Genomic DNA, 113908 nt, shown 5'->3' with positions numbered 1-113908 from the left:
GAAAGAAGGAAGAAGGAAGGAAGGAAAGAAAGAAAAGAAAGAGAACAAAGTAGCAAAATGAGACCAAGAGGGCTGCCCAAACTCTCCACAAATCCCTAGTTCCCTTCCTGTGTATTTCTAAGGACTGAAGTTTTCTAATTTATATATAACCTCTTCCCTCAAGGACTTTTCATCAGATAAACTGAATTCTTCCACTCGGATCCTGTGAATTGAGCTGGTTAACCCGAAACCTCCAGCCCCACCCTAAAATCCTCTTCGTCTTCGCTGCTGCGCTTCGAGATGCTGCCGGCAGGTGGCGCCAGCCTGCCTGTTTTCTCTCGCTGCCCTTTTGGGCGAGGGAGGGGAGGGGAGGGGAGGGGAGGGGAGGGGAGGGGAGGGGAGGGGAGGGGAGGGGAGGGGTGGGGTGGGTGGCTGGCGGGCTGGCGGGTGGAGCAGAGGCCCAATGGCAGCACTGCCAAGCCCGGCCAAGATTGCTTCTGGCATCTGGAATGCATTAACAGCCCACAAATCTGCATCTCATCTCCTTGGAAGAGAATGAAGGAGAGAGAGAGAGAGAGAGAGAGAGAGAGAGAAGTGAGCCTGAAATACTAGGGAGGGGAAGAAGGCAGAAAGATGCCCCCCAGCCCAGGGGTTATTACTGGGAGGGGAGGCCCTCTGCCCCTCGCTCAGCCAGGGCAGCCCCAGCAGCCCCCAGCATGCCCACCCTGGGTGGACAGGCCCCCGGCCTGGAGGAAGGAAGTCGTGAGCCAGAGCTTGGCAAACAAAGGATGGCATGACAGGATCCCCAGAACTCTGCCTGCCAATCCTTCCTTTAACGGGATCCCTGTCCTTCCCAGGCGGGGACAAAGAGGGAAGGGGCGGAGGCCTGCCACCTTCCTCCTTTGCATGCTATTTTGTCATTTTACAGAATGACATATGCTTGCTTCTGCGGGTGATTCATGGGGAAGGCAACTGGGTCTAGTTCCAGAAAATATCTGTGTTTTATGATTACTCCCCTTGACTCCATCTTTTTTTTTTTCCTGGGCCTTCGTCATGATGACATGATGGATTTGACTACCTAGTGCCTAGCAGGCTGCGAGGGGCAGATGAGGTCTGAGGCCCCTCTGGGTGGGGAAGGAGGGAGGGGGGTGGCTGGGCCAGCCGCACACCCTCTCCAGGCCGTGCCTCAGTGGTGACAGGCTCCTGGGTTTGGTGCGTGAGGTCTGGTTCTCTGTCCTCCTGCAGCCGGAGATGCCTTCATGGCGAAGGCAGAGAGAACCAGGCCAGCACGAGGGTAGCTTGCCCAGCGAGGGGTTATACCTGTTCTCAGGTGGGTGGCAGCCCCTGAATCCCATCATTTTCTACCTCTGCACCCGAACCCCACTGTTTTCATCTCAAGCTTGCTACAACCACCGCCTTGCTGTGGCTGACTTCATCTTTCCTTCACTGCTCCTGGAGGCTGTGTTTGGTGGGATTGTGTGGGAAGAAAGGGTGTGGGGCCGAGAGGCCTAGCCACCAGGCCAGGCTAAGCTGACTTTTTGTAAGGCCCTCTCCTTGCCCTACCTTCCCCAGGGGACTGCCTGAGCAAGGGTTACATAGGGCAGGTCAGGAGGCTTCCAGTTGGAGGCATGCTACAGCCAGTCCCACACACACGATGTTCTCAAACTCTCTCCCCGGGGACGACGCATGGGATGAAATAGACACTATTGTCAATAGGTCACCAGGTCAGTTTGAGACTGGGGAGGTAGGCATTTTGGATGAGGGATTAAATAATCTCCAAGTGGTCAGAATGCTTTCCAAGAGGAACAGACAACAGAAGAAGAGGAGCTAGTGATCATAGTGAACCCCAAGTTCAAATGGGTCAACGGGGTGGAACAGTGGTGGATGAGTAGGGACAGACTCTGGGAAACTTCTGACGGGAATTCGTCCACTATATCCTGCACTTTCCCACTGTTCCAACCAGAGGAAGCAAGTCTTGGTCTAGGAAATTTAGAGGAACTGTTTTCTAAAGGCTAAACAGGTCAGAAACCCCAAAAGGGCACAAATGGCGTCTTCTATGTCTTTCCTGTCTCCCACGGGGCTTAACAATGAATAATTGCATGTGTCCTAGAGAGCTTAGATTTTTTTCAGACACAATAATTTTCAACAACTTATCATTGACACAAGCATGGATTGAATTATAGAATGAGAAACGATTTTGTAAGTTCAAAGAGGTCAAAGAATTAAGAGTCTCCTTTAATAGTTGTCATACATGATCGGCCTGGGACCGTCAGATCTTCCATGACCGTGTGCCCTTCACTACCCTTTTTCTTTTCTTTTCTTTTCTTTTCTTTTCTTTTCTTTTCTTTTCTTTTCTTTTCTTTTCTTTTCTTTTCTTTCTTTTCACTTAGCACACTTCCCTTTGGCTTATGTCTCTTTCTTTCTTATGGATGAGGACGAGTGAGGTGGAAAGAATTAAAGGCTGGAGTCAAGCGGTTGCAAGATTTGAACCCTGGCTCAGCCAGATGCTGCCTCTGTGATCTTGACCGCGTCATGTGTATTCTTTGTGCTGCAGTTTTGTGATCCATGCAGTGGGGAGGGGGACAGTCCCCTCCCTGGGACTGCTGGAGAGTTAAATGGGATTATGTGGGTGATGGAGTCTTTCGAAGTGTCCTAGGGTGGGCTGATGGTATGTCAATGCCTGTAGGACTTAACACCTTTTACCCACTTGGGTCGTATCCAGTACAGATTGGTTAAAACAAGTGGGTGGGTTGATACGTGGGGCAATTAAAATAAAAATCAAAGTAGATGCCAAAAAGGCACATTATCTCCTTCTTTCCTGAAGCTGGGGCCATAGTCTAGGTTGGATCCCTGAACACGATGGCAGCTCCAACCAGCACAGGTTTTCCTGAGGGGGAGAGTTAACAGGTGTCAGAGCAAGGAAGCTCTGTGGCATAATGTGGTGTGGCTTCTGCGATGTTCTCAGGCTCATTGCCATCGGCAGAGACGGACCTCTCTTCTGTGAAGGCAGACTCCGGGCATGTCTGCATCTCAGTGTAAACTACGACCCGACGTATCCTCAGAGGAAGACCCGTCCATCCCCCTTGAAAGGACTCACTGGTTTTGAGGTGGAGATGCACAGAGCTATTGAGGGATCTCCTTGGGGGTTTGAGTCATCACGTTTCTGAGCTCATTTTGCTGTAGGGAAACTGAGGCACGGAGCCTCGATTATGGCAGAAACAACACTCAATGCTCACTGCCTTGGAGTCCAAAGCAAGGACAGCGCCGTGACAGTGCCTGGAGCCACCAACCCAGGGCTTCTCTACCTGGGAGAAGCAGGTCCCTTCAAGGTGCAACCAGGGCAGAGTGGACTCCTCAGAAGGCAACGGAGGAGCCAGACCATTGGGAGAGCCAGAGGCCACTTCCTGATGGCTGAGTCTGAAGGACCCTGCCCACCTGCTCCGACCCGGGTGTCAAGGCAGAGGAAGGGCTGAGTTTGTCCTGGGGATGCAATGAGTGTAAACTCTGAAAGCAGCTGGGGTCTGGGCAGCCCGTGTCCATCCCTGTGGGGCCACTGTATTCCCAGTGGTTACCCCGAGCTTCATCAAGGGGAGGCCCCAGCATGAAAGGGGAATTACTTGGGTGCTGGACGTCCTCGACTTAGGGCTTGCTTCATCGGTGAGCTCCAACAGCCTAGCTTTGTGCATTCCCTATCCCCCCCACCCTCCCTCCCTGCCTCCGACCTTCCTGGCTGCCCCCCTCCCTGCACCGCCCCTTCGTGTCAGCCATGTCAGCTGCAGCCTGCTCCTCCCCTGCCCCCTTTCCACCTGCAGGGCTTGCAGAGAGCTGGGAGTGATGCCCCATTTCCCCTCCTGTTGACAGCACAGGCTCTGCAGCCTGTGTCTGAGTCCAGTCCCATCCCTGCCTCTGTGTGATTTTGGGGGGCAGGTCATTTAATCTCTCTGAGCTTTAGTTTTTATTCATAGGAAAAATGAAGATAATAGGAGCACCAACCTCCTCAGGTCATCTGCTGGATTAAATGCGTTAATACACATAAATTGCCCAGTGAGTGCTGGGCACAGGGTAGGTGCTTGGTGATATTAGCTCTTATTCATGTTTCCCTCTGTTCGCCTAATCTGGTTCTCCTCTGGGGGTCCTGGTCTAAGGGAGAGGAAGGGGGTTGACAGGGTTGGTCTTCATGTAGGCCTCCAGGCCAATGGTTTCCAAAGCAGGGGAACATGCACCCCTCAGGGTACCCAACCCTCTTTGGGGATAAGGACGGAGTGGGGAGATGTGGCACTTCTGTGTCAGAGTTTGCTCTATGTTTAGCAAACCCCATTACCTTTTCCTCCCAGGCACATGCTAGACTACATTTCCCAGCTTCCCTTGCAGTTTGCTGGGACCACGTGACTGTGTTTGGACCCCTGGAATCAGGGCAGCCTGCTCTGATGTTGTCCCTTCCTGCTCTGGTTCTCACCCCCAGCCTCCACCCCATGGTAGGTGCAATCTTCAAGGCTCCCTCTCTCTCCCCAGCTGCTGGTGGGATACAGAGGACCCCAAGGCCCCAGAGGAGAGGGTGTAGTTGCCCCCGTGCTGGTCTTAAGGGTTAACTTGCTTCAAGGTAACACACTCCTCGCTTGCTGACTCAAGGCCTTTGATTTGTAACAGAGCCAATTTGCTTTCCCTGAGGTTTGCAGACCACTGGCCTTGGGGAATAAAGGACCAGAACGTCCCCAGGCCACAGAGGCCAGCAAGTCCATTTGAAGCCCCCCCTTAGCTTTCTGATCAGCTCAGCGATCTTTTAGCAAAATGATTTTTTTTTTTTAAAGTCACACAAATGACTTTACTGACCTCCCTTGGCATACCTGGAGACCTTGCCCTACTTTGCAGAAAGAACTTTGCATAACTTTACACAACTCCTGGTTGCCAAGGAACCGGACCTTCTTGCACAACCTTGAGCACCAAGATAATTTTGTAGCTGGCATCATCGACTCTGCACCTGCTCAAGAAATGTCACCACTGCACTTCCTTAACTGATTAAGCCCCCTTAAAAATCTCTGGGCAGGGATCCCTGGGTGGCGCAGCGGTTTGGCGCCTGCCTTTGGCCCAGGGCGCGATCCTGGAGACCCGGGATCGAGTCCCACGTCGGGCTCCCGGTGCATGGGGCCTGCTTCTCCCTCGGCCTGTGTCTCTGCCTCTCTCTCTCTCTCTCTGTGACTATCATAAATAAATAAAAAAATTAAAAAAAAAATCTCTGGGCCGGGCAGAAGCCTTGGAGTGGGCCTTTGGACAAGAGTCGGCCTGCTTCCCAGGTGGCCGGCCTCCTGAATCAAGCTCACAGTTCCTTTCCAGTCAAAACTCCTCTCTGAGTATTGGCCTTTGGAGCCACAGACAGCTGAACTTGGCTCTCGGTGACAGGAAGAGCCACGAGGTAGAAGGACCCTGAATCCTCAGATGAACACAAGGACCGGAGCCCCCTTGACCACCCAATGCTGGGCTCTGACATGGGCGAGAAGCAGACTTCCTGTGCCAATCCAGTGAAGTTCTGGGGATATTTGTTATAATGTCAGACTATACTAAGTCAACTTCTACTCGAATTTATTGTTTCAAAATATCAACTTAAAAACATGTCTACTTTTTGCTGCATATGCTTCCATATATAAATATATTGTCCCTGTCTATAATCTAACACTCAAACTTTTTTAAAATATTTTTTTTTCTTTATTTATTTATGATAGTCACACACAGAGAGAGAGAGGCAGAGACACAGGCAGAGGGAGAAGCAGGCTCCATGCACCGGGAGCCCGACGTGGGTTTCGATCCCGGGTCTCCAGGATCGCGCCCTGGGCCAAAGGCAGGTGCCAAACCACTGCGCCACCCAAGGATCCCTAACACTCAAACTTTTTAATGATCACTAATCAAAGACATTTAGAAGCCAGTGCCCTGGGGCACCTGGGTGACTCAACGGTTGATCATTTGCTTTTGGTTCAGGTCGTGATCCTGGGGTCCGGGATTGAGTCCCACATCAGGCTCCTGGATGGAGCCTGCTTCTCCCTCTACCTATGTCTCTGCCTCTCTATGTGTCTCATGAATAAATAAATAAATAAAATCTTAAAAAAGAAAAGAAAATAAACCAATGCTCCAGGGGCCCCCCGGGTGGCTCAGTCGGTTAAGCGTCTGCCTTCAGCTCAGGTCATGATCCTGGGGTCCTGGGATCAAGCCCTATATTGGGCTCCCTGCTCAGCGGGGAGCCTACTTCTCCCTCTCCCCCAGCCCCTCCCTATCCACTTGTGCTCTGTCTCTTGCTTTCTCTCTCTCAAATAAATAAATAAAATCTTAAAAAAAAGAAAAGAAAGAAACCAGTGCTCCAGCCTGTCCGGACCAGCTCTCTTTCTCATTAGGGGCCAGTGCCCACCAACCTGACTGGATCCTCTCACCCCCTTCCCACCCTCTGGATCACACTGTTGGGTTTTCTTTCCTTGCTCTGTCCTGCTGTCTGTCATCCCGGAGGAGGACACTACTGGAAAAAACTCCAAAACCCCAAAACTCAAAAACCAAAACAACAAAAACCAAATTCGACATTTGCTTTGCAGAGACTATAAAGCAGTCTGCACTAGGAATTAGAGCAGCAGAGCCCCATTCCCCGTGTGAGTCCCCATACCTAACTTGGTCACAAAGATTAGGGCATGTCGTCTCTGAGTCTCTGAGCTCTTATTTGCAGAATGAGGTCGCCAGACTGGATAATTTTGGAAGCACTTCTCCGCTCACATGCAATGAGCATTGTAGTCTGTTGTTTTATGTGGGTGTGTGCTTGGTTTTGGAGTAAGCGTTAAAGGATGGCTTTGGAAACGTTATCACATACTCACGTCTGTCCCTTCCCGCTTGCCCAGAGAGAAGGAACTGTTTTTGGTGGTGGTTAGCTTGCTGCTTTCTGGGGGTTTAACGTGTGGATGGAAATTCTGCTTGCTGTTGTTGAGAGGAACCCACAGGCCCCTTGGAACAAGTCTTTTCCAGTTCCTGGTTTCTGTAAAGGAAGTACTAGCATTTCTGAAGACCCCAACGCCCAAATAATTGGTTCCAAGGAAATGTCCTAAGTTACAGATGTTTTCTCTCAGTGCTTTCCAGTTGTGTCTGGGGCCAGAGCACTCCTAGCGCAGGCGTGGAGCATGTGATCATGTGGTAGTTCAGAGGAGAGCCAAGGCAAGAGCAGCTGTCCCCAGGTTTAGATTTTTACTTTTTTTTCTTATTTCATTTTTAAAAAGATTTTATTTATTTATTCATGAGAGACACACAGAGAGAGGCAGAGACACAGGCAGAGGGAGAAGCAGGCTCCCTGCAGGGAGCCCAATGCGGGACTCGATCCCAGGACCCTGGGATCATGACCTGAGCCAAAGGCAGATGCTCAGTCACTGAGCCACCCAGGCGCCCCCTCTGCCATGGTTTGGATTTTAATTGTCTGACATCAGTGCCTCAAGGGCAAGTATTCCGTTTCTTGAAACTTCTTCTCCCCCACCTCTCCATAGGAAAGAAATCCATGCCTTCCTTTGAGCTTCTACATTTCCCCCAAGCTCGGGAGCTCAGGGGAACTCACATTTTCAGTGCTCGTACTTGGCTTTGCAAGAAAGAGAGCTCTCTTTATTATAATCTTTATATTAGTATTATCAGCATCATTAGATTCTGGAATCTGAGGTCAATTCCACCTGGATGTAGAAAACACAACCTTGCTGATTCAGAGTACACTTGGTCATGTCAGGAATTTTCTGGATTTTTTTTTTTTTTTCTTAAGTTCAAACCTTGGGTTCTCCTACCTCCTTCGTCTTTCCAGAAAGGTGTCTGAGTTCGGTCATCCACCATCTAACATGGGCAGGGGGGCGGTGGAGAGAGGCATCGGTCCCGGGGATGGTGCAATCTGCACCAGAACCACTGGTGGACTATCTTCATTCCTGTCCAGTTGCCAAGTCACGAGGTCCTTTGACTTGTGCTTTGGTGTCCTGGCCCTCGGACCTTGGGGTCTGCTGGTCCTCTGTCCCCTGCCTACTCCCCTGGAGGCATGTGGCTGCTCCCCTGACCCCGGGATGTGCAGGACTCTGTGGGGCATCCCATGCAGGGGTGACGACTCCACTCTCCTGGAGGCTACTTTCCTGCTGAGGAATGGAAATCGTCTCATGGAAGGGGAGGCTAGACCCTCTCTTTGGTATGGAGGGGAGAGAAGAGGGCCAAGGTGGCCCCCTCTCTTCCATGAGATTAACCCCATAGTGTGGGGTGGGGGGGTAAGAGAGCCCCCAGGTGGGTTAGGGCATCCAGCAGGAGGGACTTCTGGGTTCCCGGAAGGCAGCAGGCCCACTTTTGAACCACACCTGCTCCTTGCATGAGGATGAAGCTCTTGCCTTGAAAATCCACCCTCAACAAATCAGTGGGGTAGGGCACCCCTACAAGCTACCTGACGTCCCGAAACCGGCCTTTCTCGATGCAATCTTCATCAGGTTGTACCTTAAGCCCTCCTTTCAAAGCCTCCAGAAAGTACTTTCCCCACCCAGTGCCTGAGATTTGCAGGGTGGAAGGGGAGATGCTTCAGCGTGGCCTCCTCTCCTCGAGAGACAAGCTTGAAAGATGAACTTTCATGACCATAAGTTGACCATAGTCACAGAGTTTCATGATTTATCTCGACACTGAGTCACCATGGGAGGAGACCTGTTGGTCTAGGCTCTTCTATTCCATAAGATGGCTGCGCAGGCATCCGATTCTTCATCATATGGACGCTGAGATGCTTTGTGAACACCATGACTCAGAAGATAATTGTTAACCACATATCTCCTCCCAAAGCATGGATTTTCAAGAAAAGACAGAACAAAAAGTCTTTAAGCTCTTTATGTTTCTCTCACTAACCCCCTGCCCTATCCCATCCCATCCTCTGCGCTTCCCTTCCTTCCCTTCCCCTCCTCTCTCTCTTTCTACCCATACAGCTCATTCATATTCTGCACCTTAGCGATTTAGACCAGAGTGTCACAACTTTAGCCCTATTGACATTCTGGGCCAGATAATTCTTTGTCGTGGAGGACTCTGCTTTGTAAAGTCTCGGCAGCATTCCTGGCATCTACACACAGATGCCAGTAGCCCCCACCCCCCACTCCTCCTCCTCCCTTCCCAGCCATAACAACCAAAACTATTTGCAGGTATTTCCAAATGTCCCCTTGGGGTGTGTGTGTGTGTGTGTGTGTGTGTGTGTGTGTGTGTGTTGGGGGGAGGGGCAGAGCAAAACTGACCCTAGTTGAGAACCTCTGATTTAGACAAATTACAAGTGAAAATATCAATTGTTCCTATGCATTGCTATCATGATGCCCAACAGTATCATCTGATAAGGAATTTACTGACACATTAAAATTAAAGCATGCAATTTTATTCTAAGCCCAACATCTGTCTTGTCAAAGACTTGTCAATAAGTCTCCCCCCGCCCCCGCCCAGGACCATAGAAATAGTATGAACTGTTTTTTGCTGCTCAGGTATAATTTAGAATGATGTTTCTACATCTTGGTTTCTTCTTCACCATTAGTGACAAAATTATTTTTTTTTCTTGCAAACATGATTTTGCACTTGCTCTACAAAATTTGATTTATCTGTGAGTGATTTAATAGTTTCTTAACTGACAATCCAGTAGAGATTTGAGTGGATCGTTCACTGTTCCAGTGAAATTCAATTTGAAGACACAAATTGTCATAATTCCCGTTCATGGGTTTCTTTTTCTGGCAGTATGTAGGAGATGAGTGAATTTGCAGATTTCCTAGTACAGTCCTATAAAAAATGATAAATGATAAATGATAAATTCTCAGTCTATACTCCCATTGAGGCCATGCTTATAGTTAGTGATTATTACGTTATTCTATGATGCAGTGTGTGTTTCTATCATGTGAATGTACTCTATGCCACTGCTTCCACCACTAATTAATTCCACAGTGAATTGTTGGTGAACACTTGATGCATTTTGTGCCTTGGGGCTATGCTGTGAGCCGGTAGCAACAACAGCATCAAAGAAATTCTAAGGAATGACCTACAAATAATGAGAAAATGTTAGCTGAGCTAAACCACACCTTGTCAAATGAAAGTTAGCCAAGATGAATAACGCAGTCTACGTAACTTGTACCTGGACTTTGGGTTTGACCATTTCAGTTGTACCAACTACTAGGTACATACTCTTAATTTTACCTTTTAAATGTGTGAAAGGTAGTGAATGATAGATTTCACTGCATTTTCCCAAGCACCAGTAGCTTGACCATCTTCTGGTTCCTAGCCGCTGGCCTCCAGGATGATCTCTAGTTTTCAATGCCCATTTTAAGAAATGCTGAACTTGGGGCACCTGGGTGGCTCAGCAGTTGAGCGTCTGCCTTTGGCTCAGGGCATGATCCTGGGGTCCTGGGATCAAGTCCCACATCAAATTCTCCACAGAGAGCCTGCTTCTCCCTCTGCCTGTGTCTCTGCCTCTCTCTGTGTCTCTCATGAATAAAGAAATAAAATCTTAAAAAAAAAAAAAGACATGCTGAGCTAGAGTCTATACTGTTAACAGCTCTGAGAATGATAGAGCTCAGGAGAGACGGCACTTTATTCTTTGTTACCTTAGGTGCTATGGGTTCCTTCTCCGGGCTAGAGAGCAAGCTCTCTGCAGCCAGGGGCTGGTCTTCTGATTCCTCTGGATCTCTCTACTGCCCCCAGGACAGGGCTCTGGCCTGACCCACACAAAACTCTTGGCATAAAAGAGTGAGGTTGCGTATTGCTGCTGCTTCCGCTCTGGGTGCCTGTGTGTCCGGAGGATCACTTTCAGCAGAGGGTGAAGCCCAGAGTTGAAATGCAGACAGACAGATCCACAATGCCCAAGCTCTGTGGGGTCTGAGCTGCACAAATCCATTCTTTTGACAAAGACTAGTGCTCGCGGGCGCAGGACAGCTCAGCACTAGTCCAGTGGAAGCTGGCCCCCAGCATTGTCTGTGGCAGCCACCCAGGGGCAGGCTCTGGACATGTCCTGCTTTCTGGTGCCTGGGAGGGCACAGGCTATCCGCCCCAGTCAGCTGCTGTCCCTCTTGCGGCTCATTAGCTTCTAAGAGCAAGAACCAGGCTGTGAGGGTGGTCTGCTCCCTCTTGGAAAAGTCTTCAAGAATCTTCGTCTTCATCTCCCTCAGCCCCTTTACTATCTGATCACACTGCCGTGCCCAATTCTCCTTCAGAGTTTAAGGGTCTGTTTGTGGGGATTCCCAACATTGCCATTTCCTTGAATGACCCCCACCCACAGAGGGGGCAGGATCATGATGGATGGTTTTCCATCTTTACCCCAGGTGGGCCTGAAGAAACAGGCACGTGAAAAATTGAGGTTAGGTTCAGTTCAGAATGGGTTTGTAGTCCTCCAGTTTTGAAACCTCTTACAGAAGGGTATAGAGTGTTGGTTAGGAGGGTGATTCAGTTGTGGTTCTGGGAGATAGAGTCGTTGGGACATCCGGGGGGATTACTATTACTCTTATTATTATTATTATTTTAATGCTACCATTTATCATAGACTTACAATTGCCAAACATGGTGGCAGACTGAGCCTGGGTGGTTGGTTAAGCATCTGACTTGTGATTTCAGCTCAGGTCATGATGTCAGGGTTGTGAGATTGAGCCCCACTTCAGACTCCACACTCAGCGCAGATTCTGCTTGGGATTCTCTCTCTGCATCTGCCCCTTCCCCTGCTTATACAGTCTCTCTCTGTCTCTCTAAATTAAATAAATAAGTAAGATCTTTCAAAAACTCAACTAAACAATTGCCAGACGTGGCATATACAGGTTCCTTTATTCCTCGTCATCCTTCTGTCATCCCCATTTGATGGCTGAGGATACTGGGACTGATGGGTTGAATGTCTTGCCCAACACAATGAGCTGTTAAGTGGAGATACCAGACAGTGCTCCTGGCTTTGGAAACTTTGGTATGATTCTGAAGTCATGGTCTTGCAAGGCCAAGGGTGGAAAAATCAAAGGTGTATTAGTTGCCTTCCAATGACTGTTCTGCTCTAACACGTGTTTCTGTGTGACACAATCTCTGAAAGTCCCTATGGTGAGGCTGCATCCTAAAAAAATGTGTGAATGGATCTTCTCTCCATACTTCTTCCCTTCCCTGGTCTTCCCAGGCCTGCCTACATCCCCCAGAGAGATATGTACTTTATTGTTGAGTCTGCTTCCATCAGAAATCTGCTTGGATCTCCCTCACTTACACTAAGGAGTATGTGTATGATAACAGCTTAAACAATTTTTTTTCCATCTGATGATGGAGGGTGTCAGCCAGCAAATGCTTTGCAGGAAGCCTAAAGGTCCTAATGTCATCCCTGTTCTGAAAGTCTGTTTTTCCCAAATTGTTCCATCTTACTCCTCACCCCTAATTAGGTATAGGAGGAAGGGAAAGTTTAGAGAGTGGCCTTGACCACGACAGTCAGTAGTTTGTAGTCCTGGACCAGAACTCAGGACTCTGGATCCTTCATTGGGAAATCACATGGAGGAATGAGTAACTTGAAGCCTCTCCCACCCTGGAATGTTCAGATTCCTGGCACAGGGTGATACAAGGGGCTTGAACATTCCGGAGGAAACAAATGCAAGATGAGCAGAGACACAAAGACCTGTTAACACCATGCTTGCAGAGTGTAGGGGTGAGGATGGCCGGAAACTTCCCAGGGGTGGTGGCCGCCCAGGTCAAAGGACACCAGCAGGAAATGCTGACTCCCGGGGCCCCCAGGCTGGGAGGAAGCGCTGGGTTTGCCTCCAGGCTGCGCTGCTGTGAGGTCTTCATGCTTTGAGAGTCAGCCCAAGGTGACTCAGACTTCCTGAGAAGCCTCTTATCTCAGCCAGCACAGACATCTGTGCCTTCCCTTGCTGGAGATGTCACCCAGTCAGGGCCACTCCCTCCCCCAACCAGATCGATGACACTTTACCGCTCTATAGGGAGGGTCCCACGAATGGCCCTAAGACAAATGCTCAGTGATTGTCTCTCTAGGATTTCTGTTTATTGCCTGAGCAACATTCCCTGTCCTCCTCCCTCTGCTCAGAGGCTCTGTCAAAGTCCAGGAAGAATTGACTCATTCTCCTCACGAACTTCTTGCCTGCAAGAGAAACAGAGCCCTTATTCTAGCGACGATTTTTTCCAAACTAAATCGGGACAGGATGCCCGGATGGAGAGAGGGTCCTGGTGGGACATGAAGACCACGTGTTTTAAATTGGCCCTATGAATGGGTTCTCTGGGTAGGTTTTAAACACAGGAAGGCCATGCAGGGTGGGTATGAGTCACACTCAAGCTGTCTCTGACCTGATCACCCATGTTCTACCCAGCTGGAAGATTACAGCACATGCCCTCAAAGACCGTCTTGACGGGGCTAGCAAGGAGGATGACAATCTTGTCTGACTCTTCTTATTGATTGTGGTGGGGACCATGGAGCTTTACTACAGGAGACTCTACTATCTGGTTGTTAGATTGTGTTAAAATAGAGTTCTCAGCAAATACATACTCTGAAGGCTATTCCTTTTTAAGTTGATCTTTAGTCTTAGAGCTGTTGAGGATGCTACTCAGAGACCCTTTCATTTTGGAATTGAAGAAATAGAGTCTCAGAAGAGTTAAGTGATTGACACACACCCTTACACTATTAGAGATGTTTGGACACAAACAGAAGCTTCCTGATTCCCCAGTTCAGTACTTTTCCTAGCAGATCAAGCCTCCTCCCACAGATAGAGTAGGGAGTTTTTAATTTTCGAGACAGCTCCTTTGCTCACTCATACATTGGTAGAAGATGTCAGGCTCAATAAGACACGATCCGAGCCAGATTCTAATTCTAGAATCCAGATCCTCTGATTTAGAAGCAGCTCTTTCATATGAATGGATAATAGGTACAGGGCAAAGTACATCACTCATCATGAGGGAAATGCAAATCAAAACCACAATGAGAGATCACCTCACACATGTAAGGATGGCTGTTATAAAAAAAAACATGAGACAAGTGTTGGCCAGGATGTAGAGAAAAGGGATCCCTTGTGCACTGCAGGTGGGAATGTAAATTGGTTCACCTGCTATGAAAACCAGTGTGGAGGTTCCTCAAAAAGTTAAAAATGGAACTGCCATATGATCCAGCAATCCCACTTCTGGGTATATACCTGGAGGAAAGAAAAACACTAACTCAAAAGGAGACCTGTGTGCCCATGTTCAATGCAGCATTATTTACAACAACCAAGATACAGAAACACCCTAAGCGTCCATTAATGGATGAATGGATAAAGAAGTTGTGATCTATCTATCTATCTATCTATCTATCTATCTATCTATCTATCATCGGAATATTATTCAGCCAGGAAAAAGGAGGGAACCTTGCCATTTGTGACAGCATGAATGGACATTTACAGTATTACACTAAATGAAATAAGTCAGACAAGGAAGGATAAATACTATAGGATCTCATATGTGGAATCTGAAAAAAAAGAACTCATAAATACAGAGAACAGATTGGTAGTTGTCAGAGGTTGGGGTGGGGAGTGTGAGAAGTAGGAGAAGGGGGTCAAAGGTATAAAGTTTCAGTTATGATAATTAAGTCTTGGGGATGTCATGTACGGCATGGTGACTATAGTTCCTAATACTGTACCGTACATTTGAAAGTTGCTAAGAGAGTCTTAAAAGTTCTCATTTGTAACTATGTGAGGTGATGGGATATACCTAGGCATATCGTGATTATTCCACAACACGTACAAATATCAAATCGTTGTGTTGTATGCCTAAAACGAATACAGTGTTATACGTCAGTTATATCTCAATAAAATTGGGCCCACCCTCCAGCCTTTTTACAGAATGCCAAAGACAGGGAAAGAGAAAAGGTAAGAAAAAGATTTCTGGGACACTCACCCCTGAGGTGCCAGAGACCTTGAGAAGGGAGAGTTGAAAGGATGGACACGTGGTGTTCTTCTCCAGTCTGCTTCCTGCTGCTCTGCTCGCCCCACGGGAGGCCCACCTGCCTCCAGAGACTCAGTTCCAAGAGCACAGACACTCCTAGAGCCCAGTGTCATGCTGGGCCCTTGGGAATCCTGGGTGGGATTGGGGAGCACCACTGGTGCCCCCAGGAACTCATGGTCTGGTGTTGGAGTAACTTGAACAGTTGCTTAGACCTCAAGCAAGAACTGTGACATGAGCTTTCATCATATAAATAAAGTTCTGTAGAAACACATGGGAGTGAGACTTTAATTTAGAGCTGGGGATGGAGGAAGACTTCACAGGTAGTGCCACTGAGTTCCACTGAGTTCTGAAGCAACAATAGGGTCTCTGCAACCAGAGAAGGGTTGCACATTTGGGCAGCATCATCTGGAGAGAGCATGAGATGTTTCTGGATTGCCATGAGTCCTGTTTGACTAGGGCGGTGTTCCTCAGACTTGTTCCAGGGAACTCTAATCCTTAGAGACGAGCCACCAGAAAACAGCTCCTCGGTCATCTGTGTCAGGGAGTGTTGCTGGCTCCATGGTCTTGTTAGGGTTCTATTTTCTCCAGAAGGATATGGAAGGCCCATAGCAAAACAAACACAATAGAATGAAACAAGATACAACCTGTTTAACCATTTTTAAAAAGAGATTTTGTTTATTTATTTGACAGAGAGAGAGAGAGAGAGAGGAGAGAGAGAGAGAGAGAGAGAGAGAGTATGAGCGCATGAGCAGGGGGAGGGGGGAAGGGAAAAGCAGGCTCCCCACTGAGCAAGGAGCCCAGATGGCAGAGGACCCCAGGACCTTGGGATCATGACTTGGGCTGAAGGCAGTTGCTTAACTGACTGAGCCACCCAGGTGCCCCTAACAATTTTTAAGCAAAGGAAACCTCTTTTTTTTTTTTTTTTTTTCTGAAAACATTTACTTTCATTTTAGGGAACCAGAGCCACACAAGACTCATTCTGGTGTAGGGCAGAGAGGGAATCGGGACTTTGGCAGTTAGAAAAACCAGGATCTGCTAAGGACTTTAGGATTTCATCCCGTGTCAGCAGAGAGCAGTGGTAGGATTTTTTTTTTTTTCCTTTTTAACATTCTTCCCCCTCGACTGTAAGTAATGCAAATCCATTGTAGAAAGCTTGCTGGGGTGGGTGTGGGTGTGGGTGTGGGTGTGGATGTGGGTGTGGGGGGAACATCCCAGAAAAGCAATCTGAAGGAACACATAAAGCAGCCCACAGAAATAATAATTTCTTCACTGGAGATATATTTGTTTATTGACTGTCTTCTGGATGCCAAGCTCCATCCGAAGTCCTGTGCATTCAGCACTGAACAAAACCAACACTAAACCCCATCCTTGTGTGAGCTCACCTCCCATGTGGGACACGGGCAATAAAAAGATGGGTAAGGACGTAGGGAACTAGATGATGAGAAGGATAAAGAAGAAGAAGGAAACAAGACAATTGGTAAAGGGAGAGGAGTGCCCTGCCCCCATAGGCAGATGTGGGATGCCAAGGAAGGCCGCAATGGCAGGCTGAGAGGGTAATGTCTGGACAAGGACTTGAGTGGAGTGAGGGGTAAAATATGCAGATGATGGAGGATGAAGGAAAAGCAGGTACAAAGAATGGACGTGCGTGTATATGAGGGAAGGCTGGGGCAGGAGGGTCGAGAGCAGGGTGAGAGGTGTGGAGATCAAATAGTAGACCACGTGAGCTGGATCGGGGACCTTGAATGACTAGGCTTCTGTCTGCATGAGGGAAGGCAGCCACGGCAGGGTTTCTAAATGGCCACGTGAAGCTGTAATTTATGTACCACACAATTCAGCCATTTAAAATTTACCATTCAATGGTTTTTGGTGTATTCAGAGTTATGCCACCATCACCACTGTGTAATTTCTGAAACCCCTTCCCTGTTAGCAATCCCTGCCCACTCCTCCCTCCTTCCGACCCTTGGCAACCACCAGTCCATTTTCTGTCCCTGTAGATTTGTCGATTCTGGCCACAGTATACACAAGGAACATATAATATGATAACCTGAGATCTTTGATGATGGGCTTTCTTTCACTTAGTACCATGCTTTCAAGGTTCAACCATGTTATAGCACGAACCCACACTTTGGTCCTTTTTATTTCTGAAAAATATTCTGTTGTATGGATACGTTACTTTTTGTTTATCCATTCGTCCAATCGTGGTCATCTTTGTCATTCTTCACGGCAATGTGTTTGAGCAGAGAGCAAGAGGACCTGACTTTTACTGCGACCACCCTCACCACTGTGAGGAGAGCCACAAAAGGTGGGCAAGTGTGGGACCTGGGAAGCTGGTTGGGGGCTGTTGAAATGCAGGTGATGATGGGTTCTGGAGCAGGGTGTAGTAGTGGAGGTGGTAAAAGGTGACAGTTGGAGAATGCTAGGGCTACATCCAGGTTCTCTTTTCCATCTACACTCACTAGGTGATCTTGCTCAGCCTCATGGCTTTGGGTATCTTTTGTACTAAGACTCTCATCTATATCTCCAGCTCAGACTGCTCCAGCTGCCTACTTGACATCTCTATTCATTAGCTTTCTAGTAGGTATCTCCAGCTTGACACCCCCCACACTGAACTCTGGACTCGTTCAACCCCAGACCTCCTCTCTCACATCCTTCTATGCAACATGGGGCTTGAACTCAAGACTGTGATATCAAGACCTGAGCTGAGATCAAGAGTCGGATGCTCTACTGACTGAATCACTCAGGTACCTCACATTCTTCTATGTTTTAGTTGATTACAAGTCCTTCCTTCCAAGTGCTCAGATCAAAAACCTTGAAGTCATCTTTGATTATTCCTCTCGTTTGCTCACCATGGCCAGTCCTTCAACAGGAAAACCTGTTGATTCCATCTCCATCATGTATCTAGAATGACACCACCATCATGGCTTGCTTGACTCACTAGTCATTGGCTAACCTCTTTCCTTCCAGCCTTCTCAACAGACCGGAGGGATCCTTTCAAAATGCAAGGCGGATCATGTCACTCCGTCACTCAAAACCTGCAACAGTTCCATATCCCATTCAAGAAAAGTCCAAGTTCACACATTGGCCAACAGGACCTTACTTTACATTTTCTTTTCTCCCAGACCTTGACAATCCTTTTAGCATTCAATATAACTTACTTGTTTTGTTTGTATTTTATTCACTATTTCCTCCTTCCAGGATATAACATCTAGGGGCAGTAATCTTAGTCTGTTTTGCAACAATTACAGTTCCTGGTACATAATAGTCAATCGTGAAATATATTTTGAATCAAGCAACGAATTTATCATGTGGCTATTTATATAAATGCCACCACACAGTATGTTAGACATTTAGTTCCTTTATTCAACAAATATTGATTAAACACATATTTAACCTCAGGAACTGGATTAAACCCTGAGATGTGACTTGCTCCAGACAAAGGAATATTATTCAGTGATAAAAAGAAATGAGCTCTCAAGTCACAGAAAGACATGTAGGAAATTTACATGCACATTGCTAAGTGAAAGAAGCTAGTCTGAGAAGACTAGCTTGATTGGCATGATTCCAATTATATAATATTCTAGAAAAGGCAAAATCATGGAGACATTAAACAGATCAGGGGTTGGCAGGGGTTTGGAGCAAGAGAATGAGGATGAATTGTTGAAACACGGGGTACCTTTAGGGCAGTAGAACTATTCTGTATGGTACTGCAGTGGGGGATATGTGATGCTACACAGTTGTCAAAACTGGTAGAAATGTGCAAGTCAGCCCTAATGCAAACTATGGATCTCAGATAATAATAACGTTTCAGTATTGGTTCATTAATTGTGACAAATGTACCACACTAGTGCAAGCTGTTAGTAATGGGAAACTGTGGGAGAGGGAGTGTGTTGGAGCTTGTTGTACTTTCTTCTTGGCTTTTCTGTAAAAAACCTGCTAAAAAAAAAAAAGTCTATTAATTAAAACAACAGCACCAACACTCACCAGCTACTTGCTCCTTAAAACCTCCGTTTTTCCAGTGTGCCCTGTCTCAATTGGTTTCGTTGGGCATCCGGTTATGCCAGGGATCCGGGAGTTGACCTTGATATCTTCTCACACTCAATTCTGTGTGTCTTGAATCAGCAAGATGTGCTGCTTTGACCTTCTAAGCAGTTCTGAATTTATTGTCTTTATCTCCACCAGCATCCCAGGTTATCAGCCATCACATGAACTACTGTCACAGCCACCTCAATAGTCTACTTGCTTCCATCCTGACCCTCCCATCCTTTTTTACATTGTATCTACCATAACTTCAAAGCACAAATCTGAGGGTGTCAGCCACTGCTTAAAACTTAATACCTTCCTATTCCTTTTAGGATGAAGATTAAGCTTCTTTATGTGGCTTCTTTTCAATGTCTGTCCCTGGCAACTCTTCCAGGCTCATTTCCCACTGCACTCCCTTGTGTATTTCAGGCATGTGGAGGGTCACTCTTTTTCATGACTAACTGTTCTGTCCCTTCCCTTGGAATGACTCCTTTTTCTTTCTCTTCACTGGATGGCTTCTTCTCAATCCTCTCAATTTCAGTTAGATTATCACTTCTTCAGAGAAGTCTTCTCTAACCTTGAATTAACTCTCCACATTGATGCTCCAAGCAACGTAAGATTGTATGTTTATTTGCAGTTGATTGATGCCTGTAGGCTGTACAAACCATACCTACACTCCCTGAGAGTAGAACAGAGCCTGCTTTGCTGATCATTGCTTCTTATGCTTGACCACAGTGCTCAAATAATATTAGTTGATGAGCGAATAAATTAGCGAACAAAAAATCAAAACACCATTGATGATTTTGAAGATGGTGAATATCTACTCAAGCTTTAACCATTGGCCACTATCTTTGCCTTTGCTTTAAAGCAAACAAAGAGACTGCGTCCTTCTCTTGGGGAATGGGGACCTGTTTGGATGATTCAGAATTTCAGAGGGAGCTACATGTGTTGAATCTGTTTTTTTAGAATTCTGCTTTTTCGGAAAGCTCACCGACTCAGCTGCAAGTACTCACTCCATCCGTGATCTCATTCAGGGAGGGAGCATTTTGGATTTAAACACATTTGGCTTTTGAAGAAACCTGATTGCAAAATACAGTGACTTCATGCTCTTCATCCCCCCCCCCCCCCCCCACCACCTTAGAAGAAGCAGTTTTCTTTATACTGGGCCAGCCTGGTGAGAAGTTCCCTGATGGAACAGAAAAACAGCATTTAAGAGACATTCAGTTTTAGCTTCATAAAAGGACTGTTGTAATAGGGGTTTTACATGTCCATTTGTAATGAAATTTCCATGTGTCTGTTACAGAAAGTCACATCATTAGGCATTAGGTTTTCCAGTATGGATGAAGTTATTTATTGTCCCCTTCCTGGGGTTCAGAGATCCACCCACCTTTTTCTCTACCGAAGTCCTGTCCTGCATAGCATTTGGGAACCTCAAGATCCCCTTCATGCACTTTCAGAGGTAGCTGGAGCTCAGTTGGCAGATCCATTTTTTTTCTATTTCCATTCATTTACTCATTCAACAAACATTCAGTGCCTGCAAGATGGCATAGGCACTGCATTTGGCACAGTGATTTCTGTGGCTTTCAATGTTTTACCCTTCCTCTTACTAGAGTGTTAGCTCCAGGAAGGCAGGTATCTTTGTTTTGCTCACCTGTGTATCTCAAGTACCTCAAATAAGGCCTGGTGCAGTGAATACTTGTTGATTGAATGGAAGCATGACTCTTTTACGTCCAAATGTATTACAGATTCCTTCCTATATTTTGCCTGTCTAGCATTCAGCATCCATTTCTTTCTTTTTTAGGGGATTAGAACCCTGGTTTTACATGAGGAAGAGTCTTTAACTCACTCTCAGACCCTGGAGTGGAGGTCAAGGCCAACTTGATGCCCAAGATTCAAGTCACTGAGACTGGCTTCCAGGTCTTTTATTGGAAGTCCTGAGAAGAGAACTTCCCTCAGAGGACTTGAAACAGGAAAGTTGTATGTCTGTTGCATCTGAGGGCCACCATATAGTGATAGCTTGCCTGGGAGTGGAGCCCAGACCGAGGAAAGCAGAGCTTAGAGAAATCGAGAAAAAGTGAGTTCTGATGACATATTGCTTTTTCTGCTTCAGCTAGTGTCTATCTGTATTAGTTTCCTAGAGCTGTTGTACCACAAACTGAGTGGCTTAAAAATCCAGTCATTTTGGATTAGGGCCCACCCTAATGACCTAATTTTAACTTGATTATCTCTCTAAAGACTCTGCTTGCAAATAAGATTGCATACACAGGTACTGGGGGTTACGACTTCCCATGTTTCTTCTTTATTTGGAACACAGTTCAGCCCACACCACATCTCTTGCAGCTGAGGGATTTACATGTTTCAGTTCCAGAGAGCAGATCCTGTGTTTTGTGGGAAGCCATCCAAATAAAGAACAGAGATTTCCATTTCTTTTCATACAATTTTTCTATGCAATTGGGAGGAAGGAGGCTGGAAACAAAACAACAAAACAACAAACTGATCGGCGGGGGAATGGGGTGACTGGGTGATGGGCACTGAGGGGGGCACTTGACGGGATGAGCACTGGGTGTTATACTATATGTTGGCAAATTGAACTCCAATAAAAATATACAAAAAATAAAAAATAAAAAAATAAAGAAATAAAAATTCTATCTTAAAAAATTCTATCTTAACAAAACAACAAACTAGGTTTGAGAGAAAGAAGCCAGCATTGTATATTTCTTAATAAATATAAATAAATTTATACACACACATATAAGCATACACATATATGTATATTTATATGAATTCTATGTAATTCATTGTATCATCTATCTATCATCTATCTATCTATCTATCTATCTATCTATCTATCTATCTATCTATCATCATCATCATCAATCAATCATCTATCTATCATCCCCATGCTTATGGTACAGAATGTTTCACAATGCTTTCTTTCTTGTGTGTTAATCCCAGGATAAAAAACAACAACAAAATGACATCTAACCTGTCTAGTAGTGATCCTGCTAGGATTCTTCTTACTTGCTTGAGCACTGTTAGAACCTCCCCTTGAGACTGCTGATCACCTGGCCCAGCAGCTTTGAGATCTGGGAAGAGAGGGTCAGAAGCTGGAGTTGAGGGCTACCCTAGCATGGTGGAGTTCGTGTCACAGATCAGATCTCCTCTATGGCAGATCCACCAGGAGTTGAACTGATGCACATTTCTCCCTCAGGCTAGTTTCTTAAACAAGTCCCCAACAAAGTGGCGAGAATTTCTTTCATGTCAGGCACTGTTCTAGGTGCTGAGGATGCAAAAGTAAACAAGAGAAACAGACTTGGATGTTAAAGAGCTTACATTCTAGTAGGGTTAGTGGAGTCTCCATGTCATTCTGCGAAGCCAGCCCAATACCATAAGCCCTTGACCCATGTTTTAGTGAGAATGCAAGGTGTAGAATGGTCTTACTTTCATGTTACCCTTGTGGACCATGCCCATGTGCCTACCACCTCCTCTCAGAGTTCTTCAGGATTTTATGTCGTCTAGACCCTCTTCCAAAAAGACACAAAGTCCAGCAGCAAGTCTAATTTTTAGTTGCAATTTTTGGCTCCTGCTGTCCTTTTAATCTTAATATATCTGCAGTACTTTCTGTACCTTGAACCAACATATATCATAAAAGCCTTTATCCTTTTATGCTTAGCAGATTTTAGCTCCATCGTGAAGAAAAAATTTTTAATTGTTAAATGTACTACATCAAATGCATCAAACACAGGGTGTTTTGAATTTTTATTGGAAATGTCTTTCGAGCTTTCAGGCTAGCCTCTCAGGAAAATGGAAATGACCTCTACTCTGTCCCAGGAAATGAGAATTCAGAGTGTCTTCTCACAGGAGACTGAAAAGTATCTGGATGGCCCTGGGAAATCTAAAAGTGCTCTCTGGGATGTGGGTGAGGTAAGGCAAGAAAGACTGGACCCCAGAGGACCCCTAGATTTGGGTGTCAGTCTGGCTGTTTCATAGCTGCATTGTTTAGGGTAAGGCCCACTGGACTCAGTTTCCTTTTCTAAGAACATTAAAAAAAAAAAAAAAACAACTTCATGGGGTTGTTTAGAGATGACACAGGATGCCTCTATGGGGTTTGGAGTGGGTACCAGTAGGGGGCGTCTAAGAACCAATGCCCCCAGAGCAGCTATGCTATGACCAGGAGGGCTTCCTATTGCAGAACTTCAATCTACAGATAGTCCAAAAGGTTAATCCATTGTTGAATGAAAACCAAATTGAAATTAATTCAAATGATCAGTGCTATGTTAAGGAGTTGATTAAACCTATAGAATTTGGGGACTCAAAGTCTGGCTCTGCCACTCTCTAGTTGTGTCTGGAAGCAAATTACGTACACTTTCTGTGCCTCAGACTCTTCATCTGTAAAATGGAGCACATATCTTATGAAGTTGCTGTTAGTTACTAAATTAGCACTTATAAAATGTTTAGATCAGGCCTGGCACATTATAAATTTTCATTATATTTTAGCTATTATTATAAATTCCCCATTTGGGAAGAGCTAATAACCCCAAGAGCACCTTGCAGCCTGGGAGAGTGGGTAGAGGATCATATTGGAATCATGATATTTAATTTCTGATATTTATGTATTTGAAACTCCAAATAATATGAAAAATTTCTATTTTCATTTTTCAGAAGAAGCATTAGATTAAAAAAAGGTTGTCCTGCTACACAATAAGGTTAGGCTTGCCTTTTACTGTGTGCATTATTCCGCTCTTGCTCCATATGATGGTGAGTATACTCTATGTCAAATGTTTTCTGCTTGTAAATGGAACTATTCTCCATATCAAGCCTGGCTAATCCGCTTATAAAGAAGAAGCTGAGAGCAAAATTCTTACATTTGCATGGTCCTTGGACAGTTTAGGAACATTTCCAAATCCATTCTTTAATACTCAAAGCATCCTTGCAAAGTGAAGAGGGCAAGTGTTATTATGATCTTTCTTTTATAATGAAGAAATCGTGTGCTTTGAGAAGGAGAGGGAGTTTCCTAAGGCTCCTAGGTTAGTAGGAGGTGCCTGGAACAGGAATGCTTTGTGCCTGGGGCTTCTAGGTCATCAGTTGCTGGGGGAAAAATATGCCAGGGAGTAGACCACTGTTGTGCCAGGTCAGTAGGCAGAGACACGCCTTTTGGGATTATTATAGGCACACAGCATCCTATAATCTAGGGCTAGAAAGGAAATGGAAAGATATCCAGTTTGTCTCCTATAGAAAAGCCACCATCTCCTGGCACTGATCCATCTTAAAGGAATTTGGCAACGAAGTAGCAATTTATCAGCAGTCACTTCCCCTATACTTTCTGTGTAGGACTTTTGATGTATGCCCAGGGTCTGTTGGAGGTCAAGAGAGCCACAGGCCACTCCAGAGTTCCTAGAATTGTAAAATGCAGAAATGACAAGTTTCCAAACTCTCTGTGATATCTTTGATGCTCACATTGAAAGTGTAACGTTTTTATGCTCCACATTATGGGTCATGGGGGAATTGCAAATTTAAACAGTGGGATATCTGCCACTACATACCTATTAGAATGGCCAAAATCTGGAACACCAATGACACCACATGCTGGTGATGATGTAGAGCAACATTGACGGTGGGAGTGCAGCCACTTTGGAAGACAGTTGACGGTTTCTTACAAAATGGAACTCTTACTATATGATCCAGCGACTGTTTTCCTTGGTATTGATCCAGGCGAATGGAAACCCATGTCCACACAAAAAGCTGTACACAGATGCCTGTAGTCGCCTTATTTATAATTGCCAAACTTGGAAGCATGCAAGATGTGTTTCAGCAGATAAATAGATAAATAAACTGTGGTACATTCAGACAAGGGAATATTATTAGCGTTAAAAAAGGGCAGCCCAGGGCACCCAGCGGTTTAGCACCACCTTCAGCCCAGGGTGTAATTCTGGAGACCTGGGATAGAGTCCCACGTCGGGCTCCCTGAACGGAGCCTGCTTCTCCCTCTGCCTGTGTCTCTCTCTCTCTGTCATGAATAAATAAATAAAATCTTAAAAAAAATAAAAAGAAATGAGCTATCTGGCCATGAAAAGACATGGAAGGACCATAAATGCATTTTAATTATGAGTGAAAGAATCTGAAAAAGGTGCAGACTGTGTGATTCCAACTATATGATTTTCTGGGAAAAGCAAAACCATGGAGACAATAAAAAATCAATATTTGACAGGGGAGGGAGAAGGGAGACAAATATGTAGAGCACGGTGGATTTTTAAGGCTGGGAAATATTCTGTATAATATTATAATAATAGACGTATGTCAGACATTTGTCCAAACCCACAGAATATACGATACCAGGAGTGAACCCTACGAGAAACTATGGACTTTGGGTTATGATGATGTGTCAATATGGGTTCATCAATTGTAACATGTACCACTCTGGTGGGGGATATGATCATGGGGGAGATTATGCATGTGTGGGGGCAGGCGGTATATGGGAAATCTCTGTATCACCCTCTCAATCTTTATTTATTATTTTTTTATGTATTTTTCTAAATTTTTATTTATTATTTATGATAGTCACACAGAGAGAGAGAGAGAGAGGCAGAGACACAGGCAGAGGGAGAAGCAGGCTCCATGCACCGGGAGCCCGACGTGGGATTCGATCCCGGGTCTCCAGGATCGCGCCCTGGGCCAAAGGCAGGCGCCAAACCGCTGCGCCACCCAGGGATCCCTCAATCTTGTTTAAACTGAAAACCTCTAAAAAAAAGTTTTAATAAAAAGTAATGCTTTTCAATATGCTAAGAGTGTAGTGGAATATACTTGCACTATTTTAATTAACTATGGGACTTCTAAAAAAATAAATCATTCAATAATACACATGGGAGGTGGGGCAGGCACGTTGCCCGCCCTTCATGTCTTGGATACAGCAGTAACTAAAACACGGTTGCTACCCTCCTCAAGCCACTGACCCACTGGAGTAAACAGATGTGAAGAGCCAACAATCTTACAATGAGCTAAGTATGAACCGCATGTTAGGGAGGTCCAAAGGAGGAGTGGCAAGCTTTGCCTGAAAGGATCAGAGAAGGCCTCACAGAGGTCTTGAATGGTGGGTAGAACTTTGCAAGGTAGAGGAGGAGACAGCATTCCAGATGGAGGGAACAGCTTGCATATTCCTGATGTAGCTGCAAAAGGTGAGGATCGTGGAGCGTCACGCTGATACCACCTACTTGGCTTATAGGGAAAGCCTATGATATAAATCGGGTCGTAGTGGGCTTAGTCCCTTTGGAACAGGTAAGATTTTGCTTTCACTTTCATGCTTCCAACCCCTTATGAGGCACTTGAGTCCTTTCTCCTCCTGCTTGGTTCTGGGAGCTGATGAGTGACATGGTACATGTACCTCACTGATGGGTCAGGAAGGGCCCCCAGTGGAGGCCATTTTGATGCTGGGGCCCTACCTCTCAGTGCTCCAAGACTGTTGATTCAGAGAATTTGTTCTTTCTCCTGCCTCACCTCCCATTCCCTCTGCCAGCACCCTGGGTAGTTCCAGAGTTTCTTCTGGGAGCGAGAACTTAGATTCACAGTCGCTAATGAAAAATGAAATTAAGTATGCGGATCTCTTGCAAAATAAATTATGTAAAGCGTTCCACAGATAAAAGAAATTCCAAAGGGTTTGCCTGCTATTCTGGATAACTCTATTACAGCATTCTTTCTTGAATTGAAAGCTCAACTAGGTGAGAGGTGTCCTGTGTTCCAACTTGATAACATGATGCAAAGTTCTAGTTTTGGTGCACATCTAAAAGAAGCAACAGCAGTCCAAATGACTGGAGACACCAGAATTGGCAAGAAAGTGCCAGAGGAGCTGGAGGAGGAAGACTTATGTCTATACGGTTTGGCATTTACTACTGTCTTTGCTGTTTGGTATTTCCTTATTACCTAGCAACTGCCATGATTTGTGGATAGATCTACTACTCTTGAGTTGCTGGGCTCAGAAGGGAGAACAAGAAGGAAAGAATAAAGAGGAAGCATGTCTCAATCTGTGTATGTGTCTGTCCTCTATCTGGATATCTCTTTACTTGGCCAGTTGTCCAGGCTATCATTATCTGTTATTACGTGTATCTTTTACCTATTCTTCTTCTAGTCTAATCTTTGACATTTATTTGGAAAGATAATTCAGAAGATAGTTTCCTTTTATAAAAAAAAATAACAGCTTTTTGAGATATAACTCACATTTCAAACAATTCATCAGATTAAATTGTACAACTCAATGGTATTTTGTATGGTAGCAGGATTGCGAAACCATCCCCGCAGTCAACTTTTAGGGCATTGTCATCACCCCAACAAAGGACCCCATAGTCTTTAGCTGGGGAGGTGTCCTCGGTTGTTTCATCCCCCACCCCCTGGCCCCGTCATTGACAACTACTACTCTACTTTCTTTCTCTATGAATTTGCCTATTCTGGACATTTATATGAGTTGGTGTCTTTTGTGATAGGCTACTTTCACTTAGCCTAATATTTTGAGGTTGACCAATATAGTAGCTCTTATGAGTCATGTAAGATGTAATAAAATGTTCTCCCTGTCATTGCATTTATGGAAGTAGGGAAGCAAACTCTGCATGCTGTATTGCCCAATAAACTATTGTGGAATTCAATTTTGCTGTATTTAAACTAAAATGTTAACACTGAATCTCCCACTAGGATTGGAACACAAGTCCTGTCTTCCAAGGTTCTGGAGTCAAATTGCCTGGATTCAAATTCTAGCTCTGCCCACACACTTCATTGCTACTTGTGTGACCTTGAGCAAGTTATTCAACCTTTCTGAGACTCAGTTTACTCTTCTGAAAAACGGGTATTAAAAATTATACCCAATTTTCAGGGTGGCTATGAGGGCCAAGTGACGTAATAGACGTGAAGCTCTCGGCATATTGCCTGGCCCCTGATAAGCCCTGAATAAAGGCCAACAATCATTGTCATTAATCTTTCAAAGAGCAGCAGTCCATTAGGCACATGAGTGACTATACTACAGTACAAGTTCATCAAAAGACCTATGATCAAGGCCTGGGGCACAGTGAAGGGAGCAATCAATTTTGTGCAGAGTAAGGACCAGGGGAAAGGGAGCCTTCTTTTTTTTTTTTTTTTTCAGGATTGCAATATTGAGTCAACGTTCAGACCTACTGTTGTGTTTTAAAGATTTTCAAATTCAACACTTTTGAGCAGGCACTCATCCCTATAACTCCTTAATGAAGTAGGCTCATTTGTTGTGGACATTTTTGTTCCCAGTCTGATGGCCTTTGACCCATCTTTGGCCTGTGGTCGGCCTTTCCCTCCTTGGTTGCAGTTGGAATTTTGGAATTTTGCAGCACTCCAGAGGCCAATCACTCGTGCATATCTAAACATCTAAATATGCATTTATCCTCTTTCATCCTTTTGTTTTTTATTTTTCCCACAAGGGCAGCCCTTTGAAAATATTTTTAAAATAAAAAGTGAAAAAAACCCACAAAAAATGAAAACAGAGCCCAGAACCCTGTGGTTTTGTTTTTGTTTTCACTTTTATTACAGAATGGTCTCCAATACACACAAGAACAGAGACACAAGTACAATGAACCCTCACGTGCCCATTGACCACCTTCTACAGTTATCTACTTTTGCTCATCTATTTCATGTATAACCTGTTTTCTTTGATTTTGCTTGCTTTCCCTTGAGGTTATAGAATTTTAAGGCTTTGAATTTTTTTTAAGGCTTTGAATTTTTACTTAAATTTTATGATCATTGTGTATAATATTTGCCTCATGCACTAACAGAGACATAAAATTTCCATTACATAGATATTCCATATTTTAATTAGCACCCCTCTCCCTCTTTAAGCAGCAAGCATTGAGTTCATTTGCAGACTCTTGACATCATAAACAATGCACAAGATGCATTTAGTTTTAAGCCATTGTGTTATTACTCGACCTTACCCGTTTTCCTCTCTGGGAAGTAGAATTATAGTGTAGAATTAGTATTCCCCACCAAGAACTAGAAGTTCAGTACATAGCTCAGTGGAGAAGACATTGCACTGAATTTTGCCACCCTACTCCCTTGATATAAGTTTTATCAGCTAGGATTGGGTTCAAATGTGAGTGGCAGGAAATCCCAAACAGTGGCTTAGGCCAGATAGAAGTTCATTTTTCTTTCTTTCTTTCTTTCTTTCTTTCTTTCTTTCTTTCTTTCTTTCTTTCTTTCTTTTCTTTCTTTCTTTCAGATTTTATTTATTTATGAGAGACATAGAGAGAGAGAGAGGCAGAGACACAGGCAGAGGGAGGAGAAGCGGGCTCCATGCAGGGAGCCCGATGTGGGACTCCATCCTGGGACTCCAGGATCACACCCTGGGCCGAAGGCAGGTGCTAAACTGCTGAGCCATCCAGGGATCCCTAGAAGTTAATTTCTATCTCATGTGATAACCTAGATGTATTGGCTCCAGAGTGGGAGTGAGCCTTCACAGTGTCAAGAGCTTGAGCTCTTTAATTCGTTGTTCTGCTGCAAGTGGCTTTCATTCCAAGGTCATCACATGGTACAAAATGGCTGCTCTAGCTCCAGCTATCATGTCTATATTCTAGGCAGCAAGAAAGAGGAAAGGAAAAGACAAAGGTACACTCCTTCAGAGACTTTTCCTGAAAGTTGCACATACCACTTCTACCTACATTTCATAGGCAGAACTTAGTCTCATGGCTATCTAGTTGCAAGGGTGGTTGGGAGACAGTCATTATTTGGCATTAGATGTGAACTCGGCTACAAATCAGATATAAGCATTGTTCTGCTAGTGTGTGAACAAGGTGCTGTGGGAGCTACCAATATGTTGGAGGGGAGATCAGGAAAGACTTCCTAAAATGAGATTATACTGGAGCTTGCCTAAGACAGGCAAGGTTTGCTTTTTATGAGCTTAAGCACACATAAGCTGAGAATGGGAAATTCAACTTAAAAAATTGAAATATTAAAATAGTTTCTAAACCTTTCTCATTTTCCAGAAAATTTTGTATTCAGTCCTTAGCAAGAGTTATTAGCCCAACTCAGGAATTACTTGTTGAGTGGATGAATGAATGCATCTGGGGAAAGTACTTCCCCAGTTGGGAATGGACTTCCAGGGCTGAGACCATGCATAGCCACTGTGGCAGACTTTGTTTTCTGAAGATAGCCATGACAACGCCTTTCACCTCACATGCTCTTTTGCAATTTGTCCTTGTCATTGCTCCAGAAGGTGTGATCCGTTGCCCTACCCTTGTGAATCTGGGCAAATGCTGTGACTCCTCTGGCCAATAGACGAGGGTGGAAGTGAGGCTGTTCTAGTTCTAGGGGAAGTCCTTAACTGGCTCTTGGGACCACCCTGAGCTCTTGGGACCACCCTGCTGGTGAGGAGGCCACGCCACACAGATGGGTCTGGAGGAAGAGACCATGGGGAGAGAGAGAAAGGAAGGGAGAGACTAGGGAGCATCAAAATGCCAGACAAGTAATAAAGAAGTCATCTTATAAATGGACCCTCCCATCTCACTGCCCTGGCTGGTGCCCCATGGATTGGACAACTGTCTACCTGAGTCCTCCTTGAATTCTGGACCCACAAGTGTTCAGGTGAAATAAATGTGGTTTGTAGCACAGCCATGGATCTCTGGAAATCTACCTTGAGATGCTATGTTATGGGGCATGCTGGGCTGTCCCTCTGTCTCCAGAGGGAGAGGGATAGAATCAAGCAGACACTGTGCTGAGCATGGAGCCCAATATGGGGCTTGATCTCACAACTCTGAAATCATAACCTGAGCCAAAAACCAAGAGTTGGATGCCCAACTGACTGAACCACCAAGGTGTCCCCTGTTTTCTCCTTCTTAAAGGAGTATGTTCTGGAGCTGGTACATCTTGATTCTTCTTCTGAGGAGCTGTGTCCATGGGCCACTCACTTGACTTCTCTGGTCTCAGTTTCTCCATTTGTGAAATAAGGATTTAAATAGTAGAACATCCATTTAGGTCCATGTCACAGATTTTGAACATTGGATCAGTCAGTGTGTAGAAAGTTGAGAACAGTACCTGGCACAGGGTGCATGCACAGGTGACTGAAAGCCAACTCTTGAACCACCTGGGTGCTTTAACTCATTCTGCACTGAATGAAAGGAAGGAACCGTACTTAGCACCTGCCAGTTGGGAGGTGAAAAGGAGGGCCAGTGATCAGGCTGGCGAGGTACACTGAGGGACCTTGGAAGCCAATGGGTATCTCTGGGCTGGTGAGCACCAGGGTGACACAGCGGCTTGCACTGCACACTCACTTGGCTGGTCTCTCTCCCAGCCAATAGAAGCCGGTGGGTGAGCCCAGATGCACATCATGCTGACTCGTGGGGAATTTGCTGCCCACAGAGGAGGGAAAAATGCACCTCCCTAAAGCTAACAAAGGCCAGGCAAGCCCTGTGGGAGGAAAATAACTCGGGCTATAGATTTTCTTTTTGAGACTTGGAGTTTCGCCATGAACAACATAGACACAGATGTGATTAGCATCATGGCCTCCCGAAGCGCTGTCTGCATGCTGTCAAGTGGCAGGGTTGATGTCATGCCTCAATGTCACTCTGGTTCTTTAACTCATTGTTCCAGGGGTCTGGCTCCCAGCTGAGCTTCAGCCCTTATTACCTGCAGTGCTGGGCCTATAAGTAGCTCAAGCAATCCCTTCAAGCTGCCAAAGGTTTTAGAAGTTTCATCTTTGAAGTTTAGAAGTTTCATCACATGGTCTTGTGAAACCATGGCGTAGGTCACCTACCTGTCCCCCACACTCCAAACCTATCCCTGCCCCTGACCTTTGCATACAAAGATGTCCACAGTCTTCTCTAGACTTCTCAAGAGAAAGGATGGAACTTTCTCACACCTCGTTTCCTTTCTTGCTCATGCATGTCCTACAGCATATCCAAACAGCCAGGCCAGGGATGCTCCATCTTTGTTTAGAGTATCCTCCATGATGACTGAGGAGGCTGGACCCATGACCCCACTGGCATGGGAGTTATGGACTGGGAATGGATGCAAAGACCTGGTGTCTGGAGAGGATGGCGAGGACGAACAAGGTGACAAGGATCTGAGTGGCGCTCTGGCCTGTGGGCAGTCAGGAAAGGTGGGCTCATGTCATAGGCAGGGAGAAGACACATCAGAGCAATTACCAGTAGGGCCAGATGACTCTGTAACAGACAAATCCAGCCTGGCTTCAGGGTGCTGTCCCAAGTTGACACCTGCACTGACACCATCATGTTTCCCAGCTGGCTCTGTGCCTGTCCTCCTTGAATCTTGGAGGATCTTTCTGAGTTGGGGATCACAGGTGAGGTTAGAAGCTGCACACATGCCCCACTGCAAACGTGGACAGGTCACTGGAGTGGAGGGGGAAGCAGCTGATTCCAAACAGCTTCTAGGTGATAGCAATTCTCTCTCCTGTTCATCCAAAGAGCATTTTGTTTCAGAAGAATGCTGTAAGGAGCTTGCCAGAAAGGTGAATTCTTGGGCTCCACCCTTCAGGTACTGAATCAGAAACTCCAGCCTGGGACCAATAAACTGTGCCTTAATAAGCTCTCTAGGTGATCCTGGCACTAAGGAAGTTGACCACTGGTCTCATCCATCTCTGTACCTGGCCAGGTGTAGTACAGAACAAGTGTGTGTTAACATGAATAAAATCAACATCTTGTTTGCTCCTCTGCCATCAGAGATCCCAGATTGAAGGCCCAGCACATAGTAGGTATTCACTAAAGGGGCAGGAAGTGTTATTCCAGCACCAGGGTTTGAGGCCTACCTGGCTCCCCAAGGAGGAAGGGAACATGGACAGAAGATTCATGGGTGGTGGGCATGGTGACTGCTGATGTCACAATGCCCCCATTTACCCTGCGTCAGGCTCCTGGACCGCCAGAAGGGGGCCAAGATAGAGGATGGCCGGCAGCAGTGAGAAGACCAACCGGGAGGTGGGATCGAGGACTAGGGGGACATTTGCCAACAAAATATAAGCACCGGTCAGGAGAACCACCAAGATACCGGAGGAAGCATGAGGAATCATGGAGACCTCTCAGGTAAGAGTCTGGGTGGAACAGTAGGTGCCCCCGATGGGGAGAGTCCAGGGTGGAAGTGAAAACACACACACACACACACACACACACGCACACACATGCACGCACGCACACACACACACACACACACACACACACACAGGTACCAGCTGAGCACGTCCTTCACGGGAGACTTCTGTTGGTTTGAGGAATCCCAGGGTGTCAGGCCATCTTTTCCTCGAGTGGCTCCCAATTCTGGTCTCACGCCTCCTGAGGACATCCAAGCCCCACCACCCAGATTCTGATTAACTTTGTTTGCAGAGGGCTCGAGTGTGAGTACATTAAAAAAACAAAAACAGAAACAAACCAGTCCGGTGATTCTGCTTTGCTGTCAGGGTGACAATTTTATTTAAATAGGTAAACAAAATAGACTCACACAATATAATCATGTTTTCTGGGAGGCGGGGGCAGGGGATCATGTGTCATGTCTCCCCAGAGACACACGGCTTCTGGGCAGAGCTCAGCGTCAAGAGAATATTGAGCTAGGATTGGTAAATGCCTTCACTATTAAGAACCTATAGGTAAAAAGATCAACAGCCATGTGAATTATGGATTAAAAACTGAATATTCAAGTTGCTTATTTAAAAATAAGAAGAAAACATAAAAATAAGAGAGTATAAAAGAAGACATTAAATAAAATAACACTCAGTGGGTGCCTGGGTGGCTCAGTTGGTCAAGCCCCTGCCTTCAGCCCAGGTCATGATCTCAGAGTCCTGGGATCAAGTCCTGTGTCTGGCTCCCTGCTCAGTGGGGGACTCTGCTTCTCCCTCTCCCTCTGCCCCTGCTCAATGTGCTCTCTCTCTCTCTCACTCTCTCAAATAAATAAGTAAACTCTTAAAAAAAAAAAACAAAAACACCACTCAGTAAACTGTATGAGCATCTAATGCAGGTACTGTGGTGTAGATGGGGTAGTGAGTAAAAGAGGGGCCTCTGGTGGCGCCAGCCTCATGGTGGTGTTTGTGGTGGTCACAGCCCCAGAAGCCACTCTGGTTTTGCACCTGCTTGAGCTACATTGAGTCAATCAGAGATGCAAGTACAAGGGAAGCCAGAGTTCTTGGGTTGAGATTCAGACTTCGGAGCACTTCCCTCCCTCTGTTTTAGCAGATGTTATCTGGGATGTCTTCCAAGGGCTGGCGGCTGGGACTTGTGCAAGGCATGCTGGTGGCTTCCTCTCTAGATCCCACAAAGTCTGCTGGGGTGTAGCAATTCCAGCAGCCTTGCTTTGCCCTAATGCTGCCACCGCCATGAGGAGCCTGGACTCACCAGGCTGAGCAATGGATGGCCCCAGGCTTCCCTCCTCATTCCCTCTAGTCAAAGTAAGAGCCCCTTGGAGGCCATATTGGAATCAGTTGTCAATGTGTGTTATGTGTCTCTGTGTGCCTGTGAGTATGACTGTATGTTGGCTTATGTGTGTATATGCCTGTGTGTATATATGTGTTTGTGTATTTTTGTATATGTACCTATGTGTGTGTATGTTTGTGTGCCTGTGTGTGTATATGTGCATGTATGTGTTTGTAATGTTTCTGTGTGTACTTGTGAGTTCTGCGTGTTTTTATGTTGGCGTAGGTATTTTTCTGTGTCCCTGTGTATATGTATTTGTTTGAGCATCTGAGTATATGCATGTTTATGTGTGTGCATGCCCCTGTGTGTATGTATATGTGTTTGTGTCTGTGTCTGTGTGTGGGTCTGTGTGCATCTGTGTGTCTTTGCAAATGTCTCTGTGTGTGTCTTTCTATATGTGTGTATGCATGCGTTGTGTATTGGTGTCCTTGTGAGGATCTCTATATATGTGTGTGCATATGTGTGCATATGCGTATGTATGCGTGTGTCTGTGTGCATGTGTGTGTGCATGTGTGTGCCTGCCTGTGTGCCTGTGTGCCTGTGTGCCTCTGTGTGTAGATGCCTGCCCGCCCCAACATTCTGAAGGCCCCCATCGCTGTGCCTTCTGCTTATTTGTCACCCCATGGGTTCCTTCTTGCCCAGTGGCTGTTGTGGAGCTGTGAGGATGGACGTCAGGCTGCAGGGCTGCGGGGAGTGAGGAAAAGAGTAGCAGCTGGTACAGGCCACTCCCTGGGGAATTTTGGCTGAGAAAAGGAGAAAAATAAAAGTCAGGGAAGCTTGGGGTCAAGGGAAGAATTTTTCAGAGGCGGGGAGACATGGGGATGTTTGAACGCAGAAGAGGAGGGGCAGGGAACAGGGACACTTGGAAAATGCTGGGGGGAGGCAGAGAGTGAGGCTGGATGGGAGAGGCTGAGGAGGATGAAACCAAAGGTGGGAGGGAAGCGGATGTCTGCACCAACTTCTCTCCTCCCAGAACTTTTTATCAAGCTTTGAGATGGAAAATGCCCCCAGCATCTACCCACCTGCAAAGGAGGGACAGAAGCAAGTTTTGGAAAGGCTCAAACACTCAGTGAGCTTGATGTTATTGCTCATGTACATGTCCAAGTTCATTTCCTTGTTTCACTGCTGGCAGGACCAAGCCTAGGCTAGCTGGTCTCAGCCTTTGACAGGCTCAAGATCTTTGAGAACATAGATGTATTAGTTTCTCACACTTGAAGGCTTGCCTGACTCACGGGTCTTAGCCCCTTCCTAGGCTCATTTTCATCTCTGTCTCCATGTCATCTCCAACTCTGTACCCATCTCTATCCCTTCACTCTCCCCATGTCTATCCCCATGCTCATTCCCATGCTCATCTCCATGCTCATACCCATCTCCATCGCCAGCTCTGTATCCATCTCTATCCCTTCACTCTTTCCATACTTATCCTCATGCTCATCCCCATGCTCATCTCCATGCTGATCTCCATCTCCAACTCTGTGCCTATCCTTATCCCTAACCCCAGCCCCATGCTCATCTCCATCCTTATGTCTCTCCAGTACCCACTTTCCCAGAGAAATATGAGGACAAAAGAGGTCAGTAAGCAGTCCAAAGTTATACTGCTGGTTAGCCATGTCCATGACTTGAACCTAACACCATCTGACACCAGTGATCAAGCTCTGAACTCCCATGTCGTACTACATGGCATTGGGTCCCTGGTGCCTGACCCCTGTATGACCTCTGATCCTCTTAATGTCACTTACTGGCTCCTGAATTGGTCCTTTATTATTCAAACTTCAGCCCGCCTGTGCATCTCAGCTCAGACTTCTCTCCCAGCTACTGGCCCCTAGCTGGCCCAGAGCTCTGGTTCTTCTCCAGGATCTCATGGGACTTCCCCAGTCTTAATTTCCCCCAGGTCACCATATATCTAAAGACAGGACACACAGGCAGGTAGAAGGACAGGCTCCGAGGAAGGTGTCTAGGAGGAGGTATTTTAAGTTGAATGGACCAACATCATGTTCATGGCCTGTAATAAATGGCACGATGGGGACCCCACTACAGAGAGAGAAGGTGGGCAGTAGAACCCACGGCTGCACAGACGTTGGGGCTTGTGGAATGTGCCAGGAAATCAGCGAGATAGAAAAGTTTTGCCAAGTGGCATTGAGTGCCTGGTTGCAGCCAGATGACAGGAATGTGCAGCAGGTCAGGACTGCAGTCTGAGAAATTCTTGGCCTACTTTCATTTTCAATTTTCATTGTTTATCTCCAAAATAAATGTTTATTTTACCTTTATAATTTTTAAAAAATGTTTTATTTATTTATTTGTGACAGAGAGCTAGAGGGAGAGGGAGCACAAGCAAGAGGGTCAGAGGGAGAAGCAGACTCTCCACCAAACAGGGAGCCCAATGTAGGGCTTGATCCCAGGATGACCTGAGCTGAAGGCAGATGCTTAACGGACTGAGCCACCCAGGTGCCCCTTACCTTTATAATTTTTAAGGTTTTTAGAAACATGGGAAAGAATGATTTTGTTCTAGTTTTAGATGTCTTCTTTTGGCCTTAGGGAGACAAGGGGCAATTTGTTAATTCTAGTCTAAAAGTCACTGGCTGATGGCTAGGACTTCTTTGATTGGTGCAGGCCACCTGCGCTCCTTTTCCAGACCCCATGTTCTTTTGCTAATGTGTTCTCTGGCCTCATGATCCATTATTTTACTCACAGTCACGAAGAATCACCCCATGGCCCCTTGTTTACCCACTACATCCGATCTTCTGTATCCTCTGGTGCCCCCATCCTCTGTATGAGTCTCTTCACTGATGCTAAAGTGAATCTCACAAGTGCACACACACAGCCCCCTACACTCACCCCCATCCCACCCCTTTTTTGAACAACTACTGTTCCATTTCTGCCCACCCCTCCCCTATCATCCTTGTATCTTAAATATTTAAAAAAGTTTGAAATATATGTCAAGTGCACAAAGCCATACAGCTTATATCTCTGTGACTTATTACAAGTGGACACCTGGTAACAGCCATCCTTGTTAAGAGGTGGGACACTGCCACCCCAGGACCCCTGATCGCCTCTCCCAACCCATCCTCTCCCATTATTTACCTCTTCTTTAATCCTCAGAAGTAACTATTATCCTGATTTTGAAGTCATTATGCCCGTCGTTTTCACAGAGTAAGTGTATTCCTAAACACTGTATTTTGCCGGACTTCTTTCATTCACTATTATGCTTGTAAGATTCATTCATATGGTTGCACCCAGGTATCCCTTCTTTCTGTTGCTGCATAACGTTCCGTTCGATGGATGCACCATTGTGTATTTATCCGTTTTACTCTAGGTGGGTTTTTGGGTTATTTTCAATTTTTGGCCATCATAAGTATCACAATTGGAAACTCTTGACTATACATTTGCATGCTACACGTTTCTGGACCTGGGTGTGCAATTGCTAAGTTGAAGAGTGGCCGTATGTCTGCTTTAGTAGATGACGTCAAATTGTGTTCAGTTTACATTCCCACTGGTGGTGTTGCAAGCTCTACATCTTTCCTCCACTTGGTATTGTCAGTTTAAAAAATTGTAGCCATTCTCAGAGAGGTATAGTGGTATCTCATTGTGGTATTAATGCACATTTCCTGTGGGTTGAGTACCTTCTCATTTGTTTATTGTGCCATTTGGATACTGTCTTTTGTAATGAGACTATTCAAGTTTCTCAATTAACTTTCTGTTGTTTCTATCTTTTTCTTATTGACTATTTTAAATTTTAATTCTTTTTAAAAAATTTGTTTTAGGATTTTATTTTTAAGTATTCTCTGTACCCAAGGTGGGGCTTGAACTCACAACCCCGAGACCAAGAGTCACATGTTCTACCAACTGAGCCGGCCAGGTGCCTCTAAAAATTTTTAAAAATATAATCTATATACAAGCCCTTTTTGGTTATATGGAGAACCACAAGCTTCTTAGAGGCTTGTTTTTCATTCTCTTAATGGTGTCTTCCAGTGAACAGAAATTCTTAACTTCAAGAAATCTTTTTCTACCTTGATGGGATAAGATATTTTCTCCTATTATCTTCTAGAAGCTTTATTGTCTTCTAATAGTTAGAGGTATGACCCACCGGGACTTGTGTTTTGGGTATTATGAGAAGGCAATTATTTTTCCAGATGGATATCAAGTGATCTAGCGCCATTTAATGAAGATACCATCCTTCACAAACTGCTCTGCAGAGCCATTAGGTGGGTCTTTTCTGAGCTTTCTATTCTATACGATTGTCTATTTATACATTTTTGCACCAGTTCTACATTGTCTTAATTATTCTGGCTTTATCAGTTTTGAAATTCAGTGTAACACATTCCTCAAGTTTGTTTATCTTTGAGATTACCTTCTCTATCCTTCGCTCATTCTGTATGGAAATAAACTTTAAAATCAGCCTGTTTCTACAAACAATCCTGTTGATATTCTGTTTGAGATTATATTAAACCTATGGCCCATTTTAGGAGAATTGACATTCTTTACAATGAACATAGTACCTCCTTTCATTTATATAGATGTTTGAACATGTTTTTTCAATAAGGTATAATTTTTCATAGAGGACTTATGCATCTTTTGTTAGATTTATTCCTAACTTCGATATCTTTGAAACATGGTATCTTCTTAGACATTTTATAGCATGTTTGTGGCTGATGTTTAGAAATGCAAATGATTTGGTATGCTGTCTTTGTATCCAATAGCCTTGTTAAACTCACTAATGCTGATAGTTTATTTGTAGCTTAGTTTGGTTTTCTACATATGTAATCATGGCATATTAGTTAAGAACACTAGTTTTAGGAATCCGATTGACTTGGTTTGGAATTTTTTTCTTAAAAATATGAATTACTTTACTTAAAGGAGGCTCTATGCCCAATGTGGGGCTTGAACTCATGACCCTGAGTTCAAGAGTCCCATGCTTTACTGACTAAGCCAACCAGGCACTCCCTTGGTTTTGATTTCTAACTTCATCATTTATTCAATGTAGGACTTTGAGAAAATCGCCTGATTTTTTTGAGGCTGTTTCTCTCTTTCCAGAGTGGTGATTTACTCTCATAGGTTTATGGTAGGGAATAAATGAGATGAAGCATGAATGAAGCATGTGTCATCCTGAGGCAGTGCTGCCACACACGGGCCTCCATTTGTGATTTGTCATTACATTCCTTATCCTGAATTTCCTCTTTCCCATTTAACTCCATAGCTCTCCAAATTCTGGCTTTTACCCTGTCATTTTATAGAATCGTTCGCATAGGTGTGTTCCTAACATCAACTTTAATGGACTGCCCGAGTTTAGATGCCAGTTTTAAGTCCCAGGGACCAACTGTTCATCAGGCTAACTGGCTATAAATGTGAGATTTCCCACAACTCCTTCATCTGGTTGGATAATTTGCAAGGATGACTTATATAACTCAAGAAAATGCTTTATTTATGTTTCCCAGTTTATATAGGATACAGTCAGGAACAGCCACATGGAAGGGAGGAGGGTGGCACAGAGCTTCCATGTCTCTTCCAGGCATATCACCTTTCCAGCACGTTGATGCATTAACAAACATAGAAGTTCCCTGAACCCCATCACTTGGGGATTTTCATAGAGATTTCATTTTGTAGCCATGATTGATTAGATCAATGACCATCTAATGATTGAACTCAACGGCCAGCCCTTCTCCCTTTCATGGAGTTTGGGATGGGGCTGAGTGTGTCAACCTTCTAATTACTTAGTTAGTCTTTCTGCCCACCAGCTGCCATCCTAAAGCTATCTAGAGGGCAGCCCTGGTGGCACAGCAGTTTAGTGCTGCCTGCAGGCCGGGGTGTGATCCTGGAGTCCCGGGATCGAGTCCCATGTCGGGCTCCCTTCATGGAGCCTGCTTCTCCCTCTGACTGTGTCTCTGCCTCTTCTCTCTCTCTCTCTGTGTCTCTATGAATAAATAAATAAATAAATAAATAAATAAATAAATAAATAATCTTTAAAAAAAGCTATCTAGAGCTTCTCTATGAGCCATCTCATGAGCATACAAGAGACAGTGAATTCCAAATGTTTCAGGAGCTTTGTGCCAGGAATAGGTGACAAGACCTATTTAAAAAAATATATATTTATATACCACAGTCTTCTTTGCCTCCATTCCTTATATGTTGATTTTTTCCCCATGGTTCAGTTCTCATCCATGTTCTCAATTTAATCTTTGGCCTCATCTTTTGCCAAATCTGTATAACCATGAACATCTTGGATACCAGGTTCATATGGACAGTTGCTCACTGGACTTGACTACCTGGCTTTTCTATAATACTCTGAATGAAACAAAGCAGACTCTACCCAAGCCTTCTCTCTCTCTCTCTCTCTGTTGCTAATGTCTACCCCCTACTCAGAGAGCTGAGCACCATTCTAGACCCTTCTTACTCCTTCAACCCTATACTTAAATGTGGCCATGTTCTGTTCCCAATGTTCATTAATTTGGCTCAGTGTCTCATAATTTTCCCCCCAGTTGGCAACACCAGCTTCATCTGGAAACTTGTTAGACTTGAGAATTCTGGCACCAGCCCAGATCTATTGAACCAGAAACTCTGGGGCTGGCACCTGACAATCTGGATTTTACCAGGCTCTCTAGGTGATTCTGGCACTAGGGAAGTAGATCACTCATCTATCTCTATAATGGGCAAGTCTGGCCCCCAGAATAACTGTTTGTTGAAATGAAATGAAGTTGGATCTTCCCCCAGATGTCATCCTGACCTTCGTAGGCTGGGTGAATCACCTCTGATGTTTTCATGATACCTTGTGTTTCCCTTTGTCATAAACCCCCTTGTACTATAGTGGGACTGCCAATGGTAACACCCAGAAAGTAGAGATCTGCTATATTAACCTTTTTCAGTGAGTGTTTATACAGTTTCAGGTCCTGGGATATATGTGGGAAGAGACAGACAAGCTCCTTTGTCCCACGGAACTGAAATTCTCAGAAGGCAGGCAGAAAATAAATTGTAAACAAACAAATTTAAGATAATTTCAAATGGTGATAAATGCTTTAATGGAAATAAGGTAATAGGATGGAGTTGGATTGAAGGGCTAATTCAGATTGAAAGCTAGGGAAAGCCTTTCTGGCAAGGTGTCACTGAGCTAAGGTCTAAATGATCAGAAGTCAGCTATGGGAGAATGTGCAGGGAAGACCATTGCAAGTAGACGGAGTAGCTGGAATTTGATGAGTTTGAGGACAGGGAGAAGGGCAATGTGATTGAAGCAGGAAGGGAGAAAGAGAGGGAAACTTCATAGGAGTTTGGATTTCATCCCAAGGGCTATGTGGAAACGGTCTAGGAGGGATGTGAATACTGGTACATATTTTAGAAAGACTGCTCTGACTGCTGTGTGTATAAAATAAATTGTATGGAGACAGGAATAGAAGCAGGGAGCCAGTTTGGAGGCTGTGTGAGTATCCTGGTGGGTGTGGAGGTAGCACTGCAAATATTTAATCACATGGATCCTGGTGCCCACGTTGAAATCCTGGGTCCGCCACATGAGGTATGGCTTTAAGCAAGTCACTGAACCTCTCTGGGCCTTCATTTTACCCTCTGTAAGAGGGCATAATAGTAGCACTTAACTCATAGATTTGTTGGGACTGCTTAATGAGTTAATACATGTAAAACATGGGCACAACTCTATGAATTATTATTATTATTAGTAGTAATAGCAGTTGTCATCATGATAGCATGGGGACAAAACAATGGATTCCGGATATTTCTACAAGCTGAGTTGACTTGACTTGATGATACATGGAATCTTAAGGATGCAGGGGAGGAGAAGAAAGACTCCCTAGTTTTTTTGGCAAAAGGTCTGTTTGTGGTGGTGTTTAATGAAATGGGGAAGATCAGTGGAGGAGCAGGTCCTGGTGTGTGTGTGTGTGTGTGTGTAACCTTAGTGTAGTTCTGAGACACCCATTAAACATCTGAGAATTGATGTCTGGCAGGGGGTCCCATATATGAGCCTATAGTTGAGGGAAGGGGGCCTGGAGACACACATGAGGGAATCGTGGCACAATGATGGTGTTAGATCGGGAGGGTGTGCAGATGAGGAGGAGAAGGGCACCCAGGATAGAGCACTGGGCTTTCTCACATTAAAAGTAAAGTAGAGGAGCAGGATCTGGCAAGGAGCCCGAAACTGCGGGCAGTGAGGGGGTGAAACCAGGAGAGAGAAGAGGAAGTTTTGAGAGTGGCCAGCGGGATCCATTGCTGCCAGTAGGTCAGACAAGCTTGATACTAATACAAAGTAGATAATTGACTTTGGCAACTTGGAAGAAATTTGTTGAACAGATGAACAAAATTTAACTTCATCAGTTGGTCAGTTTATTTAAAAAATCAACTCAATTGGAAAGTCTGGTTGTATCCTCTCCTTGATGGGCAATGAGGATTAGCTGGTGAGGGGGAGCCCCAAAGACATCAGAGCAAACAGCCTCTCCAGAGCCGGGGTGGTTGCTGTCATGTAATAGATCCCACCAGCTTCATCGCTTACGACTGGAGAAATGGCTGTCTCCTTCAAAATTAAGTTTTGGGACCCACCAGTGACCAAACTGATGTGGAATCAGTGTTTCTGAAACTGGAATAAAAAATTTCCAGTGACACCACTTGTTTGGCATGGGTGTTTTGAATCTAGGAGCATGCTAACACACCATTTCTTTTTCTTTCTTTTCTCTTTTTATTTTTATTTTTATTTATTTATTTATTTATTTACTTATGATAGTCACACAGAGAGAGAGAGGCAGAGACACAGGCAGAGGGAGAAGCAGGCTCCATGCACTGGGAGCCTGATATGGGATTCGATCCCGGGTCTCCAGGATCGCGCCCTGGGCCAAAGGCAGGCGCCAAACGGCTGCGCCACCCAGGGATCCCCTCTTTTCTCTTTTTAAAGATTTTATTTATTTATTCATGGAAGACACACACACACACACACACACACACACACACACACAGAGATTGAGAGAGAGGCAGAGAGAGAAGGCAGAGGGAGAAGCAGGCTCCATGCAGGGAGCCCAACGTGGGACTTGATCCCGGGTCTCCAGGATCACTCCCTGGGCTGAAGGCGGTGCTAACCGCTGAGCCACCCAGGCTGCCCTAACACACCATTTCTAAGACTTTCGCTGAAGCAGACCATTAACCTTTTATTTTTTATTTTTATTTATTTTTTAAAGGCTTTCTTTATTTTTGAGAGACACACAGAGAGAGGCAGAGACACAGGCAGAGGGAGAAGCAGGCTCCCTTTGGGGGGCCCCTTGTGGAACTCGATCCTGGGACCCTGGGATCATGACCTGCCGAAGGCAGATGCTCAACCACCGAGCCACCCAGGAGTCCTGACCATTAACCTTTTAAATTGATCTTTTCCCTGTTATCCAGTAAGGTGACGACAGATCACATCGGGGATTCTCACACTTCCTTGCACTTCAGCTTTGGCTGAGGGCTCATTAGGGTACAAGTGGCTGGGTGCCACCCCACAGTTTTTGATGCAGTTGACCAGGGTAGGACTGGAGAAATCACATTGCTGACAAGCTCCTAGGTGATGCCACAACCCCTGGCAGTGCTGTGGTCCCAGGACCACCCTTCACAACCTCTGGTCTGGATTATATGCATCCCTGAAAGCAGGGGTGGTGTTCACCTGGCTCAGTAGGAGGGACTCAATCAGTATTAAGTGGGGGGATTAAAAATCCCTTCTGTGGGTCCCTCGGAGCTGAGGAGTGGGTCAAGGACAGACAAGCTGTCACGTGATCTGCTGTGACCCCTAAACTCTTCGCGAGCCGTCGGTAGCAAAGTCGCCATCTAGAACTCTCTGTGTTGCTCTCCTAGCACTGTCCCTAACTTGCAGGTTTCATCCTACACATCGGCAGAACATTTTAAACAACTTGGTTCAAGCCTGCGTCTCCATGGGTGGAGTGGAGACAGAGTTTGAGAGAGAGGGACACAGTGACACAAGTGATTTCATGTGTAACCTCGTTCTTGGATCTATTATGCAGCCCCTGGCTGAAGCCAGTCCTTCCTGGGGGTTCTCCAGGGCCAGAGGGGATGGGGTGGGGACCTGGCACAGGGCTTTGGGGAGATGGAATTGGTTAAGCCTCAGCCCAAGCGGGGTGCAGGCTGGTGGCCCCAGCCCACAGAGCGCACACGTCTTCTGGTTAGAGACGCTGCACCCTCGCCGGGCGCACAGAGCCTCCTTTCTTCCTCCAGGAAAAGTGCCCCTTTCACAGCGCGCCACGGGCAGAGGAAATGGAAAATCCCGGAGCATCCCGAGCCCCTCTCAGTTTCCAAGGGCACTTGCCACCCGAGCCTCTCCCAAGTTCAGGGACAGGACAGGGCCGTCGTTGCCGGCTGGGTCGGGCCGGAAGCGGCGAGGTCTGTATCGAGGCTGCGGCCCGCGCTGCCGCCTTCGCCCAGGAGGGGAGAGGCCCGAGGCCCGCGCTGGCCGCCCAGCCCTGCCCCTGGCGGCAAAGGGTCGGCAAAGGGCCCCGAGCTCGGGCCGCAGCCCCAAGCAGGGCAGCGAGAGCCACGGCTTTTCTGAGAAGCCGTTGATCTCAACCCTGCTGGCTCTACATTCCTGGATGATGAGGGAGGGATTCCAGTGTTTACTTTGAACAATGTTTTCCTGTCTGAACCGACTGGGTGTTAAATTCTTCCAGATTTCTGGCTCCGTGGTGCAACTCCAACGGGACAGAAACAGGTTTACGGCAGTTGGCAGGGGGAGCAGAAGCACAGTCCGTCTGGGCACCTTCTGCTTCTCGAATTTCCACGCGGTGGATGGAAAGAGGGTCAGAGCCAGCATCCTGGGCTCCGTGCCTGGAGGGGTTTGCTGTGGTCCCAACTGCGGAGCTCTGTGCTTGCGCCTTTCGCATTTCCCACCCTAGAGGGCAAAAGTTAGCTTTGCTTTTTTTTCCGATGCACAGCAGGGAGCGAGAAAGAACAAGCCAAGTTTTGAAGGTCAGGCCTTGCAGTGTTTTCTCGGTTAGTACAAACACAGAAGTTGTGCTCAGAGGGAATTCATTTGGTGGGCTTTTGGGAGACCGGAGTGCATTCTGGTTCCTAGGGCATGGGGTATCAGGCGGTTCCAGAGATATACAAGGGGACAGAGCTGGATGGGAGAGACTGGAGACCCAAATCCTTAATTTTACGTGGAGGGGAAACTGAGGCTTGGAGAGGCCTAGAGCCACGAGGGCTAGAATGTTGGACTGGTGGGAACTGTCCCCAACAGAGCTGAATGGATCGCTCAGAACTGCAGGGGTTGGGAATCCTGGCAACTTGTAACCAGCCACTTGTTGCTGGGGAGGATGACCACACAACCGTATGGGGCCATGGGAGATGGTCCTCATTCGGTTTTGATGCATCAGTGGTTGTAGAGACAGAAAACGTCGGTAAACCAATGGGATCCATTCAAAGACAAAGTTGCTCTGCATTTCCAGCAGGAACAATAAATCGTGTTTTCATCTTGTGTTCTGAGCTGATGGGCCACAGGGGAGCTCTCGTGGGACCCCCGCTAGGACACGCTCTCTGTAGAGTTCTGGACAAATGCCAGCCTCTGGGCAGGTGCCTTTCCGCCTGTGGAATTGGAACAGCCTAAATCCAAGCAGGACACGAGGCAGCCGGTGGCCTTGAAACTCACATCATTTCAGACCCTGTGCTTTTGGCCTCAGGAAACCTTCTCCTGGATCCCTTTTATATGTGTGTGCATGTGCGTGCGTGCGTGCAGGCTTGTGCATGCATAGGCAGGTAAGAAAGGTTGGTGGCAATCCTCCTGTCTTCAGGACTGAGGTGAAGCCCAGAGAGTATTTATATAGTGGGGTTGGATAAAATTGTTCCCTGATAGAACCTCACATTTCGATCAGGCTGCTTTCACAAAGCCATTCTGATGCCAAGGACATTTTTACCTGGTCTTAAAAAGAAATCTCTATAATTTCAGCTTCCTAAAGCTCTCAAGTACTGTGTAAGGCAAGTGCCCTAGCACCATCTTCACACCTTGCTCCATCCCTCACTCTATTCCTGACCCTCTGGCCACATTGTTACCTCTGCTGTGTCAAAATGGCCTCATCAAAACTGGCTTTTGCAGGATGCCTTTATTTCTATGGCATCTTATAGCCATAAATTCTTTGCTTAGATATATTCCCTTCTTCCAGTAGAAATTGCACGGTCCCCTAGGGATGGGAGTGGGATGATGCAGTGAAATCACTCCTGCTGCTGGCAGGGTAGGAAGCTCTATTCCATCTTGGTCTCAGTGATTTCCCTGGAGTGTCTGGGAAGGGCCTTGTATCAGTTACCTCTTGCTGTGTAACAAATTACCTCGATTCAGTTGCTTAAAACAAACCTCTGTTATCTTGCAGTTTCAGTCCATCAAGATGGACTGGTGTGATGTAATTTTGTGCCTCTGTGTCAAGGTCTCTCCACGAGGGTGCAGTCATGGCTGTGGCTGGGGCTGTGGTCCCATCTGAAGGCTTAACTAGGGAGGATCTGCTTCCAATCTCACTCACACAGTTATTGGCCAGATTAAGTTTCTCACAGGCTGTTGAACTAAAGGTCTCTCTTCCTTGTTGGCTGTTGGCCACCAGGCTTCTCCATAATATGGCAGCAGGCTTCCCTCAGAATGAACAGGAGTGGCTCAGCAGTTGAGCGCCTGCCTTTGGCCCAGGACATGATCCCAGAGTTCTGGGATCGAGTCCCACATTGGGCTCCCTACATGGAGCTTGCCTCCCTCTGCCTATGTCTCTGCCTCTATCTCTCTGTGTTTCTCATGAATAAATAAGTAAAATCTTTTTTTAAAAAAAGAATGAACAGGAGAGAGAAAGAGAGCACACTCAAGATGGAAACCAGTTTTTGTAAACCAATCTCCGAGGTGACATTCCACCATTTTACCATATTCTGTTTGTTGGAAGTGAGTCACTAGATGCAGCTCATACTCAAGGGGAGGGTTTTTCATGAGGATGTGAATACCAGGAGGGAATCTTTGGGGGCCATCTTGGAGGCTGCCTACCATAGGCCTTTGGGCCGAGTTACTGTTGAGTGTTTGGCCTATGAGATCTGCCACTTTAGCCTTTCTGATGAGTGAGTGGCTGTGAGAGGCAGAGGAGAAGCAGCTCTGTGTTCACTCTTAGCCTTCCTGGAAGGTGGATACCTTCATAGGCATGGCCTTTTGAGGACTCCTCAGGTGCAAATGATTCTAAACTTCTAAACTAGGTACACTTGGGATGCCTGGGTGGCTCAGTGGTTGAACAGAGCCTTTGGCTTAGGTGGTGATCCCAAGGTCTTGGGATGGAGTCCTGCATCGGGCTCCCTGCAGGGACCCTGCTTCTCCCTCTGCCTGTGTCTCTGCCTCTCTCTCTGTCTCTCATCAATCAATCAATCAATCAATCAATCAATCAAATAAGCTAGGTAACTTAAACTCCAGTCTCCCATCCCATCCCCCCTTCGCCCCAAGGAAAGCAGACAAGCCCAAGACAGGTCTCTCACTGTGGTCTTTGTCACTTCTGAATAAAGCTCTAGGACACAGTTGCTTTCTCTAGAGTTCATCTAATGATCAATTTGGGTGCCAATGTTACTTGGTATTCTTGTTCCCAAAATGAGCACTGGTCATAAACCAGAGAAAGGAATTTACACTATTAGTTCAGGGTTCATTGTCTTCAAAACAAAAGCAGATTGTTAGAAAGATCTTTTTGGATCATGAAATACTTTTGCCTGAATTAATTGGATCTTCCTAACCTCCATGAGGCAGGATGTTTCTTATACAGGATGCGAGAAAATGGAGGTTCAGAGAGATTAAATAAATTGCTCAAGATTGGACATAAAGAAATGAAGCTGGATTTTAAAATCAGTTCTCCTGACTCCAATTCTGTGCTCCACCCTGAGTCCCTTTTAAAGTTTTTTGCCGGGATCCCTGGGTGGCTCAGCGGTTTGGCACCTGCCTTTGGCCCGGGGCGTGATCCTGGAGTCCCGGGATCGAGTACCACTTTGGGCTCCCGGCATGGAGCCTGCTCCATGCTCCTCTCCCTCTTCCTGTGTCTCTGCCTCTCTCTCTATGTCTATCATAAATAAATAAGTAAATCTTTAAAAAATAAATAAAGTTGTTTGCATACCCTGAGTCTCCAGATTATTTCTACTGGGAATCTGGCAAGACTTCTTGGCCAAGTTTGCTCATTAAGTCATTCTAGACCAGGACTACAGTGACCTGAGAAGAGAAGTAGAACCCAGCGGGGACAGGGCATATCATAGCAGAAATTTTCAGGGTAGACATGGCTGGTGACTTTAGAGTTATATGGTATTTGTGTATGCATGTGTGTACATGTGCGTGTGTGCATGCACATGTTTGTGCATGCATGTGTGTAGTTCATAGACTTTCTCATCCCAAGGACTATACCAGTGTTCTACTCAGGGTTGTGTGTGTATATGTGCATTTGAACACACGCATGTCTGCAGGTGGAGACAGATGTCTCAGACCTACCTGGGCTCAGGGATGATCCCCAGAGGGTGTCATTTTGGTGAGCAGGTGGTATAAGCAGGGCTGTTGGGACCTGAGAAGTGGGGTGGGATGGGTGAGATGTGGAGACAACAGTATGGCAGCATTTGTGTTAGAAGACTCCCTGAGCCCATCATCTGACTTCTCACTGCTCCAATCTCTTCCCTGATCTTCAACTCAATGTCCATTTTTGATAACACATTTGGTTAATTTCCCCAGCCTGACAACTAGACCACATAATGTTGTTTTGGCATTTTGGAAGATATCAAGTTCTGCATTCATGATGATGACCACAATCCAACCAGTGGGCTCTTCCCATGTGCTGAGGCCCTGTGCCCAATGCCTTATATGAATTATCTCATGACAAAAATCCTCATGGCCATCCAAGGATAGTTCCTGTTATTGCCCCTATTTTATAGATGAGAACACAGAGATTAGGAAGATGAAGTATCTTATTTCTGGTCACATAGCTAAGAAGTAACTAACTGGACTGTCCTGAGCTCATGCTCTTTGTACTATGCCGTACTTTGCTGCAAACAATTGTTTAGCAATGCAGCTTTGCCTTTTTAAGAACTTCGGCTAATTCCCTTATCAGTTGCCCTCTTGAAATGTTGAAATACACAACGATATCACAGAAACACAACAAGAACAGCAAGGGGAGAACTGTTATTCCTGTGGTGCTGCATGAAGGTGGACCTCAAAGGCCAGACCTTCGCTGGGCAGAGGATGTCCACACAACACACTCATAAGGGGCCTGTTCCCCAGATCTTAAAAGCATTTGATGCATTCCCCCACCATGCCAAGGAGACACGTTACAGCCCTCGTTTTTTAATTGGGTTTCTGACTCAACAAAAACTCCTTTTGTCAGAACCTCAACATTTCCTGGCATGTTACCCACACATATTTTCAATGTGGATAGCAGTGATGTTTCATTGTATAGTATTTGTGTATATTTGTGCCTAGAAAGATTCATTTGAAATTAGTAAATAAATATTTCTCCCCAATTTCAAGAGACCCACCCCACCTTGACCTCTGGGGGATTACTGGCAATTACTACCTTCTCTTTTAACTGTAGGTAACAGTTTTCTATGTATTCAACTGTCCACTTCCCCCAAAACTAATGATATCAGTTACAATATATTATGTTTTACAAGTTTACCTTTCTCGTTCTATTTTCCCCAGAAACCTAGTTAAATGAACTGCACCAGAGACTTGCAAGAGCTTCCAGATGGGAGAAGGGGGGGCAGGAAGAGATCAGAACAAGGTAAGCAAGTCTGGCCTTAGGTCTTGATGGTATTCAGTCTTCAAAGTAGGCAACATGTGGGCCGGGAGTTGACTGGAAATTAAAGATCTTACTTCTGACCTTTAAGAAACACAATGCAGGAAGGGAGACAGAGGTATACCGGATAAGTAACATGTAGTGGGATAAATGGCCCTGATCCTTGAGGTACAAGGGGGTGCACATGTGAGCCCACCTGCAGGGTCTGGCCTGCCTCCCGAGGGAAATATCATTGGAATGGCCCTGGTAAGAGAGATAAAGGGACCAGTGAGATGGGGGGTTGGAGATGTGGGGAGCATGGATCTAATTTATAATCATTCTGAGGGAAGAGAATATATCTGTTAAAGGGCAATTTCATCCAGCATCTACAGATGGAAGATACCCCAGGTGTGGCATCCTGTGCTGATGAGACCTGGCCATGTCTGGTGGGAGTGGAGGGGACAGGCACATGCTGGACCAGATTGGGATGCACAGGCAGGTTAGGAGGGAAAGCAGAGTAGGGCTTGAGTTGGAATTTGGTATGTTTAGACCCCGTGGACTTTCCCTATTAGATAAGGTTTCACCTTAGCTGCTTCATAAAGCCTGTATCCTGGATGGTCATGGCTCCATGTGCTTGCATCCTACAAGGGAGGTGTATCATTCCCACATTATAGATGGGGAAAACTTAAGTCAGAGAGAGAGAGAGACAGGGGAGAAGTGATTGCCCCCCTGGATAGGCATTTAGAATTCCCCAAGAATTCTTAGAAATTCCAGGGGAAATTGCTGTGGCAATTGCAGGAGCATTCATTTATCTAATGATTTTGATCCCAGTGCCTGGGGACAGAGAATGTGATGAATGAGATCCCTGCTTTTATGGAACCTACCTTCTCATTGGTTAGGAGAAAATAAACAGATGAATAAATCATGGGATATATCAGTCAGGGATGGTGCCATGCATAGAATTGAAATGGGAGATGTGGTAGTGATTGGAGGCTACTCTAGGTTGTCATAGAAGGTCTCCTTGAAGAATTCATATTTAGGATGGATCCTGATTCATAGGAAGGAACAGCTCAAGTGGAAATCAGGGAAAAGTGCATCCCAGGCAGAGGGAGAGGCTGTAGAACACTAACATGGGAACAACTTGTTGGGCTTGAGAAGATGAGGAAGACCAGAGAGGCTCTGCAGTGAGTGGTGGGAGGGTGACACTGGCTGAGACCAAAAGGGTAGGCAGGGGCTAGATCAAGGAGAGCTTTGTAGGCCAAGGTAAGGAATTTGCATTGTATCCCAAATAGAACACAGAGCATGGGGGTACTGGAAGTGGAATGATTTAATTTTAGTTATATTTAAAAATGACCACTCTGGGTCTTTTGTGGAGAAGGAATAGTAAGGATGTGAGTGAAGACAGGGAGACCAGTGAGCAGGTATCCAGGGGTCCAGTGAATCGATGTTGATGTCTTGGACTAGGGTGGAGATGAAGAGAAGTTATATAATAGCAGTGTGGCGGGTGGGGAGAAGATAATGAACTGGATGTATTAAGTAAAGAAGCAGGAGGAATCGAAGATAGTCTTGAGATTTTAAAATTGGGTGATTTGGTGAACAATGGTGCCTCTGAGATGGAAAAGACAGGAGAGGAGCATTTTAGGGAGTAAAGTGGAGAGTTCTGTTTGAGCCATGAAAAATTTGATGTAGACATACAAATGATGCAGAGATGACAGTTGGATAATATGCATTTGGTCTTTGGGGAAGGAGTCAGGTTAGTGTTAAAATTTGGCAAACAGATGAGCTTCGAGGCCAAAGAACTCATTGATGTCATCCTGGGGACATATGGAGAAAGGAGCCCAGAAACCATCAGTGGAATCTGAAAAGGAGGTTGACAAGTGACATGGGAGGAAAACGGGTCCATGTAGCATCGTGGAAACCAAGTAGGAAGATGATTCAAGAACATGATGGTGGTCAACTGGTCAACTATTACTCATGACCACTGCATTTTGGAAGATAAGAGGGGGAGAAGCCTGGTGTGCAGAGGAAGGGCGTTTTTTGACAAGAATATGGGCCCTTTATCCATCATATTGGGAGGGAAGGCAGCATACATGCATCATTCGTGAGATGATGAGGAAACCAAATATTGATGATGGGGTTATGATGGTACAACAGAAGCCGGTGTGCCAGAAACTGAGGTTGTCAGTGGCTGAGAAGAGAGGCTGGCAACAACCAGGTGGGAAGTGGTGGTAGAGTCTGATAACATGAGCTTCAAAGGAGAAGGGAAGAAACTGGCTTGAGAATGGCAGTGGGGAGTAAGGAGGATGAATTCCCACCTCTAGGTCCAGAAACTTCTGGATTTCTGGGTCATGAGAGGAAAAACAGCCCTCCCTCGAGAGGAGAGAGGGTACATCCTTTGGTGATGATCTGACAAAGCATTCTTGGCACAAAGTCCCAGGGCAGGGGTGTCTCCAAATTTCAGTTTCTTATCCTCAGCTTTTCAGATTTTTTTAAAAAAAGGATGCTATTTATTTATTTGATAGAGAGAGCTCGCACAAGCAAAGGGAGTAGCAGGGAGAGGGAGATGGAGAAGCAGGCACCCTGCTGAGCAGGGAGCCCGAGGCGGGGCTCAATCCCAGGACCCTGGGATCATGACCCGAGCCAAAGGCAGTCACCTAACTGACTGAGCCAGCTTTTCAGATTTTGAACACAATTTTATCAGTTTACTCAAGGCTCTGAATAAACCCCACACCTTTTGATCCCTAACAATTTTCTCCACATATTGTTGTAAATGCTATTTATAATAGGGTTATGTTTGCCTTCCTCTAAGAGCACAGGGGAAGGACAGATTCTCACCCTGGGAGGGTTGGGAAAACTTTTTCTCAATGGTTAAGTTATGTTCTGGGTTTTGGGGGACATGCAGCCCCTTAGAAGTGGGAAGTGAGAAGAAGACTCAGGACAAAGGCATGTGGTACATGCCCAGGGCTTGGCCAGTGTGGGGAACAGAAGGGCATCGAGTGTACGTGTGTGTGTGTGTGTGTGTGTGTGTGTGTGTGTGTCAGGGGTTGGGAGGTGATATTGGTAGGAGCCCAGATCGGGAGGCTTTTCTGGGACTAGATTTTAAGGAAGGTTCATTTTTGGAAATTGGTAACAAATAATTTTTGAGCAGGGGTATGACATGATCAGAACCTTCTCAGTTGTTTTTCTCTGGTGAGAATGTCAGGCTTGGCGTGGTGCTTGAAGGAGCATTCCGTAAATATTTGTTGAATGGATGTTCAATTTACTAACATACAGAATAACCCCCAGTGCCCGTCACCCATTCACTCCCACCCCCCGCCCTCCTCCCCTTCCACCACCCCTAGTTCGTTTCCCAGAGTTAGCAGTCTTTACGTTCTGTCTCCCTTTCTGATATTTCCCACACATTTCTTCTCCCTTCCCTTCTATTCCCTTTCACTATTATTTATATTCCCCAAATGAATGAGAACATATAATGTTTGTCCTTCTCCGACTGACTTACTTCACTCAGCATAATAAAAAATTAAAAAAAAATTTGTTGAATGGATGAGTAAATATATTTATAAATGATAATTCTTGTGGCCGCCGTATGGAGGATGAGCTAGAGGGAAAAAGAATAGAGGTGGGAAGACATATTTGAGGAACAGAGCCTGAATTTGGGGCGTGAGAGGGAAGGAGGAGTTGAGTTTCTACTTTGAGTGTCAGGAAGGATGGTGATGTGATTGACAGAAGCAGGGCATGGAGCTGGAGGAGATGTTTGTGGAAGTATGGGTCAGGAAAAGACTTGGGTTTCAAATAGATTTAAATTTGATAAAAAGTCAAAACACTTAGAGAAATTTGTTTAATATGCTGCTGGAAATGAGAACCTATTCTCAGAAGACAGGTAGGTCCCAGGAACATGTTTAGGTTAACTATCAAGGTCCTAGTGATACCGAAGACGTAGAGTGATATGGTTTTGGGGAAGTGATTTTGACCACATTCAGTGGAAAATGATTAATAATTCAGGATGACAATATAATAACTTATAATGGGACATATACCTGAGTAATTTGATATGTCAATTTTCAGAAGATTGCTGAGTAAACAAGAGCAAAAGGGACCACTTTTGTCAACCTCCAAAACCAGTGAGGCCCCCCTCTTCTATTCAGTCACTTCTCAGAGAACAAATATGGGCCTTCCCAGGTCCACAGCACCCTCCTTTGGTGCACTGCTGGAGGAAACTTGTAAACTTTGGAAAGATCTTTTTCATACTTCCTTGCTTTCTCACTAGAAAGGATGATGCACAATTTTGACAATTTCTTGATGACTCAGGTACCTTATCAAGAGCATATATGATTTCATTTGGGAGCAATAATGCTCGAGTGGTCTCACTACAGCAGGCGGGTGGAGTGGGGAATTGGAATTGATGGCTCCTTCACTAAATGGCTCATGCTCATTGCATTTTTGTGGGGAATTGGTTTGCTTTTTGAGGTTTTTTGGTTCCCTCAGCAGTCACTCAGTGCTTTGACAATTGGCTGGAATGCTTTTTACCTCCTTGTTTGGAGATAGTTGTTGAGTGGCTTTCACATGGCTCCCATGTCTTGAGCTCAAGGCACCATATCTTGAAAATTTAGAGTATCTTTCATCGATCTCATTGCTGCCTCCTCACTAACACACACTTAAAGCATTGCAGCAAGCAGACTGTTTTTGGGGGGCAATATCCCTGTGCATAGCTGGTCTTGTCCTCAGAGAGCTGATACTTTTAAAACTTCTCTCATGACCCTTCAGACTGGGGTGGCAGTGGGAGAGGTTTTAGCTACAGTTCTCCTGCCTGCAGTTTGCCTCATGTTGGCACTGGGAGCCATCGCTCACAGATTTTGTATTAGTTTCCAACCTTATCACTATGGGTTTTGCTCCAATGAATGATAGACCTTGGTAGGACCCCTTGAGACCATGGCCACAAATATCCTAGTTGCACTTTGTCCATGAAGACAGGGGAGCAGGGAGGAGACTAATACCTCTCCGGGTTGAGAGGGGAGTGGCTTTGGCAGTACTGAGATCTTTGGGAGACTAAACACCAGCAGCCGACATTTCCTGAGCACCTTGCTATATTCAGGTTTATAAACAACAGAAGGGCACCAATGAATTCTCCATTTTAAAAGACACTGCCATCACTTACAGTGGCTAAAATTGGAACACTTTAAAATTCCCCAATGCAGGCATGATTCATAATAGTTCATTCACTTGATAGATTACTAAGCAGCCTCTAAAATAACCATCAGGAATCTCTAAGAACACGAGAAAATACAATCTAATGTCAGGGCAAAAATGATGGATTCAGAAGGATGTGTACAGTTTTTGGCCATAACCATGTAAACAAAGAACAAGAGCACACAAATAAATGTTGTTTGATGGTTATGGGATTTTAAGATTAAAAAACAATGTTTTCCAAGCTTTCTATAATGCTGATGTAGAATTTCTATTATGAGGCTACATGCAAATGAATACAGCAAAATGCAACTGGCCATTATTGACATGATACATGCCTTGAATTGCTTTTCTAGGAAAGGTGATGATTTGTTTTGATTCCTCCCTGTATGCTAGTGCACGAGGGGACTGGCCACATGCAGGAAGGAGTATGGGACTATGCTAATGACATAGGGCTGTCTTGGCACAGCATTGAAATTAGCCTCCTTCACCTCACCTTCCATTTGTAATAGTGCTGAGTATCCATCTTCAAAGCTTTCCTTCCTCTCCTCTTTCCTAGATGTCACTTCTTCTATTTTGTTCATTTCCATTTCATAAGTTGTCTTAGGTAGGACTAAAGTTGTTGCTGAGTATGAACGAGGAGATCCAGGACAAAGTATTGTCAAACTCTTAGTTTTCAGGAGGATGATTTGTTTGGATTGCGGTTCAGGTGGGGACAAACTCATCCCAGACATTTGAGAATTGTGATTTAATCATAATTGGGAGTTTTCTGGGTCCCGAGAGTTGGATGCACCATGCGATGTGTGAATTTTCTCACATTCTGGCATAGGCTGGGGTAACTGTGTGATACTGAGGACTTGCTGTCAATGGGACTGATGGAATAATTGAATCCTATAGATTTGCTTTGGTGCTTTGCTTTTAGGCCAAGTTGCAAATGCAAATCCCCTTCTTCCAAACAAACACTTGCCTGGATTCGTAGTGCTCTGAACATTTCAAAAGGGGGTGGTCTGGCCCATTGATTGAGGCCAGTCCTGGGAAATGCCGGCCTGTTTCCCCCATGTGTTCTCTAGGTTTACAATGTCTCATTGTTCCAGTGAAGCAGGACTTCCTTTTTCTGATTGATTAAACACTGTGGGGCCACACATTTTCATAGTCCCATTGCTCATGAGCCAGCTGTCAGGCAGAGAGGGTCTCGGAGCAACAAATTCCTGAAAGCCTTTCAGTTTTGATTTCCTGAATCTGAAATTATAACACTATTTCTTGCTGCTTGTTTTTTCCACATATTTCCAACCTGTCTAGCCTATCCATGTACAAGTGTCCCCAAAATGTCCATTGAAAGGAAAAGGTTGAAAAGCTCTCCTCTTGATTATGACTGTTTGGCTTGTTCCAGAAATTTGATGTTAAAATTTGGAACTTGATCTAAAGATAATATGACTGTATGAGCTTTGTGTCTAATGGGTCTGCATATTACATCTTAAAAATGGAAATTTTAATATTTATGACTGAATAGACCTTGGGTAAATATAAGATTCAGATCTGTAGCTCTAGCTGATTGGTATACAAAGCCCAATGCTGCTTCCCATAGCGGATTTGTAAAGTGCTCATTTAGCAGACTCAATGCTATAGTTCAGATGCAGAAAGGATCCCATTTGGAAACAGCCTCTATGATCTGCATACTGGAAGAAGAATGTGGGCCTTGAGCATGTCACTCCCATTAGCCCTGCAACACTGAGGCTAGCATTGAAACCATGCTTGTCCATCATTTCCCTTGTCTTTCAAGACTCAGCACAAATTCTTCTTGAATCTGTTTCTTGACATCCCTTGCCACCCAGGCTGAGCTAGGAATCTTGTGGTCTGTCTTCTTCAAGGTGCTGTGAGTTCCTTGAACCAAGGCTGTGCCTCATTCTGCTTTGTGTCTTTCATACCCACTGCAATACCTGGTACGTGAAGATGCTCAGTAACCATCTGCAGCATGGCTGCTGGGACTTGCTCTGGCCTATGCACAGGGACTTCTCTGCTTTTTTTCTCTTGACAATGAAGATAACATGGATTATTCTTTTTGATTGGTTATTGGCACAGAAAACAAATCTACCCTGTGAGCCTTTGACATTGAGGAGGATAGAGACTCCAAAGCAAGAGGTGAATGTGGAGCATTCACAAGGTGAATGTATGTAGAGTATAGAAATGTTTACAAGAAGCAATGTATGCCCTTCCCACCACCAAAAATGCTGAATCAGTAATGCCAGGTCTGTGTTAGAAGATGGGTAATTCTTTTCTTTTTTTCTTAAGATTTTATTTATTTATTTGATAGAAAGACAGAGATGGCAACAGAGAGCATGAATGAGGAGGAGAGGGAGAAGCAGGCTCCCACTGAGTAGGGAGGATCCCAGGACCCTGAGATTGTGACCTGAGCTGACGGCAACCACTTAACTGACTGAGCCACCCGGGTGCCCCAAAGATGGGCAATTCTGATTAGACTCCCACCTACCCACCCCAGATGAAGTTAGAGATAGTTGCTTCCCTTAGAGAGAGGGATTGTCTGTGTTAGAACATGCTGACAATGACCAACTATGCTGCCCATCGTGTGCATCTTAACAGAGAGCAATAATGGGCTTGTTTCTCCTCTCCTTGGAGTAGAGTGTATGTGTTTGGGGAGATGAGATTGGGAAGGTGGCCAGCACATTGTTGCATAAGGAGAGAGGAAGATCACTTGCTCCTCCCCACTCACTCTCCTCTGTCTTAACAGTTCTAGGATTCCCCACATTCCCCAGGATCAGTGTCTCTAAAGACACATCAAACAATTATCTTGTGTGTATCCCCCTAGAGCCCAACAAGTAGAGATGAGGCTATGATAAGAGTTTCCATAGGTTCCCAGGATGGGCAAGGTAAAGAGGTGGAAAGAGTCATGAAGAGAGAGGGCTAATGGGAAGCCTGTTGGATGTGCGCTGTATTTCCCTAGAATGCTGGGGGTCAGAGCATGCATTTGGCCTGTAAGGGAGGAGGCTCTATGTGTCTCCCAGGCAGGGCACTTGGGATGGACGTCAGCACATCAACCACACACTGCACCAAGTTGATTTATGCCCAGGAACATTTCTGCTGATTTTAGAGATAAACCTTCCAAGATGCTAATAGCCTAAGTAGCAGCTTCCTCTCCAGCCAAAATAAATGAAGAGTAGCCAGAGGGCAGAAAAGGAAACAGAGGGCAGGGGAGGATATGCGAGGCTGTGGGGAGGAGGGGGATAACAGGCAGAGGGTGAAACAAAACTCAGCATCAGTTTCCTGTTTGAGAAATTGTTCTCCTTCTGGGGCCAGCCAATACTCCTAGGTATGGCTCAAGGAGAAGAGTGGGAGATGAGATGCAAGCAAGACAAGATGCCTGCAGATTGGAGCAGGGGAGAGACGAAAGAGGCTGAAGAGAGGAAAATGGGTCTAGTTTCCAAGTGGAGCACAAGGCCCTTATGTTGGTTTATTCTTTTTGGTATGGGCACTTTCTTGGGACCAAGCCTCTGACGCTGATTTCAGAGGAAGTGAGTCATCGAAGATCCGGCTATACCTTGAGCAAGTTCATCCTTCCATCGTCTTATGTCATCACTGTCTCTGCTGCTCAGAGTTCCAAAACAAGGCTGCAGAAGGACATTGCTTTAGAATCCACACAAATGTTTTCCTGGTTACTGGGTCCATGACTTGCTCTACCCAATGAATGAGTGGATGGACATAGGGATGATGCCCTGGTCAAGTGAGATGAGGGGATACTGAATAGCAATCTCCCTTTGGAGGGTTACAGAGCAAGGTAACATATTAGAGTCTCTGAGAAGTGCTGCACTAAAGGAATTTGTTTAACAGACTATTTCTCAAACTTCCCTGACTAAGGGCAGGCCTGCTGTATTTATATTGCTCAACAACATGGATTATGTGAATGGTGCCCCCCTGGATTTAACAATCTATGTGGCCTTATAGGGTGTAAGGGTGACTCTTACACCTTACAGGGTGACCCTCGACATGGACAATCCCCTCCTCCCTTTAAGTAATACCAATTAACATCTTGAGAGGTTCTTGTATTCTCTGGGACACGGTTTAGGAAACACTGGATTAAGATAATGTTTTGCCCATCATGAGTGTGCAAATGACATTACTTCCACAGCGTTAGTGGGCTAAAAAGTCTGAGTGGGGTTGACTTGTGTCAATGCACTCATCCATCAGTTTTGCCTGGAATCCACAAAATCCCTTTGCAAGATGGTTTCCTGAGATAAGGATGCAGCTTGTGGCTACAGAGGGTGAGATTAGCTTTGCATGAGAACACCATCCAGAGCCAGTTTTCTTAGCTCAGTGTTTAAAGGCTCTGGCTGTCCTTTGATCTAAGTAAATTCTGATTTTGGCAGGTGGTAGTGGAAATGTACTATAGTCCTTTTAAATGTTTAAAGGCCACTGGCATTCAGTACTATGAATATATTTATACATATCTATTCAAGAATCCTTCAATGAAAGTACGTCTTGAAACTGCAGAAGGCCTGAATGATCCCCCGAACCTATTTCTTATTTCTAAGTAGTGAACACTCTGTAAATCTTCCGTGATTTTTGATTGGGTTCCTAGAACAGTGGTTCCCAAAACTTGCTGCACATTAGAACCAAGCTTTTTGATTCTGATGGCTGTATTCCATCCCATTCCAAGTAAATCACAGTGCTGCAGGTGGAGCCAGCATATGAATTTTTAAAAGATCCCTGGTAATTCCAATGTGCAGCAAAGTTGGAGGACTGCCAGTTTAGAAGCACTTTCATTTCTGGACAGTTTATTCTAACGGCCATACCTCTGTGAGAGAAACAGGGCAAAGATTCATCTTCATCTCCCAAGTGAGATAATGGAGGTCCTAAGAGGTTAGGGAACATGATCAACGTCACAAATTTGTGTCAGATTCCAGGTACGTGTCATTCCTTTGATTTTATTTAGGCCAAGGCCAGCATATCAGATGAGATTCTGGAAATGGTGGGACAAGAGATTGGTGGGAGGAGCTGGGCTTGAAAATCCAGTGTATTGAACATAGGCCTTTGTGCCTGTAGGAGAAACAAGAAACCCACTTCAATCTTATGCCTCCAGCCCCTCCCATCAATGCTGTTTCTGTCTGTAGACTGCTGCTCTGCATTTCATTTATAGGGAGACAAAATGGAACCTTTGTGCCAGAGTTGAAGGAAATTATAAAAGCCCACAGCTTGTCTTCAGACTTAATGTCAACTATTTGTCTCCTTTATTTTCAAACAAACAAGTCCTCCCCATGAGTTCTGAGGCGGTCTCAAACATTCCCTGCCTTGGGTTTGTAGTTCCCTGGTTCCTGCATCAGCAGGTATGGCAAAAACTTGCCATTCCATAGAATTGTTGATCATCCATAGAAGGCTGTGGGGTCCAGTGAGATATGGTGAGATATGGAAATGTTGGGCTACACAAATGCACGCTGGCACTGAAACAAATAATTTGCTAAGACCTGAGCCTCTTTGAGGCTTCAAGCTTTATTAACTAGAAACTTAGAAGCAAGAATGAATGGCATTATCCAAAATTACCCAAATATCATGAATTCAAAACATTATCCCATCATCCAGCATGAATGGATTAATCCTATTGTACATATGGAGAGAGGTACAAACACATTTTTAACAGTTCTACAGATATGGGGGATAAGCCAAGAATCTCTTCCATTGGAGGTGAACCGGCATGGGATGACATCCTCTACATTACTGGAGACTTGGGATGGGTGGCTTGTAATTCTGAGATCTATGGTGGGTCTCAGAAGGAGAAAAGGAACTTTCTTTTTTTGTTGTTTATTATTACCTGAAGCTATAGGTTAGAGGTCTATGTGAACATCATTTCTTCTCTAACTTCAGAAAAATGATACTGTGAATTCTCCTAAAAATGTGTTGTGAAAGCTTACCTCTCAGATGGAACAGTAGGGACTCCATAAGGCCCGGATCTAAATAGGCTTGACAAAAAGTAGAATTTTTTTTTTAAAGAGTATGAATAAATGTCTAGGGTGCTATCCTTTGTTAGGTGTGTTATAATAAAATGCTGACACTGGTGATAACTTAATTTAGAAACATAGTAGGATTTAAGGTTGACCTTGTCAGTAACATATTTGCATACCACAATGGTTCCTGGGTTAGGAGGTAAAAAAGGAGATGGAAAACCTGGGAATTTGCTTATCTCAGGGGAGTGTTTCACATCTGAACAAGTCAACCCTTGCAGATGTTGCAGCAGAAAGAAACATGTAGAGTCATTATTCAGTCTAAACCAGCACTACTCAGTGTGTGGTCCCCAGACCAGCAGCCTCTCCTGGGAGCTTCCTGAAAGTGCAAATTCTTTGGTCCCCAAAGCAGATCTACTGAATCAGAATCGCAGGAGGGTGGGTCACCGAGTGTCTGTGCTTTTACAAGCTCCCCAGGCAATGGTAGTGTTCACTCAAGTTTGAGAAGCCCTGCTTGCGACTGGTGGTTCTCATGGTGTGGTCTCCTGACTCAGCCCCAGCATCACCTGGGAACTTGTTAAAAACCATCTGAGACTTTTTTCACTGGACATTGGCAGGGGGTGGTAGAAATGCTCCATGACATTTCAAATGTTCCAGGGCCACAGAAATAGCCCGTTCCGAACACACAAAATGATGAGTTCTTGGCTAAAAACTCTCAGATGCGCATTTTCCAGTCTTAGAACTGGAAAGGAATTACAGAGGTCTCTAGGACCTGTTTCTTGTCAGTAGGAGTTAATTATAAAAACTTACACATTGTCAGCATTTCCCTCCCCACCTCTGATTGAACATGGATTGTTGAATCAGGAACTCTAGAGGCAGGGCTCAGCACTCTGTGTTTTAACAAGTCCTCTGGGCTGATGCACCTGCCAGTCTCAGAACCATTGGAACACAGTTCCCATTAAACTGTCTACACACATGGCCATGTAAAGCACTGAGAGTTTTCTATTTTATCCTGTTCTTGGGGCCTGTGCATTGACTCTTGACAGCTGCCCATTGCTGCCACTCCTCCTCTCCCCAGTGGCAGTGGAGAAGTGTAGCCAGGATATAGAAACTTGGCCCAGTCCATGACCATGGTTGGACCCTGGCAGAGTAGATGACATTTACTGTGACCTCTTGTGCTGAGCCCACCTTGCATCTCCCCAGTTCCATGGATGGTGCATCCTCTTCTCTCAGGTCACTCTGTGGTAGCCCTGGCTAACAAGTGTATTTTCCCCAAGGTATTTGGACCTTCGGTATGAAGAACTCTTTAGTGATGGAGGTGATTGATGCAAGAAAGATGAAGACAGAGGAAGGTAGGGATTGGGGCCTTAGCAGTGGGAGCTCCTGCTGCTAGCTGAGAGCTAAAGCTAAAGATCTGGGGTGGGAAGACATAGAGGTAGGGCTTGAGGTGGCCACTCTTGTTACACAGGTAGAGTATGTAGCATGCCCTGGAGAGGAAGGAGGGCTGCTCCCCTATTTTGCTCCAGTTGAGTATAGTTTCGCCCTATACAAGCAAATGCCTTAACCTGCAAGATCTTTGCATTTTTTTAAAAAAGACTTTAAGTAATCTCTATACCGAACGTGGGGTTCGAACTCACAACCCTGAGACCAGTAGTTGTGTGCTCTACTGACCAAGCCAGCCCAGTGCCCCCAGATCTTTGCATTTTGCATTTACTTTGAGGAGACAAAAATGAACCATTGGGTCTGCACTTGGAAGCTTTAATGCATTTTTTTTAGGGAGAGGTGATGTCACACATCTTGCCTTCCTCAGGCAGAACGATACACAACTCTTGCAGGGAGATGAAGCCCTTCACAACACGTTCTCTACTGACAGATCTGTCCCTAGATGAGTTTCAGCTCCTGAATGTCAATGAGGCAGCCTGGGAATAACTATATGATCTGCATTTTCTCTGATTATCCCAAGTGATGGTGTTTTTCACTGAATTTAGGTTGGAGATGGCAAGAGCAACCTTTTAACTTTCTTGTCTCTCAACCCCCTATTAAAATGATCAAAGTATGCACCATTTGAGAAAACAGGGAATGTAGCACCAGTGGGAGAGACATCATGAGGCATTTCTGCTTGATGGAGTGAAGTTGCAAAAGGAAGAGGGAGGGACTGACCTGCCCATGATTTGGTATCTATAAAGGAACAGGCTGCTTGGCAAACTCATGAATAGAATTTTCTAGTAAAGCCTCCTTAACCCAAATACCCAAAAACTTCTGGCCAGCACTATAGTGAAAAGCTAAGGATTTCTGAGCCTGTTAGATTTGAGTTCAAATCCACTGTTTGCTAGTTATGCAAGCTAGTCAGCCTTGGTCTCATCCTCGGCTAACTGGAGGATAACACCCATTGAAAGGTATAACAGGGATTAAATGAAACAATCCAGGCAAGGAGACATGGCCAAAATGTTCATAGTTACCATTTACTGACTATTACATGCCAGGTACTGTGCTAACAGCTTCACATAACTTATTTCCTTTACCCCACAAAGGCTCTATGAAGTTGATCTTATTCTCACCATGATTTTACACACAAGGCGACTAAGGTTTAGAAAGGCTAAGGGGCTTCTCCAGATTCACAGTGATTATGCAAATATAGAAAGAATTTGGACTCAACCAGTCTAATTGCAAAGCCCAAGCTTTCAGGCCCTAAGCTGAACTGCTCCAAGCTTTATTTAATCCTTACCATTGCCTCATGGTAACCATTTTGTTGCTGAAAAAAAAAAAGAAGTTCAGAATCTAAATAATTTGATGTTATACAAAGATCTGAAGCCAAGCCTGCTGGACTCCCAAGTTCCCCACCCTTTACTGCCATGCTGTTCTTTAATTGATGCATACCATGAAATGTCATTCTGTCTTCCATCTTTTTTTTTTTTTTAAGATTTTACTTATTTATTCATGAGAAACACACAGTTTCAGAGGCAGAGAAACAGGCAGAGGGAGTCCGATGTGGGATTCGATCCTGGGACTCCAGGATCATGTCCTGAGCCAAAGGCAGATGCTCAACCACTGAGTCACCCAGGTGTCCCTGTCTCCCGTCTTTGGATTCAATTTTTCCCCCACTGAAAACACGGGGTATAAGGCCAATTATGCGAGAGGGGGAAAATTCAAAATGTGGTTCTTTGAAGAACTGAATGATTGTATGCAAGTGCCTCTAAATCATGTATATTTCTATTTTCTGGTAGAACTCACAGAAAACATTGGGCTTCCCCTGAATATGCTTGAAAAACACAGCCCTTGGCCAGCCTATGTCACATATATGTCTCCAATGGTGAAAAGACTCATTGAGAAAAGCAAAGCTAGAGACCTGGAATGCAAGCAAGCACTTGAGGAAAGCCAACGGACATCCCGGCAGAGCAAGCCTTCCAGCATCACACACCTGAAAAGGAGAAAGTCATCTAAGTCCTCTGGAAATATGGTGTTGAAGGACACGAGGTCAGAGGCCATGTTATCGATGTGGAGCTCGTACTCTGTACCGACTGTGGGTCCTACTGTTATCCCGGAGCCAGTGTGCCTTCATACGGATTCCAGAGAAAATCCCACTGCAAACTATAACAAGATCATCTTCCCTCGAAAACCTATGATGAGGATGCTTCCGTACAGCTCCCTTCTAGCCAGCAAGGAAAAACATTCAAATATTTAGCAGGGAGTCCCTGCTGTCATCCCCCCAAGATTGTACAGCAATTAAGCTCCATTTGCCACAAATTTCACTATGTCCTTTAAATGTGAACTTATCTCTGCTTGTGCACAAGTTGGCTGAGATAAACCAGATCTGAATGTGGGTCGTGGGTGGGTGGGCGGGCACGTGCCCTCGAGCATCACAGTCAGATGGGGCTGGGAAGCCCCACGCTCTACTTCCTGCCATAGATGCCTGGAACCTGAAGGTGAATTAGTCCCAGTCCAGGCAGGGCACAGAAATCACACCAGTTATAATGCCAGAGATAATCTGATGTAAAGAATTACTAACCAGGTAACGGAAAAGGCGGGAAGAGAACACAAGGGTATTTGTGGAAGTAGCCACCTGCAGGAGGCAGGTTTCCTGAGGCTGGGGGAACAAAGGGAACATATTGAACTCATGAAAAGTTAGGCATTTGGAGAAGGGGCATGTGGGCTGAATCTCAGATTTCTGAAGCGGAGGAGACAGGGATGCTTCTCAACTGGTACTGGTGTCGCTGAGCTTGGAAGAAAGTTCCAGAGGGGTTGGTACCTTAGTCTCTGAGGAGGGGAAGCTGTTTGGCTTAGGTTGGTTCTGTGATTGTTAAGAAAACCAAAAAGTGGACTCCAATGCTTCTGGAAGAAACTGACACTGCCCAAGTGAACAAGAAGCGTTGCCAGTGGAGACAGACAGGGACAGGAAGCCCACAGAGGTAAACAGGAAGCAAACTAGGAGAGAATTCCTTCTTCCTCTTCCAGTCTCACAGGTTCCCCCACCCTGGACCCACGACGGGCAGAGCCTATCAGAGACGAAAGCAGGAATGTGGTTTGGGGAATCCCAAATCCCAGCATCTCAGCATAGGATAAAAGGATACACTTGAAGCCAAGAGAGCATCAGCTTCAGAACTCTAGCATGGTGGTGTGCTGGGTGATTCCACCTTGCTCCACCTGGCACCTGAGCTTGGTATTGAGATGTTTTTTTCCTTGGTAGGTTTACAAAGTAGCAGTGAGGGTGTGAGTGTCCCCTGGCTGAGAAGTAGAGGATTTTCTCCCCTGTACTAGTTAAAGACTTGCCTTGTGGAGTAGAGTTGGCAGGGGAGAAGTTGCTGGCTAGACCCCAGCTGTTATTTGTCAGACCACACTTAGCATTGGTCGTGCTCTGGGCAGTTCCCAATTGGCCCCAAAGCAAGCGATGTTAAACTTAGTCTCAGGGCGGACAGACTTTGTCTTTAGAGGCAAAGGGATTCTGGTTATGATAGGGAGACCTAGCTGATCTCACAATTGGGGTTTATCTAGAGAGCAATGCAAGGCTTCGTTGGCAGCTTTTCTTTTCTTTGACCTCACCTGAATTTCTGTGTTTCCATTCATGAAGCGGTTAAGAGCCATTGTGCTTCCCCTCATGGAGGTGTAGAGGATGTGGTGGGCAAGTTGATATAGATGCCATTGGAAGAAGTCAGATCTGCCCTCCACGTGTATTGTCACCATATGGGAGTCTTGCAGAAACTTTTGGTGCTGTGAGTAGTGTTGGGCCAGCCACATAAATTAGGAGCTCCGGACCTATTCCTGGATTGTCAGCTTTTGGCCAGAATGAATTCTTGCAAAAATATAGGTGGCCTCCAGTGAATCTGAGTGACTGCATTTTGCATCCGTGGATCATTTATAGACACAGAGGCAGGTGAGAAATTCCTCCAACAAGAATTTTTATCTCTTCTAGCCTTTTATGGAAGTTTATAGCCATGGAGTAGATTTGGGAATGGATTTGTCTATTCTGGGAGCACCAGCGATGTCTCTGAGGTTCTCATGAACAAAGCTAGTCCCACCAAATGTCTAACATTGCGTGTTAGAATTTATAGAGATTTGGGATTATTTCTTCCAACCCTTCTGAGGGTGGAGTAGTTCTGGTCGGGTTTTTTTTTTTTTTTTTTTTTTGAGTTTTCTAGGTGTTTAATAGTTTTTACAAAAGAATCTGTATACTCTCTAAAGTGATTGCTTTATAGGTAACATTGTTTAGATTAAGTTAATTCTCAGCCTATTATAACAACACGAGCATGAGTGGAAGGACGTTATTAACACCTTATGTTGTGATGAAGGTTGCTTGTATCTGGGACTATAGTCCAGACATGCTGCCTCCTAAGATAGTTTTAAGAAAGAAAAAGTTTAACTCTTTTTTGAATTAGGGGGCACTGCTTGAGCCCAAGCTGGGGTTCACAGCCCAGCCACTATGGGGATCTGGCCAGCCATGACTAACCTTTGCATGAGCACCGAGGGGGCTGCAGGGAAAAAGCAGTTGAACAAGACCAGCTGGACCCAGTATTGAAGCCTCAGTCATTGGGGGAGGGAGGATGATCCTCAGTAATCCATGGTGCTTACATTTATCTTCTGCTCCAGACCTCCCTGAGCGCGATGGAGGTGGGGACCAGTGAGTCAAACTCCTAAAAGGCTCTTTTCCTAAAACCCTAGAAAGCCCTGGAGTATGTACAGAAAGGGGGAGGAGAGCTTCTAGATTTCACAACACAGCAGCATGCAGGGTCCCACTCACTGTCCTGGGTCTGGCAGAGGCCAGTGGAGGCTTGGTGGCACCAGCTTTGTTCATAAGAACCTGAGAGAGATCCCCGAGGCTCCCAGAACAGGCACATAGCCCTTCTGGGGGCTGAACTCTGACCCAAGCAGGTAGGGGCATGGAATGGAATAGGGATTCTTCCTAATGTAACCTCATCCTTGGCCAGTCCCAGCTGGAGCGGTCTGGGCTATCCCCTGGTCCTCTGAACATGTTGAACTTCCATCTCTAAGAGGGGACTAGTTTTCTCTGATGTTCCACAGCCTCTTCTAATTTCTCTCCTTGGCATCTGGAATTTTCTGTTTGGCAGGAGAGTTGCTTCACTTAGTCTGTCTGCTGTAGTAGGTTTATGAAACACCAGAATCTGTATTTTGCTGGCCCTTCTGCGTTGCTCTGTAACCAAGGCCTCATTCCGACACATACCGAGTAGCTGTTTTTGAACAAATTCTTTGGCTCCTGCGCACAATATGGTATTTACCCATTTGCAAATTCCACCGTTTGACCTCGACCGCTTGACCTCGACCGCTTGACCTCGACCGCTGGTCATTTTCACTCTGGTGGGTCTGTAAAGACATCAGATAGTCCCGCATTCTGCGATGTCTCAGCCGTGGCCCAGGACCACGTCTTGAAGATTAAGCTGCTAAACCAGTAAGATGCTGCCAGAAAGCCCTCCAGCAGGTAACTGTGCAAACCTGAGGTGTGTGCAAGCCAGATAGTTGGGGGTGGCCTGGGAGTTCTCTGACTGGCATGGGAGGCCTCGTGGGACCAAGACAGAGGGGCCTTCAAGAGTGGTGGACTTTAATAAACATCATGTGTGACCAGCACAGCATGAGCAGCTAATCTTCTTCCTTTTCTTGACCCAAGGTCTTCATGTAGGAGGCATGAAGGCGTCGCTGTGGTCCCCTTAGTCATTTTTGTTAGGACAGGGAGAACAAAATACAGGTCCCCGAAGGTAGGGATTTTGACCCTCGGGCTTTGATAAGGGTCCTCGGAGGAGGCTGAGAAGTTCCAAAGAACAAGGGATACAGCTCAGGAATCCCAACCATGTGTGTGTGGAGACAGAAAACCAGAAGCAGCAGGAATCCCAGGCCCGCAGCCTCGCTCCATGGGTCAACAGAGGTGGTAAAAAGATCATAAAAGTGCTTTCTTTGTGAGATGTGTGCGAGCAAATGGACACATCTAGACAATGTGGCTCTTTTCAGCCTGGGCTGAGTCATTCATTCCTAGAAGCTTTTTGGTATCCCCACCCTTCTCGAGTGACCGTACATTTTCAGAGCCCGCACTTTATCAGTGCCAGATAAGAGAGGACAGAATGAGAGAGTAGTGAGGGTGGAGAGGGTTGAGGGGAGGGAGTAAACAGGGACCTGAGATGGTGATCCCCTGTCGTCAGAGCCTGGACTGAAGCTCAGGCCTGGGTTTATGTTTGTCAAGTAATCAGGAAATACTTCCTCTTCCTCCCTCTTCCTCACCACCCCCTCCTCCATCCCAAGCTCTTACCCGGGCGGGACCCAGAGCTACAGCCAGCTACTGAGGTTACACTACAGCATGAGAGATTTCTCTGGGGCTTTGGGGGTGGGGTGCAGTCAGGGCCAGTAGAGTACAGAAACACCTCAATTTTAGGTGGAACCTGCTGCCCACCCCCATATTCTGTGCTTTGATCCCAACCACGACCTGGTTTCTATACGGTACAGGGAAGAATAAACAGTGTCATGAAAAAGATATTGGACCTGGTGTCGAGAGCCCCATCTCTTCTCTCACGCTTTATATTCCAGGGCAAATGAAAATCCCCAGCCCACCCAATGCCCTTCTAGAAAGCACATCTTGCTGGGGGCCTTGCAAGTCTCATGGAATCAACTCATTTCCTGTCTAGACTCAGTTGCTCAGCCCCCAAAACATTGCATTATTTGGGGTCCACAAATAATGTGCAAGACAAAGATGTGCAAAGACACCACATTTCAGGCAAACCGCCGCGTTACAATCATTTCTGTGTGCCTGCCAGTCGGGAAGACTCCTGTGGAGAGTGAAATTAGTACCAGAGAAAGAGATAGCTGGAAAGAAGCTCACCTGAGTGTGCCAGGCCCTCTGCACACACTTTTGTGTGTTATAGATTGTCCTTGTGCATTTTACTGTCCTTAGGATTGTATCCTTGCTGGCCTAGCTGGCTAGCTAACACTGGGGTCTGTGAACTCCTTTGGGATGGGAACCTGGGCTCTCATTCCCAAGCTAGGCTGCTCCCCTGTTCCCACATCGTTTCCTCTACCCGAGTTTCACCAAGGCAGGCAGTCCTGATGGTGTACCCTCAAGCAGGGCAGGTGTATTCAGTTGGTGGCCCTGACCGGCAGGTTCAGCTATGACACCCTCTTCTGTGAAGCAGCTTTATTGGAGCCCCCTCCTTACCAGGCATGCATACTCCGAGCCCATCCTCTGTGTGCCGCTGGACCAGCAGAGCTTGGGTGGAGAGGCTGAGTGCCATGGGATCTGGGTAAGGTCAGTCCCACTGCCACGCTGCCAGAGCCTGGCACATAGGTGCTCAACTACTTCTTGAGCAGAAGTAGTTTTACAACGGCAAGTCCTAACACCCCAAACAAAATGCCCTGGGGAGAGATGGTTTCTTTCCTAATGTCCAGAAGCTGGAAAAACCACTTGACCAGAAAAGTTTGCATTGAGTTGGCAGCTTTGCTATAAAGTTCCTTTTAGACCTGATACAACGATTCAGGTAAAAAAATATAGCATGTACCCCTGACATGTCCTTCCTTGTAGGATCTCGGGGGCCCAAGAAGCAGGCTCTGAAAACTGAACATCTGGTTCCTCTGTTTAACGACCAACCCATGTGTCTATGATGGTTCTAAATTGACATTATTTTCTCTCTCACCTTTGTCAGAAGGGATGCAATTTCCCAGACCTGATTCCTCCTCCCCCTTCCCACATTTGCAGCCATGATGCCGATGGGAACGGAGTGCTCGCTTGTGCTGGGGGCCCCAGCCGTGAAGGTGGCATGCTCAGGCTTACCTCTGGGAGTGGAGACGGCGGACAATCACAATCCTGGTGCACGTTACACAGAAGCCCCGGGGTTCTGTGACAGCATATTTGCTTTAGGCTCCTGATCTATTCCCTCCAATCTCATGAAAAAGGGATTACGGAAAGAGGCAAGATTAGTATCAGGACAGCTGCTCATAAAAAAAAAAAAGTGAGGTCATGGCAAATTTTTTGGCCACGTTGAATTTTTTTAGTGGCCTGGTGAGTTTCTCAAACTGCAAAGCTGCCTCCAGTTTACGCTTGGCCCCAATTCTCATGTTTGTTTCTGTTGCACCATGGAGTCATCATCCAGCTCGGGCATGCTTTGGGGTTGGGGCTCTCCCTCTCAACCCCTCGCAGCAACACAGAGACAGTGCTCACATTTGCACACTGCTTGTTCCAGGACACTCACTCCTTGCTTGCCTTTCTGTCCTGGAAGACTGGCCTAGGCAGGTTCAAAGGAGACCTCAGGGCTCCTTACTGTCCCTACTGGACCCTGGGCAAGGAGCCAGGCCCAGGCATCCAGCACTGGCCCCTGGCCCTTTGGACCTGAATGGGACTTCCCCGAGTCTCCAGAGCAAAAGGATCATCAGCTCTACCTTTCCACTTCTCTACGACAGACAACCCTGCTTCCTACCACCTTTTCCAGGTTTCTGTAGGCCCCTCTGTGGACTTGGGGCAAGGGGTGCATTTCCACCCAGGGAGAAAGCAGTGCGCTGTTTCATGGCTCCCCCTTCTTGACATTGCCCTTGCACCATCTGCTTCCTCCCTCCACTCTCTTCCCTTCCATTCGATCTTAATTAATTAATTAATTAATTATTGTCATTTCAAAGTTAAATGATGTTGGTTTTAAGTGACTCGGCCTCCCTGAAATATAAGTGATCAAGGTGACTTTGAACTCACAAACTTTAGGAGATGCATGTCCCCTTAATGTTCAGATACCAAGAGTCTGAGCCTCCAACCCAAAGACAACAGGAAGTCCCCAGGTACCTTGTGGGGGTAGCTCTGAGGAATGCTTGTATATTCCAGAAAACCTTCGTTGTGGCCACTGGTCAGTCTGTACCTATAATCACCCTGGTGATTATATCTAATGATACTGTATTACATACTGCATTGCCTCTAGGTCCTAGGTCAGTGCTGTCTGGCTTCTTCCCAACCTAGCCTTTGGGTGTCCACGAAGCCTCCTGAAGCACAGCTCTGTCCAGATGGTAACAGTCAATGAGTCTACTCTGAAGACTCGGAATCACAGAAGCACAGTAATTGATACCAGAAGCATCTACTCTGGGAGGCCTACAAATCTTAATCTGATTTCTGTTACCTAGTGAGGAAGAGCTCGACTTCCAACACAGATCTCAGTGCATCTTCATTAACTCACAATCCAGGCCTAATTGCACCTTACTCCTGGAGATCCAAAAGCCACTTCCGTCCTCCTTGTCAATAGCCCTGTCAATAGCCCTGTCAAATAGCCTCCCTCTGTTCTTTATTGCAAATAAAATTGCCACCAGGAATGCCAACTGCCCCTTATTCATAAGATATGGTTTAGTTTCCCTGGCCTGGAAAAGACAATCACAATATAGTGCATTTGGGGCTTCAGAACACTTCAGCAGAACAGAGGGCTTTTGTTTCACCCTCTTTATGGTCCTGTTTCCAGAGTGTGAGGAAGTTATACCTTCTGATGACCAAAAGTGAGTAGCTCTTGGACACACACACAATAGCAGCAACTCCACTCCCATGGCCATCACCTTCACCACCACCACTAATGCCACCACCATGACCATCAGCTTCACCACCATCACCACCACCACCATCTTCATCTGTAGCCCTATCTTTGCCACCATCACCACCAAATCACCACTGAACACATTTGTGGAAGTGCAGCCCTTATTTACTTATTCAGAAGTTCTTATCTAAACCAAGGAAGGCACAGCCTCAATAAAAGATCTATTTTATAAATCCGACAGAGAAAGACAAATAGGGCAGGATATCACTTATACATGGAATCTAAAAAAGCTGAACTCAGAGAAACAGATGTAGAGTGGTTTCCAGGGGCCTGGGAGTGGGAAGTGGGGAGATATTGGTCAAAGGATACAAATTTCCAGTTACAAGGTTAACAAGTTCTAGGGATCAATGTATAACCTGGTGATTATAACTAATGATACTGTATTATATACTTGAAAGTTATTAAGAAGATTTAAAATTTTCTTGCTAAAATAATAAGTAATTAGGTGACAGAATGGAGGTGTTAACTAATGCTATGGTAGTAATCATTTTGCAATACATAAATGTATCAAATCAACACATTATATACCTTAAACAATGTTATATATCAATTATATCTCAAGAAAGCTGGGAAAAAAGGCCATGAGAGACATCTGAATTTCACTGACGCTGGACACCCTACATCAATATCCCCTACATCTACAGAATCAACAAATTCTCCAAAGTGATCTCTCACAGAAGTAAAGGAGGAATTGACCCCCAGACAAGGGCTGAACTTCTAGATGGCAGAAACAATCACAGTTCTTCATTTGAGTCCCACGAATAGAATTCAGGAGTTCATGAACTTGGATGACAAAAAAAATTACATCTTTATTTCCACCGACCTCTCAGTGAGTTTTAGCACTTGGGTGAAGTGTTCACAGTACCTACAACTTTGTCACTGGTAGGAGTTACAGACATTTTCACACCGCATGATGGTTGTGGACATCTTGAAGTATTGTGCATGCTTATTGCTCATTACTTTTTTGAAGTGATGGTAGGCATTAGGCTTGCTGCTACATCTTGTTACGTAATGCATGAATAAAACCCATAGGACAAAAACATCTGTTTTAAACAATATTTTGATTATTTCATTTTAAAATAATTAGTTTCCTTTTTTGGTCCTATGTATCTTATATAAAAGATGTTAAGAACCCCTGACGTAGATTCAGCTTTTGTGACTTCAATACATTTTTGATCTTCTTTTATTGAGCATCTAGAGTAAATAGTGGAAGTCTCTCCCTCTTGATGTCTACTCAGCACGTAATCATTGTTTACAGTTGGCATATAACCTTGTAGACTCTTTTTCAAAGCAGATACAGATATATTTAGTATATGTATATACATAATATACACGTATCATAATACATATGGCCTTTTTTAATGGAATCACTCACTATCCATATTCTGCAGCTTGCTTTTTCGTTTGACAGCTCTTCCCATTGAGGTACAAAATTGCCTCCATCCTTTTGGATCGCTTTGAGGTGCCAGAGTTCCTTTACCCATTCCTGATGGATGTGCAGGTTGATTCCAATTTCCCTCCTATTCTGATTATTGCTGCAGTGAACCTGGATGCTTTCCCTGAGGGGTCCTCTCTCCTCACCTTCTCATGCCCATGTCCTTGAGTGTCTCAGCCACTTTTGAGGATCTGTTCCTGAGGAAATTGAGGTGAGTGGGCTATCATGTAGGGGAGCCCCATATTTGAGCTTCTTTTGCCATAAGCTCTTGAGACACCCATGTGCCTGTCATTGGGAGAGTTCTGGCCTCTAAAATGCTCAAGCAGGATGATCAGAGATCCTGATACTCAGGTGATCTCACAACAGGATAACTGTGAAGCAAAACAGGGGTAGTAACTACTTCACTCTTCTTTTTATGGCCTCTAGGCCCTGCACAGCATCTTATTCAGGGGTCCTTGTACAGTTGCACAGGCTGAGTACTACACCACTTCACAATGATGGGGGGAGGGACACAGTTTCACATAGACTCTAATGTGAATGAAACTCCTTGAGTAGCATAACATGACAATCCTGGCCTGTTAGGTAGAAATGGCTATATTAATGTATTTATTTATTTATTTATTTATTTATTTATTTATTTATTTATTATTTAACATTTTTATTTAAATTCAATTAATTAACATATAAAGTATTATTGGTTTTAGACGTAGAGGTCACTGATTCATCAGACTTATTTAATTCTCAGTGCTCATTACATCACATGACTTCCTTAATGTCCATCACTCAGTTACCCCATCGCCTCACATTCCTCACCTCTAGTGACCCTCAGTTTGTTTCCTATGATTAAGATGATTGTTTTTACAAAGACAGGACCTTATAAAATACATTTTCTTTTAAGATTTTAAGTAATCTGTACACCCAATGTGGGACTTGAACCTATAACCCTGAGATCAAGAGTCACACACTCTACCAACTGTGCCAGCCATGTAGCACATTTCCTTGGTTTTTGTCACTTAACAATACATCATAATGGATGTGCTTAAAGTCAACAGGTAGAGATCTAAATCACTCTTCTCAATAGCTGGGTGACACTCCATGGTAATCAGTGCTTCCTGATTCGATTTGGTTGTTTGATTTCCACAAAATATTGGAGCTCTAGACTTCCTTTCTTCCCTACCTGCCCTCAGATTTGGCTCGGTGTAACAATGACTTATGTTTGTATGAAGCATCTAAATTTTCAGTGTGATCACGCACTTTACTTAATGCTTCAATTACCCTGAGATGGGGAAGATCCAGGTTAAGAGATGTCGTGGCGTCACACAAGCAGAAAAATTGCATCTGACTCCCAGACCTCAGTTTTCCTCACCAGACAGCATGGCCTCTCCACACAGGCATCTATCAGCCCAGCCTGATTCACAGTTCCTGCCCTAGATCATCTGTGGGCTGGCAGTTCACAGCTCTTCCAGTGAGTGCATGGGGCAGCCACCCACCTGAGGATGCATGTGCCCAGAAAATAACCATGGAACTCTGCCCTGTAGAACCAGAGCTCACGCTCATCAGTGCTGCCAACTTCCTGAAAGACACTACACAGCCTGGAGTTCAGTCAGCAAGTGGAGTTTGGGCTGTAGTCCCCCAAAGGGCATGCATGTGATAGGAGCCCTCCTGTAAGTCTGGGACCTTACAGTGTGCCATGCAAGATGGGGTTGTGGGATTCCTGAGATGGCTCTTCATTGGCCTACAGCCAGACAAAGACTCCCCTGAAAATTGTGACAGATATCCAAGAATGTAGGCCTCTTATATTTTCAGGAATCTGCTGAAAAATTGTTTTAATAAACACAAGGCTACAATGACTACCGGGTGAATGGTGCCACCTGGAGCTGTGCGATTGTACCACCCCTCTGTGACCATATAGGGTAGCTCCTAAAGGAAGTGATCTTGACTCGACCTTTGAGGGCAAGTAGGATTTAGTCTGGCAAGTGTGCATGTGTGGTGTGTGTGTGTGTGTATGTGTGTGTGTGTGTGTAGGGGATGGGGAGGCATTTCACTTACCAAAAACTGCATTGGCTAAGATGTGGAAATAGAGCAGTATTTTAAAAAATATGCCCACAAGGGCACCTGGGTGGTTCAGTCAGTTAAGTGTCTGCTTTCGGCTCAGGTCATGATCCTGGGACCTGGGGAGTCTGCTTCTCCCTTTGTTCCTCACCTTGCTCTCTCTCTCTTGCTCTCTCACTCTCTCTCAAATAAATAGATCAAATCTTAAAAAAATATATATGTCCACAAATCCTTTGATACTCCCTCCTTCAAGACACAGAGCTTGCTTTCTTCCTTTTGAGTGTGAGGCTGGACTTAGTGACCCCCTTCTAATGAGTGGCATCACAGCAGAAGTGGTGGTGTGTCCCCTGTAAGGTTAGGTTATAAAAAGACTGTGACTTTAGTCTTGGGTGCCCACTCTCTGCCTCGGATCACTTGCTGTGTGAGCCACACATCATGTGAACAGCCCTATGGAGAAGTCCATGAAGCCTTCTGCCAACAGCCATGGAGAGAGCTCGAAAGCAGATCCTCCAACCCCCTCAAGGGATTGTGGCCCTGGCCAACACCTCTGAGATCTCATGAGGGACCTTAAGCCAGAAGTGTCTGGCTTCCTAAATTCTTCACCACAAAAACAGTGATGTAATAAGCATTGATTGCTTCAAGCTGTTAAATTTTGGAGTAATTTTTTACAGACCACTAGATAATTCAGTGGGAAGAAGTTTAGTTCACTTGAGACATTAAAAGAAGGTCGAAGTGGCTGAGCAGAAGCAGTGGTTTTCACACCTCAGAGTTCTTGCAAATTGCCTTATGCATGTGCTAAAATGCAGATTCCTGGGGCCCACACTGAGAGAACATGATTTAGTAGGTCTGATGGGGGCCCAGAGATCTGCACTTTAAACAAGAATTTTAGATAATTCCAATGCAGGTGGTCTGAAAAGCACTTTGAGATGCTCACTTTGGGAAGGTTGATGGGCTGAATGATCCAAGTTGAAGCTAGGGGGTGGATAGGTAGAGGGTAAAGGTGGGTCACCTCGAAAAACCAAAACCAAAACCAAACCTCTCTCCTAAGAACAACGGACAGCCATGGCAGGGCTTGAGGCAGAGCAACAGCTGAATCTAAAAGCAGAGGCAAAAACTGGTTTGGGTTTCCTTTCTCACTGACTTGGCTTATCAATAACTCAATGCTCAGTCTTAAAAGATGGAGCAGATGAGGGAAAGTAGGATGAAAGGCTTGTCTTTGAGGACCTCACAAACAATTTTTTAAAGTGTTTGTAGGAAGTTTCATACAAGGGAGAGCTGTTCCCTTCAAAGTCATCAATGTGAAAGGTTGTGTTCTTATTACAACAAAGTTGGGCCTGCTCAGAGCTTCTGGGCTCCATTTGCAGTAACTCATTTTCTGGGTTGGGTCATGGGCTATCCCCACAACCAGTTGCTTTAGAACTACAGAGTGATTGAGTGAGTAGATTTGTTCGAGATCATTTTATGAAGATCCTTTAATCTCATGCAATCATTTTGAAGATGAGGAGACAGAAGGTCAGAGAGGCCCAGTGATGTGGTCGAGTATTTGATTTCAATACACCCAAGGCTTGCAGGTCCACTGCTGACATCTGCCATAGACCAGGGAAGTGGGCCTGGTGGCCTGAGTGCTGAGCATCTCCTGGTAGACGGATGAAGGTAGGTGGAATTCCCTGGAGAGAATTTTCTGAAAGAGGTGAGGGTTTCAGAACCAGGCTTGAAGAGACAGAGTGATATGAATGGGTGTGGAGGACAGGGTAGGGCATCCTGGGTATATTCAAAAGTGGACTGCTATCTACAATTCTTTTATTTTTTTTAAGATTTATTTACTTATTTTTAGAGAGAGAGAATGTGCAAGTGGAGGGAGGGGCAGAGGGAGATGGAGAGAGAGAATCTCAAAGAGACTCCCTGCTGACATGGGGCTCCACCTCAGAACCCTGTGACCATGACCTGAGCCGAAATCAAGAGTCAGATGCTTAACCAACAGATCCACCCAGGCGCCCCTCTATAAATCTTTTCCTTAAAAATATTCATGAACCATAGGTTTTCCTAAAAATTTTTTCAAAACGCATCCCCCCACACCCTGCTGCCCAGCACACATTACGCAGATGATGTTTGCATCTATGTCCTCCTTCCAGGGCGTTCTTGGCTTTGTGTGGGTTCTAGGAGAGGCAGGACTTGGGTTTTGTGCAACTTCCTGAACTCATCTCTTAGCATCACTCTGTTCCCTTCTACTTATACCATCTTTGTGTGCAGTGCATTGAAGGACAGCTCACATCCCCTCTAATTCCTGTACATGCCAATGGCGTCCCACCCCAGACACCTGCACCTCTCTACCTGGGACCTTACTCCCAATGCCCTGGAGGGGAACCTAATCTGACATGTCACCCAGGCAACCTGGAGATTATTGAGCCATCCAGGAATGGGGGGGGGGTCCCTTTTTGGGGGATGGTCTTTCATTTTGTGTTCTACACAAGGCAAAAGGGCTCTTAATGGAAAAAAACATTTTCCACAGGAAAACGAAGAAAACAGGCCACAGAATATGATGTAAAGTAATTCTCTCCCACACCTCCCTGCCGGCCTCCCACTCTTTCCCTCCCTGGAAGTGACCACCATTAGGTTTGGTGTGCATCTGTTTGGAAATTTTCTATTTTCTTAAAACTTGGGGTCAGATCATGTCATATCTCTGGGTGTTAAGCCAGAGTCCCTCAAACAGCCGATGCTCATCGATGCCCTCTCTCCTCTGGACCACCTCTCCCCTGCTCTCCTTGGCACCCACTGCTTCAGCCTTTCTGGCCCTGGGCTCTTCCTCTATCCTGCCACTGGGGCCTTTGCCCTTGCTGCTCCTCCTGGCAGGCCTGCTCTTCCCTATCCAGGTGTGAAGCCCCTCTCCCTCATCTTCCTCAAGCCTTGGCTTTTCTCAGAGACCTTGACTGACAGGGGCACCCCTCCCTGTACCCCTCATCTTTTCATTGTTGTCCACATGTGACTTATGGCCAATGACCTATTCCAATTACTCTTCTCCCCATTGATATAAGAAACTAAAATCGAATATAATAAGGATGTGAGCTCCATAAAGGCTGATATGAGAAAATTTCGTCTATTTTGTTCACTGCTTAGAAAAGCTGCTCACGGGGATCCCTGGGTGGCGCAGCGGTTTGGCGCCTGCCTTTGGCCCAGGGCGGATCCTGGAGACCCGGGATCGAGTCCCACGTCGGGCTCCCGGTGCATGGAGCCTGCTTCTCCCTCTGCCTGTGTCTCTGCCCCTCTCTCTCTCTCTCTCTCTCTCTGTGACTATCATAAAAAAAAAAAAAAAAAAAAAAAAAATTAAAAAAAAAAAAAAAGAAAAGCTGCTCACATGTGGCAGCTGCTCAGTAAAGCTTTGTTGAACAAACAAACAAGTGTGTACCCAAATGCACACGTGGACACGTCATACAGCATACGTGTTGTTCCGCTCCTTGTTTTTTCCAGTTAGCGACCTTGGAGGTTATTTCTCTTAGAACACATAACCACTGCATCTGTTTACCCAGCTGCTGAGTATACTTTTGTGTGAATGCTCACAATGCATGTAAGCAGCATTTAACCAATTTAACCTCTCGGTGAGTGTGTAGGGGGGCTCCAGGTTCTAGCTAGGGCCGACAAAGCTGTAGATGCCCTGTCTCTGCTCACATGCGTGAGGACATCTGCACGATGAGTTCCTGGAAGTGCAGCTGCCGTGTCTGTGCATTCTTACTTGGACAGATATTTGGAAAAGGTCACACCTGTCTACACTTCTTTCCATAGCCGAGGCCAATGTTGGCTTCTGCACATCTTCTGCAACACTGCATATTATCAAAGTTTTGATCTTTGTCAACCTAATTGGTAACAACACAAATTTTTTAAACAAATTTTATAGATCTGAATTTGCTTTTTTTGTTTTCTTTGCATTTGTTTATTCGCCATTTAGCTTCCCTTTCGTGTGTGTCAACTTCTTGTTTATATGTTTTGCTCATTAAAAAACTTGAGTTGTTGGCCTTTGGCTTGTGGTTCCTGAGTCCTGTTTTCATGGTAAGCCCTTTATATATTTGTCCTTTATCCATAACTTGTATTCCAAATATTTTCCCCATCTTTTCATTTGTATTCTGACATCATTTTTGGTATGGACGAAACGTTAAATATTTATATAGTCAACCTCATCAGTATTTTTATTTGTGGCTTCTTAGTTTTGTCTTAATTAGGAAGACTTTCTCCTCTTCCAAGATTTCATTAAAAATGATCTCATGTTCTTTTCTGGTACTTTCATGACTTTTCTCTTTTTTAAACACGAAATATGAGGGCATTTAGTATAAGGACATAAAGAAGATTCAGTTTAATTCTTCCCTTAATGGTTGGCTGGCTTTTCCAATAATATTTGTAGAATAATCCATTATCCCTTAATGATTGCCCTTTTTTACACATTAAATTATTCTGTTTTCCAGTATCTTTTGGGACTCTTCATTTTGGCTCATTGATCTGTCTGCTTGTTTATGTGCCAGAATCAAATTGTTTTCATTAATGCAGCTTTGAAATCTCTCTTACCTTCTGATAAGACTAAGCACAGAGGGTTTTTCTGTATTTTTTTTTTTTTCTTCTGATTGTCACTGAGACTTTGGCAAGTGATTTTTAGGTAGTAAAATTGCCCTCTTTTCTCTTAGGTGATCAGAATGGTGCATGGAATGTAAGCTCCTTGTTAGCTGACAAGATTTTTTTTTTTTTTTAGGATTTTTTATTCATTTACTCATGAGAGACACAGAGAGAGGCAGAGACACAGGCAGAGGGAGAAGCAGGCTCCCTACAGGGAGCCCAATGCAGGACTTGATCCCAGGACCCTAGGATCACGACCTGAGCCAAAGGCAGATGCTTAACCTCTGAGCCACTCAGGTGCCCCACCCACCTTCCTTCTTAAAGGTTCTATTTCATAACAAGGTGATCATACAATAAAAGCTGCATTCCTTCACCACCCTGAAGGTCATAACCCTGCCTGCAGCCAAACCGGTAGGAGCTGTGCTGTGGCTTAGGTTATCTCTAGCAGGTGTGATAAGGAGGGTCAAAACATGAATTTACCAATTCATGTAGCCAGTTAAGGTAATGGCTTTTGCACTTAAAAAATACATAATACCAAAAATAGGAGAAGAATGCAAATCAGAAAAAAAAAATCCCGTTCTTGGCACCTTTGGAATACAACTGTGGCAAATAATTCTATCAAAAACTAAAAAAACTCAAAAACTAACCAACCAAAAAACCCAAAAAAACAACAAAAACCAAAACACCAGCCCACAAAAAACCCTGAAAGCATGAAGCATGGGGCTAAGGCTAGAGGGCTGACATGCAGCCAGAGCTAGTGTAGAAATGGCTAGCTTTCCTTGGTTCCTTCCTGACCTGCTGTAGGGCTGCCTGAAGTCCCTGGACACCGATCCAGTGGGAGCTTGGTATGAAGTTAATGTTTTGTGTGGGTGAGATGTAGGAAGCAAAAACAGATATTTAGACATTTTTTTCCTCTTGCTTTTTTCTCATAGAATATTCCTGGCTTCCACGGGAACAGGCCTCCATTGTGCGCCACTGCCCTGGGCTGCTTGGCAAGGGTGCTGTCTGCAGCCTCATGAGAGACCCTCTTGGAGAGTGTGTGAGGACCCTGGGGAACAGAACTCAGCTCCTCCAAGAAGCAGCCACAAGACATACCCAGACTCACCCCTACCCAGCCTGACTCTGACCTGGGCCGAGCATGCACGAGTCATGGGCCAGCTGCCTTCTGCTCCCCTCTTCTAAGCATCTAGTGCCACAGAACCATCCAAGCCTCATGAGCAGGAAATAAAGGTGCCTAGAGCTTGGCACTTGTAAGCCAAGATGAGCCCACCTCATTTACATGCACAGTGAACACCATTCAGTGCCAGGCACGCTTTTCCCCTTTTCTCAAAGACCACGCTGAGATGTGTGTGAAATGGACAAAGGCAGGTGAGGAGGAACTGGGCTGTGAATACTGCTCAGGTGATAAGGAAGTTACCTGCCCTCGGCCCAGCGAAACCTCAGAGCCCTCCCCGGCAGCTCAGTGTCAAGCTCAACTGACAAGTGTTTTGCTGGATGTGTCTCAGGGGTAGGGCAAGAGGGGCCAATGCACCTGTACATGAGCAGGCCTGTGGGACATCCTGCTGGGTGCTGGTGCTGATGTGCCCTGGGGCTCCAGTTGACCATCTGGTTGGCTCTAGTGGGTCTCTGCATTCTCGAGCCTTCGGACTCAGGCTGAACTATACTTAATTTTTCAGTTTACAGAGGGTAGACGATAGGATCTCACAGCCTCCATAAGCACATGAGCCAATTCCTATAATAAATGTCCTCTTCAACATCTCTCTATATGTCCTACTGGTTCTGCTTCTGTAGAGAACACTGATTATTTCTCCTGGGGAGATCGATGGTGTAAGTCCTGGTCTGAGTTTGAAAGTCAGAGAACCAAGGGCACCAATGGGTTCCAGCTCAAGCAGAGGGAGACAATTCACCCTTCCTTCACTGTTTTGTTCTCTTCATTCAGGCTCTCAGTGCCTTGGATGAGGTCCACCTGCATTCACTCGGTCTACATATTCAAATGGTAATCTCTTCTGGAGTCACGCTCAGAAATTACACTTTACTAGCTCTCCGGGCATCCTTTAGCTTAGTCAAAAAAATTTTTTTTAAATAGATTTAATTTCTTTATTCATGAGAGACACACAGAGAGAGGCAGAGACACAGAGAGAGGGAGAAGCAGGTTCCTCACAGGGAGCCTGATCCCAGGACCCTGAGATCATGCCCTGAGCCAAAGGCAGATGCTCAACCACTGAGCCACCCAGGTGCCCCAGCTTAGTCAAAGTGACTCCAAAAATGAACCATCACAGCCATCCATGGGGTCTGGTAAACTGAGGTGTTGGTGTCAAGAGATGAATGTGTGGCAATGACTTCCCCAGTAGAGAAGTCAGTACCCAATATTCTTAGCTCTACCTACACATGTGCTCACCAAGTAGGGGCCTCTGTCAGCTGTCCAATGGACATCTGCTTCCTGTGGCTGTTGAAAAGATTAAATGAGATCATGTGTGTAGTAATGATGGTAATTATGGTTGTGTTTATGTATCGAGTGCTTACTACGTGCAGGGACTGCTCTAAGTCAAGTTTGTGTGTATTACTTCATTCACTCTTCACAAAACCTATCAGGAAGGTATTTTTATTGCTCCAATTTCTATTGATAAATCACAGTGAGGGACTAAGATTCAGTGAGCTTGCAAAGGCCCTAGCCCATAGAAAAAAATCTCAGGAAATGTGGTGGCTGGAGCAGCCACTTGCACTGGCTGATAAGAGCCAACTGCATCCGTCTCTTTGCAGGTCCATGTAGATGACATGTTAGCAGCTTGCGATTGACCACAGGGGGAGTATACACACCAGAGGAATAAGCAAACACTATAAATCAGGGCTTCCCCCCCCTTTTTTTTTCATTAAAAAACCCACTTCACCTCCATGACCACTAATATTACATGTCTCTGGGCCTAGAAATAATCTTAGCATCAGTTCCTACTAAAATCAATACACTACAAAGAAGGTGCCCTCCCTAATTTCTTAAATGGAGGATGTATTTTCAATAGACAATCCAAGAAGGGAAGAGTTCCACTTCTGTGGGCTTTCACTGTGGGAGTGGGAGAAAGCCTTACAGGGGGTCTATAATGAGGAGCAAATGGTTTGCAGGAACCTCCAGGTACAGGTTGGAAAGTCACAGATGATTTGTCATCACCAGGTAGGTTGAGTCTCACAGCATTTTTCTGAATAAGTCCCAGAAAGCAAAGATATTGTCCAGTGGTAGATCATTTGAGAGGAGCTGTGAAAAGAGGGGGTCTTTCCTGAAGAGGCTGGAGAAGGAGAGGCAGTTGGGCAGAGCCAGTTTAGGGCAGGGTCATGGGGTAACCTGTAGCTCCAGCCCCCACATGCACCTCCCTGCAGGAACTCAGGACAGTCACTTGGAATCTCTGTTCTTTTCCATAAAACAAGGGGATGTGATCTAGAAAAGGCTCTAGCAGCCATCTGGCCCACCACTGGCACACACAAATGCTTTGCTTAGAATACTCTGAAGATTATACATCACCGCACAAATGCAATTGCCACAATTTTCAGGATAACATTTCCTTTACTGAAGCCTAAAACCAAGATGTGTGTTAGAAAGCAGGCAGCCAACTCCGTGTTTGGATGTCTTGGCTAACGAGAAGAGAAAGAAGAAACGGATTGGGTGCACATCTTGTTTATCAAGCAATCCAGTGTTTACAAAGGACTCATAGGCATGGACTCTGTGTTGCCTCCACTCCTTACAAATACTCCTCTTGCTTGAGTGCAATGATTTGTTGTCATTTCCCTGTCCCTGGGGTAATTGGGAGTTTTGGGGGTGGGTGGGCAGGGTTCAAATTGCACTCATTTCTTCATTTAGCAAACACATGTGGAAACCTACTATGTGCTTCAAAGGCTATCAGAGATGGATGGAACAAAATTCTCCACTGGTGGGGGCTTGGTGGGAGACAGGATGGCAGAGAGGGAACCCCGCAGGAAATGGCTAGTGGGATATGATGGTGATGTTCGCCAGGGCCATAGATGTCAAGAAAGGAAGGGGTCAGGAGAGAGAGCAGGGCACTGAAAAATGCAGAGAGGCTGACTCAAGGTGCTGGTGATGTGGATAATTCGAGTTTACCAGGAGAAGCTCAGTAGAGACCCAGCCCCTCTGCTCGCATGAACTAGAACCTTTAATGTCCTTCGAAGAGTGACCGGGGACCCCTGGGCCACGGCAGAAATAAAATGATGTGAGATTGGAACTCTTCAAAGCAAGGTGAACAGCATGTCTGCATATAGCACCATGCACCTGCAGGCTGAGTGGAGCCACCAGGCATGGCCCTGTCACAGCTCTGGTCACCAAGACCCCACAGCAGAGGAGGGGGGCAGATGGTGGAGGGCACCACGTGCAGGGCTGTGCTGGTTGCCCTGCATGGCACATGCCATGCCCTGAGTCACTGTGGGTGTTCAGAGTGACTACTGGCAGCTGGCCGCTCCATTTCAACACCCGAGATGCAACCCGAGAGCCTGGAATCCCAGTGCTTGGGGCCGTGGGCATGCTGAACCATCCAGACACACAAGGAGCACCATTCCTCAGCCTTCACACTCCCTGAACCTGGAAGCAGGCTCTGCAAACTGGATCCTCTGCATGGGTGCCCAAGAGGTCCATACCCCTTCCCAAAGGGTAGTGAGCACCCCATCTTGAGAGTAACCAAAAAACACGATTCCCTGCATGTATCCTAGAAGGATTTCTATCATTAGACTAGTGCTGGGGTTAATGCACATGAAGGTTGCTTCTAATGCTGAAATTCTATCCTTTGGTGGAAGTGCGTTTGTGTTGGCCAGAGGTATTTATAGACGAAGACTCCATAAAGCAAGTCCCGGAGTGGAATGCACGCAAACTTGCTCCAGAAAGCCTCCCGGGGCTTCCAGACTTGGCCCTGCCTCACCTTGGTGCTCCTTGGGCTAGAGTAGTGCCCCTCGGTGGAAGGCTAACACTTTCCACTGGACATTTGATCGTCTGTGCATAAAACTCCCTCCCTCCAACTACACTGGAAGTCCCCTAAGAGCAAGGATTGTTCCTATCTCTCCTGTGACCCCCCAGCACTTAGCGCAGTGCTCCCCATACAGAAGGCTCCTTACACTAGAGGTTGGGAAGCAGAATTAAAGTAGGGCCCTAGCGCAGGTGAGGACCTGATAACTCTCCTTCCAGCCACTCTGCTCACAGGACCCTGTCCCCAGATGTTAAGAACCTTGGGGCCCAGGACAGATGGGGGTCAGAAAAATGGCCCCTACAACTTGGCATGCTTCCTTGGGAAGCAGAGCCTTTGAAACAGGACCTTGCAGCTTCCCAGAACATGAGCAGCCCTGCCAGCTTGGATCTTCTTTTCCCTCTTTTCCCAGAAGGTGATATCAGTCCCACAGAGACAGCCAGATTCCTGGCCTTGATTTTGAAATGCTGATTTGGTGCACACAGGACCCACCAGGAACATCCAAGGCAAAGGCTGGTCTGCCTCTGAATATTTCTTGTTTTTTGACTGTTGGGGCATCTTCCCTGGAGACAGTGCTCCTCTCAGGTGAGTTTGCTCCCTATTGCTTTGAAGACGATCTAGCTCATTAGGAATGAATGAATGAATTACAGGCATCCATGCAGACTTCACGAAGCAGATACGATCCTGAGATGAAATCACAGCTAAGCTGAATATTTATGTATTGAACGATTTTATATGCACAGAGAACTCATTAACTAATTGACTGGTGCATATATATATATGTATTTTTTACATAAATGTAATATAATATATAATTATAGATAAAATAACATTAAATGATTAATAGATATGTCTTTATTATATATAAAATATAATATATATTTTTATTGCACATAATACATATTTATTTACTTTTTGGAAATCATGGAGGCCTTTCTCCATATGAAATCCTATGGGGGTGCCGGGTGTGTCAGGCTGGGGAAGGTGAGGAATCTGCTGGGAGCTAGGGAGGAGGCTGGGGCCCAGTGAGCGAGGGGCTCTGAAGTCCAGGCTCTCTCTCTCCTGTTTGCCTGGAGAAGGCCACAGAAGCCTGTACCTGAAGCCTTAGCACCCCTGGGAGCTCCATAGGAAGACCCCTTGTTTTAAGAAGCCCTATGATTATGAATCCTCGAAGACACGACTTATTTAAGACATTTTCAGATGTAATTTCTTATTCTTGTGAGCTGTGCTCTCCCTGGGATTCCATGCCAGAAAGTTGGGTTTTAATGCAAACCTTTTGCTATACTGGGTGACCAGCAAGCCCTTCCTTGTGTTGTCCTATTGTCCATCCCTACTCCTGCCTTTACCCAAGGGTCTCTGCCTGGCCTGAATGTGCCCTCTGCTCACCAGTCTCTCCTCTTGCAGCCCCTTCCTGGCATTTCAGATGGAGATGCCAGGCTGTGAGGAGCAGACCCATCCCCACAAGGGCCCAAGGAGCCCCCTGAGGAATGAGGCCAAGGCCAGAGTCTGTCCCAGGACAACAGACAGGGCAGGAGCAGGGAGCCGTCTGTCCATCCAAACAGAGAATGGGGACAAAGCTGGAATCCACGGGCACCAAAAAACAGAGAAGCTTCAACTCAACGGCTCTGAGTCCACCTGCGAGATCCTCCTCTCTTCTCAATCCCCACAGAATTTCCTGAGAAACGGAAGCATCTGACAAAACTCTGTGTCCTGCCTGCAAATGAGGAAGGGTGAGGTCGGAGTTTGGAGGAATTTGTACAAGACACTGAGGACAAGGAGGCCTGGACTTGGGGGTGAGCACGTGAGAAGGAAAAGCGGAGGGCCCCCTACGTGTGATCTCTGAAGTGGAGACTGCTGGGAAGGGTTGAGGGTTTGTCAAGGGGTGTTACAGGTTGAACTGTGTCTCCAGCATCCCCAAGTGTATGTGTTCAAGTCCTAAGCCCTGGGACCTCCAAATGCGACCCTATTTGGAAATAGGGTCACTAAAGGAGTAATCAAGTTAAAGTCAGGTCACTACAGTGTGACTGGTGCCCTTATAAAAAGGAGGAAATTTGGACCCAGAGACACCCACTGAGGAAGAATGCCATGAGAAGGCGATCAGGGCCATCTCTGGGCCAAGGAGAGGGCCCTGGGAGCAGATCTAGGCCCCTGGCCCTCAGCAGGAACCAACCCTCATGACACCTTGATCCTGGACCTCCAGCCTCTTAAACAGTGAGGCAGAAAAACTGCTGCTGGAGCCCTTCAGGCTGTGGTACTTGGTTCCAGTCGCCCTCCACGCGCCACGCGGAAATGTTGATGGCATGGCTCATGCCGGGGCTGGTGGCACCATGGTGGCTTGGCCCCTGGGGCTGCCCCACGCCACTTAGCAAAGGCAGAGTTTGACTGCTCCCCTTCCTTCCCAGGGGCCTCCCACTACCTCCCCAGCTGCCTGCCTTCCTGGTCCAGCAAAAGAGAATGATTCCTGTTCTGAAACTAATACACCCCAAAGAGACAAAAACTTTGAAGAGTAGTGCAACTCTTTGTGGAAGGTTTTCTTGGGGGTGGGGTAGGGTGGAAGCGACATGTGTGTCACATTGCACGGGGTTCTTATAATGCATGCTGTCTACACTTGTCTTCTCCTTTCTCTCCTCCCACTCGGAGTCCCCACCAAGGCTGCAGCAGCTACTTGAGCCCCTTTACTCTCCTCCCACTTTTTTTTCTAGAAGATTCCCAGCTGCTCTGGATCTTCTCTGCTTCCCCTTCCCTGTCCTCTTCCAGCTCTTTCAACTTCCTTCCTCATCCTGTGCCTTTCCTCCCTATTGGTCTCCTTGTGCTCTTTCTTATGTAGATCAATTCAACTTCCTGTAGCTTAGTACTGGTCTCTTCTGGGCTTCAACCCAAACAGAACAACAAGGGCAGGGCCTGAAAGATTCCTTCCTCACTTTCCAGGGAGGTTGCAAAGATACCATTTAATTGCAAGGATATCATTTACTATGTGTTATTATTATAAGTATTGATGATAGATCGCTGAAGTGACTTCATAAGAAATTGCTTGTTCTACTGTTTGGAGCACATCAAATTAGGACCAGTCTTGAATCTGAGGCTCATCCTATTCTGATCAGGGAACAGAAGAAATAATGAAGCTTGATGTGGTAAATATAAATATCACACCTAAATTGATGTTAATTAGTGGGTCTGGTGTCAGTAATAGAGTTCATATTGTCTAGGCCAGTCAGTGTCTGGGATAAGATTGGTGCAGTAGGGGCACCTGGATGGCTCAGTGGTTGAGCATCTGCCTTTGGCTCAGGTTGTGATCCTGGGGTCCCGGGATCGAGTCCTGAATCGGGTTCCCCGCATGAAGCCAACTAATCCCTCTGCCTATGTCTCTGTGTCTCTCTGTGTCTCTCATGAATAAATAAATAAAATCTTAAAAAAAAATTGGTGCAGTAATAGGTAGAGATGGACAATGTTAATGGCTGTCAAGGCACCTTGATAACTAAATATAATGATATAATGTATAGATATACATACATAATTTTAATTCCCACCACATAGAAAAAATACAACACTTATCTTTCTCTTTATCTAAGCCTAAAATATTTGTGCAGAGATGCCCACCATCTCAGCCAGAACTTGAAACTCCCCCGAACTACACACACACACACCCCAACCTCTTTAAATGGCTATCACATCCACTTACCATCTCCTTTCAAGCTAGTGTTTCCTTTAAAACCCACTTGAATCTTTTTATTTCACATGCAATGCATGTTCACTGTAGAAAAACCATGAAAGGAAGCTGGGAGAAAAGAAAGTTAATGCTGTCAGGTATTGCAGTGACCAATTTCATATATATGCTTTCAGATTTGTGGTATTAAAATATACACATGAATATCTTTTTTTAAATAATAAATTTATTTTTTATTGGTGTTCAATTTGCCAACATACAGAATAATACCCAGTGCTCATCCCGTCAAGTGTCCCCCTCAGTGCCCGCCACCCAGTCACCCCCACCCCCTGCCCTCTCCCCTTCTACCACCCTAGTTCGTTTCCCAGAGTTAGGAGTCTTCCATGTCTGTCTCCCTTTCTGCTATTTCCTACCCATTTCTTCTCCCTTCCCCTCTATTCCCCCTCACTATTATTTATATTCCCCAAATGAATGAGACCATATAATGTTTGTCCTTCTCCGATTGACTTATTTCACTCAGCATAATACCCTCCAGTTCCATCCACGTCGAAGCAAATGGCGGGTATTTGTCATTTTTGATGGCTGAGTAATATTCCATTGTATACATAGACCACATCTTTATCCATTCATCTTTCGATGGACACCGAGGCTCCTTCCACAGTTTGGCTATTGTGGACATTGCTGCTAGAAACATCGGGGTGCAGGTGTCCTGGCATTTCATTGCATCTGTATCTTTGAGGTAAATCTATACATGAATATCTATCATCTATCTATCTATCTATCTATCTATCTATCTATCTATCATCTATCTACCTATTTATCCATCTCTAAATATTTATTTACAAAAGTGAGGCTAAACACATACTGTTTGTATATTTATAAAAATGCCATTGATGCATACCATTTTGAGACCTCTTCCATCTTTCTCTCTCAATACTTGTTTGCACTTATTCACATGCTCTTCAGTGGCTGCTTGGTCATGGTGGGAGGGTCATGGGACAATCTTCTGGATGATGAGGAGAGGATGGTTGGGAGAAGGATCTAGAGTCGGGGGCTTTGTCATGCTCTGACACACAGGCACCCGTGAAATAATTGTTGATGGACTGAGTAAAACCTCAAAGACAGATTGATCAAAGGGAAGAGTTAACTTATTTTGGGACTTATTACAATGACTTTATTAGAGGGACTTTGTTTGGATCATGGGAGGGTCATCCCTAACTGAGTCAAAACAAAATACTCTCCAGCAACTCTGCTGACACGGGCTTGTAGGCTCCCTTTGACTGTGAGTTTGAAAGTGCTCCATGCAACAGTCAGCTGCCCAAACTCACTAATGAGGGCACCCATGTATCCACAGGGCCTCTTGGGGGATGTTCGGGTGAAGCCTTCAGGCCTGTTTCATGGATGCGGGATATTCAGTAAATCAGGACAAACTTGAGGAACCACCCACACTTTAGAGAACTTTTTAAACCAAACTTTCTGGGATTTATGCATCACCACACAAAAATTTCCCATGACTTAGATGACCAAGAGGGAATACAATACTGTTTTTCATAAACAGTTGGGATCTCTTGGCTCAGGGAGCAGTGGCCAAGGAGACATCATAAATGGAGCAAAATCTTGTAGATGTCCATGTGTTTTTCTTTCTCCAGGTCAGATGCAGAACCACTGAGGCTGCTGACTAGTGCAGGTTCTGGGTGATGGCCATGCTGGCGATCAAGAGCAGAGGGGACGTGGTACTATACAGGTCTAAATACATGCCTTGGTGGCTGAAACTGATGGCCTAAATGTCTGGCATTCTTAATACACATTCCGGGCAGTTTAGGGACTCCTGGCCAGCTAATGTGAATTTAAGGGGAAAGAAAGAATTATTTTTTTGGAATGATCCCATTACCCAAATTGGACTCTTGTTATCTTGTGCTCTCTGGTGATGGGATAAGAGAGACACTCCCAGCCTGGCAGCTCCCTCCTCCCCTGCTGACTGGTGTCTTGGGGTGACTCAGCTGAGGTATACTGGGGTCATCTCTTCTGGGTGGCCTATTTCTATTTCAGGTAGGGATAGACCCCCTGCCCTGCTCTGCCCTACCAGTAGGCTCCTTCTTCTTCTTCTTTTTTTTTTTTTTAAAGATTTTATTTATTTATTTATTTATTTATTTGAGAAAAGGAGAGAGAGAGAGAGAGGGAGAGAGAGAGGGAGAGAGCATGAGCAGAGAGAGAAGGAGAAGCAGACTCCCCACTGAGCAGGGACCCTGATGTGGGGCTCCATTCCAGGACCCTGGGATCATGACCTGAGCGGAAGGCAGAGTCTTAACTGACCCAGCCACCCAGGTGCCCCTCTTTGGGCTCTTTTACACCTTTCCTGTGAATGAGGAATTTCAACTATACTTTTGGGGTGGCGTGTGAAATCAAGTGCCCTTAGTTTATACAAACAAAAACAGAAACGAAACCCTTGCAACTTGAGTGATATAATATTGAGAAGTACTTCCCCAAATGCTGATCCCACTTCACATGTTAAAGTAGATTCCATTTGCTCTAAAGAAATAGTCCTTGACTTCCCAGCCCCGTGGAGCTCTAGGTGTTGATACTTCCACCAAGAGTTTTGGCTCTCTGACATCCACACTGATGAACCTTTTTGATCAAGGCTACCTCTGTAGTAATAGGTCGAGGTCCACCTGTGGGTGGCATAAGAGACCCATCTGGGGATGGGACATGTTTGAGGAGAGGCCTGGGCACCAGGCCGGCCCATGCCTTCCCCAACAGGTTTGCCAGGACATGCCCTTCTTCTGCTTCTCTTACAGATCAATCACCCAGAAGCTGGGACTCCAGGTCCTACTAAAAGGCTCCTTGGCCTTGGTTCTTGAACAGGGTAAATTGGGAAAGAAAATCCTTGCTTTTTAGGTCAAAGTCCCGGATTTAAAAAAAAAAAATTATGGTATAATACACATAACTGAATTTACCGTCTTCTCCATTTTGAAGTGTACAATTCAGTGGCAAGAAGCACATTCACACGGTCGTACCACCCTCACCACCACTCACCCACAGAACCCTTTCCATCCTCACATAGGTTTGTCCACCCTCCACCAAAATCAAGATAGGATTAGTTCCATCATTACAAGGATGGCTTGCGTAGACAAAGTCTCGGTGTTCGGCGCTAGATTTCATGTTCCATTTCCAAAGGGTGGGAAGCAATGACGTAACTCGGCTTTCATCAGGAGATGTCCTACTGTGGGTTTCCAACACAGACACCTGAGTCCAGGTGATGATTCATCACCTGAAGCCTCAGCCATGCCCTCCAGGGTAATGAATGGAGGGCGGGATGCGGGCGGAGGCCCGGGCTGTTCTAGTACTTTCAGCCAGCGCTGCCATCACACATCTCGTGTCCTGGTCATCAGCCACCAGGGTTATGCCATCAATCCCCACACCGCTAGTCAAATCCCATCCAGTGTCACTGGAATTAAATCCCAAAGAAGTGGCCTTTTAGATAAAATACCTCCACTGGAACATTGCTGTCCAATAAGAATACAATGAGAGCCACACATGTAATTTTAAATAAAAAAAAAAAACACATGGAATTAATTTTAATAACACACATCGAATCCAATATATGCAAAACATAATAATTTCAACATGAAATCAATACAAACATTTAAAAAAAAGATTTTATTTATTTATTCATGAGAGACCCAGAGAGAGAGAGGCAGAGACACAGGCAGAGGGAGAAGCAGGCTCCATGCAGGTAGCCCGATGTGGGACTTGATCCCAGGATCCTGAGATCACACCCTGAGCTGAAGGCAGAAGATGCTTAACCACTGAGCCACCTGGTTGTCCCAATAGAACCTTTTTGATGAGGTATTTTGCATCCTTTATTCTTCATATGAAGTCTTGGATATTTGGTATGTATTTTGCACTTAGAGGGCATCCCAATTTGGACCAGATACCTTTCAAGGGCTCGGTACCCATGAATGTGTATTGGGCAATGCAACTCTAGAAGCAAACTCTCCAACAGGACCACCTGTTGTCCGAGGAGCTTGTGGATTCCACTGATCTAAGCATTTGCCTTGACGGCGTTCACATAAGCCATGCATGGGGCCAGCTGGAGGTGGAGAGTATACCAGCCTTGCTCTTAGGGTTTTGCTCCCTTGGGAATCTGTTATTTATTGGGGGCCTTGGCTGGTCCACCTGTTTAGTGGCCTCAACCTCAGACCTCGTCTAGAGGGGCAGAGAAGCACTTGGCCCCGAGATGCACATTGACGCCTTTAGACAAAGTACAGGCAAAGCCAGTTGGCAGCAGCTTTTTAAAGGACTTGAGATGGAATTCCAGACTTTTGTTAGCGAGTGGAACTCTGACATTTGCTACAGATCCAGATAGGACTCTGGAACGTCTGGAAGTTGGTAGAGTTCCCTGTGCCCGAGGGGCTAGAGAATTAGCCACATTAGTCATTTGGGCTGACCTGATATGGGCTCCAGTGTGTGGGGCAGTCCCTCTCTTTCTCCAGGCACTTCTGTTCCAGCATTCTTCCCAGGAGTTGGCACTGCCACCCACTTGCAGCCACCTCAGGAGATAGCTGGGATGCCAGCACCCCACAGGAGTCCTTTGTCAGCTGAAAGCACCCCGGCAATGGAGGGCTGGATAAAAAGTCCTCTGTTGTGTTGTAGGCTGGGGCAATGTCTACCTCGGCCTACACTTTCATTATGGGGATGTTTCTCTATATGCTTAATGCTCCCGAGAGAAGTGCAGACTTTCTGCAAAATGTATGGCTTAGTGGGCTTGCACATTGATTGCTTTTCTTGGAAAGGCTGCTATTCAGAGTCTGACCCCCACTCCCTGCCCTCATCCCTGCCAAATGCAAGCAGACGCGTGCAGCGTGCTTCGAGATCGCGGGCCGAGAGGTGTGTATAGAGGGAGTCTGTGCATTTTGCGCACACTGGATAAAATATTATGAGGCTTAATTCCACCTGTGTGCACAGCTCTTTACTTTTTAAATGTGAAAAGGCTGAAACCGCATCCGTGGCTTGTGTTATATTTCTGTTGGGGCAGCACGTCTCTGGTGGGTGCTGGACAAGGGGCCGTGGTGTCTGAGTTCCAGTGTCGCCTTCCAGCACCGATGGGCTGGGCGACGGAGCACATCCCTTCTCTGGGTCTCAGTTGCTTCATCTGCAAAATGGGAGCATTGAACTAAATAATATTCAAGCCACCTACAGCTTTCTGCCTTCTCTGCTACCCAACTCACAGATGTGATGGTCAGCACAGCCGGCCTCCATTCGTGCAAAGACAGGGCTCATGCTCCCATCGTTTTGATAAACGGTTAAACAGCAGAGTATTGGTGACCCTGGGGTGTCCTGGGAGCACCTGTTTATTTATTCATCAGGCACCCCCCCCAACCTCTGACCAGGCTAAATTCTCTAGAGACCTATTCTCTCTCTCTCTCTCTGTCTGGAAACCTAAGCTCCCTGAGTTTCATCACATCCCCACCCAGGAGGTGAGAGGGGCCTAAGAAACACCACTTGCAGCCAGCTCCAGGGTGCAGGGCCCCGCTTCTCAGAAATCAATTTCAGGGCAAAGGAGCAAAGGCATTAACTGTCTCTTCCAGGAACACTTCTGCAGAAATCTTTTAAAAGCTGGAGGGAGTGACTGCCTCCGGGCTCTTTGCATTGTTTATGCATGCAAACATTGAAATAAATATTTAAGGCAAAGGAGTAGAAGAGCCGCGGGTACTCACTGGGCTCTCCTTTGCGACAGAGAAGCCCACTTGGGTTTTTGTCTTTCTCTCCTTAGATTTCTTTTCCACCAGCCGGTCAGCATTTCCTTCTCTGCTTGAGACTTGCCTTTGGAAGCTTGAATAGTTTTTTTTCCCCTCTCACAGGGAGCAAAGTCCAGGGGTGAGTTCCAGCATTCTCTTGCTCTCACCTGCGCTCCCCTGCTGTCCCTGGCTCTCCCAGGTGACACCTGTCCCTGGCCCGCGCTACCTTTGTGTTCTCCACTTACATGCCGAGGGACTCCTCCACAATAATTAATGCAGCAATAGCTACCCTCTCCTCCGGGCTTACTCTACAGACCTGCTCTATCTTAGTTCATCCTCTCCGTGACCATACCTGGTGGGGACTGTCTCCGAGAGCCTGGCCCATCAGGGGTGCCTGAACCCAGCCAGTTCCGTCCTGGGACCCACACTAATGACCCTCTGCTGACTTCTTTCCTTGTCAGCATCGATTTCTCTCTCTCCCTTACAATCTGGTAGCACCTTTGCTTCTCTCTACGATAGCACTTCTGGGGGTTTGCTCAGAAGTACCAAGTACCCCAGAGTCGGGGGCTTGGAGATCAGAAATTTATTGTCTCTCAGTTCTGGAGGCTGGATGTCCCAGTAAGGGTTGGTTTCTCCTGAGGCCTCTCTCCTTGGCTTGTAGATGACTGTCTTCCTCCGTGTCCTCCTGGCGTCTTCCTTCTGTGTGTGTGTGTGTCTTAATCTCCTCTTCTTATAAGGATGCCAGCCATCCTTGAGGTCTGCCCTAGGGATCTCATTTAACTTAATTACCTTTTACAGCCTTCTCTCGAAATATAATCACATTCTTAGGTGCTGGGGATTAGGACTTCTTCTTCTTCTTGTTCTTTTTAAGATTTTATTTATTTATTCATGAGAGATACAAGAAAAGAAACAGAGACACAGGCAGAGGGAGAAGCACAGTCTCCCTGCAGGGAGCCCGATGCAGGATTTGATCCCAGGACCCTGGGATCATGCCCCGAGCAGAAGGCAGATGCTCAACCACTGAGCCACCCAGGTGCCCCAAGTTGGGGGGCATTGAGTGAGGTCTGTGGGGCCTGAGAGTGACAGCTGAGGTCACCATGTCTAGCTGGGGCTGGCTTTGGGATGCCATGGACATTGGCCTGAGGAGCTGGGGTTTCTTAGTTCCTTGTTGCCCATGAAGTCCAATTACAGGGTTAAGGTGAGGCGCTGGGCAGCCAATTGGCTATGCCTGGCCCCTTCCTCAAGTTCATGGCATGGAATTTCCAGGAAGGGGCATCTTCTGCTCTTACTGTTGCTTTTTTAAGTAAGAAAGGTACAGCCAATCCTGCTGAGTTGCTCCCAGGTTTCCCCGTCTTGGTAAATGTCAGTACAAAGATGCTCAAAGCAGAAACATGACCACCACTCAGACGCCTCCAACAACGTCACCCCCTGAGTGAATCCATCTCCAAATTCCAGTGATTCCATCTCCTGAGGACCTCAGGAGTCCCGCTCCTCTGTACTACCACGCACAAGCCACCACCCTGTTGCCAAGACCCTGCTGGGCTCTGGGCTTCTTGCCATAGTGTAGACCCTGACTCCCCACCCCACACTCCAGTTTGTTTTGCCCTCAGCCATCAGAGACATCAAAATGTGACTCACTCCCCTGCTTGGAACTTTTTGGTGACTCTTGGTTATGCTTTGGGTTAAGTCCCAGGCCCCTCTGACCTCTACCCAAATCCTCTAGCTGTCAGCCACATGGAACGTAGTGAGAGCTCCATGCCCAGCTCGACCCCTTTCTGCTTTCTTGCCTCCCTGAACCTAACTCGTCACTCACCTCAGATGCCATCTTTCTTGGAAACGATCCTCGATCCCCAGTCTGGGATCCCATGTGGCTCTCTACTACCCCTGGTGTAACACTCACCACAAGGAAGTTGGGCACCCACATGCCTACTGCCTCTTCTCTGGTTCTAGGTTCCCTCAGGACAGTACTTGTTGTCCTTGTACTTCCAGGGCCTAACACAGGGTTTGCACAGAGAAGGGACTCAATACATAACTTATTAACTGGGCAAACAGGTCGTGCATTCCTACGTGAGACCACAGTCAACCTCTTCCTGCTTAAATAGGTCCAAACTTCGAGGACCTTATGAAAGTTAGAATGTTCAGTTCTGGTTATTTTGAATTAAGGCCCGAATTCTCCACCCACATAAGTAACTCCAACAACATAGGTAGAAAGGAAGAAATAACCTGCCAACCTGGTTTGGCTCTTCCTTGTCTTTCTCTGGGGGCCCTGGTTGGTTAGAACACTGTTGCATAGGATGTGAGCGTGTGGGATGGAGGGAGCCCAGAACAGAGGTGGAGCTTGGTAGCTCCTCTGTTGATCAGAAATAGCTTCCATACTGGGGTATTATCAGTCTAGGTACGCTCAGGGGCATGGGGTTCTTTTTTGTGTGTCTGCTGTAAACCTGGGACATTCTGTTTTCCCTCTGGGCAGTGAGAACAGGCAGACTGAGGCCTACATTTGCTTCATTACCTTCCTGTGTGTCTCTGAGCAGGGGCTTTCAGGCCCCTTGGGATACCCATAACCTGACAGAGGATGTAGATCAATCGACCCCATAGTTTGCCCACTGGCAAATGATGAAGGAGCTCTGTGTCCTCCCCAGGGCTTCAGCTGGTGTGACCACCCAGAATAAGATGTTAGAGGAAGCTCAGTGATTCACAGGGCACAGGGACAGCTCACACATAACCAGTTCCACCCTCTGAAGTCAACAAAGGCTACTCAGGTCATCAGTTAAAAACCATTTCTGTGTCTGCCTAGAGAAGCACATTCCACAGTGGCAACTACAGTGATCAGAGGTCTGTAATGTAGCTGGGGAGACGTTCAGTCAGAAAGAACTTAGCACCAGAAGGTAAATAAATATTCGGGACTTCCGGTTGCAGAAGGCAGTTTGCATCCATGCTCATGAAGCTCCATCCGCATTATGGGAGAGGGTGTGGGAAAGAAAAGCAGAAGACCATCAGGGTAGAGAAATTGAGGAAGGAGTCAGCTGCAGCCACATGCTGGAAGATAACACATGGGCAAATAGGAGCTGACTTAGCAGTATGGGAAGCTCATTGCTAACTCTGAGCCAGGAAAGATGAACAAAGCAGCCCAACTTATGCCCTAGAACCCTCCAAAGGCTCACAAATGGCAGTTCCCTGTTCCTCCAAAAGTGGAAGTCAGAGAGAGTATCCTTCAAAAAGCTGTCAAAGAAGAAGTTAGGTTCACCCTATTGGCTCCTTCTTACCCCCATAACTTCCTGCCTTCGCTTTGCATAGTCAGATAATGACCTGACCCATATACTGATAAAACATCAGATTTTTTTTTTCTCTGCAGATGGTTAGTTGGAAGGTCTCTAGATGGGGGGACGCCAGGCACAGTGAACCAATACTCAAATGGCTGTTTTGGATCGCTTCCTAAAGAGCTGGGTGCTGCGGGAGGTGGTGGCCCTGAATTGATGAGGAGGGAGGCAGTTTTATGATGGGAGGGATGACTCATGACAAAGCACAGAGGCCAGAAAGCACCGGTTGTTAGGGAGATGGGCTTGGCCGGAGCCAACAGGGACTGGTACTGGGTGGACAGGACTGAGAAAGGAGGTGCAGCAAGCTCTGAGGCACATGATGATGCCAAACTGGGGGCTCCTATCCAGGAAGAAAGAGTCGTGAACTAGAACATGAAATGATGGTAAAGGGAGTCCCGGCAAAAAACCTTTGGTGATAATCAAGGGGTAAGAAGGGGTGTGGCTAGGATGGGGCTGCGGATCGAGATGGGAAACAAAGCACAAACTCTTCCTCTGGCCAAGGCAGATGCTATCTGTTCCTGCAATTGCTCCTTTGGCTCTCTAGGTCACTGCCATTCCTCATAAATGCAAACAATTTTGGCAGGTAAGAACACTAGGTTTAGGAGAACAAAGTCCCAGTTCTGTGATGCATTTGAAGGAATCCAACCCAGAAAAATGAACTTGACTTTATACAGAGAAAATATATTCTCTTAAGAGAGGTCTTGAGCTATTATCAATCTTTGGCCTCCCACAGGGCACTGAATGTGTTCACATATAGACACCGAAGGCAGTGAAATCATGCCCACTCATCATCACTCCTGAAGCCTCCTGGCCAGGGTTTCTCCACTTTCCTTTTCCCACCCTTCTTGCAGGGCCCAAATCACTCTGAGCACCACAGCCCATGTAAGGTAAGCATGAGCACCTCACAGATAGGAATCAGTTGATCTTATTTTAAAATTTTTTAAAATTTTTAATTTTTTAAAAGATTTTATTTATTTATAAGAGAGAGAGAATGAGAGAGAGAGAGAGAGAGAGAGAGAGAGAGACAGGCAGAGGGAGAAACAGGCTCCCTGCAAGAAGCGCAATGTAAGACTTGATCCCAGGACCCTAGGATCACGACCTGAGCCAAAGGCAGATGCTCAACCACTGAGCCACCCAGGCGCCCTGGTTATCATTTTTGTTTAAAGACAGAAAAGACCTCTCTGACTGCACATCACTGGCACCCCTCACTTTACTTCATGTGACAAGATTCCTATTTATCTATAATTGATCCCCTTCATGGTCATCAGACATACATTTAATTGAGAATCTATGATATCTGTTCACATTTCAAAAACATTTGCATTTGAGCCTGATGAAAATGATCCAGAGAGTTGGCAAATTGGAGGCAAAAATCATCCACTCATCCAATGTTTATAATACTATGCATTTGCACAGAAAGGCTAGAGGCTTTGGGCATTGTTTATGTAACAGTCTGTGATTATTTATGTAACAGCTTATGATTATGTAATAGCTTATGAGCCTGAGATGGAATCCAGATGATGTGTCCATGAAAGAGGGATGGGCTGGACTCTGGTGAGTGTAGTTTCACAAGAGGCTGAGGGTATCGTGGGAGGGTGCCCATCCTAAGGCATGAGGAGCCAGGTATGATAAAACTCTAATCGTTGCAACAATCATTGCAAGGAAAGGGTGATTCTGTGTGGGTGTCACTCAAATCCATCCCAAGTACAACATGTGGACATATATCTCGGTGCAAGAGAAGAGAAGGGAGGATCTGAAAGTAAAAATGGAACTATGTACTAAGAATGCTCATAGGCAGTGGGTCAGAATGAGGAGGTTGGCCAAGAGCCAGGGAACTGTGGATTATTGTGGTAAATGTTGCTCCATCTGTGCCCATTGGTAGTGAGGACAGGAGAAATTCAAATGATTTCCACACAGAATACTGCTTAATGAGTGACCAAAGTTCAAGCAGGGGATTAAAACAAAACAAAACAAAACAAACAAACGTAAATGGCCATAAGAGGGTAGGAAGTGCCATGTGCTAGGAGGGAGGATCAGATAAACTACTCTAGCCATTCAGGAAATGGAAAGAAGGCTTGCAGAGAAGGTGTGGGCAGGAGCAAAGGTTGGGTAGCACACAGGTAGCCCTGAACAATGGGATAACTAACATTGATCTCTGTCCTCCAAGTTCTCCTTACCTTCCGCAATAACACAGCTCCCAAGTTTTAATTGGGAATTTGGTCACTTACAAAAAAAAAAGGCATTTCCCAAATGCCCCTGCAGCTAGATGTGACCTTGTGACTGAGTTCAAGAAATGTTAGTGAACTGTTGTTATATGGCAGTTTCCAGGAATGATCCCTAAAAGACAGGTGCTGTGCATCCTTTGCCCTCTTTTTCTTTGCCCCTTCTGCGCCCTGATTCATGCAATGTGGATATGATGAAGGAACTCTAGGTTCTACCTCAGACCATTTGGATGATGGAGCAATGAACAGGAAAGAGCCTGGGTCTTTAAACTTCCAAAGGAAGAGAAATAAAATCTGATTTTGTTTAAACCTGTTATTTTTGGTCTCTGTTTTTCCTAACAACAATCCTGACTATACAGATGGATGAGATTTAGATAAATGGAGGTGGGGTTCAGGGAAAGAAGATTCCAGGCAGAGTGATGGCAAGAAGACAGTATGAAGGACATGTGAGGAAGAAGGGGAAGAACCATGAGGGTCTGCTGAGAAGTTAAGGCCAGTGAAGGGGAGAAGGAAGAGGTATGATTAGAAAAAGAAAATCACTGGATCTAGGTAATGCAAGGCTCCAAACAATGATTAAGGAGTCTGGACTTTATTCTGTGTGCAGTGGGGAGCCACTGAATACTTTTGGGTGTGGAAGTGTCCTGATAGGACCAGAGCCTTGTGGAAATGAATCAGAGAGCAGCGAAGGCAGTGACACCCACTGTAGGGCTATTGTACTATCTGGGCAGGAGAAAGAGTGTGTCTCAATAATGACAGGGACAGAGAGAATGGAGAGAAGAGGTAAGATCCTCAGATATTGCCCCCCTAACCAAGTGTACTCCAGGAGATTCTTTCTGAGAGGAATTTTATTTGGGAAGGGAGACTAAGAAAAGTTATGGAAACTTGAGCACAGAAAGAAGAGGTGAAGGGAATGTCACTTGGGGGAAGATAGGGCACAGAATGGGGCATTGGGGGGCACCTGAAGATGAATCACCTACTGTATAAACAATAGGGTGCCTTGTGTATGATCAGCCTTTGTATTTGGGGTCCGTGAGGGATAAATACCTACTCACTACTTCAGAAAACTTGAGACAGCACTAACCATAATCACATAAACTTCACTAGGAGAAGGAAGGTCCCTGCTGCTAATTGTCAAGAAGTAGCAGAGTGAGAAGATATGGTTGGTCCTCCAGGCAGAGCCTACGGGGTCACCCTTGCAGAAGGATGAAAACAGGGGTCATCTCACCCTGGGGAAAGTGATGTTTACCCAACTGACAAGTGTCTGATGTGCCAGCAAATACGAGGTTATAATGGAAGACCTACCTCTGGGTATATGTATTTTCTTCCAAGGAATTTCTGTTCTGATCTCAAGGTAGCTTGGGATCTATTGGAAAAGAGTGTTTTGTGAACATGAACTCAGAGCACTGAGAATTAGTTTTAGAGAGTGCCTGGCAAAGGCTTCAGGGTATATTATTCCATAGACTACACTGGTATAGGGCTTAGGGCACTTACATTTATCAGGTGCATCCCCTCCCTGTCTCTTGCCACAACACAGAGATAGAGAATCACTTTCTTTTCTTCTTCTTCTTTATTTATTTATTTTTTTTTTGAGAAACACTTTCTAGACTGTTTGGACCTCCTGTCTTTGATGGCAGCATTACTTGGCCAGGGCATAATTCTTAGCTCATAGAATGAGTCACAACACTTCCCTGGGCTATAGATCCCTCCTCTATAAATTAAAGCTCTTAACCACATCATGATGAAGTCAATTCTAGCCCCAACACTCCAGGATGCTGTGAACACATCTCACTACCTCGGGGGCATCAGGGTAAAGAACATGATGCCCAGTCTTAAATCCAAGGGAGTGTCCAAGAGAAAGCAAAGGACTGAGTCAGGAACTGGAGTCACAGAGTTAAGTCACTCCTTGATGGAGCTTGAGGACACCACAGCCAAGAGATAACCTTGGCAACAGTGTCTTTGACAGTTTTCTTAAAGTCATGACAGAGTTTGATCTACAGCGGCCCCATACACTCTAATTTGCCTTGACTCTGGGTAATCAGACTGGTCTACTGAATTTGAAGGGCCCTACTTGTTCCAGATCAGGCTCCTTCATGGTTACTATGCTTTGATAGGAATTTTCCAGAAATGGATGGAGACAAGAGTCTGAAAAAAGCCTAAAAACATTGTATGCCTAGACCCCTTACGGTATCCTCATAAAGCAAGATATGAATGTCACGTTGTGTTAGTACGCAAATGCATCCTTTCTATTTTTGCTGCCTATGAGGACGCAACTTGTTCCTACATTCTCTTCCTCCCCAGGCAGTACAATTATTTCCTCTCACTAGGGGGGCATGTGAGAGGAGACTGTGAAGAGACTGGTCTAGTTGAAGCATGAGCATGGCTCAGGTAACTCTTTCATTGTCCATCCCCCAATCCACAATTTCCACGGCCGGTGAGTGCCCACATGGCACATGTCCCCCCACCCCCAGCTCGTCTCTGGCCAACCGTGCTGGTCCTCCTCCAGCTCACCAGTGTGATACATTGCTCATGCCTTTTTCTCCTGGTCTGGTGTTCAAGCCAGCTATGGCCTTCTCTGGTATTCAAAGAGTGCCGGCCACCACGTGTCAAGCCATCTGCCAGTAAAGAAATAAAGACCCAGTCCGCCTGCTTCAGAGGTGCTCATTGATGGAGCCAGCACATCATCTCCCGTGCATTCTCTGAAAATGAGAGCTACTGGAAATAAGGAATTAGCATGTCATGGGCAACAAAGACCAAAGTTAAGGTGGGTGGTGATCAATACAGGTTAGGGTAAAATTGGGAGGGGCAGTGTAGACAAAAGGCCAGCATCTGCTCAGCCTCTACTGAGTGGTGCCTTTGTCTGGGGAGAACCGTCCCTTTGCCCATAATCTCTTCTCCTAGATGAGGCAGTACCAAAGAGAAGGAGAAATAATGGGATGTTTTCCATCTCAAATTTATCAGTCATACAGTGTGTCACAGTCAGAACTATCACCTCACATTTAGTGGGCACCAAGTCCTATTATCTCCAAGACCTCAACATCTTTCAAATCTACTTTTCTCCAATCCCTACTCATTGATCTCTCTTATCTGAAGTATTACCTTGGAGCAATATGGCCTACTCTGACCATATCCCTGCATATCCTCTACACCCATGCAAGACAGATTTGCCTAAAGTATGACTGATTATGGGGATGACTTCACTGCTCAAATCCCTTCCATTTCTCTCCAGTGCCTATTGGCGATGGTCCAAACTGGGAGACAATGCTTTCTGGGTCCTGCTTGCTCATCAGTTCAAACTTATGACTAGCCACTTGCCATGGCACAATCTACTTCATTCATCATGGGCCCCAGGCTTCCTAGGATATTTCTCACTTGACTCATATTTGCACAAAACACTTTGCATCTCCCTTCTTCTCCTGCTGAAGTATTGCCTGTCCTTCAAGAGTCTCTCTAATCACTATTGTCTCATGAAGCCTCTCCCAACTATCTTGAAGAAACTTAGATGATCCTTCATCAAGGTCACCATTGTGTCCAGCACCCATCTGCACCAGAACAACTGCCAAACTATGTTTCATTTGTTTACACTTAGTGGAGAAACCCAACCTGTAATCACATTTCTATCTTCACAGTCCCAGCACCTTACATACTGCTCAGCATTTATTGGGTGTCCAACAATTCTTTTCATACACTTAGTTCATGTACAGAAAAAAAGGAGAATAGTAAATAGGTGGAGGTGGTTGGCTGTGCTGCTGGTAGAAGGGTAGATGCGAGGTTCGATGACTTGGTAGAAATCTGAGAGAAAAATATATTAAAATAGTTGCGCTTGGATGTTTTAAATGAATGTTGGCTTGGATGTACAAGGAGTAATGGTAAAATGAGGACTTTTTTTTTTTTTCCCTCCATTCCTGGAGTTTTGGGGTCTGAGAGGTCAGAAATGTAACACTGCACTTTTCCTAAACAAAGCCTCAGTTTGTCATCTGCGAGTGAGGGGGAAGATCCTGGGTGAGGGGGAGGAGGCCAACAATGGCTTTTTTTACACCCATATTTCTAGCCCCTGGATACTTTGGTTTGCCAGCAAGGGAAGCCCTGGAGCCAGACATCATGAGTCATCTGTAGAGGAGAAAGAGTTACCCCAGGGGCAAATATTATAGGGCATTCCAACTGCAGGCAGCTTTTGAATTGTTCCTTGGAGATTTGTGTTTTCGAATATTTCAAAATATTCAACAGGTACCTGCTGTGTGCTAGGCAGGAGAGTACTAGGCATCTGTAGACTACTAAAATTCACAGTCTTGTGGAGAAACGTGAATATAGAGAGACAATTCCAATAAAATGCAATACGCCTCCAAAGTGCTAGAGGAACAGAGTGAAGATTAACTGCATTAGTTAAGATCAGGAACAGATGTATACGACAGAAATCCTCAAAATAATAGTGGCTTATATAAGATGGAGGTTTATTTCTCTTGCACATAAAAAACGTCCAGGAGCAGGCAATCCTGGGCTGGGATGATGGCTCACCTGCATTAGGGGCTCAGAATTTTGTCTTCTGCTCCATCATTTTGGCTTGTGACTTCCTCACCATCTTGTCCTTGCTGGCTAGCAGAGCTTCAGCCAAGACACCTGCATTCCAGGCACCGGAAATGAGGAAAGACGAGCCCCTCTTATCTCCGGCAGCTCTTATAGCAGCCTTCTTGTAGGACAGCATTCCTGCTCAAGTCTTGGTGGTTAGAACTTAGTCTCTCCTGGCCATAAATAGCTGTAAAGGTGCCTGGAAATAGTCTTTTTTTTTTTTTTTTTTTTTTTGGGTGCAGTCAGCAACATTTCCAACTAAGAGTTGGGATTCTATTACAAAATGGGGGGAATGGATGTTTATGTGGCCAATCAGGAGTTTTTGACATACTAACCTCAACTGAGGCATTCTGGGGAATCTATTTGAATCATAAAATCAACATTACTTAAGATTCCACACACTTCTCCCATAAGGGAAGGAGTACATGAGATGCACAGTTTTAAGATTTGGGCTCTAGGAGGACAAGGGCTGTGGTAGACGGACAGAGATGAGCAGTTAGGGATTTGCAAACGTTTTGGTGCTTGAGTTGTGATGCCTATCCTTGTTCTCTCTGAGATGGAGAGAAACACACCAGAACAGTCCAGATACCCCCCACTCCCAAGACAGAGCTCCCTGGTAAACCTGAATGGGTGAATGTAACTTTGGCCAAGAGTTAATGAAGACTCTGGAATCTAGGCTGGTGAGTGCCAAGCAGATAAGACTGGACTGACTCATCCAGCCTGGGATGCAGAGGATTGGAGAAGGTGAGAGTCTGTGCATGAATACCACTCACCTTCTATGAAGTGATCCTACTCCCTTGTCAACCCTGACCTAGTGACTGTCTCAGACTCTCACTGCTCAGGTTGTCAACCTCTCCTTTCTTGGGAATAATCTAGTTCTAGGCTGGAGGTTTCAATAATTCCTTGATCCTGGGCTGAGGTGAGGTGTGGGGACAAAGGGAAAATATTCTCCCCTGTTCCTAGCCTCTGAGTAAGACGGTGAATGGTACAAGGTGTGGTAGTGGTAGAAATGGTGCTGGGCCACATCATACGCAGATCCTCAAGTTGCTCGGAACTTGAGTTTCCTCCTTGACAGATGATAGTAGCTTCTGCTCTCCCTCCCTTGAGTTTGTTGGGATGATCTTACTATTATTCCTTTTTTGTTGTTGTTCAAATCCTAAGAAAGAGAATCTGACAGGAGGATATATATGAAGAAAATTCAAGCAGTGAGTATTTAACAAATAAAGAAGCACAAATAGCTGCAAAAATATGGAATCCCCAAGAATTAGTTTATGGGTAAAAGAATAGGATAACATGGCGTGGGTTGGTGTGTTACCAGCTTTACAGAGGTAGAGCTGACATGAATGAACAATTCAAATTTTTACATATATAAACAAATATACATGTGCATCCACGAAATAATCACTACAATCCAGATAATGAATATTACACCTACCAAAATTTTCATGTCCTTTTTTGTCATCCTTCCTTCTCATTCCTCCCTGCCCCTACCTCTCTTCTGTTTTTTTATTACTATAGGTTTATTTGTGCAATCTGGAATTTTTCACAAAGGGAACCATACTATACAGTCTGAAGTCTTATTTCTGTCTAGTGTAATTATTTTCAGATTTGTCCATGTTGTTGCATGTGCAAATAGCTTGTTCCCTTTTATTGTTATTTGTTTACGCATTCACTTGTTGATGAACCTCTGGGTTGTTTTCAATTTGGGGCTTTTAGAAATGACGCTGTTTTAAAAATTTAGGTACAAGTTTTTATGTAGACACATGTTTCCCTTGCTCCAGGATAAATACCCAGAAATAGAATGACTGGATTACATGATAAGTATATTTTTAAATTTGTTAAGTTAAACTTTTAATTGTGGGAGAATTGTAGATTCATATGCAGTTGTCAGAAGTCTTATCTTTACCCAATTTCCTCCAATGGTGACATTTTGCAAAAACAAAGTACAACTTCACAACCAGGATATTCACACTGCTATAATTCGCTGATTTGCTCAAATTCCCCCAGTTTTGTTTGTGCTCATTTGTGTGTGTGTGTGTGTGTGTGTGTGTGTGTGCATTTAGTCCTATGCAATTTTATCCCATTAGTATGTTCATGTATCCACTGCCTCAGTCAGGATACAAACTAATTGCACCATCACAAGGATCCCCTGTGTTCCCATTTATATCCACACACCTCCCCTCTTCCCCACGCCATCTCTGTCCTCAGTTCCTGGCAACCACTAATCTGTTCTCTATCTCTAGATTATTGTTCCTTCAAGAATGTGACATGACTGGAATTATAGAGTATGTAGCTTTGGGGATTGACTTTTTTTTCACTCAGCATCATTTCCTTGAGATTCATCTAAGTTGTATGTTTCTTTTTATTGCTGTATAGTACTCCATGGTATGGATAGACTGCTGTTTCTTTAACCATTCATCTGTTTAGGGACTTTTTTGGTTGTTTCCAGTTTTTGTCTATGATAAATGAAGCTATTACAAACATTTTGGTATAGGCTTTTGTATACACCAAAATTCTCATTTTTCAGGGATTAGTGCCCAAGTGTGCCATGACTGCACTCTGTGGTAGTTGTTATGTTTAGTTTTATAAGAAACTGCCACACTGTTTCCCAGAATGGCTGTACTATTTTCCATTTTCCTCGGCAAAGTGTAAGTAACCTGTTTCCGCCACATTCTTAATAGCCTTAGAGTGTATGATTTTTTATTTTTGCCCTTCTGATGGATGTGTGGTGATGCCTTATTGTGGTTTTAACTTGCATTTTTCTGGTAGCTGATGCTTTTGAACATCTTTCTGTTGCCTATTTGCTATTTGTATATCCTCTTCAGCAAAAAAAATGCCTGTTTTCTAATGGGATTTTCTTTTTAATTTTGAGTTTTGAAAGATTCCTTAAAATTATAAATCCATTCTTAATCAGATGTGTGATTTGCCAATATTTTCTCCCAGTCTTAGCTTGTCTTTTCATCCTCTTAATATATATATATTTAACTTCGTAAGAAATAGCCAAACTATTTTCCGATGTGATGGGACCATTTAGCATTCCTACCAGCAGTGTACGAGAGAGAGGTCCAGTTCCCCTATATCCTTTGCCAACACTTGGTATAGTTGGTCTTTTGAATTGCAGATATTGTGGTGAATGGATAAGTGACATCTCAGCACAGTTTCCCTCATGGTTAATGATAATACAAGTCTTTTCATGTGTTTATTTGCTATCTGTGCATCTTCTTGGGTCAAGTGTTTGCCTAGGCATTTTGCCCATGTTTATTGGGTTCTTTGTCTTCTTCTTAAGTTGTGAGCGTCCTTTACATGCCTTGATATAAATCACTTGTTGGATATGTTTTACAAATATTGTCTCCAGTCTGTGACTGTGTCTGAAGAAACATCTTTTTTCCTGTAAGAACTAGATTTCATCTCTTTTCTCAGGAGTAAAATAAAATATCCTATTCATATGGCCACTATTAAGAGATGGAGATAATAATAATAATCTCCACTATTAAGGAGATTAATTTGTTTGATTAGTATGGCAAATAGTAGAAGGCATTTCATCCCATGTTACTGGAATGACGGGGAAAGGAAGCACGGACAAGCAAAGATGGGTAAATGTTTTTGAACTATTTCCTAATTTTACAAGATTATTTAGTATTTAGTTGCGTAGTTATTTTTCATGCTTTTTGGTATTTTATCATTGACTAATTGCTGTTATTTTTTTATTTTTATTTTTTGTTATTTTGATTTGACTTTAAGGTTGAGTGAGATCTAACATATTTTAGTGAATAAACCATTTCTGTTTTTTTTTTCCCCTCTGAAATGCCTACTCCTTTCCATTCACATTTTTCTGTGGGATTGTTTGTCATTTGCTGTTGTTGATTCATATGACCTGCTTATTAATTAACATTTGTATATATGTTTCTATATGTCTTATGAATATTTTTAGGGGTTCCAGTTTGATGTTCTGTTTTGTTGGTGGCTTTTCATACAGGAGTTAAACATTTTTATAAGCAAGATTGTAAAAGGTGAGAAATGGATTTAAAGATCCAGATACTTCATAGGAATTACACCTTTTCTTGGTGTAATTACACCTTTCTATTGGTAGCTTACTGGGATGTGAAGAGGCTCTGGATAGTGGGGGAAAGGATCGAGAACCATCTGGGCTTGTTCAGAACAGATTCATGGAAAGAAAGCAGACCTGCTGGTTACAGACCCCTGGGTTCTAATCACCATGTTGCTAACACCCAGCAACCTAACATTGGACAAGGCAGCCATTCCCTCAGATTCTCCACTTTGACAGTGTTAAAATAAAGCATTTAGTCCAGATGATTTCTAGTATCTCCCCCAGTTTCAATATTATTTGCAACTGGACTGTATCGCCATCACATTGACATGAATCTGCTACTGGGATCCTTAGACAGAATCAGCATATCCACAACATGTTGGTCAGCCTCAAAACTTGGGAAGTATCACCCCATTTGCAACTCTCTCTCTACTCAGCTCTTCTGCTCGTTTCTCTTTAATGGCCTTGGCTCAAAATATGCAGCTTGTGGGGAAGGGACAGGAAATTGCACAAAACCCTCAGATGATCCTGGGTGTCTGGGGTTGGCAGAGTGGCAGAAAGGCAAGAACATGGCTTTTGGATCCTGATGGGCTTGGCCCTGATCTTGGCTCTGTCCCTCACCAGCTGCATGACTTTGGATGGGCTCCTGAAACTCACTGGGTGTCTGTTTCCTCTTCTGCAAATTTTCTTTATTTGCCTTTCTCCTGGATTATTGTGACCACCAATACTAAACAAATATATACTCTTCTACCCATCATAATAATAAAAATCCAGTGACTATAAATACACTAGGTTAATAAGAGCCTTGCATCTAACGAGGTGCTAAATAAGTATTTGGTGATTAAAGGAATATATGATGTGGAGAGAGAAATAAACACTCCCGTCTATTGTTCATGGGGTTTATTGTTTTAAATAGTACGATATTTTTGGAGACCAAACTAGACTATTTATCAAGAGCTTTTGCAAGTCTTTTAATCTGGCAATTCTAACTGTAGGATTTTTTTTTTCCTAAGAAAATAACCAGGGGGTGCCTGGATGGCTCAGTCCATTGAGCATCTGATTCTTGGTTTCTGTTCAGGTCATGATCTTAGGGTCATGGGATCCAGCCCCTACTCAGGATGGAGTCTACTTGGGATTCTCTCTCCTTCTCCCTCTCCTTCTGCCCCTCTCCTCTGCTCTCTCTCTTTCTCAAATAAATAAATACATCATTTTTGTTTTTGTTTTGTTTTGTTTTTTTAAGAAAAGGATCAGGTAAAGTGTATATAAGGACATTTGTCCACAGGTGCCAGAGTGTTATTAATGGTGAAAAACTGACAACATTCTATATGCACAATAATGGGGGACTGGGCAAACAAAGTATGGGTCACTCCCAGTGGATACATGTAGCCACGGCATATGCTGTGCTAGAAGAACATTTGGTTTAGAGAATAGGCCTTGATGCCTGTGATGAATTGAAGCCTGGCAAGATGCTTGCTGGTTATGTGGACTTTGGCAAGTTTACTCAAAGTTCTCAAAACATTAATTTTTCCATTTGTAAAGTAGTTATAATGATGCCAATCTCATTGGGTCAGAAAAAAATTGACAAATGCTTAGGACATCTGTGGTAGGCCACCAGGGCCCCAAAATGACAAGAATGAGCAATTCATATGAACAGATGGAATGCATCCAACGAAATAGTGTAACTAAAGAGCTATATGATAACATGGTTAGAAAAATCAATACACCTACAGGTAGAATGTAAAGAAAAAGTCTGGAAAGATATATGCAAACATGTTGATAGTGGCTATCTCAGTGGGGGTGTTGTGGATGGGTTTTAGATTGCTTTTCGTTCATGTGCATTTTCTATTTCCTACTGTGTAATAGAATTATTTCTGTAATAAAAAATTCAAATTATATATATATGGTATGTGTGTGTATATATATATCTATATCTATATATATAGTACTATATATATAGTACCATCTTATATCTATATATAGATATATATTTTTTATATATCTATATATAGATATATACTTTTTAGAGTATTTGGGAAAGGATTTAAAAAAATTTTTTTTTAATTTTTATTTATTTATGATAGTCACAGAGAGAGAGAGAGGCAGAGACACAGGCAGAGGGAGAAGCAGGCTCCATGCACCGGGAGCCCGACGTGGGATTCGATCCCGGGTCTCCAGGATCACGCCCTGGGCCAAAGACAGGCGCTAAACCACTGCGCCACCCAGGGTTCCCTGGGAAAGGATTTTTATACTGTTTGGTATCATTTGATGATTTTTCAAAAAGAGAGATGACCTGATGGGCAGATTTAGTTAGTCTGATCAAGGTTTATCAGATAAGAGTTGGCTCCATCCCTTTTGGAGGAGCTTACATTATATTCCCATCAAGGGACTTTGGATACTGACTCCTCAGGTGTGGCTAGGTATGTAGCATTGGAGTTACCAACTATAGTGCTCCTTGGGAGGTCAACAACAGGCAACAACAGTAATCAACATTTATTGAGGACTTACTGTCTGCATCGTGGTGCTAAGCATTTCCTATGAACTGTTCAATCATGACAACTCTGTATTATGGAGCTCTTTTTCCCTTTATTATGTGGCTTAGGAAATGGAACCATAATCCTTGTGTTACCCTCAAGGCTGGCTTGTCCTTTCCCTTCCTCTGGGACAGCTCAGATGTTAATAAGGATGATAATGATCATCTTCATGATTTTGATACTTTCAATAATCCTGTTTTCTAGAGTTAGGGATGCTTAAAATTAATATAATGAATTTTTAGCTGTTAGTGCTTGAAATTACCATTAATGATGTCATTTGTAATTTTCTTATTTCTTCTTTCTCAAATGTTGTCTTACATTTCAATAGGCATCTGTTTTTAAAAGATTTTATTTATTTATTGAGACAGAGAAAGAGAGAGAGAGGCAGAGCACAGGCACAGGGGAAGCAGGCATCATACAGAGAGCCCACGCGGGACTCGATCCAGGGTCTCCTGGTTCACGCCCTGGGCTGCAGGCGGCGCTAAACCGCAGCGCCACCGGAGCTACCCTGTTGTCTTACATTTCAGAGTCACAATTTTTTTCTTGTGATGAGATACGATTATTAACTCTAGTCCCCATGCACCACACATAGTGTTGAATTTTTTCCCCATGCATTTTTGTTTGCAAATCCAACCTTGAAATGAAGTTTATTACTCTCTAAGAAGATGGAATTATGATGTGGATGAGCTGTCATCTGACAGCAGTTCTTCAGCTACATGATCCAGATTCCAAGGCAGGTGTGTTATTTAGGATTTATCTAGAGATTAAGCAGCCGTGAATGACAAAGTGAATCATACCTTCTGGCTCTGGGTCACATGGGTGTTGCCACATGCTGTGCAAACATTAACCTCATTCCAGTTTCCTAGTCTTCTAGTGGGAAGAGTATTAAGCTTCATAACAAGAAAATTATGTTAAAATCCAGTAGAAATAAATTATTACAAAAGTGAAAAGGCAATATACTCAGAAACATCTAGAAACTCGCAAGTATGTGGATTTATTATCCTAATGAATACTATCAATGTTTTTAGTGTTTCATTTCATTTTTTTCTTGTCAGATGGAAAACCAGTGGAATTGCTTTTCCTTTTTTGATTATAGAAGTCCAGAATGGGGTGCTCTCGGTTTGGGTAAATCCACTTTTTCTACTTTCCTCAAAGAAGGTGGAATGGGGTGAGTGGGGGGGAGGCGCAAAAGACAGAGGGGCAAGAGAAAGATTAGCTAGCAGTTATCAAGTACTTTTACATGCTAGGCACTGTTTCTGAGTCTGAAAACCTTAATATATTTTAACTCATTTGTAGTAAGTGCTTTTATTAGTCTGATGTCACCAATGACAAAACTAAGATGTAAAGGAGAATTTGCACACATAATAATATGTGGTAGAGCCAGAATTTAAACATATGTGATCTGACTCTAAAACCTGGCTCTTAATCTGTGTATCATTTTGCCTCCTCATTGGCAGCCCTGGTGTTTTATTTTTTATTATTTTTTAATTTTTAAAAAGATTTTATTCATTTATTCATGAGAGACACAGAGAGAAGGCAGAGACATAGGCAGAGGGAGAAGCAGGATCCTTGCAGGGAGCCTGATGTCAGATCCCCGAACTCTGGGATCATGACCTGAGCCAAAGACAGATGCTCAATCGCTGAGCCACCTAGGTGTCCCATCCCTTGGTGTTTTAAACTACAATCTCTCCTCATTACTTGTGGATTCCATATTCGCGAATTTGTCTACTTGCTCAAATGTGTTTATAACACCTACATTAGGACTCATAGCTGTCCTGGTCCTTCTCAGACACACACCTGCATAAAGTGACAAAAACATATGAGGTGTCTAAAGTGAACACAAGGTCATATCCTTCTTGTTCTGGATCTCTGTACTGCAAGCCAGGGTCATCTCTATGGGTATATTTAATGCCAGATTTTCCATGTTTTTGTGTTTTTGTTATTGTTGTTGGTGGTGATTTTGTTGTTTAATGTGGCTTCCAGGTGTAGTGCTGAAATGCTATTTGGTGTTCCTAAGTGCAAGAAAGCTGTCATGTGTCTTCTGGAGAAAGTCCATTTGCTAGGTAAGCTCTGTGGGGACATGAGTGACAGCACTATTGGCCATGAATTCAATGTGAGTGAATCAACAATATATATTAAATAAACTGGATTTACACGGGAGCAAACATAAAATAGGGCTATGTATTGATTGGTTGAATGAAAATATTGTGATCAGGGACTCAGAGGAACCTAGCCTTGTATTTTTCCAAGAAGCAATGGTTCAGTATCTACGAATTCAGGGTTCTCAGTGACTTTAGAGACTGTAACTACCATGAATGATGAGAACCAACTATATTGATATCAATTATCTATATATATATATATCTATCATACCAATTAAACTTCAACAGTACTAAAATATTTCATTATAGTGAAGACTCTCCAGAAGGGTGGGAACACGAGTCTTTAAGCGGAACCGTCTCCCTTGCAGAGCTGGGTGTTGTATGAGGCTATCATAAGCCCCTAGGACACAGTGACCTGTGAAGGACAGATATTATGAAGATGACAGCATTCTGAATCATATCAGGTAGGT

At 45.1% G+C, this 113908-nt stretch overlaps 1 protein-coding gene and 1 long non-coding RNA gene across 3 annotated transcripts; both read left to right on the top strand.

The window, feature by feature from the left end:
- The first annotated feature begins 32778 nt into the window (after positions 1-32778).
- CDRT4 (CMT1A duplicated region transcript 4) lies at positions 32779-64945 on the top strand. Of its 2 annotated transcripts, XM_038536953.1 has the most exons (5): positions 32779-32951; positions 38459-38530; positions 49966-50047; positions 62448-62522; positions 64395-64945. In XM_038536953.1, exons 3-5 carry the CDS (start codon positions 49978-49980, stop codon positions 64850-64852), a joined length of 603 nt encoding a protein of 200 aa, XP_038392881.1. In that variant the 5' UTR covers positions 32779-32951; positions 38459-38530; positions 49966-49977; the 3' UTR covers positions 64853-64945. The 2 variants fall into 2 exon arrangements, with proteins under 2 accessions (XP_038392881.1, XP_038392880.1); XM_038536952.1 differs by lacking the exon at positions 38459-38530.
- A 5415-nt stretch (positions 64946-70360) lies between these two features.
- Positions 70361-82028, top strand: LOC111095903. The gene is made up of 3 exons (XR_005359566.1): positions 70361-73044; positions 73627-73861; positions 81231-82028. It is a non-coding gene; the product is annotated as an uncharacterized LOC111095903 (long non-coding RNA).
- Positions 82029-113908: the final 31880 nt, after the last annotated feature.

Source organism: Canis lupus, chromosome 5, assembly GCF_011100685.1.
Source record: "Canis lupus familiaris isolate Mischka breed German Shepherd chromosome 5, alternate assembly UU_Cfam_GSD_1.0, whole genome shotgun sequence".
In the NCBI taxonomy this organism is placed as follows: domain Eukaryota; kingdom Metazoa; phylum Chordata; class Mammalia; order Carnivora; family Canidae; genus Canis; species Canis lupus.
This window is presented reverse-complemented; position numbering and strand designations above follow the sequence as displayed.

Bases quoted from the DNA above. Each gene is read 5' to 3' on its own strand.
- CDRT4 (XM_038536952.1), top strand. From the start codon at position 49,978: ATGAACTGCACCAGAGACTTGCAAGAGCTTCCAGATGGGAGAAGGGGG. The intron at 50,048-62,447 runs GTAAGCAAGTCT...ATTTTCCCCAAG, and splicing joins CAGGAAGAGATCAGAACAAG to GTATTTGGACCTTCGGTATG. The intron at 62,523-64,394 runs GTAGGGATTGGG...ATTTTCTGGTAG, and splicing joins AAAGATGAAGACAGAGGAAG to AACTCACAGAAAACATTGGG.